Source organism: Arvicanthis niloticus, chromosome 8 (genome assembly GCF_011762505.2).
Source record: "Arvicanthis niloticus isolate mArvNil1 chromosome 8, mArvNil1.pat.X, whole genome shotgun sequence".
Taxonomy (NCBI): domain Eukaryota; kingdom Metazoa; phylum Chordata; class Mammalia; order Rodentia; family Muridae; genus Arvicanthis; species Arvicanthis niloticus.
This window is the reverse complement of record NC_047665.1, coordinates 47,923,153-48,067,331: the sequence shown is the minus strand read 5'-3', so window position 1 is coordinate 48,067,331 and position 144,179 is coordinate 47,923,153. Positions and strand designations below refer to the sequence as shown.

The 144,179-nt window shown below is 42.0% G+C and overlaps 1 protein-coding gene, 1 long non-coding RNA gene and 1 pseudogene across 3 annotated transcripts; all 3 read right to left on the bottom strand.

The window, feature by feature from the left end:
• Positions 1–25,044: 25,044 nt before the first annotated feature.
• LOC143443202 (uncharacterized) lies at positions 25,045–34,518 on the bottom strand. Its single transcript, XR_013111967.1, has 3 exons — positions 33,738–34,518; positions 33,596–33,655; positions 25,045–25,344 (listed from the first exon to the last, which is right to left on the bottom strand). It is a non-coding gene; the product is annotated as an uncharacterized LOC143443202 (long non-coding RNA).
• Positions 34,519–43,849: 9,331 nt separating this feature from the next.
• On the bottom strand, positions 43,850–44,914 carry LOC117713398 (small ribosomal subunit protein eS7 pseudogene; annotated as a pseudogene).
• Positions 44,915–63,831: 18,917 nt separating this feature from the next.
• Positions 63,832–140,867, bottom strand: Mtr (5-methyltetrahydrofolate-homocysteine methyltransferase). Of its 2 annotated transcripts, XM_076939362.1 has the most exons (34): positions 140,604–140,867; positions 139,074–139,316; positions 132,862–133,076; positions 131,268–131,357; positions 129,830–129,899; positions 127,542–127,634; positions 125,814–125,920; positions 123,161–123,223; positions 122,557–122,651; positions 120,193–120,293; positions 118,536–118,597; positions 117,014–117,081; positions 114,942–115,021; positions 111,929–112,041; positions 110,005–110,145; positions 106,847–107,032; positions 103,227–103,406; positions 99,375–99,491; positions 98,637–98,777; positions 95,146–95,235; positions 93,797–93,949; positions 91,204–91,311; positions 90,252–90,352; positions 83,672–83,739; positions 83,087–83,207; positions 78,493–78,574; positions 77,214–77,312; positions 76,043–76,118; positions 73,410–73,565; positions 71,751–71,947; positions 68,738–68,938; positions 67,913–68,105; positions 64,863–64,975; positions 63,832–64,355 (listed from the first exon to the last, which is right to left on the bottom strand). In XM_076939362.1, the coding sequence occupies exons 3-34, from the start codon at positions 133,069–133,071 to the stop codon at positions 64,269–64,271; spliced, it is 3,762 nt and encodes a 1,253-aa protein (XP_076795477.1). In that variant the 5' UTR covers positions 133,072–133,076; positions 139,074–139,316; positions 140,604–140,867; the 3' UTR covers positions 63,832–64,268. The 2 variants fall into 2 exon arrangements, with proteins under 2 accessions (XP_076795477.1, XP_034366689.1); XM_034510798.2 differs by lacking the exon at positions 139,074–139,316 and having other exon boundaries at positions 64,134–64,355; positions 140,604–140,848.
• Between the last annotated feature and the right edge of the window lie 3,312 nt (positions 140,868–144,179).

The window sequence follows — 144,179 nt, the reverse complement described above, 5'->3', positions numbered from 1 at the left end:
AGCAGGGCAGGCAGGGAGGGAGAGGTTCAGTCCATGGCAACAGTAGCGTGTAGTGGAGTTTCTTCATGAGACTAGGAAACAGAGAATGAGGCCAGAACTCTGGGATGAGTATTACCTTTAAAAGCCCACCCCTATTCTACTTCACCAGCTGGGCCCTAACTCCTAAAGGTTCCATACCCCACCTAGTAGTACCATCATCTGGGGGAATAATCATTTAAAGCACAAGCCTGTGGGGACATTTTAGATTCAAACCATGTTACTCCTCCCTGCCCCCTCCTGTGTCCTGCATACATACAGACCAACTTTCAGACACGGAGAACTCCCAAGTCCGGGACCTCCATGCAAAATAAAAGTTGGGATCATATCTATTTTTCTTTATTTCTTACCCATTAGGGAACTGGTTTGAGGGTTCACTTGGATAGGACTCTAGGAACTAGATATAAAGGGACAGACTTCCTCTTTTGAAAGCACTCACAGTCAATAAAGAGACACTAGCAACTCCATGGCAGTGAAGTTTGTTCTTTATCTAATGGCATCCAGAGAGGCCATGCCCTGGCAAATACCAGAGCCCTGCAGAACAAGACCCACAGGACCTTCCTGATAGGGAGAAGAGGCTCAGTCATTACAAATGGTGACGCACGTCATTATCTTCATGACCCCATGGTGCAAAAGCTCTACTGCACTGAAGGAAACTTACAGCTCACACTGTACTAGTACCATTTGTCACTGAGAAGCCCCTGATAGGCTACTTTGGGCTCCTGTATTTCCCTACTAGGCAATGAAGGTCATGCCATCTTCATCTCGGGAAGGACAACTGTGAGATTTAACTACTCAACCTTCTCTGTGTGTCTCTCTGAATTTGTCTCTGTCCTCCCGTCCCAGTTACTCTCAGATCTACCACCCAGGAGAAGAGGACTATGTCTGGTCCCTGGGCACTGGCTATGCTGGAGGGTCAGGAGGCAAAAGGAGTCTGCAAACATCTAGAAAGCATCAGAGAAACCACTACTGGGTTTTGCTTGTCTATAGGGGCACTAGTGGTCATGGAAAATGAAAAATTAATTAGGAGAACATGACTGCTGGGTTTCCTTTATTCTTGAACCAAATCAAATCAATACAGTTCTCAGCTCCTGCCAATAAAAGGCAAAACCTAATTGTGCCTGACTTGGGAACTGCCAAGAGACAGAATCACAGAATATCTAGGGTAGGACAGAGACAAGGCAATCCTAAGAGCCCAGTGACCTGCTGGGCCAGCTGAAACAGCAAACTCTGCGTTCAGTGTTCAGTGAGAGACCCTGACCCCTCCCAAAACAGAAACAAAAAAGGTGGATGGTTGTGGGGATGACTCAGTGGTTAAGCCTAAGTGTGAGGATTAAAGCTCGGATCCTTCCCTTGGGAAGATCCTACAGCATATCCTTGAGTTCTGGGTTTGATTGAAAGCCCTGACTCATTGAAAGGTAAAAGAATGCTTAAGGATGGCTTCTGAAATTAGCCTTGGACCTCTACCTGTATACATACAGACAAACATATCTGTACACACACACACACACACACACACATGTGCACACATATGCCACAGACACACCCAAAAGTTACTACGGGGATGCTTCTTATTTAATCCTTTGTTTCCTTCTTTCCCAGAGTTGTAAGGGGAAAAAATGTTTTGGGATTTTATTGTTGTTTGTTTGCTGCTAGGCATTCTGGTGCTGAAACATCACGTCTGGTGTTAGGCAAAGCACAGTGTGCAATGCTCATCTCTTGTATCGGAGTCACACACAGTGTGACTTGGAATATCATCAGTCACCCTTGGGTCATAGAGTAAACAAGGATACTGGTGTGTAAAAGACTGTCAGCCAGAAAGAAGATAAGAGGCCATCCTGGGTAGGCGCTGCCTACGAAGTGACAAGAAGCTGGTGTCTTCTCATCAGCTTTGTCAGACTTGTGAGCACAATCCTGTCAGCAGACAGGGCTGAGAGAGGACACAGAGCAGCTGGCCCTCCCTAAGCGAGGTGGAGTGCCGCCTCTGACAACTTCTGCCGCTCCATTTAAGGAAGTGTCAGGCAGTAGTCATCTACCTGGTATGACTGAACAAGCCATCCAGAAGGATATAAAAAAACACAGATGTTTTCATGGAGTCTGAGTTTGTACAGTAGCTACTGCCCCCAAGCTTGGCCTGCCAAAGGGCTTGTCCACAACCCAAGAAAACTCTTGAGTTCAGTAACTTAAATGTGGGTAAAATTTTCCAAGGTGATATGATAGGTAGTTTCACTGTCAGTTTAACTGAGTCCAGAATCAGCTAGATTAGTGAAGCACACTTCTGGGCATGTCTGGGAGAACATTTCCAAATAGGAATAGCCAAGAGAGGAAGATCCACCTTCATTGTAGCTGATGCCACATTCATGGGCTGGGGGCCTGGATGGAATAAAGGGGGAGAAAGAACCAAGGCAGCTGATCATAGCACCTCCTCTCTCTTTGTTCTGACTAGAGACCCTGACTATCCTGCATCCTCTCAGGTGCACACTGATAATAGCCTCCTCAGAGAGACCTTTCTTGGCTGCAGAAGTGTCTCAGTAGATGAATAACTTGTCAGATAAGCATGAAGGACCAGAGTTCATATTTCCAGAATCTATGTAAAAAAAAAAAAATAAGCAGGCATAGCAACCACTAATAACTTCAGTGCTCTGGACATAGAAACAGGAAATCCCTGGGGCAAGCTAGCTAGCTAGACTAGCTCTGACTGATGACCTTGAAGTTGAATCTTGCCTCAATAAAATAAAATGCAGAGCAATAAAGGAAGCCACTTGATGTTATGTTTGGAGACACATACACATACACAGTGTGTATAAACATACACACAAACGTGTGTGTGCATCACAAATAAAGAAACTTCTAAGTCACATGGAAGAACCGGATCCTGCCTCTCCCATCTCAAAACTCCCTACTCTACACCTCATTTTATTTCCATCCCAGCAACTTTTGGTATCTTGTTTGCATATGTGTAGTCTGCTTTGCTATTTGTTTTACTCCTGAGCATGAAACGCATCAGGCATGGAGCATGGCTGTTAAACACATTGCTCCAGAGCCTGGCCTTCAGCAGGTGCTTGTTGCATTTTACATATGAAGTTTCCCCCAACATTTTTGTATCTTTGTATAACTACTGTGTGCATGCACATGTGATGTTGAGTTTATGTGTCTGCATGTCTATGTGTGATGGTCTATGTTATAGGAGTATAGGTAGATGCATGTGTGGGTGTGTATTTTTATGTGTGTGTGGATGTGTACATGCAAGAATGTAGTGTGTGATATATGATTGTGTGTTTTTTTTAGTGTGAATGTGTGTTTATGTATATATGTCTAGGAGTATGTTAAAGACTATGTGTTTGACAGTGTTTATGTATGTCAGTGTGAGAGCATAAGGTATGCAGGTATGAGCGTAAGAGTATATGTGTGTGCATGTGTGTGCCCTTGTGTGAGTATATATGAGTTTTGTGTGTATGTGCATATGTGCATGTGTTTCTGCTTTAGTGTGTGGATCCATGTAGGCGTGTCAGAATGTAAACTAAACAGTGCTAAATTGCCTACATGAGATCCAATCCCTGACTCCCCTCATCCAGGGAGAGTAGGACTCATCTAAGGAGAATCATGGAGACCACAGGCCCAGCTGGGAATGAAGACATCACATTGAAAACAAATGATTCTTTCTATTTCTCACAGAAGCTAGGAGTTTCTTAGAATGCTGGTAGCCAGTTCGGCTCCCCTAACCCCCATACCCTCTGACCCAAAAACTTAAGAATTTCCTTCTCTGAGGAACCTAATCCATGCTCTTCATGAAGTTTCATACCCTGACACTCTCTTCCCCACACCATATGCCAGTCACACCCTCTGAAGTGAACTCACAAATCCACAAGGGCTACTATACAACAAAGATCCCCCAACAGCCCTCACAGAACCCTAGTCTGAATTAGAAGCAGATGGCCCAAATCACTAGACATCACTAGAAAAATCCCTAATATGGGTTCCAAAAGAAACTAAAGAAACAAAGGCTATATAGGGGAAAACCAACTCTAAACATTTTCTAACATCAACATAGGAAAAGCACATTGCTTCTTCCATGAAGCCACAGGATGGTTCCTCAAGGGTACATCTGAAGAACAAAAAAGAACTCTTCCATAGAAAAAAACAGGAGAAATTTGGCAGCATATCAAAAGACAAAATTGAAGCGGTTTCTGAGAAGGTAAAAAAAAAAGAGATTCCAGGAGAGAGATGTAAGAAAATTGAAATATTGATCTAGGAGTTCTGACACTCAAAGGCTAGTTCAGATAGAGAAAGAGGAAGACATGATCAACAGATAATTTCCTAGCAGTCAAGGACATGAGTTTCCCTTCAAGGGGGACAAGGAAGATTCTAGGATACTGTCATGAAAGTTTAGGATATGAGGGACAAGTAATGAAGCAGACAGAAATCGAAATGACATAGAAATTCAGAACAATGTCAAAATGTCTTCGTTTTGAAAGGGGTGTTATTTCCAGCACAGAACAGTATATCTCATCAAATGACTAAGCTGGTGGTGAGGTAAAATAAATGTTTCCATTTTAGGATGTGCAAAGTCTTACAAATTCACCTGTTATGACCCACTGAACATCAACCACTAAAGGTCCTGTCTCAGAGGTGTCCCATCAAGACAATGAAATAAATAAAACGTAGTCCCAGGAAAGAAGAAACTCAGAAGGTTGAGAACAAAGTGCTTTACTCTGGACATGGTCGTCCTCCACAGGCCCATGAGGTGGTGATGCCACTTGGGGAGGTTGTAGTAATATTAGGAGATGGGGTATATATCTTCCCTCTCCTTCTCCCTCTCCCCTTTTCCTCTCCCATTCCTGTCCATCATGAAGGAGCAGCCTCTGCCATATGTTCCTGCTTCGACAATGTTCTTTGCCCTTACTGTAGACTCAGAACCAACAGAGCCAAGGATCATGGACTGGAGCCTCTGAAGCCAAGACTCAAAATAAGTAACTTCCCCATTTAAGTTGTTTTTCTCTGGTATTTGACCCAGTGTTGAAAATATAACAAACAAGAGGAACAGGTGCCAACATAACAACTAGGCACCTGCCTCTGAAGAAGACGGTCCACCTAGACTGGAGTGCATTACAAAGGATGGATGAAATGGGTACATCTGCTGTATACAGATGGGGTAAAGAAAAATCGAGACAGTGGCAGAGAGTTCAGGGCTGAATTAATGAATAGGCCTGAATAGATAAAAATTAAGCAAACAAGTCAACAATTATAGTTGACTAGGAAAGGAAAATTTTTTTCCATGATATTTAAAGTAATTGTCATTTTCTATGTGGCTCATCTTTGAATAGCATTTAAATATTCATAGTCAAGTCTAAATTGCGTTCTCCACAAAATTATGGAATACATTGGTATTTGAAGAATTAGGGCAAAGAACAAATGGATTGATGTTTGTGGTAGAGGAAAGAGGTTAAAGATAGATAGACCACCGTGCTCCACAACAGAGTATGATCTGACGGTGTGAAAATAGAAATCAAGAAATGCCCATTAATTATGGTCTTTGAAGATGTGGAAGTGAATACTCAATCATTTAAAAGAGTCAAATGATTACTATTATGTGGTCTTCAGCAAATTTGAAGGAAGAGTTTATAAGAATGGGTCAAATCGAGGTTCATTCCTAAGACAAAAGGTGAGAAAGTGCAGCACGCATACACATCTCCTCACTGCCTTAGACCTCACATAGGAACAAAGCCAGCCTTTTAGTGATTATGGGCTCATAACCATGACAACAAACCAGTCATATCCTGTAGTACTTCAGTATACAAGCCAGGGCCATGCTGAAAAGGGCTCTGGGTGTTTCTCTAAGGCACAGAATGTCCTTGATAGGTCTAGGATACACATGGTCCAGCTTTCTGGGATTTTTAGATTGGAAATATTTACATTTCCCATGTCTGGCTGGATCAAATTCCTCAGGATTCTCAGCCTTGGGTAGCTGTCTAAGTCAGAGTTTCTATTGCCATGATAAAACACCATGAACAAAAGTAACTTGGGGAGGAAAAGGCTTATTTCTCCTTAACTTATAAGCCCACCAAGATGGGAGTTTGCTGCATGGAAGGTTGCTGTTTCCTTGTTTGCTCCTCCTGGCTTATTCAGCCGTATTTTTATAACTTCTAGGGCCAACAGCCCAGAGGAGATCCTGTCCATAGTAAACTAAGCATTCTCTTATCGATTATTAGTCAAGAAAATGCACCACAGGGTTTCTCACAGACTAATGCAATGGGGGCATATTTTAAATTGAAGTTCCCTCTTCCTAAATGACCCTGGCCTGTGTTGATATAAAATTATTCAACACAGTAAAAGACACAATTGTTCAAGTCAAGAATCTCTCAAACCACGCCAAGGAGTACTTCTGATGTCTTGTGCCTGCCAAGAAAACACTATTTACCTCTGTGACAAAGCCCATGATGCTCTCTAAAAAGCAACCAAGGGAAGCAGTAGACACATGAAATCTGGAAAAATCTACTTCTTATACAAACACAGTGGTGTACTTCCAATCCTATCACAACATTTTACTGGAACAAACCTCATCATTATGAGGGCTAATATTTTTTAATTTAATTTTTTTTACTTATTCACTTTACATCCCACTCACTTTCCTTCTCGGTCACCCCCCCCCAAACACACAATCCTCCACTTTGCCTCTGAGTGGGTGCCCCACATCGGTATCCCCCCAACCTGGCACTTCAAGACTCTTGAAGAGAAATATGAAGCTAGGCACAGCCTCTCCCACTGAGGCCAAATAAGGAAGCCCAGTTAATAGAACATATCCCATAGACAAACAACAGCTTTGGGGATAACCCCCATTCCAGTTGTTCAGAACCCACATGAAGACCAAATTTGTATACCTGCTACATATGAACTGGGAGCCCTAGGTCCAGCCTATATATGTTCTTTGGTTGGTGGTTCAGACTCTGAGATCCCCCAAGAGTCCAGGTTAGTTGACTCTGTTGGTCTTCCTGTGAAGTTCATACCCCCTTCGGTACATGCAATCCTTCCTCCTTAAGAGTCCCCAATCTCCAGCCACTGTTTGGCTGTGGGTGTCTTTATCTGTCTGAGTCAGCTGCTGGGTGAAGCCTCTCAGAGGACAACATGCTCCTGTCTGCAAGCATAGCAGAGCATCATTAATAGTGTTAGGGATTGGTGCTTGCCCACGGGATGGGTCTCAAGTTCAGCTGGTTATTGGTTGGCCATTCCCTCAGTCTCTGCTCTATCCTGTGTGCCTGCATTACTTGTAGACAGGATAAAATTTTGGAGGAAAGCTTTGTGGGTGGGTTAGTGTCTCTATCGGTCCACTGGGGTTCCTATCTGTCTACAAAAGATGGCCTCCTCATTAGAAATATGGAACCTGAAGAGGGTTAATATTTTCAAACAACAGGTTCTAGAATCTCTGGGCCTGTCTGTGAGAGTTTCAAGACTGGACCAACCGAGATGGGAAATGCACCCTAACAATGAATAGCACCATCTCTTGGACTGGGGTCCTAAACTGAATAGAAAGAAGAAAGCGACCTGAGCACCAGTATCCATCTCTCTGCATCCTGACTGCAGATGCAATGGTACCAGCCACACCACACTCTTGCCATCGTGTTTTCCCCACCATGATGGATGCATCCTGAAACTATAAAGTTAGTGAGTCCATAGAGTGCTCTGCTTCCAGAGGGGCCTGAGTGATGGGACACAAGTGTCAGACACTCAGGAAGACGAGCAGGCTTCAGCTTTAGAGGTAGATTTACAGTTTGCAGAGTATGACTAAATCTTCCTACACCAGCCTCCCAGGCTGGTGCATGCTCTCAAGTCCACTGTGATTGTTGATGAAATGTGAAGATGCCCACTTAGAAAAAAAATTAGAGTTTAAGTCCAAAATAAATGACATCAAATTCATTTTAATCTTGTGGAATTGAAGCTTAGAGACTAGATTGAGGGGGAAGGGGATCAGATTAGAGAAAGGATTAAGGGATCAGAATAAACACAAAGGGACATCTAATCTTTGCCATCTCTCTCCTCTCTCCTTCCTCCCTTCCTCCACTCTTCCCACCCTCTGGCTTCTCTCCTTCCTGCTCTCAGAGAAAGCATGATCTTGCTATATTTTTTTCTTTAAACTTTTACCAAATTAGATAAAGTTGGTCTGCCATCTGTATCTTGGGTTCCTCATCCATGAATTCAGCCAATTATAGATCAAAAATACCCGGGGAAAGAATTACATCTCTACCAAGCGTGCACAGACTTTTTTCTTGTCCTTATTTCCTAGATTACATGCTATAATTACTTACACAGATTCTCATTTTAATAGGTATCATAAGCTATGTAGAGATGACTTAAAGTGTTCAGAAAGATGGGCATAGGCCATGCGTAAGTTCCTTAAACTCTGTTGTAGAAGTATCTTCAGTATAAACAGATTTTAGTCCTGGATGGATCCTGAAACTCACCTATACCTTTTGTAACTCCATTGCATGGTTCTCTAGAATGAACTTCACAGATAGCATCACTGTGTCAGGATGTCAAAAGGCTTGACACATTTGCTTAATCATGTCTTGAGAGTGAGACATGATTTAAGTGGTCTTAAGTTTGTGTACATTTTAGCATGTTTATGGAAAATACTTTTGACAAAGAAATTTTTCAGTGTAGACTACTGCATGAAACATGTAGGCTTATCAATAGGTAATTTTCCTTTTGATTGACAGGGAGTGGAGATCCAGGCCAGGGACCAGGCAGTAAGCAATGAGCAGAAGATCACGATGTGCAAATCCTGGAAGCTCTCATGGTCTTTAACCATCTGCTGCTTCTATGGAGTGATCGGATGTGCTTCTCTGAGGTTCTGTGTTCCCAGGTGCTTCCCCGAAGCTTTAGTTTCCCCCATTACTTGATCTTAAACATTAACAGCAAACTAACAGGGCTAGGAAGATGGTGCTATCAGTCAAATGCTTAAGTTACATACATAGGGACCCAAGTTTGATCCCCAGAACCCATGTGAAAAAGATTGGCATGGTGGTGCCATCATAATCCCAGCACTAAGGAATCAAAGACAGGTAAATGCTTGGGGCTCATGGCTCACAGCTACATGGTGGGGTCCAGGTCACTGAGGGATCTCATATCAAAAAGAAATGGTGAATGATGTCTGAGGTAAGATACCCAAGGTGCACCTCTGGCCCCCACATGTGTGCACGCACACACACATATACAGAGAAAGACAGAGATTGCTAATACTTGGATACAATCTTAGAGCTAGTTTTAACAGACAATTAGATGGCTGATGCCTCTTAGAACATTTGGATTCCCTGTGGGATGGTGCAACCTTCACACATCCGCAGCCTCCATCTGCACCTCAGTTGGGAGACATTATCCTCTGTCCAGGCATTGCTTAGTGTTTATAAGACCTGTCTGTGTTAAGATTTTGCCTCACTCACCACCCACTCCTTCTCTAGCAGCTGGCATTCAGCCCTGCAGCACCCAGTAATCCCCATCTGTGGAGAGCACTGGGTGTTGGCCTGAACAGAAAACATGACCCAAACCTGCAGCACAGTTCTATGTATGGGCTGCTGGGTACTGTGCACACACCCATAGGAGAAGAGCGAGAAGTCTATAGGAAGCTCAGTCAGAAGCCCTCAATCTACTCGAAGCTCTAGAGAATGAATCTGGAAAGTGAATCAGCAAGACAATGGGTGATTCACTTAGTGTCTACCAGAGACAGGAAGGCAAGGACAATTAGGGGACATGGAAATGGAGAGAAGTCTCTCACTCTGAAACCTGCGGAGAGTCAGAAATTTCAGTGCAATTGATAAAACCAAATCCACTGACAGATAATTCTTGTTTTCCTGAAGATATCTCAAAGAAGAGTTTTAAAAAAAAATAAGACAGAGGAGTGGCTCAGAAGTCAAGGGTCAAACATCCTAGTATCTGAGATCAAATCCCCAGCATCCACATAAAAAGTCAGTCTCCTGCACCTTAACCTAGGAATGTGGAATGAAGACAGGTGGGTCCCAACCTACTGGCCAGACTAAAAAGGCAAGTTTTCATTCAGTGAGAGACCTCGTCTCAAGGCAACAACATAGAGGGCCAAAAGAAGACATCTGATGCCTCCCTCTGACCTCATTCAAGGTAGGCAAGTGTGTGACCAACTGAGCTACAGTCTCAGCCCCAATCTTTAATTTTTAAGCTTTTCTTAATTTTTAAGTCTTATAAGTTATGTGTTGAACAAAGTAATTTAGAAAACCACAGTTTACAATGTAGCCATTGTAAAGCTATTTAAAGTTCTCTCTTTCCTTCTGTTTCTCTGTCTCTGTTACACATACACACACACACACACACACACACACACACACACGTACACACATGCGTGTATGAATGCACACGCATATGCACACACACTTATATCTGAAGCACATACTTTCTCTACTTAATAAACTCACTGACTTTGTTTTACTCCAACCCATCTGGAAATTCTTTTTCAGGACATAGTCTAGATCCAGCAGTACTGAGCAAGGTCATTGGAGACCTCTCCTCAGGCTTCTAGCAGCTATGCTAAGTTCCAGCACCTCAAACACTGCCACCTCAAGTCTTTCTGTGTCAAAGAACAATTGCTTTTGCCTCTGGCGTGGTTATGATGGCAACAGAATATGAATGCTGAAGACTGTAGTGTTGTGAGACAAGATATGAAGTCTTTTCTTTCCTTTTCGTGCCAGGAACCAAACCCAGTTCCTCTCACTTGTTTGCCATGCCCTCTGCCACTGAGCCAATGTACCAATCTCCAAAATGCTCTCTTCATCACTGGAAAGCCAACTGTGAAATATAGAGAAATCAATCAGGTGCCAGATAGCACTGTGTCCTCCCAACAGCCATTTCATTCCACACCCCTACCTTGTCAGCTGAACTCCGGCGTGCTTATACGGCAGGTGGTGCTATGTCCAGGGTACATGAATGATCCACATGAGCCCCATCGGTCTCTATGACTGAGAGACAGGCACCAAGCTCCAGTTCAGACTTGGGAACCTGAGAGATTGCTGTGCATATGGTAGCTCATCTATAGGACTGTCTCTCTGCTGATGGAAAAAGAACCTCCCCAGCTTCTTTCTGCTTAGCTGGTGCCCAGAGAAGACCCGACGCTCAAAGCCACAGCCACCCTCCGGCTCCAACAATGGAAGCCAGGAGCAGTGCAGAATGCTGACCCCGTGAAACTGTCATCTCCAAATATCTTCTTAAGTGTTACCATGTGTAATCTTGTGGATTATATCCAATATTCTCTCACCAAAAGACACCAAGAGAAGAAGCTGAGCTATTTATAAAATAAGATGAAACGGATGCTCTGTGCCCTTCCAAAGAAACAGCCAAAATGATTGTGCCGAATTTCATCCTCACCGGTAGCAAAGGAAGTTGTCGCCTTGCTGTCTCGTGGCCTTAGGAACTGTGGAAGATTTGTTTATTTTGGTCATTTACTATGTAGCTTATGGTGCTGTCTCACTGTGGTTCTAACTTGTAATTCCCCAGTGGAAACCACTGCTGAGAATCTTCTCATGTACTGACTGACCATCTGAATAGCTTCGTTTTGGAAGTGTTGGCCAGATATGTGCTCATTTCTTAAGTTGTTCCTTTGTTGTTGAGTTATAAGAGTTATTTATGAACTTTAGATACCAGGCACTTACCACATGTGTTTTGCAAATATTATTATTATCTTTTACTGAAAATATATTTACTTTCATATACTATACCATGATTATAGTTTCCACCCTGAGTTTCTCAACGTCTCCCCTCCCCTCCCTACCCCTTTTCTGTCTCTCATTAGAAAACAGCCTTCTAAGGGATAATAATATAACATGACATAACATGATAAAAAACAAAAGCAAATACAACCGAGTAGGGCAAAACAGACAGACAAAAGGAAAAGAGACCAAGGAAAGGCCCAAGAAACAAACCTAAAGACCACCCAGGAGCCGACTCCAGTGAAACAGCACAAGAGTCTTTTATTTACAAGCTTGGGCTCACCATCACTGACAAAGCTTGGAGCCCCAAGCTCTCAGTGGGACCAGCTTTATAAGAAATGGCGAGCAAGCGAGGGGGTTTCCGGCTGGCACGCATCTGATTGTACGACTATTGCAAAATGACAGGTGAGTGCTCTGAAGCAAGACCATGAACAATGACGAATGGTCTGAAAGGACATCAGCAACACTCAGAGTAATCTTTGTTTGACTGTTGCTCGGAAGTAACTCTGGAGTATGGGCCAAGGAGAAGCCATGGGGTCCGTCCTGAAGCTTGGGTGCAGCTTGGGTTCAACTACAGGTCAAGTTTTAAGAGGGAAATCAGTCTGAAGATGGAGTATGTCTGGTCTCAGGGCAAGGCACTGACTGATGTGTGTAACAGGAGGTCACTAGGAGCCATTGTATTGCTGTGGTGCTTGTTTGTTTGTTTGTTTGTTTATTTTTATTTAGAACACTATTGTTTGGTTTTTACCTGAGGTCCCTGGGCAAGCTAGTCTCAAATTCTTCGTCACCCAAGCAGTGTTAGGTGTGGGTTCCATCTGGTGGAATGAACCTTAAGTCAAATCGGATATTGGTTGGTTACTCCATGGCTCTGACAGACCTTGCCCTTCTCCCCCATTCCCTCTGCTTTGCAAATAAATAAATAAATAAATAAATAAATAAATAAATAAATAAATAGTTAGATTGCATTCCTAAAGCTAGCCATCTAGGTCTGTTCCCTTATTTGGCCACTTCCTTTTCCTGAGGCTGACTATCAAGGTTATCAAAGTATTCAAAACAATCCAGCAATCAAAAGCTCCCTTTGGCTCACCTAATTAATGAGCCCAATTAAAATTAGACACTTCATCCTAACACAGTGTTTCCCCTTTCCCCTTATAAACCACCACTTCCCTTTGTACCATGTCCGTCTCCACTCTATACAGAGGTAGTCCTTTGCACCCTCACCTCCCTACCCCCACTCTGGGACATCTTTCCCCTCCTCTCCCTTGTTCCCTTCCTTTCTCCCTCATCCTCTCTCTATCTCTTATCTTTGTCCCCCATTCCCTGACTTCTGCCCTCTGGAGCAAATACATTTCCTGGTCTTATGGGTCCTGAGCCAATACCAATCCTTTCTTTATTGATTCTATTTCCACTTCAGGTTTTAAGCTGACTTGTTCATTTCATTCCACTGCCTGTTTGTTTTCATAAATTTCTTAGAGGAATTTACTCATTTATCTCTATCCTTACTCATAACGGTTATTTTTGGTCTTTGTCTTGTGTTTCTCAGGGCCTATTGTAGGGTTTCTGGTAGTGGAGACATAGTGTCCTGGCTGTTTGGTTGTATGTTTATGCTGGCATCTAGGCAGGTGGTCTGGAGATGGTATTAATCCTAGGTGATGATATCTGGTGTTGTCTTTGTTGGATGGGTGTTTTGTTGCCCTCTCTAGTCCTTAGAAGAGTGAAGTGGCTGGATGTGGCCTGGTAGAGAATTCTGGAGTCCTGCCAGGTGTGGCCATTGGAGGTTCCAGATAGAACATGTTTCTAGACATTGGGAGCTGACACTTAGGAATGGCGATGGCGCTGTAGGGGTCCACAGGAGGGAGGAAAGCCGGTGTTCCACCAGGATCTGCTTAGTCTCCTGGGGAGAGGGATAGAAAGGAAGTAGAGATCACAGCTAGTGTTCTACAGAGCTGGTGATGCGACAGGAGAGGTTGGATTTGGAGGAAAGGTGGAAGAGTGAGATCTCAGGCTCACCGACTTGCTTCTCTGGTGAGCTTGGTTGATGGGTTCCCAGATAATGCCTGCTATGGTCGGGAGCTGGGATAAAGGGCTGAGCACAGGCAAGGAGTGTGGAGGCACCGATGGAAAAGATCTGCATGATCTGCTGGAGATGAGGGTAGGGAGGGAGTAGAGGCCCAGCTGGTGGTCTGCTAGAGGTGAGACTGGAGAGCTGGGTTTGGAGGAAAGAAGGAGGAGGTGGACATCTGTAGTTAGTCCACCTGCATCTCTGGCCACTGTGCTCTGTGGGTATCCAGAGAATCATTCCATTTTCTCAACAGCAACTTTTTAAGTCTTAAATGCTAACAACTTGTGTTTTTTTTTTTTTCTTTCAGGAATGTTCTTAGTGAATACAAACCTGATCAGAAAACCCAAAGACCTCAAGTTTCCTCCCGTTTCCCTCTTGAACTTTCCAGCTTGCTTTTTGTAGTTAGGTCTGTAACATAGAATTAATTTGTATGAAGGTCTATATTTTGTTTTGGTTTGGCTAGACTAGGTTAGGGTGTGTTGACATTAATTGTTCAACAGTTTATTGAAAAATAAACTTTCCTCCTGTTCGTTGACCCACTGTTGACTATTGGTATGTTGTATTTGTGCAGGTCTATCTGTAAGTTCTCAGCTCAGTCCCTATCATCTGTGTTTCCAGCCTTTCCCCAGTATCACTCTGTCTTAAACACTGATGGCTTATATAGTAAGTCTTGAAGCTAGGCAGTGCCAGTCCAGCCCTCCACCTTCATTCTTCTCTCATACAATGTGGCTATTCCAAATCATTTGCCTATCTCTATACACTGTGGAACCCATTTGCTGAAATGCACAAAACAATGTGCTGGCATTTTAGCTGAGATTGTATAGACCTATAGCTTGAACTGGAGGAAGTAACATCTTGGCAGTCTTGTGAGGAGGTGACTCACACAAGGTCATGGAAAAATTCCCCCTTTTAAATACACTTTAGGAACATATTCTCAGAATAGGGATGAGCCAGATCTTGCTATGTGTAATAAGTAACAAGGAATGAAGAACTCATTTGATATTTGGACAAAGCACTTACCAAACAAAAACTCTCTGTTCAAGGAAGTTAGTGCATATGCACAGCTGGAGTGTATAAAGAGCTGTGAGTATAAATCTGAAGTCTCTGTTCTTAAAAGAGACAAAAAGGAAAAAGCAAAGAAACAAACAAAAAAAAGCTCCCTTTACTTATCATTAGTTAGGCAGCGATTCATGACAGCATCCAGCTAAAATCTAATTTATCTTGGCAAACTAGGGCGTGGCTGTCACTGACAAAATGAGGAGGAAAACTGAAGCAGTTCTTGTTTTATTTGGGTCAAAATAGAGTTTGATTTCAATTTTCCAGGTCATTTAGTTAAAAGTTGTGCCTGGCCCTGAATGACTCAGTGCCTGCTTTATGTCTCTGTGTTCTTTAATAGGAGATAATTAACACAAAGGCAGCACCTGGAGTTACCTCAGTATTCTTTATGAATATAGATTTGATGTATATTCATTTATCTATTTAGTGCTGCTGAGTACTAGGTCCCAAGCACTGTTCTAGAAAGAAAAAACGGGAAATTTCCTGACGAGAAATATAACAGAGGAAAAAGACAAAGGAGAGCCGCAGAGATAACTCAGATGGAAAAGTGCTTGCTGAGTAAGCATAAGAGTCTGAGTTTTATGCCCAGCACCAATATTAAAAATTAATTAAATAAATGAATAAATTAAAAAACCCAGGCATGGTAGGGCATGCTTATACTCTTGGTACTAGGGAGGCAGAGGCAGGTACAGCCCCAGGGGTTCTGGCCAGCCAACCTAGCTTACTTGGCAAGTTCCAGGCCAGTGAGAGATTCTGTCTTAAAAGGGGGTGGCATGCTTCTAGAAACAGTCAATCAAGGGACAAAATTAATAATAATAACAACAACAACAATAATTTTAAAAAGGGAAATCTTTCATCCTTCTTACCTATCCTTCCCTTCTGCCTTATAATTACTCAGTTGCTTGAAAGTAGACAGCAAGTTATCAAGGTAGGCACCTGAGGCCCAATACCTGAGGTTGTCCTATAGAACACAGAGAGAGAAAGAGAGAGAGAGAGAGAGAGAGACAGAGACAGAGACAGAGACAGAGAGACAGAGACAGACAGAGACAGAGACAGACAGAGACAGAGAGAGATAGAAAAAGACAGAGAGAGAGAGAAAGAGAGAGAGAGAGAGAGAGCCTGTTTTATGGGAGGTGACAAAGGAAAGCCCTTGAGAATACCTAGAGAAGAATCTTTCTGTGCAGAGACAGGCAAGTGCAGACATAGGAACTTGGTGTTCTGAGAAATTAGCAAACTATAAATGGAAGGGCAGGAAGACATGAAGAAACGGAGTTGGGGTAAACCCAACAGCCATCCAGACCATGCCAGGGCCAAGAGATTGTGAGAATTGGGAGAATCACTACAGGGCTTAGAGTAAAAATTTAAATTGATCTGATACATGGGGGATGGAGTTAATATTCGTCCTTTTTTATTGTCAAATCAAAAGCAGATTCAGGAAATAGAAATACTAAAGAATCACACAGATTTAAGTTACCATAAGTAAAACAGCTTCAGCTACTAGCCAGGCCCAAAGGTCAACCCCTCTGGGTAACCTGTTCCAATCACAACTATCTTCCTCTATCAGTCACCTCTGTAGTGGAATTATTTGACCCTCAGCTGATGAATGAATGGCACCTCTGGTGTGTGGGTATTGAGATCAGAGGGCAAGAAGAGAATCAGATAGACTCAGGGGGAGGCTGTGCTGTCATCAAGGGAAGTAACAGCTCAGTCACTAGACGTGGGAGGAGGAGAAAGATCAGATGGGAAAATGTAGAAAACAACATCATTTGCACTTAGACTGGAAATTCGGCCTGAGAGTGGGGGATCGGTCAGACCAACAGATACTCAGGAAGTCAGTTCACCCCAAGCAGCTTAGCCATAAACCTAGAAACTAGGCCATCACCTGACAACTCCTGTTCTACAGCTCTTCTACTTAACAGCTTCTATGAGGGAGGGAACAGAAGCAGCCCAGAACTACCCACAATTAACTTGTATCGTTTTCTAGTTCATATTGTAAGTGTCCATTTTAAAGTACTTAGAATCAGCATGCTGTGAGGGTCCATTACCATCTACTTGGGGATTGGGGATCACCTAAGGGGACACACTTCTGGGCATGTCTGTGAGGGTATGTCCCGTGAGGCTTAACTAAGTATAGAAGACTTGCCCTGGATGCAGGAGGCACCATCCCATAGCCAAGGGTTTCAGACTAAAAAAAGAGACAGGAAAGTGAGCAGGGGACCAGCACTCATTTCTCTCTGCTTCCTTACTACAGACACAGTGTGACCTGCCAGCGGTAGGTCTTGCTTTCTTCGTCATGATGGGTCATACCCTCAGACTATGAGTCAAAATAAACTCTTTCTTCCACAAGTTGCTTTGGTAAGGCATTTTGTCACTGTAATGAGAAAAGTAACCAATATACATGTTTGTTTTAGAAAATTTAGAAACTGGAGAGACAATAAGAAAGAAAAATAAACTAGGTGATAGTAGCACACACCTTTAATTCCAGAACTCAGGAGGCAGAAACAGGTGGATCTCTGTCTCTGTTCTATAGATCAAGTTCCAGGACAGCCAAGGCTATATAATGAGAACCTATCTCAAAACAAAAAGGAAGGAAGAAGGAAGGGAGGGAGGGAAGGAGAGGGGAGAGAGAGAAAGAGAGAGAGGGAAAGAGGGAGGGAAGGAGTGGGAGAGAGGGGGAGAGAGGGACGGAAGGAGTGGGAGAGAGGGGGAGAGAGAGACAAGAGAGAGAGAGAGAGAGAGAGAGAGAGAGAGAGAGAGAGAGAGAGAGAGAGAGAGAGAACATTACTGGTATTCTGTGGTAAAACATTACTGGTATTCTATGTATTCTTTGACAAGTATCAGGGTTCCCATCCTAATCAATTCAAGTCGTCAGACATGGTAGCAAGCATGTTTATCCACTGAGCCATCTCACCAGCCCCACTCAATCCTTTTAAGTTTTGCCTTTCATCTGAGCATACACAGGAGTGGACTGACTCCTATACGGGTATTTCTGGACTCCCTGAAAGACTCCCTGAGCTGCCTTTGTCTAAGCAACGACTCTGGAAGTCACTGGTGTGCCCTTTTCCTTAGGTGGTAATAAATCTTTCCCTATTCTTTCATATTTGGGCTGTGTTTATTTGAGCTTTGTTTTCACCAAGATGTGAACCCATTGTATAAGGTAAGGACTCTTATTGCTCGGTAAATGCTTTCCTTTGCGGACTAGAAGAGGAAAAGAACCCTGTGTCTCTTCGCCTTATAAATTTAGGTCCCCATCATTATGACCTCGGTTGACCTTAGTTAGGTCTCTAAAGCTCTTTCTTCAAATACAGCCATACCAGACATTAGAACTTCAACATACACTGCGGGGGCTGGAGGGGGGGACATAATTCAGTCTATATACCTGGATGAAAAAATAAATAAAAAAGAAAGGAAAGGAACATGACTGGACCAGGGTTTCGGCACTAAATGAATGAAGAAAAAGAAAGAAAGAGAGAAGAGGAAAGGAAATGACTGTTCTTAGATATGGTGTAGGAGAAAGTTTATTATAGATATGTGGGAGAGGAGGAGAGTGCAGAGAGGACATGGCCACACTGAGTTGTGCCATGTAAGGAAAGGGGTAGGAGAGAGGGGAGAGAGGGGAGAGAGGGGAGGGAGGGGAACCAGGTACAGCAGCCAGGAGGCCCAAAGGTACAAAGAGGACAGGTAACCAAAATGGTTAAATTATATAAGGAAGAACAGTCCAGCCCCCTTGGACTGGGGAGTTCAGGGTATAGGGTGAGATATGCCAGCCAGGAGGGCCCTGTAACAGCTAGGGGTTATGAAATGCAGGGTGAACCTGGAAACCAGGTCCTCTTTGATTTGTCAAATAGACACCTCAGCCATTTGTCCTGGGTTTGAAACCTAACAGTACCCAATCAAAAATATTCCTAAATCCTTTAAGAATCCCTGGGCTAGGGATGTGGCTCAGTTGGTAGTGTGTACTTAGCATGCATGAAGCCCTGACTTCAGTCTCTGTCACCAACAAACTGAGTGTGGTAGCACATGTCTATAGTTCTTGTCCTCTCAGGAGGTAGAAGCAGAAGGATCAGAAATTCAAGGTTATTCTCTATTACACAGAGTTAGAGGCCAATATGCATGACACCTCAAAAAGACAAAAAAAAAAAAAGTTTAAGAATTTCAATACCACAAAAAAAATTATGAACTGGGAATTTATCCCATTTGCATTAATCATGTTAAGATATAAAACTAATATCACATATTAATTTGTATCCAATTTAGTCTTTGAGTCAGGTATGCAACACCTGCTAGGCAGGTTGAATCAGCACTCTTTGGTGCCTTTAGACTTTCGTATTCTTCTATGTAGTGACATTTCATATAGCTTATTATTACGCTGCTTTACTATTATTTTTAAGATGTGTGTTTCACGAGCCTTTTCAGATAACCATGAAACCATGGATACAAGTAGTCCCCCTGTCCCAACCTCCTGAGTATCTGGAACTTCAGGAAGACATCATTGCACCATCTCAAAGTTCTTATTTCAAAACACACTCAAACTTGGCCTCTTTGGTTTCTTCCTGAATCTCAGATTCACATAAAAATTAATCCTCTTTCAAATAAAGTTAATGGAGAATTTAGAAAGAAACAAAAAACAATTATGTTCTGAGAAGTTGTACCAGCCAGCTTCAAGCCCATAACACTTATATGTTTGCCCTCCTTATTCTGAAATAAAAACACGATTCAGCTCCACCACGTGACCTTTTACATGAGTAGATCCGAGGCAGAGATACAAACAAAACCACAGAGCTGCATCCAGGGCCCTTCTAGCATAGAGAGCTGATGTGCCATTTCCCAGCAAATGAATGTCCCTTTACTAATATTTTTCTATAACAGAAATCTTATATTTTTCTGCCTAATAAAGTGATGCTTTCTAAGCCAGATGTATTGTCAAACTCCATAGATGTAGTTTCTGCTTTTCATAGTAGTTTGGGGATCTGATCACTTACTCAAAAGATCTCAAGCCCTCAGGATACAGAGCACTAGAACTTGAGTGTGGCTGGGGTTATGAGGTGAGCAATACCCATGTTGTATCATCAAAAGGTTTCCTAAGTTCCCAGAATCAGTCAAGAAAATAATGAACCATATTAGAAATAGGGCAGCCACATATTCCAAACAAAACAACGGCTTTCGTGGGAAGGAGACTGTCTCTATTCTTAGCCCAAAAGTATAGTGTATGGAATTTCACAGATTTGAGTGACAACCTTGATTCTGCCACTAATTTGCTGGGTGGCCTCAACTGAACGTCTTAATCTCTCTGAATCTTGTTCTCCTCTTTTGTAACACAGGAAAGTTTGATGGTGAACTGAGACTACAAAAGAACTTAGTGTAGCACGCAGTCTTGTCTGTGCTGTTACTGTTACTGGCATGGGTATATGCATGTGGAGCTGGCTCATCTTAGTTTTTCAGACAGGGTCTCCCAGTGAAGCCCTGGGGAATCTGCCTGTCTCCACCTCGCAGTGATGGCATTAATTAAAGCACACATCACCATATCCAGCTTTTTTTACATGAATTCTGGGACTTGAGCTTGAGTCCTCATGCTGCTATCACTTTCTTGACAAGAAAGAATATGATCCCGCCACCATTTCCCTCCCCAGTTCAACGACATCCACAGACAGCTCTGGGAGGCGGTGCTAATGCAAATATCTGGGCAAAGTCATCCTAATTTACTAATTTATCCTAATTTATCCCCACCCAGTCACATCCTCCCCATCTGTCTTTTAGCACTGATGCATTCTACTAGATTTATTAATTAGGTTTTATGTTTCCCACCCCTCTTATTAACTACAGTCCAAAGACAACCAACCCCAACCCAGTCTTTTGTGATGCCTTCAATTTCCTCAGTGCTAGGAACCCCACTGAACTGAGACTCCCTACACCCTCCTCTGTGGGTGACCCTGTAGTGCTGGTGTTTCTCCTAGAATGCCATGCCAGTCCATACCTCTGCCGCAGCTCCATTACACTCTGCTAAAAATCCATTTCTCATTTAAATTCCTTTGAACCAAGTGGCTGCCCCCTCACTTCTCATCTCTAACTAGCTTGTCCCTGACAGGAAAATCATCATGAAATCCCAAGCCTTTCTCCCTCCCCCCGGAGCTCTTCAGTAGATCCCACCCTGAGGTCAGAAAACTTAATAATCTTCCCCTCAGAAACAGGGCTTAACTCCTTCCATACTAAGTCACATTAAAAAATAACTACCGTCGATGGCTGTGCTTTTCCGCCGGTAAACACAATGCTCTTACAATTTCTGTGGGGAAAATTTGTGGATGGGAGACTAGTTCATGCTGAAGACCAGTGTGTGAAGACCAGTGTGTGCCCTGCCTCTCTGTGCACACTGACCCAGAAGTAGCATGCAAAGGGCTCTGTGTATAAAAGCAACAGAGAGCAAAGGCGCAAACATCACTTACACAGGATAACTCTGCGGGGCAGATTTTGCTAGGGATTTGGAGCTGGTGCAGGTTGGCACTGCAACCCATTAGCAGACAACCGAGAGTAAGTGATGAGCCATGCCTTCTCCTCAGCACTCTCAAGCTCTTCCTGCATGGGCTCAGATGTCCCCATTGCCTCAGGGGGTAACACAAGCCAGTCAGATCAGCCAGTCCCCCTATCTTAGTCAGTGGGCCCTCAGAAATCCACATATTCTCTGGTGATAGCCCAGAGCATGAAGATCTGCTTGGCACTTTGGTGGTAACTCAGGCCACCAAACATCAACATAGACCCTAGCTGCAGCAGGACCACAAACCCAAACATGGCCCTTGGTGGCAGCCCAGGCCAGAACCTTAGCATGGCTTCCTAGTGTCTGTCTGTTCCTCAGTGATGCTGAGTCTTCAGTTCCACTGTATGTAAACTGTATGTTTACAGTATGTGAACCTCAGCTTTGCTTCTCTTTCATATCTCCACCGCATACCCTGTCTTTCCCATCTCTCCATCACACATTCACTCAATGTAGTGGCACCTGTGGCCAGTGCTTGGGTGTCTTCCTTCCAGATTCCCCAGGCCAGCAGGACCAGGGCAGGCGAGGAGATATTCTTTAGAAAAAAGTAACAGGATCGACCATTTAGCCTGCAGTTTATAGCTGCTTTAAAGTCTTTCCCCCACCCCAAGTCAGGGCCTCAATCACTTTGTAGGTCAGGCTGACCTGAAACTCACTATGTATCTGGGTTTCTTTTATGTTGTGAGCAAGAGCAGCTTCAGGGAGAATGGGTCTATTTGGCTCACAATTCCAATTCCATTCCACCATGGCAGGAAAGTCAGGATGCCAGGGCATGGAAGCAGCCAACCCTGTGGCATTCAGTCAGAAGCAGAGAGCACTGGATTAATGTGTGCATTCAAGTACTCTGTCAGTTCACATTTTTATACAGCCCAGACCTTCTCCCCTCATTTATGCAACCAAGATGATGCCCAAGGGCATGTCCCATCTCCTAGGTAATTCTAGATTTTGTCAAGATAATAATTAGCACTAATCACCACACTATATTCTGGGATAATCTCAGACTCACATCCATTCTTCTCAGCCTTCTGAGTGGTGCAATTGCAAGTGTGAACCATCGTGCTTAGCTAATATTTTTAAGTTGTGTTTTCCAAGTCATTCGTTCAAGATTATGCATAAATCACTTACAAGGCTCTAGAGACTCAGGAGTAATCAAACACGCTAGAGTACATTCTCCTGAAGCAAATGTGCAGGCTATACAAATAAAACAAAAGTACAACGTGGAGTAGAAACATCGGTGCTAAGAATTATGGAGATAAGAATAAGCCAGGGTGGTCATTTAAAAGGTGAAGAGTTATCTTACTAAAGGGGGCAGCCATATAGCCTGGGCTTTCTTGTGAGGAAGGTTTCCTCAGGGACAGATGTCATAATGAACCTCAGAGTTGGTTGAGCCTAAGGAATGTTGGAGCTGGCGGGGAGGAGTAAGAGTCTTGTTGGGAGCACCGGGTTTTCCTCCTCACTTCTGAAGATGGGAAAACAAAGGGCAGCAGAGACCAGACACCGTGAGAAATGAACCAGAGCCCACCTCACACTCAGGCAAGATGAAGGGAGAGCTCCAATACCTGCTTGATTATGTTGTGCTAGGAATTGGGGGGCAGCACATGCACAGATGTGGAGACCAGAGGTCAATCCACATCATTATTTTATTATTCTTTGGCAATTTCACATATGAATAAAATGTACTTAGACTGCATTTGCCTCTTTTTTCAACTGCTTCCAGACCTTGTCCATCGTCCTCCTAACTTCATATCCTCATACCTAGTTAGTGCTGTCCATGTGCACATGAGCATAGGGCTACAGACTGGAGCGTGGACCACTGACGAAAACTGACCTTCCCTCCCTCAGAGTCGTACGTACGTGTTCCACCTCTCCCAGTGGGGTGCTTGGATGGATGCTGCTGGTACACCACCTTGGGGAAGGCAGGGCAAAGTCTAGAACGGGTGGAGTCTGAGGTCTTCCCTTTCCCTCCCTCTGTGGTATCAGACATTGCTGTATGCTAGACAGAGGAAGGTGAAGCCAAGTCTGAGACAGATAGGTTCCACAGTGCTCTGGTCCAGCTGAGAATGGTGGAAGTGTTAAAGCTCTTAGAATAGGAATAAAGAAGTTTGGGTGACCAGCACTAGGCAGGTAGTCACAGTCCTGGGTCCCGAGGACGTGGCTGTGGCTGCTACGTCAGCAACCAGTGCTCTGCTGTGAGCCTCTTCCAGCCATGGGAGCCTGGCCAGGCAATCAGGCCCAAGGTCCAAGGATAAGTTCTTCAGGAGAGAGCCCTCCTCCAAGTGTTACAGCTCAGAAAAACACTAACCAGTTTCAGGCTATTCTTAGCACCTTTATTCCATGTGACAGGGACCATGTGAACCTTGGGGAGTGAGATGGAATGTGAGGAGTAAATACATCCTATTGGCCAAGGGTAAGATGTAGGTGATGCTCTATTTGCATGGCGAAGGATTCCAGGTGCGGTGCTACTTGACTTTTGATTGCTTTAGTTGAAGGTCCTGATTACGTGCTCCGGGGCAGGCGTGAAGGCAGGGAGAGAGCAGCCCCACTCCTGCCATCACAGATCTCCAAGATGCCCAGGTTTTAAGCACATTCCACCTCAGCAGTCTCATGCTCATCAGGTGGCATAGTCCACGTGCCCTATACCTCAGCAGCCACCACCCACCAAAACCTTCTCAGGTAGGGCTGAGGCTTTCTGCTTCCTTTATATTTTGTGACAAGGTCTCACACTGGACCTGGTGCTCACCGACTCAACCAGGTTAGCAGAATGAGTTCCATGGATCTGCCTATCTACCCCCACCCCCACAGCCCCAGGGTTCAGGGTACAGAGATGAATAGTTATGTGGGTGCTGGTTTGTATGAGGATCTGAACTCAGATCCTTCCTCACTTTTCTCAGCAGGCACTTTATTGACTGAGCTGGCTCACTAGTCCCTCAGTTGATAATTTTTTACTGTCCCTTAGATGCACATGCTGAAGCTCCAAACTCTAGTCTCTGGGATGTGACTGGAGTGAGAGACAGGGTCTTTATGAAGATAATCTAGTTAAAAATGAAGATCAGGTGTGATGTAATCCTAGGGCTCTCAAGGCTGAGGCAGGAAGATCACAGGTTTGAGGCCACCTGGGCTACATAGTGAGATCCTGTCTCAAAACCAAAGTTAACATAAATTCATAAGGGTGATCCCCATTCAGTGTAACTAGTGTGTGTCCTTAGAAAGGACTAGGACATAGTGGACTGTGGGGAGCCGACAGAAGGCAGCAATCATCTTTGCAGCCATCTTGAGCCATATACCCTGATAAAAGATTTGATTACAATAGCCTACAACAGCTGAGCACACTCTGATAACATCTTGCTTTAGATACCCAGGATATCTTTAGATACCCTTAGGTGTGTGAGATTAAAGGTGTGTGACTTAAGGGCGTGACTTAGAGATCAGATTTAGAGACAAGACCTAAGGGCATGACTTAAAGGTGTGACTTAGAGGCGTGGCTTAGAAGTGAGACATATAAAAGGTGAGAGGCAGACAGAAGAATTTATTATCAGTACAATTTACAGTACAACTTGGAGTAGGAACTAGGCACTCAGAAGAGTACAACTTGGAGTTAATTACTAGGCATTAGGCACTTAGCACTTGGAAGAAGAAACTTGGAACTTGGAGGCACTAGGAACTAGGAACTCAAGACGGGACTTGGAGAGAAGACGAGAGACTGAGGAATAAACGGGATTGAATCACACTCTGTCTGGTCTCCATTTTTCGCATCTGTCCTCACTCTCTCTCTTGCTGAACCCCAACCCGCAGACTGAAGCAGCTTGGGGCAGTGCAGGCTCTAATGGTTTAGCCCCCAAGGCTTTTGGCAGTCCAGGTTCCAACATTGACAGAGCGGCTCTCAACATTTTTGGACCCCAACATGGGGCAGAGAGGTCTTCAACAGTGAACCCAGAGGAAGGCTGAGGAAAGACACAAAAGAAGACAACTAACTACATGCCAAAGAGATGGACCTCGAAGGGAAACAATCTGCCCAATCCTTTGGTCTTGGGCTTCCAGCATCCAGATCTATGAGAAAGGTAACTTCCGTTGTTTAAGCTCTCAGGTTGTTAGGGACAAACTGATGTGTGTCCCTAACAAACCAGTGAGCAAACTAGTGTGTCCAAAAGCTCCATTCTTTACAGCCAGTTCAGGTTTGGAATAGAAATCTGAAAATGTGTCTCAAGAAGTAAAGATGGATTTTGGAAGAATAAAAGCTGAGCACATGGATATACTGGTGAATCTGGGGGCTGATCAGATGAAGCAGGGAAAAGAAGGGAAGTCTTGTCTCTAGCCTCTGCCATGTGTACAGACATAGGTGGGTTCTGGGGTTCTGTAATCAGCCGTAGCATCTTCTCTTATTTAAAGAGATAATGTCTCCAGCTAATGGAGAAGAAGCCAGAGATTCAGGGGGAAAATAGGTGAGTGTCTCACAGTCAGCCCCAAAGTAGAGACCCATGCCCAAAGCCATGACTTCCACTGATGGCAGACTTTAGTGGCTTCCCGGATTTGCTGTGCTTCCCTATGCGTCTTAGTCAGCTACTGACCCTCAGGGCCTGGACCTTCCTAGAAACAAATGACCAGGTCATTCCTCAATCTGTTGGTTTTATGTCACAACTTTCTACCATAACTAAAACCCACTTGGAGGCAGGACTATGTCTTCCTTCCCACTCTGTAGCCACCACAACCCTTGAGCACTGTTGAATGTTTGCCAAGTGAACTGGTATGATCCTTTTCTTTAGTTTCTGGAAACGTGAAGCAGATTAATTCAAAGTATGATGTGATTTCTTTCAGAAAGCTTCCAATGATGGCCTGAAGACTATTAGTTATCTATCAGATTCCCAAGGCCCACTGCTGCCCATCTAGCCATTCCTGTCTTGTGTTAGTGCAGAACAAAGGCAGTCCCTGTAGTGGAAGTATACCTATAACTCCAGATAAACCCATCTGGGGGAGGCTTTCATGGTACCAAGGCCTGAGAGGCCCTCAGTGCCTGTCCCCAGAGTGACAATAGGATCATTCACTAAGGGTATGTCTGCATAATAAAAAGAGCTGTAGCCTTCCAGTCTGGGCCAGAGCACTGAGCAGATCTTGGGTGTCAGCTCTGCCCCCAACCTCCAAGAACCCAGAGGAAGCGGGGATCCCAGGCGCTCTAACTTGGGCAGTATCTTAGGTAAGCAGACAGCAGGGCCCGCCCTAAACAGGGAGTAACTGGGACCCACAAAGACCCAGGAAGTCACTCCCAGCCCGGAACACTGGTTCCTTCCGGTCTGGGCCAGAGCACTGAGCAGATCTTGGGTGGCAGCTCTGTCCCCAACCTCCAAGAACCCAGAGGAAGCAGGGATCCCAGGCACTCTAACTTGGACAGTGTCTTAGAAACTAGTTCTTGGATCTGAGGCCTGGACCAGACCTCTGCCAGGTCTGCTGTTGTGTGGACCCCAGATTCCACCTGAGACTTACTGGAAGGTCCACTCAACCCAGAGCCACAGAGCAACAACTGAACTCAGAGCGTCAGACAACATATCCTGAGATATTCTAGAGGAGACACTGCACCCAGAACAGCAGACACCTAGCTGGACTGCTACCTTGGAGGCACCATATCCTGAGGCATCCTAGAGGTACCACTGTAATCAGTGCAGCTGGAAAAGATCACAGAGACATCTGGACCCCTAGGAGATCAGACACAAGCTAGATAACTGGAAAGGCAGGCTTCAGTCAGAGACAGCAAGTACAGGCAGCACTAGAGTTAACCAGATGGCAAAAGGCAAGCGCAAGAACGTAAGCAACAGAAACCAAAGTTACATGGCATCATCAGAACCCAGCTCCCCCATCAGAGCAAGCCCTGAACACCAGAAAAGCAGGAATCAGAATTAAAATCACTTCTCATGATGATGATAGAGGGCTTTAAGAAAGACATAAATAACACTCTCAAAGAACTTAAGGAGAGCACTGGTAGACAGATAGAAACCCTTAAAGAGGAAACACAAAAATCCCTTAAGGAATTTCAAGAAAATGCAACCAAACGGGAAAAGGAATTAAACAGAACCATGCAGGATCTAAAAATGGAAGTAGAAACAATAAAGAAATCACAAAGGGACAATACCCTGGAGATAGAAAACCTAAAAAAACGATCAGGAGTCATAGACACAAGTATCACCAACAGAATACAAGAGATGGAAGAGAGAATCTCATGTGCAGAAGATACCATGGAAAACACTGACACAACTGTCAAAGAAAATGCAAAATACAAAAAGCTATTAACCCAAAATATACAAGAAATCCAAGACACAATGAGAAGGCCAAACCTAAGGATAATAGGTATAGATGAGAGGGAAGACTCCCAACTTAAAGGACCAGTAAATATCCTCAACAAAATTATAGAGGAAAACTTCCCTAACCTAAAGAAAGAGATGTCCATAAATATACAAGAAGCTTACAGAACTCCAAATAGTTTAGACCAGAAAAGAAATACTTCCCACCATATAATAGTCAAAACATCAAATGTACAAAACAAAGAAAAAATACTAAAAGCAGTAAGGGAAAAAGGCAAAGTAACATATAAAGGCAGACCTATAAGAATTATACCAGACTTCTCACCAGAGACCATAAAAGCCAGAAGATCCTGGACCGATATCATACAGACCCTAAGAGAACACAAATGCCAGCCCAGACTACTATACCCAGCAAAACTGTCAATCATTATTGATGGAGAAACCAAAATATTCCATGACAAATCCAAATTTACACAGTATCTCAACACAAATCCAGCACTTCAAAGAATAATTGGTGGAAAACTACAACACAAGGAGGGAAACTACAACCTAGAAAAAGCAAGAAAGTAATCTTCCAAAAACCCCAAAAGAAGATAGTTACACAAACATATCTCCACGGATGTTAGCCCAAAAGCTTGGATTATCAAAGACTCAACCCGCAGACCACATGAAGCTCATGAAGAAGGAAGACCAAGAGGGGATGCCTCAGTTCTACTTAGAATGAGAAACAAAAATGCTCAAGGGAACAAATAGAGAAACAAAACATGGAACAGAAACTGAAGGAGGGGCCATCAGGAGACCATTCCACCTGGGTATTCATCCCATGTACACCCACCTGAGCTAAACACTGTTGTGGATGGCTGGAAGTGCATAATGTGAGGAACATGATATAGCTGTCTCCTTAGAGGTCAGCCAAAGACTAACACACTCAGAGGACGATGCTCACAGTTAACCACTGATATGATCAGGGGTTTCCCAATGGAGAATTTAGTGAGAGGACTGAAGGAGCAGAAAGGGTTATTGACCCCAGGTGGAAAGCAACAATACCAAACAACCAGAGCCCCCCAGGGTCTAAACCACCAGCCTGGGAACACATAGGGAAGGACCCAAGACTCCAGAGGTATATGTAGGGGAGGATGGCCTTGTCAGACATAGGTGGGAGAGGAGTTTCTTGGTCCCATAAAAAAATGAACACAGAGTGGGGGGGAATGTGAGGGCGGGGAGGGGATAGTGAGGGGGGGTAGGTGCGGTCACTGCCTCATAGAAGCATGAGGAGGGGGATGGGATAGGAGGTTTCTGGGTAGTGGGAGGAAGTAGGGTAAGGGGATAAAATCTGAAACGTAAATACAACCAATTTTAACAAGTGAAAAAAAAAAGTTGTCAGAACCAACATCTTTAAAAAAAAATGTCAGCCCCCTGGGAGGGGGGAATTTTTTTTTCTTGATACTAAAACTTGTTCTGAGAATTGTATATTGCAGAATACACAGCCTTGGTGTATCTACTCATCAAGCATACTGAGCAGACCTGCCCAAACCTCCGATGTCCTGGAATTCCATCGGGATTCAGTGAAGACACAGCGTCAGAGGCTTATCAACTTACTCTTCCCCCCCACCCCTCTTCTAAAATCTCAACGCCCTTAATCAGCTTGAAGAAGTTAAAGAAGAGTCAGCGTCCCTATTCACTGAGCTTGGAGACTAATGTGGTTAATAATGGTCTGTCTTTCTAGGGAAAAGTAGTGGTTTTGTTGGAACAGGGAGGATTAGCTAGGACTTATTACATAGCCATAACCTATTGATAGAAATCTTTATAATTATTATCAAGATGAAGTTATAATTTCTTAAATGGTACAAAATTTACTTTGATTTCAAATTTAAGGTTTTCATTGGTACGAGCCTCTTATTAATATAAAAATGAGATGAATATTGATACTCCCATGGGCATTGTGCCTGTATAACACATTTAGGAATACAAGGCCTAGACCCAGCCCTTTTTTAACTGATTTGGGACGGTTAACCTATGAGTTAAGGGACTATAGCAAATGCATGGTTTTGAGTTTATTGTTAGGGTGTTTTCCATATTTTATTTAGAAATAGCTGAGAGGAGTGAACAGACAACAGTCCAGGTTACCTTACATGGATAGTTGGTTTTCAAAACATCAGAAGTCCATAGAACTGACGCTACAAGTATTTATATATTAATGTTCATTTTGATTAGAGACCTGTCTGCTCCTGACAGCTTCCTGTCATGGATTCTAAGAAGAAATTGAGCATCCTTGGAGTTACTCCAGATGTGTGGTGACAGTCACTAGGCAAGAATTGCCTCTCTCCATCTACAGACAAATTACTGTCCAGAAAAGGACACACATGCAGAATATTCGACTGATTATATCTGCCTAGACAGAGTAATCAGCCCTTAATAATCCTGCATCACTAAGGTCTGTCAGATGATTCTGGGCCAGAAGGCTGAAGATTTGATGCTCCAACGTTCGGTAGTATAGGGGCTTTTCAGGTGTTCAGTGGTCTCTATAAATTGGCTAAGTTTTAGAAGCTATGCTTAGTGCTTCCCATAATTTCAGTTAACTCAGTCATTCTGGATTTCTGATGGGGTTGAAGACCTATAGTCTCATAGCCAATCCTGGCTATTTACTTTGAGAGAAAAGATCTGAGTAGATGGTTTTCAGCTGACATTCATTCTAAAGCCAAAAAAGCCAGGCTCAAAAGTAAGTGTTTTAGTTAGAAGAGATGACAGAGGATCTGGTTAGTCAACAGAATGATGGACTGGGTATTAGGACTATCTTGTACCTCACTGGTACAATTAGGAATAAGTATGCTCTAATTGTATTTTGAGAGAAAAGTTTTACTTTAACAGGAAGAGTGATATGTAGGAGGAGCTAAGTGGGAAGGAGTACTGAGAGGAAAAGATGGAGCAAGGAGAGAAGATGAAGAAGAGGAGAAGCTAGGTGATGAGAGAGAGAAAGAGAGAGGGGACATGGAGGCAGATGTTTACATGTCTCCACCAGTCAAAGATAGTTTTTATATCTAGGTTGGGTATTGGGTTACGCTTCTGATTGAGCATTACCAAACTTATAAATCCTTTGATTAACATTTTTAAAAAATCATATAAAGGCAAAAAGGAAAGGGGGGCATGGGACAGGGGTGTTCTAGGGAGGGGAAATGTGGAAAGGGGATGGCATCTTAAATGTAAATAAAATATAAAATAAAATTTAAAAAAAATAAAAAGAGCTGTAAAATTACTCTGGGTGTATAGTAACATATACAGTATGCACCTAGGAAGAAATATCCCCACACCCGGGGCCAGAGAGATGACTCTGTGGTTAAGAACAGGCACTCTTGCAGAGGACCCTGTTCTTTTCAAAGCACCCACACCGAGTGGCTTAGGGCTGCCTGTAACTCCCTCCCCAGAACATCTGATGCCCTCTTCTGTCCACCAAGGACACTGTGTTCATGTGTACCAACCCAAACCATACAGACACATTCACATAACAAACAATATAAATAAAAATTATTTTTAAAAAAATCACTACAATGGAGTCTCAACATAGCCCTCTGGCCTCTGCCCAGACCTATGCACCCAGCTTAAGGCTGCACTTAGAGCTTTTTGTTCTCTTTTGTTCAGTGAAGGCCAGGCCAACAAAAGCAGGGCAGCTTCAGGGACATCCAGCTGTCCAGTGACTCTGAGCTCACTTTAATGCTGCACTCTTTCCGTCTTGGAGTCCTTGATACCTCTTGAACCAGGGGCTCTCTCTATCACATCACTGGTCATGGGATAGCCTATCACTCACCGCACCCGATACTGATAACACACTCTCCTACTGCAGCTGCTGTGATTTACCAAAAAAAGACAGAGCTGTCTCAATATGGGTTGAGAACGCCGATTGTCAAGCGGGGTCAGCAGGTGCTATCACTCACTGAAGTCACAAGAGAGGTTACCAGCAGCAGCAGGATGTGAAGTGGACTCTGGAAGAAGACTAATAGACAATAGCAGGGACTCCTACTACCACAGCAGAACTGGACCAAAGCCAGAAATCTCTGCCTAATCCTGCTATGTGACAACTGAGAGCAGGGTTCAGACTCTGGGGAGCACATATAGAGCTAGGGTTAGACAAAGCAGGATCCCCATCTCAGCAGGTGACTCAGGCTGCAGTGAACTCCAGCAAACAAGGAAGAAAAACGTTATTGATCTATGTGTGCCCAGGGCTCCCAGTGGGGTGCTAAGCAAGGGCCCAGCACTCCAGACATAACTATCACTGCCCATGTGACAGTGACAAACTATTAGCAGGGAAAAACAGTGCCTAAAGCCTGGACAGACAGGCAAAAGGCATTTTACTGGAGCTTAAATATTCAGAATTAGCAGCTCACAGCCCTGGTATCTGATTTTCTTTGCTGCTGTATATAGCTTTTTTTTTTTTTTCCAAAATCCCATAATATAAGAGGTGGCTCATCTTCAGTGTTTGTGCTAAAATCAGAACACACATCCCCAATATACCTCTATCTCCTCCCTCTGCTTCCTCCTACACTTCCCTACCCCCATTTCTCTTTCTCTCTCCCCCTCCTGCTCCCTTTGAACAGTGTCAGACTAGGACAGAGACTCATGTATGTGCCTATGTGCATTTATGCTTGTGTATGTATACGTGCACAAACTTCCATGTGTGCCTGTGTGTCCTGCCTCCACTGTCACCAGACTATAAACTGGAGTCTTCCTGCACCTCTTTGCCTCTCCTTACTCACTCTCTCACAAGCCTCTCTCAGTCCTGTGAACACTGTCCTTGATCACAATGCCTTCTGACCCAGCTAGCTCTGTCAGACTCTGGCCTCTCTGACACATCATTCACACTACACTCACGCCTCTCAGTGGACAACGTTTCAAGGATTCTCAAAACCCCACAGGAGTGAGACCTTCAGTATACATTCACTACAATCGAATTTTAAGGCCTGAAAACTCTGTGACAGAGCACCTTATCCACCACCCACCTTACCATCTATCCACCAGCATGTCAAATCAATATCATGGAGCCTCTGCCAGAGCCAGGGACTTGGCCACCTGCCAAGGAACATTTGTATACAGGACAGGAGTCCACTATCAGCTCTGCCAATGTTTGTCAAGACAGCATACCACAAGGCCGCACCAGGACTCTGCCCAGGCTGTTACTGCTCCTTTTCTTGCCTGTTAAAATCACCCTTAGGGCTAGAGAGATGGCTCAGAGGCTAAGAGCATTTGCTGTTCTTATAAAGTCTAACTCCCAGAATCTGAGCTAGGTAGTTTACAACTGCCTGTAAATCTAGCTCCAGGAAATTCAATGCCTCTGATCTCCATGGAAACTGCATTGAAGTGCACATAACCATCACAGATATATACACATATATACATAATTTTAAAATACATACATACATACATGCACACATGCATACAATCACGCTCTCCTTTCTGTGATCTTTCTGGACTTGTGAAAACAGATGCAGCCTCAGCATACAGAATGACACCAGCAAGTTTGTGTTACAGAAAATGCTCCAAAAATGAATGAATGAATAAATAAATAAATAGCTCCATTTCAGTCACTGACACCAAAGACCATGCACCCATCCAGATAAAGGTAGCCAAAGGTGACAAGGTCACAGACAGGATTTAACGGTCAGTTTGAAACTTAAGCTGTCTGCGGGGCCATTCACAGCATGGGTGAGTCAAATGATTCTGTTCTCTGACTGTCGAAGGGCCAAAGGCATCGTCTCAAAGAATTTCTGACCAGCGGAAGTTGTGGAATATTTGTCATAAATAAACAAATAAACAAAAAAACATTCTCAGCTCTCAAGTCACCCACCGTGACCCTGATCCCTTACAAATCTCCTTCTGGAACATCAGTTCCTCCATTTCTGTAATCAATACTTACCAGGTATGTGACTCTGGGCAAACTTCTTAACTTCATTCATAGAGTCTTAGTTTCCTCATCCTGAAAAGCAAGGATTATAGTATTAAAATTGCATATGTGGTTGTTAAGGAATCTAAATAAGATTTTGTTATTAAATATTTACAGCAGGGTGAGACATTATCTTCAGTCTCTTGGCTTCCACCTGTGGTTTACCATGTCCTTTTTGCTCTGGTTGTCCGGTCTCCTTGTTCGGACTGTGTCCTCTGGTCGATTTTTCATTTCTGGGGATCAGGAATAGTCATTTGTCTTTGCACTACAGTGACAGAGAGCTCTGCTCACAGTGGGTGTGTAATAAATATTGTCTTAGCTGCATTTTCCTGCTACACAGTGATAGGTGTCTCAGGATAAGGACTGGAGAGACGCCTCTCTCCATACCACCATCTGTTCTAGCTTGTTCAGGGTTCTGGAGAGCTAACCTCTGAGAGCACATACTCCCAGTCACACACCTAATGCTCTTTCTATTAGAGGAGCAAGAGGGAATTAGTCAGAGTTCTCCAGAGGAACAGAACCTATAGAATAAATATTATGAGAAAGGAGGTTTATTAGCTTATCTTGCATAACACAATCAGGGTAGCACAACAATGGCTGCCTGTGTGCTGGAGAGGCAAAGAATGACGTAGCAGTTTGGTTCCCAGGTCTCCAAGACTGAATGTCTCAGCAATCCAAGCATGACACTTAAAGACTGGAGTGTTCTTAGAGAGCCAATGGTCTTCAGTTTACATTAGAAGGACAAAGAAACTGAGTACAGATGACAGCAAAGGACTGCAGCAGCCATAGCAACAGAGGAGATGCACTCACATGTTGAGATGACAGAAGTAGTAGCTTTTATCTCAAACCTCCTTATACCTAGGCTGCTGCCTAGAAGGTCCTGCCCACTGCTCTGGGAGAAGATCTTCCCTACCCTTGCCAGGTTAATCCTTCCTGGAAATAATCATCCACAGGTGTGTGTCTTTTACTGGATCTCAGATCCAGTCAGATTGACAAACACGGTTGACCACCCAGGAGTGATGCTGGAGCACAGATCTGAGCTCCTGCCCCTTGGAGAGCAGAATAGAGTTAGGCACTTCCTAGAGGTAGAGTATGGTCAGTTTATCCCAGAGGATGCAATTGTACCCAATCTGCCCAGGAAGGAACTAACTCCAGCAAATACTGTGGGCCACTGAGGTGGGTGCCCGGTGGCAAAGGACTTGCCTAAGAAGAGAGAGAGAGCCAAGGAGGCAGAGCTATGGAGGCAGCAATGGTGGGCGTTTGTGCTGCTCTTACTGTTTTCTGACTTGTTGGCATGTACCAGTTTCCCCTCTGTTTTAGTTTAGATTTTAGTTGCAGTAGCACAGCCTAGCCTCAAGCTCACAGCAGTCCCCCTGCAGCACCCTACCAAGCACTGGGCATACACACACACTCTAGCTCTCTATTTGGCATAGCTAGGTCATATGCTATTTCTACCTTTAGCTTTTTTAGAATGGACCAAAAGGATTTCCATATTGACTGTACCAGTATGCAGCCCCACCAACAATGAACGGGGGTTTCCACTTCCCTACTTCCTTGCCAACATTTGCTTTCAGGTTTTTTTTTTTTTCTTAACTTTGCCATTTAGAGTGGGGTAAGATGAAATTTCAAAAATAGTTTTAATTGCCATTTCACAAGTTGGTAAGGATATTGAAGACTTTTTGAGGTATTTTTTAGCCATTTTTATATCTTCTTTTGAGAACTCTGTTTAGAGTTCTTTAGCCCATTCCCTAAATTAGGCTTTTGTTTTATTGACCCTGTGTTTTGAATTCTTTGTATATTCTGGCTACTAATCCTCCAACAGATGTATAGATGGCAAAGATTCTGCCACACACTTGGGGCTTCCTCTTTGTTTCCTTTGTTGAACAGTAGCTTTTAGCTTTTGCTTGTTTGTTTGTTGTTTGTTTTTGAGGTCCGTTTATCAATCATTGCCTTTAATTCCTGAGTGACTGGAGTCCTACTTCAGAACATTCTTTCCTGTAGCTATATTTTGTAGAGTACTGCCCTCTGTGTTTTCTTCTAGCAATTTCAATGTTTCAGGTTTCATTTTGTGGTCTTTGGTCCATTTGGAGTTAATTTCTGTGCAGCGTTATAGATAATGAGTGGAATTTCTTTCTTCTCCATGTAGAGACCCAGCTTCCCCAGCACCATTTGTTGAAGATTCTATATTTTCTCCAGCATGTATTTTTTACATCCTTGCCAAATACTGGATGCGTGAAGTTACACACCCTCACGTCTGGGCCTTCTATTTTGTTCCATTGAGTTGCATTTTCTGGACCAGTACCATGCTGTTTTTATTATGACAGCTTTATAATATAGCTTGAAATCTGGTATGGTAATCCCTCTATCATTGTTTTTCCTAAAGACTGCTTTTTTCCTAAAGACTACTCAGGGTCTTCTGTGGTTCCTTCTGTGAAGATTGTTGAAAAGACTCCAGCACCCTTCTCAGGCTGCTCAGCTATGTCCACGGTTGCTCAATGTAGAATAGCCAGAAGGTGCAAACAACTTAAATGTCCGTCATCTGACAAATGGATAATGAAAATGTAGTACATACACACTGTGGAATATTATTCAACATAAAGAAAACTAAAATCAGGAAATTTGTGGGTAAACAGATGGAACTAGAAAAGATTATAGCAAGGAAATCCAGATCCAGGAAGACAAACACCACATGTTCCCTCTTGCTGGTGGTCTTTAGACCCCAGTGTAAGTATGTAATCTGAGTAACAAAAAACAAAAAAAAAGAAGAAAAAAAAAAAAAAGAAAAGAAAGAAAGAAAGTGCTGCTGAGGGAGGAGCTTTTCAAATTAATCCTGCACTAATTGTACTAAATCTGTGTTCTCAAGTGCAAGTTCACTATACCCGTGTTTCTTTCATGGGGACTTTTCCTCGGGTGCCCAGTGATTCCTGTGTATCTTCTCACTTTATTGGTGGACAGCCGCACTAGTTACATTTCTACTTCTGTGTTAAAATGAGAGCGTTCTTGGAGAATGAGCTCGTCTGGGCTCACTGCTCCAGTGGGGATACAGTCCATTGTAGCAGCAGAAAGAAGCATGAGACCAGTCTGCCAGGCAGGAAGCACACTGGTCAGATTTCACCCACTGACAAGAACTAGAGAACAGGAAGTAAGGTCAGGTGATGGAGCTTCAAATCCTCCCCCAGCAATAAACTTCCAGCTACTAAAAAGCCCACAACCTTCCCAAACAGTGCCACCATCTGAGCAAGTGTTCACATAATGAGCCTATAAGATATGCCCTGCACCCCCTGACCCCCTCCCCCACAACCTCTCCCTTTCTCTTTCCCTCCATCTCTATTGTTTTTGTTTGTTTGTTTGTTTGTTTTTGTTTTTGGACAGGATTTCTCTGTGTAGCCCTGGAACTTGCTTTAAATACCAGGCTGGCTTCAAACTTACAGAGATCTGACTGAGTATGCATCCCAAGTGCTGGAATTAAAGGCATGCACCTCTGTGCCTGGCTGACATCTCGTCCAAACTGCAGACATAACCCACATCCATGCCACTCCAGAGAGGGGACTGTGTTTGCTTCTCCTCTAACTTGTTATAACTTAGTGGATATAAAAGGACCATCTGAACCACCAGACTTAGTAACCAGGTCTCTCTTCATTCACTGAATATGGCTATTCACCTCAGGCCCTGCTTTCTGTCCAGGCAAGTTCTCAGTCATCACTCTCATTTAGAGACAAGGGCACCTGACTGGCACAGTTTGGACAGAAGAAAAAAAAACCTGCTGTTTTAATGGGGGGGAGGAAGGCAGGGCAGGGGTGCCTTTGAGGCCCCTCTCATATAACCCAGGCTGCCCTTAAACTCCTGACCCTCCTGCTTACCAATTCCGAGTGCTAGGATTACATGTATATACCACTAAGGTGATACTGTGGATAGAACCTGCCATCTTTAATAGGCTAGATAGGCACTATACTACTGAGATACCTCCCTATCCGTTTTAATTTTTTATTAGTGTATATTTAGTGTACAAAAAAATAGGTTCAATAGCGACATTCATGTTCAAGAATATCATGTTCTTTGATCATACTTACTCCTTTCCCCCTTCCCGTTTATTCCCTTCCTTTTCCTAAATAGTCTGTCTTCAACTTTCACAGTGTGTGTGTGTGTGTGTGTGTGTGTGTACATACATATCACCCAGGTTCTACAGGAGAAAAAATTATTTGCCTTTCTGAATCTAGCTTATTACTGACTTTTTTTTTTTTTTTTGGTTTTTCGAGACAGGGTTTCTCTGTTTAGTCCTGGCTGTCCTGGAACTCACTCTGTAGACCAGGCTGGCCTCGAACTCAGAAATCCGCCTGCCTCTGCCTCCCAAGTGCTGGGATTAAAGGCGTGCGCCACCACCGCCCCGCTATTACTGACTTAATATGATCTCCAGTTGTATCCATTTTCCAGCAAATAGCATTTGATTACTCTTGACTGAATAAAACTCCATTCTGTGTGTACACACACACACTACATTTTCTTTCACTTGCTGATGGGCCCCTAGCTTGACTATTGTGAACAAAGCCAAAATAAACATGAATTTGCGAGAATCCCTGTGATATGCTGACTTAAGTCTTTTGAGTATATCCCCAGGAGTGGCATAGCTGGATCAAATGGTCATTCTATTTTTAGTTTTCTAAGGAAACTCCATTCTGAGTTTCTTAACAGCTGCAGTCATTTACACTCCCCCTACAGTGTGTAAGGGCTCCTTCTCCCCTCGCATCTTCTTTAGTATTTATTGTGGCTTGGTTGGTTAAATAAGCCTTTGGTTTTGAAGACAGTGGGCAAAGCTGCAAAAAAATGTTCTCTAGATCCTATACTGGATTATATAAGAGTAGATGCTCACATTCTGGATATCCCTGTGCCTGAGCTGAGCTTGACTACACTGCTGTCGTGTGTGTGTGTGTGTGTGTGTGTGTGTGTGTGTGTGTGTGTGTGTGTGTGTGTATGCATGCACGCGCATGCGCATGTGTCTCCTCTGAAAGGGAATACTCTGATTCTTTAAAGAAAGAAAAAGAAAATAGCTTTAGGGGGAAAAGATGACGCTCAGTTGTTGGCAGAACAACCTAATATACAAGAAGCTCCAGTCTTGATCTCCAGAATAAACTGGGTAGGGTGGCACACACACCTATAATCTCAGCACCCAGGAAGGAGGACTATGATCTCAAGATCATCCTTGGGTACATACTGATTTCAAGGCCAGCCTGGTCCATGTAAAACGCATCATCTAAAAAAAAAATTTTTTTTAAAGTTAGGGAAGAGGGTTTTTTTATTTTTGTTTGTTTTGTTTTGTTTTCCAGTTGGGGATGGGTCTGGGAGAAGGAGGGAAGAAAAAGAGGAATGAGGGAGGAATCAGATAGCCATTGGTTCCTTTCTCCCTTCAATCTTTTTCTGGACCCATTTGCTGGCAGCCCAGATGGCTTTTAAAAGTATCTGAGAGTTAGCAGCTAACTCCAGTGAGTAAACCCAATCTCTGCTCCTCCAGAGAACTCCATTAGCAATATGTTTAACCAGTGGCTTCACCTGAGAGAGGACAGACAGCAGCTCACAAGAGACCTCCCAACTCCTTAGAGAACTCTCAGAAGCAGCTGTGTCCTGTTTCTCAGCCCTGACAACGCTTCCTACTCCTTCCGCCCACAGGAGTGTTCTAGAGAAAGACATTAGTGCAGACACTGCTTCCCTCCCATGCTCAACCCAAGCAACAGAATGCAGCTAGATGCCTTTGTTAATGCTCTCTGCAGGTTGAGAATGTCCAGGGAACAGAAGAGAGCAGAAATCCTGCACTCTGGGTATAATAGCATAGCTCTTCAAAGCTGAGAACACAGATTCTTGAGAACACTGAGAAATGTAGTATGACGGCACTCAGAAATACAAATTTACACAACACCAACATAAACACCAAATAATCACTGGCAAAATTTTAAAGCAGCCAACATGAGATGACTTTATCTGTGTAGAAGTCTGTTTGAAAGACTCAGAATTTATTTTCCCATGAAACAAGTGTTATAAATACATATAAAAAAGCCATTGGTGCATATCTAACATTGAGCCTGGAATCCACTTCAGGGAATGTGTCCCCAGAGATTAGTATAGTGGGAAAAAAGAAACCAAAGATAGTCAGTGGCTTGCTGTTGTTAAATTCAAGAACTAAATACTGATCATGCCACAAAGTAAAATATTTCAAAATTATTTAGAAAAATGAATCGCTATGCAGATATCAAAAGCGGTTGTAGCTAGAGAGATGACTCAATGGTTACAAACACTGTCTGCTCTTCCAAAGAACCCTGCTTTAAGACCCAGGACCCACAAGTCAGCTCGTGACTATCTGTAACTCCAATTTTGAGAGACCCGTTACCTTCTTCCCGCTTCTGAGTGCAGCAGGCACACACATTGTGTACATACATTCAGACAGGAATAAAAATAAAATTAGAGCTGGAGAGACGGCTCAGCTGTTAAAAGCATTTGCTGCTCTTGCAGAGGACCCGGGTTCCGTTCCCAGCACTCACGTAGTGATTCATGGCCGTCCATCGCTCTAGTTCCAGGGAATCCAATGCCTTTTCTGACTCCCTAAGGCACCACCTACGCATGTAGTGCACTTGCATACATGTAGGCATAGGTCATAAAACTAGAAAGGAAAGGGGCTCAAAAAGTGAGGAGCACACAGACATGAAAACAGAAAAGAAGTTAGTGTGCAGGCTCAGAGGTAAAGAGAGGGGGGCTTAGATATAAAAGAAAACGGTGGGAGGGGATCAACAAAACCAAATTATGTCATAATGAAACCTAGAATTCTGTATGCTAACATTAAAAATTAAAAATAAAATGAACCATTATCTCAAAAAAATCACAGACAAATGTATAAAGGCATTTTCACAATTCTGCTTTTTAAATGTATTTTTTAAAATTGTGCTTGTATGTGCATGTACACAAGCCACAGCACATGGTGGAGGTCAGAGGACAACCTGCAGGAGGAAGCAGGCACAGAGAGAGCTAGCTCCATGTCCTTCATATAGGCTGCCAGCAGAAGGTGTGCACCAGATTAAAGGTGGATCTTCCCACCCCAAAGACCTGGATTAGAGTGCCAGGCAGTAATGGCGCTCACGTTTAATCTCAGCACATGGAGAGCGGCACCAGTATCAGTTTGTAATCAGCCTGGTCTACAGAGTGAGTTCCAGGATAGCCATGACTACACAGGGAAAGCCTGGTCAAAAATTCCACAGAGAGAGAGAGAGAGAGAGAGAGAGAGAGAGAGAGAGAGAGAGAGAGAGAGAGAGAGGCGAGCTGGATTATAATTGGGATTTCCAACTTCAAATGAATTAAGTGGAAATCTTTCACAGTTGTGCCCAGCCATTTGGGTTTTAGTTCATTCCAGATGTACTCAGGTTGGTAACCAAGAATAGCCATCATTACCCTCCTCTCATCAGATCTTTTGCTATAAGGACTGTCAAAGGGCAAATTACAATTCTCTTTCAAGGTCTTAACCGGCCTTATTCTTTCACCTCCAGAAGTGGACAGCACAGTATTCCACATAATGGTGTAAGGGTTGCAAGGAGGCAGAGATTGGAGGAATAAGAAATAAAGAACATAGCGTCTCAGTCATTTCAAAGTTACTACTCTTGTAAATCGGAACAAACAGAAACCAAACAGTGATGGGGTGGTTGCAATTGGGTCATTTCTTTTTGTATAAGGATTAGAAAGAATGGGGTTTCATCATCATAACAACTGAAACCAGTCCACGGGGAATTTGACTGTTCTCTCTCATTTCTCCTGACTTTTGGAAGATTAGATAAACAGCTTAGTTTGCCTATGTAGAACATTAGCATGAGTGACACCATTTTTCTTTTCAGTCTCATCTGTTGAGGCCCAAACTATGGTCTTCTATAATGTTTATTTAATGGAACCATTGGAATTGTTTATCAACCATTCGTTCCTATTTCATTTCATCAGTGGAACCAATATCCATGACCATTATCCAAACAGAGATGATTGCTGGATTCTGCAGGTACATGCACGGGGTGAACTTACTGATATAGGAGGATTGTGAGAGCTATTGTGCTTCAAAGCATCGCCTAAGCTCCATTCTCTACAAACCCCTCATCTTTTATCACTCACTCTCTGCTCCTTCAGGTTCTCTCACTCCCTTGCACATGGCTCCCTCTCTAGCACTGAAGCAGACACAGGTGTAGGCACAAGTACACAGACATATACATGTGTCTCCACGCCAGCCCACTTGTATCCTCTACAGTCCCTGAAGAAAAGTTTTCCTCTCATATGAAACAAAAATCTTAGAATTTGGAAGATACTTTGGGATGTCACTGCTGTTTACACACACACACACACACACACACACACACACACACACACGCACGCACAAATGCATGCACACACATGCACACACCCCTTCCAAGAGTGTTCCAAAGGTATTACTAAGTGTCATCTCAGACTCCAATGGGCTTTAAGAAAGTCTTAACCCTACTGTCAGTGGGCAGAAAGGAGGTTGACTAGGTGAAGCGCCCTTGCAATAGTTCCTATGATCTACGACTCAAATCTTCTAATCTACATTTCCTATTCCTCCCTTTTGCTTCATTCTCCTGACTCCATGTTCATGCTAGAAAGGAACAAGAGCAAACTGCAGTCTCCTTCTCTTTTTAAAGCAACCCTCTGACTTAGAAATGAAGACTGTTATGGTTTGCACCTGGAGCATGTTCTAGTTTTGTCAACCTAACATAACCAAGAGTCACCTGGGAAGAGGGAACATCAATTGAAAAATTGGCTAGAACAGACTGTCCAGTAACATGTCTGTGGTGGCATTATCTTGATTGCTAATTTTTGTTTTTTTCAGACAAGGTTGCTCTGTGTAGCCCTGGCTGTCCTGGAACTCACTCTGTAGACCAGGCTGCCCTCAATTTGCAGAGATCCACCTGCCTCTGCCTCCCAAGTGCTGGGATTACAAGTGTGTGCCACCACCACCCAATTGAGTGCTAACTGAGTAGGAGCTGGGGCTAGCACCATTCACTTGGCAAGCAGCATGAGAAAGCTAGCTTGGCATGAGCCTAAGAGCAAGCCAGAGTGTGAACCAGCAAGCAGTATTCTTCCAAGGATCCTGTCTGACTTCCCTCCATGATGAATTGTGACCTGGAAGTGTAAGCCAAATAAATCCTCTCACCACCAAGGTGCTTTTGTCAGAATATTTCATCAGAGCAATAGAAAATCAAACTAGAACAGAGTGTCTCCCCGCCAGGCTAATATAAATGGCTAGTCCCCAGCTGGTAGCCCTGTTTGAGAGATGACTGGATCCTGAGGATGCTAGTTTCATTGATAAGTTCAGAGCTAATGAGCTATTAGGAGGTGGGAACTAGTTGGAGGAATTGGGCCATTGGAGGTAGACCCATAAAAGTTTGTATCTTAACCCTAATCATCTATACCCCACCCCCACTACACACACACACACACACACACACCCCTCTGATCATCATGAGGTTAATAGTTTTCCACTCATAGTTTTGCCTTGTCACAGGCCCAAGAAAGCAGTAGAGTGAGGTAAATAGAGACTGAGACATCTGAAACCATGATCCCAAATCAAGCTTTCCTCCATTAAGTTATTTTCAAGTATTTTTTCACAATGATAAACTAGAAAAAAATATTCTACTATACACATAGATCTGTGCCTTGTCCAGTAGTCACCAAAGAGGCTTCTTCCAGCAGCTCATGGGAATGGGTACAGACACCCACAATCAGACATTACGTAGAAAGAGAATCTAAACTGGAGGTCTCCACATGGCCCCTCCCCTCAGAGCTTGAGGAACTTTGCAGATGAAGAGGAGAGATTGTAGGAATCGAGAGGAGATGGAGGACACTAGGAGAACATGGCCCACTGACTCAGCTAAGCAGGGCTCATATGGGCTCACAGAGACTAGAGCAGCAAGAACGGAGTCTGCAGGGGTCTGTCTCTACCACGTCTTCTGCGTGTATGTTGTGGCTGTTAGCTTGGTAATTTTGTAGGACTCCTAACAATGTAAGCCTGTGTCTCTCTGACACTTTGGCCTGCTCCTGGGAATTCCTTTTTTTTTTTTTTTTTTCCTCCTGTTGGGTTGCCTTGTTCAACTTTGATGTTGGGGTTTCTGCCTTGCCTTACTGTACTTTGTTTTGCTATATTAGGTTATCATCTCTTGGAGGCCTGCTCTTTTCTGAAGGGAGACAGGGCTGTCTTTATTCAGTCAGTTTCTTTACAAGAAACCCTGGAAATTCAAAATCAGCATCCTTGCCTATGAGATTCTACACCCAGCAGAAAAAGTTTCCACCCTGTACTCCACGATGCTCTGCTGTTGTGTAAACGAACTTTTACGAGCCAGCCGACATCCAATTTCACACAGATCCTCTTACCCACAATTTCTCTTGTAAAGACCAAGTACTCAAGGGTGGCTTCCTGCTCTGCTGTCGGTGTGCAGCTTCTGGGCACTTTTGCTTGCTTTTCTTAGTTTTTCCAAGTTGGCTTGGGCAGAATCCTCCTCTAAGCACTGAAGACTACATGCTTCTCACTGAACTTTTTCTCCAATTCATGAACTAGCTGGACTTGGAGTTTTCTGAAAAGACTTCAGCTGAGGAACTGGTACAAAAATTATGACAGCTTTCTGACCACCACCAACTTTCTTTGGCCATGATGATGTTGAGTTCCTGCAGCTGTGCCTTGAGATCTGAATTCAGCTCCAGCAGCGAACAGAGCCTGAGCGATGCCAGACTCAAACTTGTCTACCAGCTTCTTGCCATTGGGCTTCACAATCCTAGTGCTTGAGCTGAACATGGGCTCATCATTACGGAGTGCCAGTTTAGAAAGAGGAAAATCTATTTTCAATTAAAAAAAAAAAGAAAAAGAAAGATGCTTTGATGTTGAAAAAAATTCTCCCTGATCAACAGTATAAAATAGCTAGACAGTTTCATTACATCACACCTTCTGGACACTTTGAGGACCAATATGTGTGAAACCAGAAGTTCTATTCTCTCCTCAATAACTTGAGTAAGTATATAATACCCAACCAAATTGCATCCTCTAGCAAGTAGAGAGGTTGCAAATTGTGTTCTCCTTCATTGTTTACCTAAATCTGTTTCTTTACAATTTCTCTGACAGAAAAGATAGATTTCCAGGTATCTGGCTAAAGCTGTAAGTTTGTTACATAATTTTTGATTATGTGGCTCTTTTCCTTTTCATGGTGAAGAACAGATTCCGAGTAATGAAGCTGGAAATTGATTTATGTACTTGAGCACACAAGCCAGCAATGTTCTCATTACTTCTTTTGGTGATGCTGCATCCTCAGATGATCCAGACAGTCACCTTTGTTACTCTGAAAGATGGATTAAAGAAGAACAAGCTCCCTCTGCAGAACATCGGAGTTCATGTAGTCCTCTCAATGAAAGGATGCTAGCCTAGCAATACAGATGCATCCAGAGACAGGTAACTCAAAACTGGTAAGTATCGTTTTCTGTGTCTGCTGAGTCTTTGTCAAAGGTAGTTACCCACATAATTCTTTTCCTTTGGAGCTCCTGGTGAGACCTCAACCTGAGGGGCAACTAGAAAGATGCTTATCCACAAGTCTGCTCTCCCCCCATATCAGATATTTCCCAAAGAAGCTAGCTCATGAGCAATAAGAGTGCCACCCTTATTTCAATACTTTTGGCAGGTCAGTGTTTTGTGCCGGTCTTATGCTCTGGGATGCAACTTAAATTAAGATCTATTTTTTAGTTCACAGCAGCCTACACTTTCACTTATTTGATTGCAATGGCTCTGAGTTAGCTAAACTAGTATGTTACATATAGTTATCACTAATTTTAATTAATTTGTACCATAAATCTTATTTTTAAAAAGTTACAGTGTAGCAGAGTGAGAGACCTAAGTAAATAATTGACAGGATGCTACAAGGGCTGGAATAAAGCTCAGCTCATTTGTTTGACTTTCTTAAGACAATGTGCCAAGGAAATCCCTCCAAGGTATTAGGGCCTTAGACATCAAGTGGGTGAGTGAAAAGGATGCCATCAAGCACAGCTTCTGTTGAAGGCTAGCCCAGTCATTTGCCAGGGTCCTTAACCAAAGCTTATCATCATTCTTAACCACTCAGGCGGCATAGCTAATGAGAGGTCTTCTGGACTGGCTTAATGAATCGAAATGACCCAACTCTAATTAGCACATTTATTACTTTAATATGAATCAATACTTCTCAGGCCTCTAAAAAGTCTTTAATCCCAAAGATAAATTACGACTTTCCCACACTTCCTTCACACTATTATCTACTCTTACTTCTTGGTATAAGTCACTAACACTACCCTCAAAATATTTCCAATCACAGTGAATCTCAAACCGACCAGAATAAATGTAATTGTTTCACTGTAAGTTGTTTTCTGGGGCTTCCTGAAGACCCCAAAGAAAAATTAGGAGCCTTTTCCCAGCCAGGATCAGATTCTGAAAGACAGTGGCAGGAAGGGGCTGAATTTTCAGAAAAGCCCACAGTACTGCTTTCCAGCCACATCCTGCCTGGTGCAGCAGAAAAGGGCAGGTGGCCAGGTCCCCACTCTCTGCCTTCACTTGTTGCCTTTGTGCCTTCATCCATCAGACCAAACACAGAATCAATACTTTGTTGCCTAGTAGGGTTTTTTGAGGTTATCGTTCCAGATCTTTCATTTGATGGGTGCATAATATTGATCAAATTGACTGAGAGTTGAAAAGGTGCTTTCTGTCGCAGTCTGATGAGTTACCATTTTATGTCAGATAAAGAAGTTTCCACAAAGAGAGAAAAATTACTTTTCTGGAGTCTGCCTTTGCTCTATAGAAACAGACCCATAGCTGAGAGGCTTAAAGTGTAAACAGCAAGACAATTCAGGATTCAATGGGGGACTTTACAGAGAATTTTTCCATTCTATGAGTGTTTTCAAAACCACAATTTCTTTTTGTAGGAAAGAATGTTTAAAAGCATTCTTTGGAAACTTCAAATAAAGTAAAATCTATTAAATACCTAAGATGTGGTCTTTGAATAACATTAAATGATAACAGTTTTCCAAAGATACAGCTACCAAAATTCTGATTTATTTTATGATAAATGTCCCTTTATCCAAAATGTTCTTGAATTCTGGGAGTTTTCTTAATACTTAGATTACAGCAGGGATACCAAAAGATACAGGCTCTAGCTATACTCTTTCTTCATATTCACATTTATAGTTCTCCAATAAAAAGAAGCATATATAACAAGTTGCTAGCCCAAACTACTGCAAAAATAAGCTTACTAACTAGGCTTCAATATCTGTCAAGACTACACACTTCCCCTCACATACTGCACAATGCAGAGAACTAATAGAGTCCACTGCAGTCTGATAAATACACCTGTCACAGAACCATCACCTCAGGCCAAGTTTACAGAGGATTTCTCCAATCCCAGAAATTACCTTCCTGCCCTGAGACTCCTGTTCTGGTTAGCTGTTTGTCAACTTGATACTAGCTAGATAACTAGAGTTATCTGGAAAGAGACAATATCTTCATTGGGTTGCCTGTAGACAAGTTTGTAGTGCATTTTCTTCATTACCAACTAATGAGAGGTCTCAGCTCAATGTGGGAGGTATCACACCTGGTGAGGTGGTCCTAGGTGTTTTAATAAAGCAGGATGAGAAAGCCAGGAGTAGTGAGCAGGGTTCTTTATGGTCTCTGTTTCATTTCCTGCCTTGAGTTCCTGCCCTGACTTTCCTGTATGAGAGACTAAATTGTAAGCTGAAATAAATCCTTCCCCCCCCTCCCAGTTGTTTTTGTTCATGGTGTTAGAAACTTAACTATAATACTCACTGTTCTGAATGCCATGGATTATTTCAGCCTGTTCTTGAACTTAGTATGAATGAAATCATACTACATACTACACGTCTGTCTGGGTTATCTGGCTCAACAAGTGTATCATTTGTGTGGCCAAGTCTATGAGTTATTCATTCTTATTACTGAATAACATCCCATGGTATGAATATTCCACAATTTGCTTACCCATGTTCTTGTTGATGTGCACTGGTTTTACTTTTTTGTTTTGTTTTCAATGAGCTAAGACCATTTAATGCAAGATCTAGTATCACTACAAAATTTAAATATTTGTGTTTGAACCATCACCTTTTGTGTGTGTGTGTGGTATATGTGTTTGTGTGTGCTATGAGTACACATGCATGTGAAAGTGCATATACACTTATGGACACATGCACAGAGAAGCAGGGATTAACATCAAGTGTCTTCAATTGCTTCCACCTTACTTTTTTTTGTTGTTGTTTCTTTTTACTTGAGACAGGGTCTCACTGTGTAGTCCTGGCTAGTTCAGAACTCACCATATAGTTCAGACTGGCCTTGACTTAAGAGTATCTTCCTGCCTCTGCTTCCTCAGTACAGGGATTAAAGGAGTACACTACCACACCCAGTTCAGTATGTCAAAGGGCTTCAGTTTGAGACTTGTGGTTTTGTGGGGCGTTATTGCTCAACAAAACAGGTGCTAACAACCATGTGCACATTCGGGCCTTTTAGCTGTGAGGACTCCCCTCAATGCTGACAGTTGATGTTTGATAAGAGACATGACTGCTGAAGGTTGAGATTATGGCAATTTAAAATAAGACAACAAATCAGCAATGAAGTTTTCTGCATTGCTTGCTGGCCCTTTTATAACAGATTTCTCCATACCATGTGACACAGTTTGACAGCATTTTACCATCGGGGAACCTGTCAAAATGAGAGGTCATCAGGTGGAGAACACGTGCATAGTCTCACACTCAAAGGCTGAAGCAGAAAGATCATTTGAGCCAGCGTTTGGAGCTATGCTGTGCTACACATGTTGTTCACTCTAAGTATCTACAGTGTGACCATAACTGTGAACTTCACGTCAGCCTGAGCAACATGGCTAAGAGCCAGTCTGTTTAAATACAAGTCAAAGTGCTGAGCATGCTTAATCCACTAAGTGTGTGCACTGGTACAAAGCCTCTGGGTTTGCTGCTGTTGTGGTAGTGGTTGTTTTTGTTTGTTTACCAGTGTTCAAAGTCTTTACCACTACGTTCTATCCCAGGGAATCACTCTTTGTGTCATTCATTCTTAAGAGGCAGCTCTTCACCCACTAAGTGAAAGAAACTTCACTTCATCAGAAAGCCACGACATTTGGCCACATCTTCAGGCTCACTTTTGATCAGTTCTCATGCCGCTTGCTCCCCTTGGTAATTACTTCCTCCGTTGGACACTTGTGCCTTCAAAGCTCCCTATCATTTCTTCCAAGCTCCCGAGAACACTGATATCTGATCTCTTCCTATGACTCAGGTTTTAATGGCTCTAGAATGACAAGTGTTTTCCAGGTTTTCACTTAGTCCACATGCTTGAGAGAAATCACTATCTGTGGCAACTTCAGACTTACAAAATGAATTTATTTAATATTAAAGCTTTAAGGTTTTGTTAAATTATTCCTTGGTCCATGGACTACAAAATAGATATTGTATTATTTATACATTGCAGCTAATCACACACCTATCTCCTAGGAAGACAAAATACACATCTGATCCAGGACTCTCCCTGAACCTAGGACACACAATCTTTAGAAGCTGTTATTTAATAAGCATCACAAAAAATGTCAGGAACCCACTCCTGAGACAACTAGCCACATCCTTTGATCACAGCATTAATCCATTTGTGAGGGCAGAGTTGCGTAGCTAATCCACTTTTCCCCTTGAGACAGTGACTTACTCTGTTGCCCAGGCTAACCTCAAACTCAGAACATTTTTCTAGCTTAGTCTCCCAAGTACTGGGATTTCAATTTTCCATGGCTATCTCTACCCCTTAATACTACTATTACAATAACAACTACATGTCAACATAGAATTTAGGAGAAATACTCACATTGTAACAGATAGTAAGGGGTACTAATGATATTCTTTCTATAGTCTACTCATAAATAACATGAATGATAAGTAATTCTGAAGTAAGTTGAGAGGCTTTAAAGGTTTTCAAGATTTTATTATTTTTATTTGTATGCATGGTATGCTATGTGTTGCGCTTACTGGAGCCTGATGTTGGACGCCAAACTGTTGCAGCCTGTATTGCCCGTTCCGGTCCGAGGGTCAGGGTCTAGCGAGAGAGAGAGTGGGGATAAAGGGGAAGAGACGCGAAGAATGGAGACAAGACAGAGATTCTGATCAAGTCTCGTTTATTGAAGAGAATTCGGAGCTATTTATAGGCTTTTGCCACGTGCCTTGTAGGCGCGTGGATACCACGTGCCTTGTAGGTGTTGATATGACGTAAGCCTTACAGGTGTCTATAGCGTGGACAGCACGTGCACTGCAATGCCTTGCAGGCGTGGATAGCACATGCGCCTTATGAGCATGTATGGTGTAGATAGCATGTGGACAGCACGTGAACTGCATGCCTTGCAGGCGTGACTACCACGTGTACCTTGCAGCTGGGGCCAGTAAACAGCAACACAAAATATGTGGGATATCAGAGTGTGCTTCAGCTGTTGTAGGCTATTGAAAACCAAATCTTTTGTCAGGGTATATGGTTCCAGATGGCTGCAAAGTTGATCTAGCCGCTTTCTGCTAAAGTCGGCTCCCAACAGGTCCCCCTTTTTAAATTTTTTTTCAAAAGGGAAGGCTGGGAAAACTTACAGAAACCGTGCCTGTCCTAGGTTGGAACAAAGGACCCCAGCCTCCCTTTCCCGTCCTTGGATACTCAACAGCCATTGGTTGAGCTCCTGTCTTAGGATGGTGAGGCCTCCCTTCTTTTAGGGGCAAGGGTCTCGGTATGCTCTCTTACCCGTCACTGACTATCCGGCTTAGCGCGTAAGTTAGGGGTTAATCCTCATCAGTCTTGATGACAGAGGTTTCAGAGTCCCCTACTTCCAGCCTGTAATAGTGGACCTGTATGGGTTTCATTTGTATAGTATCTCGTACAAAAGCCATCAGTTTGTTGAACCTTATTAACCCAAGAAACAAGAGACTTAGCAATGCCTGAACAGTCAGTATAAAAGCAACACTCTTTTTTTAAGGGTAACACATAACTCCCTCTATCAGAGGAGTAAAAAGTGTAAGCCTCTTCTATTCTGTTTATAAATGTCTTATATCAGAATCTAAATCTATATAAATACAAAACTGATCATAGCTTTGATCTAAAGAAAACTAAGGAAATCCCTGTTCCTGCTCTAGTCAATCTCAAACCCAAAAAACAACTATAGTAACTGTGGTAGTGGGTTTTCTCCTAATCTAAATTCCCACTAAATCTAAAACAATCTAGTTCCCCACTAAATCATAAGTCAGGGAATCAAGAGTCCAATAGAGCCACCCTGGAGATATGGGTGGTGATGTCTTCTTCAGCACTGATAACTTCCCAAGTCAGGTTTACTCGTTGATCTGTTCCAATTTGAAGGCAATTGTGAAGCATCTTCATGTTTCCTGTGAAGAAAAAATACGCTTCTCAGGGGGTTTCTCCTCCCTGGATTTGTTATTGTTGTCTATTTGTTTAATCAGTCTCTCTGGCAGCCAACGTGCAGCATCTGCAGTTTGGGAATATATGCAAACAGAACCTCTTCCCCAGATAAGCACTGGGTCTGGCCCATTCCAGGTTCCAGTTAATGGATCTTTCCAGAGGACTGTTGCAAAAAAATTTTTTTTTTTTTTTTTTTTGTATCAGGATACCAGAATCTATCTGCAGCAGATTTTCCTTCAGAATCCAAATTTAAAAAATTTAAAATGAAGAGTGCATGATGAAGGATATTTCTGGGGGATCCCTTGGTAGGGTACCATTCCCCCTTTTTAATTTTTTCAAATTGACATTTAATGGTTTGATGTGCCCTTTCTACTATACCTTGGCCCTGTGGATTATATGGAATACCCGTTTTATGTAGTATTCCCAATCTTTCACAAAATTGGTGGAAACTGGAGCTTGTATAACCTGGGCCATTGTCAGTTTTTATCTGTTTAGGCACACCCATTACAGCGATTGTAGCAAGCATATGAGCAATCACATGCTTGCTTGCTTCTCCAGTTTGTAATGTTGCATAGATGAAACCACTGTATGTGTCTACACATACATGTATATATTTTTGCTTGCCAAATTCATTATAATGAGTAACATCCATTTGCCAGATACTGTTTGGTATCAGTCCCTTTGGATTTACACCCAAATGAGGAACTGGTAAAAGTTTAACACATGATTGACATTGTTTGACAATTTGTCTAGCTTGTTCTCTGGTAATTTTAAACATAACTCTTAAGGTTTTAGAATTAAGGTGATGTAACTCATGAGCCTTTATGGCCTGATCCAAATTAGATTTTTGATCTGATAAAGTCACTGCAGCTATTCGAGTAGCTAGGTCTGCCTTGGTATTTCCTTCAGAGAGAGGACCTGGTAGCCCAGTGTGGGCTCTCAGGTGTCCTATAAAGAATTTACACTTTCTCTTCAAAATTAATTGTTGGCACTGTAAAAACAAATCAGCTGCTTCTGAGGAATGCTTTATTTGTGCAGCAGTTTCTAGCAGAGGGATAGACTGAGCTATGTATGAGCTATCTGTATAAATGTTAACGGGTTGATTTGGAAATGCTTGAAACACAGCAATAACAGCATGTAATTCAACCAATTGAGCTGACACAGATGATGTAGCAAAGGAGATTACTTGATCTTTAAAGGCATAAGCAGCTGTTCCTGATGAGGAACCATCAGTGAAAACTAGCAATGCTTCCTTGATAGGTTCATGTGCAGTACGAGATGGAAAAACAAATTCATGATGATTACAAAACTGAACCAATTTATCTGGTGGATAATGATTATCTATCTGACCAGCAAATGAGGCACATGCAATAGGCCAGACTTCAGAATTCTGCATAAGCCAATCAACCTGATGCCTTGTATAAGGTTGTACTATGACATCAGGATCTTTTCCAAAATATTTTTGACTGTTATCTCTGCCTAACATAATCATATCTGCTACAGCTGCATAGTATGGATTAAGAACCTTCTTGGGGGATGAGGGAAGATGAACCCATAATATGGGTGCAGTTTGCCAAAAAACTGCAGTAGGAGTCAGTTTAGTGTTAAAAATAAGAAAATATAAAGGCTTAGAATAATTAATATGAGTTACAAATTGGGATGAAATAGCATTCTCTACCTTCTGTAAGGCTTTTCTACCCTCCTCTGTTAGAGCCCTGCCAGATTTAGGGTCAGGATCTCCCTTGAGAATATCAAACAGAGGCTTCAATTCTCCTGTTGTAAGTTTCAAATATGGTCTTAGCCAATTAATGTCTCCCAGTAGTTTTTGAAAATCATTAAGTGTCTTAAGGGAATCAGTCCTCAGTGTGGCTTTACTATTAACAATACTTGGACCATTAATCTGAAATCCTAAATAGGTATATGGGTCTTGTAATTGCACCTTTTCTGGTGCTATTTGTAACCCTGCAGTCTGTAAAGCTGTTCTAAGATCATCAAAGCACTGGAGTACCTGTTTTCCATCTTTTCCAGCTATCAAAATATCATCCATGAAATGAATCATGTAAATTTGCTTCCACATAGTTCTAACACCCTCTATGGCAGAAGCCACAAACTTTTGGCACAAGGTAGGACTGTTAGCCATACCCTGAGGCAATACCTTCCATTGATATCTTTTCATAGGTTCTCTAAAGTTTATAGAGGGAATACTGAAAGCAAAACGTTTTCTATCATTAGGATGTAAGGGGATAGTAAAAAAACAGTCTTTTAAATCTATAACTATTTTATAATAACCTAAAGGTATGGCCACCGGTGTGGGCAGCCCAGGTTGTAAGGCTCCCATTTTAATCATGGTTGCATTAACAGCCCTCAAGTCTTGCAACAATCTCCACTTTCCTGATTTTTTCTTAATGACAAATATTGGGGTGTTCCAGGAAGAGTTACTCTCTTCCAAATGCCCTGCCTGTAATTGCTCCTGCACTAGCAACTGGGCAGCTTGTAATTTTTCGGTGGTTAGGGACCACTGATCCACCCAGACGGGCGAGTCCCCTTTCCAGGTGATGGGATCCGCACAACGTCCTAGGGGTGCAGCTGAATCAGTAGCCCCCATCAAAAATACCCCAAGCCTCTTCTTTCATTGTTACCATAAACTTCAGTAGGATGAATAATTTCATCTTCACCTTTTCCTAATCCTTTGTCTGGGGAAAGCTCAGAGTTTACCATTTGAGCCATGATTACTTCATTAGGGCTGCACATAATCAATCCCAACTGGGTAACAGATCTCTGCCCCAGAGATTAATGGGAAGGCCTGAGATGACATAGGGTTGTATATTTCCTGTATTTCCTTCTTTATCTTTCCACGTTAGCACCTTAGAGCTTTGTAGTGGATTTTGACTTTGGCCAATACCCCTTAAATTGGTTAAGGTTGGGGTCAGAGGCCAGGTAGCAGGCCAATCACTTTGTTTTAGGATAGTCACATCAGCTCCTGTGTCAACCAAGCCTTGGAATGCCTTTCCATCTAGCCAGATTGTCATCATAGGTTTTTGTTTAACTATAGGCTGTACCCAGTATGCATCAGAGGAACCAAAACCTTGATCCCCTCTTTTAGGATTTTTATATTTGTGATTAGTAGGGTACAATGGAAGTAACAATAGTTGAGCTATCCTCTTTCCTGTAGGAATGGTGACTATGTTCTGAATTGCCTGCGCCATTACCTTAATCTCACCCTGATAATCATTATCTATAACTCCAGGAAAAATTTGTAATCCCTGCATAGTAGTACTGCTTCTTCCCACTATCAGGCCAAACACATTTGGATAGAGTGGTCCAAACACTCCAGTGGGTAAAGCCTAAGGTCCCATTTCTGGGGTTAATACTGTGTGGGTGGCAGAACTGAGGTCCAGTCCTGCGCTTCCTGGTGTTGCTCGACTAAGTTCAGAAAGGGATTGGTATTTGCTGGTAGGACACTGACTGCTCCATAAGCCTGTTTTGGCTTGCGTTGGTTCGGGGCCTGGAGCTGGCCCCTGTTCCCGTTTCCCTGATCATAGAAAAGGGTGTTACCTTGTGCGTCTCTTTTAGACATACAATGACTAGCCCAATGCCTTCCACGTTTGCAACGTGGGCAGAGCCCAGGCTGTTTTCTGGGCTGTCTCTGGCTTAACTCATTTTCTACTTTGCAATCTCTTGCAAAGTGTCCAGGCTTACCACATTTAAAACATGCCTTTCTGTCTTTATTTGCCAAAAAATCTCTTACAGATTTTCCTTGCATAGCAGCTGCCATAGCTAAGCCCTGTTGATAAGAGGGACCTATGTCAGAACAGAGTCTGATATATCCCGTAAGGTCTGTCTTTTTCCTATAAGGTCTAATGGCCGCTTGGCAGGCAGGATTAGCATTTTCATATGCAAGTTGTTTCACATAATCTACACCTGCCTCTGCATTGCCAAAAATCCTCCCTGCTGTTGTCATTAATCGATGAACAAAGTCAGAAAATTGTTCATCAGGCCCTTGCCTGACTGCTGTTAAAGATGCACCAGGGTCTCCCTTTACTGGGAGTTTACGACAAGCCTTCATGGCTGCATTTTGAATTTGAGCATATAAACCTGGGTCATATTGCATCTGGTTATCACTAGAAGCAAATTGCCCTTCTCCTACTAAGGCATCAAAGGACCAACCATTGCCTGCCTGAATGTTTCTCCTAGCTGTTTCTTTACAATTCTCATGATACTCTGATTTCCAAATAAGATAGTCTCCACCACTAAGAACTGCCCTCACTAACATATTCCAATCACTAGGAGTTAGCCACTCCTCTGCAACAGATTCTAAAATTGCAAGAGTAAAGGGAGCAGTGGCACCATATTGAGATACTGCATTTTTTAATTCTTTAATAATTTGAAAATTAAACCCTGTGTGATGTCTCCAAGCAACCCCTGGAGTGTCTCTGGTCTCTGATACAGGGAAAGCCTTAGCGTCTCCCTCCTCTGGCTGATCTGTAGCTGAACTAAAGCTAGAGGATAGGGATTGCCTTTGGACACCAGGTTGAGGAACATGAAAATCCCGGGGATTTTCGCAGTTAGTCTCTTGAGACCTCTTCCCTGTCCTTAATTTCTGTAACTGGTTACTTAAGCCCTGATACTCTTTTTCTAACTCTATCAATTGTTTAAGGGTAGTAATTTTGTCCTGTAACTCCTTTTTAGGATCTACAACCATTGTCTCCATTGGGGGAGCACTTGGAGGTGGAGGCACATAGAAAGAGGGCATTTCAGCGTCATAAAATTTAACTTCCTCTTCCTCTTGGTCAGCACAATCTGGCTCTGACAAATTGTCATCAACCTTTGGCTGTATTTTGGATTCTAACTTACGCTTCTTTTTATTTTGAACAAAAAAGACAGCATTCAAGAACAAAAGCAGAAAATTAACACATGTGAGCAGCAAACAAAACCGAAACAGAGAGTTGAATTCAAGCTGACTAATTTTGGATTCAGGTTGACTAATTTCTTGTCCCATTTTCCTTACCTTTCTCAACTCGGCAGATTCGTGATCACCTTCTTCCAGTAACGTCCCTCACTGGGTCCCTCGTTCCCGCTGCCTCTCGTTGAGCGCCAAACTGTTACGCTTACTGGAGCCCGATGTTGGACGCCAAACTGTTGCAGCCTGTACTGCCCGTTCCGGTCCGAGGGTCAGGGTCTAGCGAGAGAGAGAGTGGGGATAAAGGGGAAGAGACGCGAAGAATGGAGACAAGACAGAGATTCTGATCAAGTCTCGTTTATTGAAGAGAATTCGGAGCTATTTATAGGCTTTTGCCACGTGCCTTGTAGGCGCGTGGATACCACGTGCCTTGTAGGTGTTGATATGACGTAAGCCTTACAGGTGTCTATAGCGTGGACAGCACGTGCACTGCAATGCCTTGCAGGCGTGGATAGCACATGCGCCTTATGAGCATGTATGGTGTAGATAGCATGTGGACAGCACGTGAACTGCATGCCTTGCAGGCGTGACTACCACGTGCACCTTGCAGCTGGGGCCAGTAAACAGCAACACAAAATATGTGGGATATCAGAGTGTGCTTCAGCTGTTGTAGGCTATTGAAAACCAAATCTTTTGTCAGGGTATATGGTTCCAGATGGCTGCAAAGTTGATCTAGCCGCTTTCTGCTAAAGTCGGCTCCCAACACCTATGTACACTCATACCATGTGTGTGCAAGCGCCTGCAAAGGCCAGAAGAGACACCAGACCCTTTGGAGCTGGACTTACATGGAACAGCAAGCTGCCTGACATGCATGCTTGGAACCAACCTCTAATCCTAGATATTAAAAAAAAAACTTATGTTAATGTGAAATTATTGACTTCGTAGAAATTGTACTAGTGCTCAAAAAGTATGCTGTTCAAGGTAAGGATGGAGGAAGACACAGATAGAGGAAGGGCTGCTGTATCTGGAGGTCTCTAGACAGCAGTGTGTTGATTAAGTTGATTCTCTTCAGAAGGCAGATGTTCATCCAGAAGTACTCCTCAAAAACACAGGTTGACAATCTACAGGGGAGACACCTGAGCACCTCGGTTCTCAAGGGTCACGGTGAGATAAAAGAGGGAGACCTGGCAGCTACTCCTGCATCTGCATTCATGATATAGTTCTGCACTGTATTTATGCCCATGGCTGACTACAGGCCTTTTTTGCTGAGATATCAGTCTCCCCAAATACTGGCATTTCACAGCACTCATAAATGTGTGTACATGTTACATGCATACACATGCAGACACTTAACCTGATTTGAGAATAATGATAAAAAAATTTTTTTTACAAGAGTACACTGCATGCTGGCCTCAAGCCAGGTTAAACACCAAAACAGGAAAGCTAACTAGGTTGATGTTTAAATTCTTAGTACAGACTTTTAGAGAACAGTGCCTTTCAGGAGACCTGGGAAATTTACTCTGGAGAGGCTTCTGTGTCAGCTTTAATATAGGAATATGGACCAATAAATATTTGATAAATGAACATAGAAAGGAATGAATATGAGTAGACTGGCATATTCTATATTATAGAGAACATTTCACCTTTTCAGGACCTCATCCAGAGCAACATTAGAAGGATTTTGCCTCACCAGCATGTCCTGTGTCTGATAACACCTCTGCTATGTTAGCCTTATGCAAGAAAAGATGGAAGGGCAGATTCATAAAAATGGTTTTCCTCATATTGCCTCTGCTCTGCAACTTGATCTTACCCAAATCTACAATTCTTTTTCCTTTGAACTGACAAGGCAATAGAAATGAATCCATGAGATCAAAAGAGAATGCAACAGCATGCAATCCATGAAATGAGCACCCTCTTCCTACTCCTCGAAGAGGAAGGCCTCATCCCGCTAGGTAAGTTCTTTCCCTTCTCCCTATTTTTTGGGCTGTCATGTCTCCACTTCTTTGCCCTACTTTTCCCTAACAGGACCATACATGTTTGCTGGTCAAATTACTAAATACTTCCACAAAATTTATTCTTGTTCCCACTAAAATCTTCACGCCTTTAATCGTAGATCCTGAGTAAAAAATTGAGGGTGACGTTCAACACCAAATCCCTCTTCTCACATGATAAAACCCAGTAATTATTCTTTCTCAAGTCAGACAGTCCTGTTAATCTGATGTGAACCACGAAAAATTAGCACTTTCCTTCCCCCTCAATGCGGATGGAGTTGAATGAGTCAACCCTGCCCTGCCCACGGTCACAACTCCCTCCCTCATCTTGTAACCACTTCACTCTAGCAACTTTCATCTGCTCTGACAAACTATCTTCTGTGCTCTGGTGCCCTCCTTGCCAGCTTAAACAATGGCAGTGTCCACTTTTTTCCTCCATGATGACAGCAGCAGAAGATACTCAACTATGTGACATAAAGGGGAAGAACTTTACTTACTCTGTATTTTAGTTAAAGAGAGACAGATCACATTTATCATACTTGGGTGGCTAACCTTTGAGTACAATAATTCATTTGAGTATAATAATTCATATGGCAAAATATATTTGACACTGCCAGTTATATAGAGTTTTAATGAAGTTTTACTGCAAGAATAATGGAGTGCTCATAAGTCATCCCTATGACTAGTTTTGGATAAACTGTATAAACTCCCTGATGAACAGAGCAGATTTGCCTGTGTGCACTGGGTAATGCAGCAAGTCTTGCAAATTACTGCAAAAGCTAGAGAACTCTATGCGGCTTCCTGGTGTTCAATCCTGTACAATCTTATTCATCAAACAGATACTTATGTTCCTACTACGTACCTGGCAAGATTGCTAAATCTCTGGTTCTGGCATTAGCTATTGCATACTGTGCTCTTCTGTGAGTACCGTAACAAGTAAGCCAAGTTCCATGCCTCTCTGTCTAATGTTTAAGTACCGGTTTGTTCTGATTCTCCCAGTGTTAGTTTTAATTAAATGAAGATGTTTCACAGGGTCTTTCTCTTGGGCTCATCTGACCTGTTAGGAATAATACAGTATTAAATGTGATTTGGCTTTCAACTCATTTGCAGCTTTTAATTTTCTAATTACAAGAGAATTTAATCCAGGCTTCTATGCAACTTAGTAATACAAGTATATCCTTCCTTCCTTTCTCCCTCCCTTCCTTCCTTCCTTCCTTCCTTCCTTCCTTCCTTCCTTCCTTCCTTCCCTCTACTGTGTATTTGCCCAACTTGGGGGAGGGATGGTAAATTAATTGATTCATGATTTATTCCAACCTTTACTTGTGATTTTTTAAGTAAGTGCACATGTTTTGTCTGTATGCACCTGTCTATGTAATACATGAACGCTTAGTGCCCAGTGGCCAGAAGAGGGAACTGGATCCTCTGGAATTGGAGTTCCAGATGGCTGTGAGCTGCCATGTGGGTACTGAGAATTGAACCCAGATCCTCTGGAAAAGCAGTCAGTGCTCTTAACCACCAAGCCAATTTTTGCAGCCCTTTTATCCAACATTTAATTCATTCGATGCCTGCTGGAGAGAAATGATTCAGCAGATAAGATACTGAACCTGTCTGTCTCTGCTATCGTGGACTGCTGTACATGTTTCAGCTTTCTTAATGGTTTTTAAATGGATGTTAGTGCTCACCCAGAAACATGGGAGAAATCTAATGGTGACTAGAAAAAGACTTTAGATAAACTACTGTCTAAAGAGAAATGCCTCCCAGATCCCCACCAAGGCACTACTTCCTATATAGCCCAGGCTATCCCGGAACTCTCAATGTAGACCAGGCTGACCTTGAACCAGAGATCAGCCGGTCTCTGCCTCCTGAGTGCTGGGACTAAATGTGAGCACCGCCACGCCCATGTTAAAGAGTAATCTTTACCACAACAGGTTAGAAAATGTCTTGTTACTGCTGGAGATTTAACCAGGATCTTGCATATATTAGACCACGTATTTTAAATTAATCATATCTAACATTATCTACCAAGACAGCTATATTTCACTTTCTCTTTAAATATGGACACAGAAAATAAAACAGCATCGTGTGATTAAGACTAGTGGGCACTGAGGTCACACCTTATAAAATAAAACACCACTTCCCTGAGTTGCTCCACGGGTGAAGGTACAGAGTAGTCCACCTAAGTTCCAAATAAACCTTCTCTGTCACTTCAAGCTTAGTAGGCTACTGTGTGGATCTCCATTATGAGTCCACCACCAACACTTATTTCTTTGTTTTATAGAATATGTGAGCTCAAGGCTAGGACCCATTATTGGCAAAATACAGTTCGCCTGTTTTATGAGTCTCCTCACTGCATAGTAGTCCTTCCTCGTGTCCAAGATTTCACTTCCCATGGTTTTAGTTATCCACAAGAATCTACAATAAACAAGTCCTAAGTTTTAAACTGGATATCACTCTTAGTAAAATGATGACCACTCATGTTGTTCAACCTGATCTTGTTGGGGACATGAATGACCTTGTCTAGGGTATCTGCATTTTATATGGTGCTACATACCCTTAGTCATTTGGTAGCTGTCTGAACTAACAATCAAGTCCCATGACATTGCACAAAAAAAAGCAAGAGTATGAGCAATTCAGGTGCATCAAATAAAAGCTGTACAAACTTTTTTTCCACAGAAAAAAACCCCAAAATCGTTAACCTAAGAACAAAATATTATATGCTGAGGTCTAAGATAAGAACAAACCTGTCTCTAAAGCTGTCAAGAAAGCAATGGAGATTCATACTAGTTTTGCTATTGTGCCTCAAACAGCAGAAGTGACAGCCACAGTAAATAATTAAGATGGAAAGACATTAAAAGTGGGAATGTGTACTAAAGAACACAAGCACACAAAACAGTACATGTATCCATGGGTCACAGAACATATCCTTCAATGACAAAGGGGGACGACTACTACTGTCATACTTAAAAGCAAGGGCTGAAGAAAAAGATACCTTTGAATCACAGATGGAATGAGAGGATCTGCAGACCTTTCCTGAGCATCAAGCACTGTTAGACAATATACACACAATAGGTGGATTAGGTTCCAAAGCTGCAGCTCAGTCTAGTCACATCCCATCTTTCCAAAACTCACCTTTCCTCCCCTCATCTCTTAGCATATGGTACCACCCACTCATCCACCAACAGCTAGGCTCTGAGAGATGTTAGGTGCATAAATGCATCCCTCTTGCCCAGCTGCCTTCATCCCTGTTCTTCTGGCTAGAATGTTCTTCCTTTATTCCAAAAGTATGTTTGATATATACATCATTGCATATGAAGTCATCATACCAGATCTGAGGATACCATTTCACTTTATCTTTATTGGTTAAAATACATTAACTATGGCACATTTAAAATGTCCAGAAATGCTGTCTGCAGTAAACAGCATAGCCCTCCCACCCCAGAACTAAAGCAGCTGCTCATAACTCACTTGTGTGCTCTTCTCTGCCCTTTAACCCCCCCCCCCCCGGCCCCTAAGGCCACCTATCACTAAACTTAATGTTGGGATTTCTGTGACCTTTTAAGATTTTACCACACAAGTAGCTATCATATACATTCTTTAAGCTTATTCACTTTTGGAACTCAATGAAAACAGTATCATGCCATTAAGTAGACTCAAGAGACTTACTTTGTCCCTATTTTCTGTGATTCACCTTTATTGCCAAGTGTGGCTGTAGTCCACTCAATTTCACTGCACCATGGTATCTTATAAAACTATTCTCCCATGGACAGAACTTCAGTTATTCCTGTTACTAACCCAATTATATTGCCATGACCAAAACGCTGAAATGCTAGGAGTTCTAGCCTTGTTCACTCTGCAGATGCTCACATCTGCAAAGTGTTAACTGTTCGCCAGCAGTGATTGTAACATGCACATGACTACTTACATATCTGGAACTATGGGCCCCATTCTTGCAAATGTTATAGATGTGAACCCTAATCTCACAATTCTTATCACCACAGAGCATCTTTTACCAGCCTCATGAGAAAGACTTTCTTCTATGTTTTTCCAAATAAAAATTTCTATACATTCTAGTTACTAATTCTAGTTACTAATCCCTTATTTGTTACAAAAAAAAAAAAAAAAAAAAAAAAAAAAAAGTTGGACTGGATAGCCTCTTCCAAGCACAGAGCAGCCTGGAGAATCTGGTCAGTGAAATGGCTCTCTCGGAGCAGGAGTTCTCCAGCCAGGTGACCCAACTCGAGCAGGCCCTGGAACAGCTCAGCACCCTTCTGAAAACCCGGGCCCAGCAGCTCACCCTCCTGGAAGGCAAGAACACTGACGAGGAGATAGTGGAATGCTGGCACAAAGGACGAGAGATCCTGGATGCTCTACAAAAGTCAGAGCCTATGACAGAGGATCTCAAGTCTCAGTTGAATGAACTTTGCCGGTTTTCCAGGGACCTGAGCCCATACAGTGGGAAAGTCTCAGGCTTAATTAAAGAATATAACTGTCTCTGTTTGCAAGCTTCCATGGGATGTCAGAATAAAGAACAGATTTTGCAAGAAAGATTTCGGAAGGCCTCCAGGAGCTTCCAGCAATAGTTGGTTAACGCAAAAATCACCACTGCCAAATGTTTCGATCTACCTCAGAATCTTACTGAAGTTTCTTCCAGTCTTCAGAAGATCCAGGAAGTTTCTGTCAGAAAGTGAAACTGGGCAACACAAGCTAAATATGATGCTGTCCAAGCCAAAGTCCTAACCGCAAAACAAGACTGGAAAATTTTTCATGCAAATCTTCACCAAAAGGAATCAGTCTTGGAGAATCTAAAGATCCGATGAAAGACTCTGAAGTGAGTGCAGAGCCCATGTAGAGCTGGCTGAGTAAACAGAGACTGGTGCAGGAGAGCGACAATCACCTCTATGACCTGCCCACCAAGAGGAGACAACAGCAGAAGCTGCAGTCTGTCCTTGAGGAGATACAGTGCTACGAGCCTCAGCTCCACAGGCTGAAGGAGAAAGCTCGGCAGCTATGGAAGGGACAAGCTGCAAGCAAGAGCCTTGTGCACAGAGTGTCGCAGCTGTCTTCTCAGTATCTAGCGCTAAGCAATGTAACCAAGGAGAAAGTATCGAGGCTGGACAGGATTGTTGCTGAGCACAGCCAGTTCTCCCTGGGCATTAAAGAGCTGCGGGAATGGATGTCAGATACTGCCTCCCCACGTCGGATAAAAGTGTGCTGGATGGCAGAATGCTCAAGTTGGAGGTCTGTTGTCAGTGAGACAGGAAAAAGAAATCCAGATGAAAATGATCATGAGCCGGGGGGAGTATGTTCTGCAGAGTACCTCTCCGGAAGGCAGCCCTGCTGTTCAGCAGCAGCTGCAGGCCATGAAGGACATGTGGGAGTCCCTCTTGTCTGCGGCAATTCGATGTGAAAGTCGGCTGGAAGGTGCACTCTCAAAGTGGACAAGTTATCAAGATGACGCCCGACAGCTCTCCAGCTGGCTGGATGCTGTGGAAGTCAGCCTGACTGAATCAGAAAGACAGCACACAGAGCTGCGGGAGAAAGTAACAGCCCTGGGAAAAGCCAAGCTATTAAATGAGGAAGTGACTGTGCCTACCTACACCGGGGCAAATAGTACCAGTATTTCTGTCCAGCAAGCAGTGAGCATGCCTCTGCCACAGAAATGTTCAACATCCACTTAGTTACGCCTCAGAAATGAGATGTTACAAAAGAAAAGGAATACTTTTCTCCCTGTCCAAGTCTAACTGCTGAAACCACTTACATTAAAAGGCTACACTTCTCATGGTGACACTCTGCACCAGGGTTACATATATTCTATATATTCTCCTATTCAACTTATTTTCAGAATCTTTTTTAATATATGAGGCAGCCAACAAACAAATAAAAAACCAAAGGAAAACAAACAGACAAACCCAGGAACAAGTGTCTTCCTGGTCAAAGGCAAAAATGGGAAAAAGCTGGGTGCCCTGCTTTGAAACGCAAAAGATGTCCTCTGCTTGTCCCAACACTGAGGGCCTAGGGACACCATGAGCCTTGGTACCTTGTTGCTCCTCAATTAAGGTCCCTGAAAAAGTGCTTCTTTTCCCGGGCCCTAGAGGACTTAATCTACGTCACCTGCCACCAATCAGCCTTCTCACAGCAGGGCAGGGCAGGGCAGGCACAAAGGCGCTTCTTCTTGTTATTTGTAAGGCACACTGGATTATACCCGCCCTCCCTGAGGTCAGCAAACAGAAAAGTTTAAAAGAAAAAAGGGAAGAGTAAAGGAGTGTGAGAGAGAAGTCAGTCTGTATCATATCCCAGAATGGGGCCAAGCCATTTCTCCACCTCGACCACTGGCATGTTCTTCCTCAAAGCATAATCCTCAATCTGCAAAAGACAGAAAGAAGCTTCTTGTTAAACCAAAGTGCTAAGATTTTCTGAGTTTCTACAGTTTTTGCCAATAAACATTGAGTATCTGAGTCTCAATAGCCATCTACTGAGCTAAACAGAGACAGACATTTTCTGTCTGCTTGCTTGCCTAGTCTCAAGGCAGAAAACATGTGGCGAATATTGCTGCTTAGAAGCTGGCAGGTTTTGTGTGTGTGTGTGTGTGTGTGTGGGTGGGCGCGCACACACACACACACACACACACACACACACACACGCACGAGGGCCCATGGACTATGGATAGGGAGGATTGAATCATGGGAAGAATCGGGGTAATGGGCTGAAATTAAATTAAAACATAAACTGGGATGAGTTTATTCATGAAATCAAATTAAGACACAAGATGAGATGAACTTACACACACACCATACCATATCACTTTATTTTCATTTAAAATGGCTTACAGGTCTATCTAAAGACAGTTATGTACAGAAGCTGCATACTTACCTGATCTTTGGAAATTTTCCCCACAGCAAAATATTTGGACTTTACATTGGAGAAATATAGACCTGATACTGCTGAAGCAGGTGCCATTGCCAAAGACTCTGTCAACCTGATGCCTGAAGAGAAGAACAGGAAGCCATTAGTGCCTGGACAGGTGGCTAATGGACTCTGACTAAGCAGCAAGTAAACTTATGCCTTCTTACAAATGACATAGTAAGAAGCTCAGATCACAAGATCTAGCAAAGTCTTGCCAGGTGGAAAACCAAATTCAGGACATGCATATTATACCCAGAGGGAGCAAACCTGGAAAAGACTTTCATCCTTTCCCCAGCTACCTGTGATCAGTATTAGAGGCTCTGATTTATCCCTAAGCCTGAGCCTTGTCAGGCAGGACTGCTAACCCTGAAAGTACAGAATCGCCCACAGCACCCCAGACTGTGAAGTCGGTGACTGCAGGAATGAAGAATGAGTCCACAAAAGCACTGAGGAGGAAGTGTCCTCAGGACTGTTCATCTACACCCGTTCATTGTATGGACAAAACCACAGAATCACAAAGGCTGAGTACTTTCTAAAGATCTCCAGCTAGCTCAGGAAATAAGACCCACACCCAGACGCTGTGACTCCCAGAGTGGTTCCTGCAGACCCAGATCCAATGCCACTAACACTTCCTTCCTCTGATATGGATTCAACTTCACCAGCTTGGACAGCTAACTTTGATTAATTCCACTGGGTCTGTGATTCAACCTGGGTCCTCTCAACTACACAAGCTATGCAGTAAGGATGGGACAATACACAGCTTCAAAACAATGATGACTCTACTCTTAACAAGGACAAAGAGGCTATTGTCTCAAGAGAGCACAGGTCAACTTTAAGATTTCAATTCTGAGACTCAACCCACAGAGAACACATCTGAGGGAATGATGACTATAGAGGAGCATGAATTTAGTAACAAGTGCAGGAAGTCGAAAAGGAGTTATGGGAGGCTGGCAGCTTGCCAGTCTAGAGCCCAGGACAAGCCATCAGCAAGCAGTGTAGGCCTATGCAGGCAGAAGACATCACTGACAGGACAGAGGCTATTGTACCAAGAACAGAAAACTAGGACAGAAAAGGCAGGAAGAAAAGAGAACACAGTGAATCCCCAATAAAGGATGGGGCAAGAGTAAATAGTTTAAACTGCTAAGTCTGAAATATTTAAATAAGAATTCAATGTTTTTCTGACAAGAATGCCTTTCTTACTCATCATGGAATATGCATCATCAAAAACAAAGCGCTTCTGTCTTAGGTTGGTAAGGCTCTGTGCAGAATCTTACCTGTCCTTGGCTTGCCAGCCTGTTAATTTGATAACTCTACCTGGGGGTCCATTTTCAGGTTCAAGCCATGTACTTTGGCTGCCAACATGTTGATGTTGTTAAAGACAAGCTTTAACACGATGGACAGGAATAAAAGTATTCCGAGGACAAAAAGGGCTAGCATGATCAAGCTATATATGCCATTCTTGAAGCTTGACCAAAATGGAAATACTGACCTCAGGCCACAGGGAATTATATCAGCAGCATCTGCCACAACAACACTCAGCAGAGCAGCATTCTTGAAATTCATAAGCTCACTATGTAACGTTAAAACATCCAGAGAGTTGTTAGAATTATGCCAAATACCCTGCAAGTGTCTTTAAACTTCTTCCTAATTATAATGACTACCATTGTAAATTTTAGAACTAACTAACATGAATTCAATGGTATTTGGCATGATACTCGAGATGGCTCCTTACCCTTAAATTCTGAACCTTCCAATAATTTGAATAGGATAAAGAGCATCAATCCATTCTTCCAAATGCCTATATAAATCCTCTTGTATATTCAACACATTAGTAACATTTTTTGCTAAATGAACAAAAGTAGCTGTCTTAACTCCTTGGGTCAATGATACTGCAGAAGCAGTGGTGCTAGCAATTAATGTAATTGAAGCTGTTATACCAGCAATAATCAAGCCCACTACCCTCTTGCTTCTGCTTAAAGCCTGACTCATTTCTTCCAGTACTTGCAAGCTAGTTTTGGAATACTAAGTTTCTATGATACTCAGGGCACTAAACAAAAGCTGGCTGATAGACCTCCATAACTGACATGCCGGATTTCAAAACACAACACAATTAGAAGGTGTACAATCAGTGCAACTTACATTAAATACTGTAGAAGAAACAAAGGTATTTTTAACTTGACAGTTAAAAGAGCCTTAACACAAGTGCTAACACCTGTTTGAAATCCAGATCCTGCCCCAACTTTATTTCTTGCTAACATAATATCACAGAGAACTGCAGCTAATTTCTATATATGTCTCTGAAAATGTCCAGAACCAGACTTCCAAATGAAGAAGACTGTTATTTCCAATATTGGATTGGCAGGCTCAGTCTTGTTAATGAAATAAAAAAGAGGGAGAGGCAGAGAGCCTTTGGGGCTGCTTGGCAAGAATCTGACATTAGGCAAGAACAAAGAAGTAATTTCAGGCAGGAATCTAAATATTAGGCTAGAACAAAGAAGTAATTTCAGTCAGGAATCTAAATTTTAGGCTCGAACAGGAAGTAGGCTTCACACATGAAAATGACTTTGGGCTAGGACAGGGAAGTAGGTTCAGATATTTTGGTCATACTGATAAGCCCTTAGAAACAGTGATCACAGGAGTGTTGACGGAATTGGGTTTACTGTCTTGCTTGTTCCTTGACTATTTGCATCTATTGTATTGACAGACCCTCAACCTAGAACTGACCTTAATACATGCATGTAATTAAAATGGTATAAAAACAAAAAGGAGGAGGGGGGATGGGATGGGGGTTCTAGGGAGGGGAAATGGGGAAAGGAGATGCCATCTGAAATTTTAAAAAAAGAATACAATGTTGCAATCTGAAAGTAAAATGCCAGGTCAGATCTACATGAGAAAGAATGGGATGAGAGATGACTTCATTCTAAGGTCTTCCACTTTACAAAAACTTTAACTGCATATGTGTTTGGTAAGTGCATGCTCTCAATGACAAGGACAGGAGCTCACTGTCTCCCACACACCTGTGGCCTGCTCAATGTTGGCCAGTCTCCACATGGTGAGCTTCTCAGTATGGTCAGGCTGGCTGGGGTAACCAGGAGCTGGCCGGATGCCCTCATACCGGAGTTTGCGCAAGTCTGTGACACCCAACTGCTCACTCCCACAGTAAGCCCACAGTTCTCGGCGTACTCTCTCATGGAGCTCCTCTGCAAAGGCCTGTGAACACAGAAGAGAGGTGTACAACCAATAAGAAGAAACCTGTAGCCTCTAGTCCTGCATCACAGTGGCATAGAACTATTTTCAACATCTGGCCATAGTCAGGAAAAACTCTGCACTTTCATTAGGGACTCAGTCTAAGTTCTGAGCTATTGTATTTAGTAATCTGAGAATTCTAGGATTTTTTTTTAAGTCAACAGGACTACTCTTCACCAGAAGTGTACTAAGACCATAGAGCTATATTCTCCATGGCCCACTGAGAAGAAAGGGGACAGGAGCTCCCACAGCCTGGGCTGCCCCACCCCACATGCAGCAAGATAACCCTACAAAAGTTGCTAACATTAGAGAGAAGGACTCTGAAGAAGAAATCTGACTTTAATTCTAAGATTTATCAATAAATGATGTATCACAATAATCAAAGGAACACTAATTCAGAGATAAAGCAACAACCAACTAGTGCAGCAATGAAGGTTTCTCTTTGCTCAAAAGATGACACAGGATTTTAAAATGTAAGTCATGTTAAAGCCAGCAGCATCTGGCTCAAGTAAGAGGCAAACATTCTAATGTTTTTTGACATTGGAGGTTCAACATCTAGACTCTGCCTCAGCACCCCATATCTGCCAATGCCTTACCTCTGCCAGCCTGTCCCCCAGCGCCTTCACCATGATGCTGCTGTAGTCATCGCCATCGTCCTCATAGGCCTTACTCAGTTCTTCAACCCCAAAGCAGGCAACAGCAAAGAGACCCAAGTAGTCAGAAACACCAGAATGCAGAGGAGCAATGAAGTCTGAGAGGCAGTGGTAGGGGTCTGTACTGGAAGAGTCCTTCTCAGCCTTAAAATCCAAGCACCAGAGAGAGAAGCCATTAGCATGGCCATGGCACCAGCATACAGTAAAGAACTATGAATATAAGTCTCAGAACATAGGGATGTGTGCCTGCTTCATTCAGCTCTACCTCAGCACTCAGAACAATGTCTGGTAGGAAGTGAGTATTCGATAAATACTTGCTGAATAAACAAGATGCTATGGTTTGGGTGTGTTCATACACTAAAGTCTAATTATTCAACACAGCCAAGTGGGGCCCAGGGATGTTCAGTGTATGTGGTGGAGCTTTCATGATGTGATTAACATCTTTCTCTCAGGATGAGTCAGCTCTCACTAGACTTCACCTGTCTTTCTTCACTGGTATATGTGCTTCAACCCTGACTCCCCTTCTAACTTTTGCCATGTTACAAAGCAGCACATGATTCTCAGCAGATGTGGCTGCTTGATCTTAGACTTCTTAACATCCAGAACAATGAACCAAAATAAATAGTTTCCACTCTACAACAGAAAACAGACCAAGACATAAATGAAATGAGATTTTTAAAAATACATGACATGATGTAGCATATGTAATCAGGAAACTTGAGCATTTATAAACTGAACAAACACTTCTGAATACCTGCAGGCACTGTTTTCAACTCAGAGCAGGTTTGAAATGAGCCTCATAAGGTATAGCCTTCAGTGTGCATCAACAGATGAAGTCTAACAAACGGCTGTGGTAACGTTTGATCTCTAGTACCACATAAGCCAGGTTCAGTCTTGCAGGCCTGTAATTTCAGCACTCATGAGAATCAAAAATTCAAGGTCCCTTGGTGACACCTCCAGTTTGAGGCCAGTCTGGGACACATGAGAACCTGTCTCAAAACCAAACACACACACACACACACACACACACACACACACACACGAGAATATGTTTGTTTGTTTTTTTTCTGGGCTCTTTCAACAGCACAGTGTCTTATCTTCTACTGTTTTATTCTCAGCTGGTAACTGACCCTTCTCTGCTATGACGCTAACAAATAAGGTCTTATACATATTACAGTCAATTAAAAGTTAATAGCTAATAACTAGTATTTCCTAAATACTTACTTAACATTGTTGTTCTTTATACGGTACTAATTTAGCTCTCAGCAATCTCATGAAAAGTGATCCACAAACTCCATTTCACAGGCAAGAAATCTGAGACATAAAGTTTAACTGATCCCAGAGGCTCAGCCAGTGGTAGGATCCAGGAACTGACACACCAGTGCTCTATCAGTTCCTAGAGACAAATGCTCCCAGATATATACTGCTCTAGACTGGTCAATTGATCATATAGCCCACCCAGAATCTTCTATACCATTTGACAGACATGAGAGCAAATGCAGCCTGACCCTGGGCAGAGGATGAGCAAATGGCCGCAGGTCAGAATATAACTGATAAAAACACACAGAAGTGCCCCAGAGCTCCGGGACAGAGGTGAATGGAGAGTCCATTTTCCAGTGGCACTCTGTTCTGTGATTTAAAAAAATAAAACAAAAAGCAAAAGAGGGACACAAAGCTACTCTGCAGCACAAGACAGGCCACTGGTCCCACTGTGCCTTAGAAGAGATGGCAATCAGAGCTACTCTGAACAAAAGGCTCCCACCCAGAGTAATGAGGTACTCAGCTACAATTTTTCAGTGCCTATCCAGGCAGGCAACATGTGTCCATGGTCCAATTCCCCTATCTAGGGACTAATAAAGGGTGAAGTGAGACCCCACTGTAGCAAATGCCCTTATACAGCATGTCCAGACTTCCCCGACACAACAGGATTTAGTTCACTCTGCAAGTGAAAAGACAGCAGAGGAAAACCAAGGACTGAATGATGAAAGAATGGGCCCAGCGAAGGTTTCTGGCCTTAGCTAGTCAAAGAAAAGCTCCCAGTTCCCTTGCAAGCTCAGAGCGCAGCACTGGAACTGCCTGCTCTATCCTATAGTGTCTGCGCCGGAGCACACAGAGTAAAGCTTTCACTGTTCTCACAGAACTCCTTATGGTATTACGGCCCAAATTTAATAATTCCCTCTGATGTCACTACTAAAACTCTGTCATTATGATAAAAGGCAATATTACCAATTTTAAATTACTAAAAATGTTAGCAAAACTAAAATAAGTAATTTACTGCAAATTATTACATTCTAGCTCCACTTCTTGACTGAGACAATTGTGTCTACAGTAGCTATAGTCCTTGCATTGTGCCTGCATTTTTAAAGGTGAGGCAAAAACAAAAACCAGAAGCTGTGCACTGCAGAGACTGGTTCCAAAGAGAAGTAGTGCCTGTAAGGGTGCTGCCTCTGCATACAAAGCTCACTGGGTAGAGCTCCCTCTGCCCATGTTCTTTCCTCTGTGAAACAGAGACATAAGCTGCCTGACAACAGCACTATGAGACAGTTACACTATGGCTGTCTCCCTCTTTAGTGGACATTTGAGACAGTAAGCCATGTATCAGTCTTTAATAGCATACTCAGATGAAAAGCAATTGTTGGGTAAAGTAACTGCCCCCTAGTTTCAAGAGCTAAGGAGACTAAAAAATTGAGAACATGAGTATCTAACAGCTGGGTTAGCAGTACTATTTATTCTCTGTCTATCTGCAGACACTACAGTGAGCCCCTACACCTATGTTGGTGTCTTCTGTCCATCCTCACAAATGCCTAAGACTCAGGCCTATGGAAGGCTGTTTGGATGGAATGGTACAGAAAAAAGAAAAAAGGCTCCGATTTCTTATTTAATTCGCACTGACACTTAGTGTAGTTTCCAAATGAAAGTCAAAGCAGGGTACTCACTGTCCACACACACTGCATACCTGCTGCCTCAGTCCATAGAAGGTGGCTATGGGCTCAGCGGCCTGGGGCACCACCCCCTCTGCATACAGGTGGATGTCATCCTGGACACTCTGTGCTGGCCAGAATCCAACCACACCCCTGGCCTGGAGTTTCTTTTGATTAATCAGTATGTTCAGCATAATCTGAGCATCATCGTATACCTTTTTGGCTTCTTCGCCTATTAAAAATATATAATAGGAATTCATTTAAAGATACCAATAGTAACCTACAAATAACAATTCTTTTTAAAACATTGCCGCTTCTCCTTCCCCACAAAGACTGTCAAGTTTGCCATGGGCACAGCCTGAAGCAGAGCACAGACTAGATAGTGGGTCCATGAGATGAACCCCTACAGTGTGAGCCTCCTCAAACTCAGTGTGCTTATATTTCCCCACTTAGTAGAATCCAGAAGCTAAATCCATGGCACCTCTCCTCAGAAAGAGGGCAAGAGCTGATGGTCCACATACAAACCCCATTAACTTCCCAGTGATATTTGGGAATGAGACAGAGTGAACAGTCAAGTGTGGCCCAAATCCTCTTACTTAATACTTAATGTTGGTGCTGTACCTGGAAGGTTTCTGCACCTGCAGTGGTAGGCACCCTCCTACCTGGCATCCTACCAGCTCTGGGACACCCTCCTTCATTTCCCATTAGCTCTCAGTGGGCAACACTGTGCTGCCCTACCTGTGTGAAGTGCAGCCCTACAGTCCCTTTACAGCTTGCCCGTGGTGGCCAAAGGACAGTACAGTAAGAAGCCCCTTGCCCAATCCTCTGACTGCCAGTAAGTACTCAGGTCTCAGCATCCAAACATGCCCAGCACCCTCTAGGAGCTGACAAGTGTCTGGTTTCCAGGGCTCTCTCCATCAAATCTCATGGTTCATCAGGGCTCCTCCTCCCATGCTTTTCTGCTCTGACCTCTTCATGCTGTGTGTGATTTCATGACTCTGGGTCTTGGGTGGAGGTTTTCATGACAACTGAGGGTTGAGCAGTTTACTGATTTATTCACTTCTCTACTTTATCACATCAAGTCTCCCTGCTTCCTTGAGTGTTGTGAATACAACGAAAGCTACAATTCCCCCATGAGCGCTCATGTTCAAAGCTTCTCACTTTCCTTCTGTTTGAAATAATTCTTTTTTTCTGGTTCTTATCCCTAGACCCAGCCTTAACAATCCCCATGGAGTCTTCAATAACATTTCCAGTACCACCACCTCCAGGAAGCCCACTCTAATCTCCTGTGAAAATTCTAGTCCTTCTTCTTATATGAGTGGGATCCCAGGCTGAGCCCATAGCAAGAGTCCAGCGTCAGCCCAGCACAAACCTAGTACTGTCAGCAGCTAGTACTGTAGCAAGTCAGGTACTGAATTACAGGATATCGCCCTTTTGTTTGCCTTTCTGCCAAGCAGAGAGCAGTGTGGAACTGATGTCAGTAAGTACATTTATTTAAAGAATATGTTAATGAAAGGGCAAATTTACCTGACATAATAAGGGCAAGCAAACAATGAGATGTTCATGTGAAAGCTGAGTGGGTGAGTAATGTGGAAGCAGCTATATCCTGTACAAACCAAGCACTTAGTCCATCCTCTCAAACCACTCTCAGAGTCACAACACCACATCCTGAATACCAGGCAGGAAGGACTAACCTACTGTTTTGTCATTAAATATCTTGGGAAATCCTCGATTCGGGTACTTGCCCCGGAGCTGCCAGACGTCAAAGAAAGGCTTCCAGTCAATGTAATCCACCAGCTTTTGCAGGTTGTAGTCTTCAAAGACCTGGGTCCCAATAAACGTGGGCCTCACTAGAGGAAAGAAGCACAGCTGTTAAGGGTGCAGCAGCTGGGAGAGCACTCGCTCACCCTGACATACACTGAGGTGTCCTTCCCCGCTCCTCACTCTGCAGCTTACTCCCACACCTGCTTCCCTCCTATATATCCCGTAGGAGTTGTCTTACCAAGAGCAGAACTTTAAGTTACTGTGGAGAAGAAATTTTCCCATGCAGCTGACTGACTGCTGGAAACTTCCCTCAACCCTTCTAGCCCTACCATGTCCAAGAAAAAAGGAAGCCTTGAGTTCATCCTTGACTATAGAGTCAGAGTGTTAAAGTCCACTGCAGAAGGGCTTGTGTAGTACACTACTTACAGAACCAACAGCCTCACCTGCATTCTCTTTCTCTGTCTCCATCTCTCTCTCAAACACACACACACACACACACACACACACACACACACACACACACAGTGTATTATAGGGACATATACTGAAATGAAGTCCCAAACTCCAAACTGTGGCTATTCTGCAGGGAGGGACAGATACAGGACTACCACTATGAATAAATACCTGATTTTTAAAAAAAGGAAGTCATAAGTTATTTCTTAGATTAGGTAACAGAAATAGAGCGATGTTCAGAAATTGTCCTTTACATCCAAGTCTAAAACATAGCATAACATACATGATTCTGGGCCTCTATAGGCAGACTGTGCTCCAGCCATTTCAGGAAGCCAAGGACATAATGCCACATGGATACTGGGCCAGGGGCCAAGGTACCAGTGCTACTGCCAACTCTGAGTGCTCATGTCTCCCTGTGACTAGGCATCTGAGGACTAGCTGTTCCACTGTTAGCAGCTGCTCTGAAGAACACCGGCCTCTCAGGAAACAAGGGGAGAGCGGAGGAGCTCTTAACTGAAATCTCTGCCTTCCTGCACCGCAGTGACTCTTCCCCATCTGTTCTAGCATCTCCCCATGACGCAGGACTGCCCCTTTCTGTAACCACCATCATACAGCTTTGTTTGTTAACAAAGTCTGTATAGTCCTCTTAGGAGAGAAACTAAAGAGAGACCACTGGCATCCCAGACTAAAGAGGCCTCTTGTTAGAGGCAGGCAGTGGCCTGCAGCTGTGGAGCTGTTGAGGGCAGGGCTACTCTTGATTAAGCCTCATGCTCAGAATCCTCGGGTTGCTTCAGGCTCTGTTTCCTAAAGGCGAAAGAGAAAGCTCACTTTTCTTATGGGTTTCACTCCCTACAGCTCCCTGAAGACAACTGGGATATCCTCAAAACATGAGAAGGTTCATATCTTGGGACCCCGTATCCTTCAGGCAGTAGGGTAGATAGAGCCTAGTGATGCATCATTTTGGGGTGAAAAAGGCAACCCAAGGAGCCTCTTCCCCATGCCAGGCATCACAGCCCTCCTCAGGACCACTTCCAGAAAAATACTTTTTGGATCCACAACTTGCCCTGACGCCTCTAAACCAATTTTTAGAGTAAAAGACAAACAGTGAATAAAGAACCACAGCATGGGCTCTGCTGTAGTGATTTCTAGTTCTTCAAAGGTTTTTACATTAGTTTCTAATTTTATCCTTTCAACATTTCCATAAAGTAATCTCCCTTTACACATCAGAGCTTGTCAAATGTAGAAGAGACACTCAAGGTCACACAGTGAATCAGAGCCAGGAGCCAAGTAGGGACAAGCACTCGGGCCTCCAGCTCCGATCTGGCGCTCTTTCCACTAAACCACACTGAACGCAGCAGGAATGAAATTAGAAGTGAGCACACCTACATTTCAACTTCATCCCTCAACTCTGCTGAGCCCGTGTAGAACACAGACGTCATGTGCACTGAAAGCCGATTTCAGACATTACCCTGAAAATACGGATTCTGTAACAGAACCCCTTCCACCCTGTCTTGGTTTTGCATTCGTATCTCATGTCTCTCTGAGCCTGTCAAAACATAGCCTTGTGAACACCTATGTGAGGTAAGAGAAGTAGAAATAAAATGGAAAGAAACCACATAACAGAAATTAAAAGGGAAGCATCCAGAGACAGAACAAGAAAGTGAAAAGGGATCCAGCTTTGCTGCAGAGTTTTTCAGGACATGTAAGTGCAAAGCTATTTTATATTTCAGACATTTCAAGTCAATCTTTTGCCTGCATGCAACTCAGGTCAGTTGAGGAGGTCCACTCAAGCAACACACAGGCAACAGAATATAAACCCAATACTAGAATCCTGACAATCATTCCAGTTTCTTCAGTTAAAATGGTCACAATAACCATGCTTGTTACAGAGTCATCCAAAGGACTCAGTAAGCTATAGTGAATCCATCTCCCAACAGTCTGTGGCACTCAGTAGGTCTTCCTATCTTCTTTCTTTTCCATCAGTAGGGTGGCTCATATTATACACAACAGAATTTCTCGCTGCAGGTTCCTTTGTAGTCAAGTACTGCTGTAACACGTCCTAGACACTGTCAGTTATCACACTTAGCTGTGTCCAGCAGCAGCCACAGACCTGGGTGAGGTTCAGACAGCCAATCAATGTGGAAACCATGTTTTCTAGCTTGACTTAGGGATAAGTATTTTCTCTCCTGTTTAAAAAAAAAATATTTAGTCATAATCTCTTAGCTTTTCTATCTCTGCAATGAAAACATAACCAAGAAAGCTGATAAAGAAGCTTCTGCAAACAAGACAAATAACCAAATGAACAAAACCAAACCTGTTCAAAGAAAAATCCCTATCCTTTCCCATCCACTATGGTTTCACACTGCCATTAGAATAGGAGACAGTAAATAGTGACAGGTGTTTACTAGCTTCACATTGTGGTTCTAAGTCTGACCCTGCAGCCCAGCCCTGACCAGTTCTTTCAGGACACAGTGGTCTTGGAGGTAGCTGCCCCACCATAACTACCCTGAGGACCAGACCAGGGTAAACCCAACGAACTGTCTTCTGTAGGCAAATGAAAGGAGAGTGGGAAGAAGGCATCAGCAGCACTGGGGCTGCTGTTTATTCTCTCATTTACATTCCTAGAGACTCTCCTAATGCTCCACACAAGGAGGTAAGGCAGACCACTGACTTCACGAGGGTAATTACCCAGTTCCTGGAGCCTAGAAAGGACCATTCCTGGTACATTATTCTGAATGGCAGAAAAGTCTGGACCAGTTAGGAGAGGAGAGGTTTGTGAGTGCCTGGTTAATGCTCTATTTTCTTCCATTTTCCCATCAAGAATGAGTCTGAGAGTACCATTTTGGAATGACCTAGCTCATATTTTGGGGATGTCAATAAACTCACGCTTTACTATTTCTCATAGGCCTGGTATCTGGCATAGAGTCGTCTAACACCTACTGAGGACCCAGAATGTTTGGCTCAATACAGAAAAAAAAAAATTCTCAAGTGTTTTGAGACATAGTCTTGGTATGTAGCCCAGGCTGCCTTCAAACTCATGATCCTCTTCCCCTATCTAAGTGCTGGGATTATAAGTAAGTGGTCCATACCATTCATTAGAACAACCAAAAACAAAACAACAACAACAACAAACCCAATCAGGAATTTAGATTCCAAAGAACTCAGATCTGAACTAGGAAATAGACCTCTCTCAAAGGACTTTTCAAAACAGTCAATAAAGTCCATGAAAAACCATGGAGCACTGTGATCTGAAATGAGCAAGACCTGCTTTTATCACTTACTCTGAGAGACTCATAGTGATCCTGTCTAATATCTTCATACTCTTCCAGTATTTCTTCAAAGTAGTCATCTTTCAGATTTTCATCTAACAGCTGAGAACACTGAAATGCAAGATAAAGTTTAACAACCATGAGGCAGCAAAGGAAGATAAATATCACTGAGGTCAGGGAGGAGGGTCAGCAGACAAAGATGCTTGCTTCCAGGCTTGACCTCTCTTTAATCCCTAGGACCCATGGTAGAAGAGAACTAGTTCCTACAAGTTGTCTCTGACCTCCATACACACTGTGACACTGCACTACCACAACCACTCCCATCCCCCCATACCATCCCCCAGAGAAACCTCAGGATACACTCAACTCAGTATAATAGTGACTACTGTACAAACTCCATATAAATATAATATATACTCCATATAATAAATGCACAGATCTGAAATTTTCCGTTTCAGAAGATAGCTTAGAAACTGTGGTCACTGTTATCCAGTCTTCATGATGTTCCTAGAGTCTCCCAAATTACCAGGTCCTTCAGTAGATTTCTTCTCCTTCAAAAATCTCTGTTGTTATTGAAATAACAATATAAAAGCAAATAACAAATGTTATTGCTTTCATTGAAAACTACAAATGTGATTAAGGACAGAAGGGGCTGCTTAGCTCTTTTCTATCTTACACTGAGTTTCTAGGTGACTAACTTGGAAACCGAAGGACCATGTGGTCTCTCAGATGTCTCCCAGCTGTTGTAGCCTATTCAGCAAACACATGAGAATGACAATCAGGATTTACTAGAAGACAAGGGAAAGACACCTGGGCAAGGTTTTTATTAAGTTCATTAAGAAACTACCTATTACTCTGGGTTTTGAATATCTGGTGACTGTTCTGATTTCTGGTTAAGTCAGCTGGCCTTATCAATTTCTTATAACCAAAACAAGGTCATTTTAAAAATCCTACATTCCAGTTAATTCTAGCAGTAGTCAGAGAAATCTTCTGATATTTGTAGATTAAAGGCATCTGTGAACCTGGTCAGATGTCCAAGTGCAAGGCATGTTGGTGCCATCTTTCAGCTGCTGCTCACTTGTCAGCATGCCTGAAAGTGCAAGATGTGCTAGCAGGGCTTACTTCCAGCAGGGCCACTGCAGTGGGACATCAACTTGAGCCTGCTCCTTCTCATTTCTTTAGTAAAACTGGCCAAAACAAAATGGATCTTGGGTGATACCTTGGCTCTTAATGCTTTCCTTGTTCTCTCTTTACAACACATTTAAAATAAAAGGAAGGCTCCCACACTCACCACCACCACACTCTTGGATGCATCTAGGACGTGGATTACAGGCGCACTGTATCGTGGTGCTATTTTAACTGCTGTGTGGGTTCTGAAAATAAGGGTCAAGAAGAAAAGCATATCCATCAGTGCTGACAGTTCCTTGCTCAGACTACTTGTGCTCAGCACCATTAGAGATAATATGTTTCTACAGTATTTTCAAGAGAGATTTCAAGGTACTTACTTACAAGCAACTTCAATTTCCCTTATAAACTAAGAATAACTTTTCTCATCCTGAGATGGGAAAATGGGGTGAAATGGTATGAATTGATAGGCCTAGGTTCCTAGGGAGTCTGACAAAATGAGAAAGGTTTGTTCATAGTTATCTGCCAGGCCTGCTTGAGCAAAGGGAGGAAACAGTCCCTGGCAGTCACACCCTACTGTCATCAAGGTCAAGGTTCTTCCTCCAAATGAGCTGGGACACCAGCCAGCACCCTGGGGAAGCAGGAACCAGGCAGAAGACACAGGACACAGATCTGACTGCTGCCTCCTCTTTGAAAGAGACAGCTATACCACTGGCCTCAACCCTACCTTCTAATTGTAAAAAGAAACCCTAGACCTGAAATTCAACAAAAAAATAAAACAAAGAGGCTAGGGATATAGCTGAGCAGTAAACTCTTGCTACAACGTAGAAAGCCCTAGGTTCAATCAATCCCTAGTATCACAAAAGTGAATCAATTAATTAAAGCACAGAAGTAACACGATATTTCATACTAACATTTGCTTAGCCCTAAGTTTCTACTGCCAAATTTTAGCATATAGATATTTATGTTAAATATATATCTATATCTATATCTATCTATATATATATCAACTTTTAATTTTTAAATATCATATTAAACATGTTAAAACATACGTTCCTGATTGTGAGGTGCTTAGAGCAATAGTGTAAGCTATGTATAGGCAATTTCATTTAAAAAACTATACAAAAGTAAGTCAGAACTGGAAACACACAGAGCCTCCTCCAGTGAAGATGACAAAGATGGATGGCTCACCATGTGTTTCCTGCTGTTTCCTTCTCCCAATCAGGTATTTTCATATTCTTTCCTTCAGTCAAAGTATATTATAATCTTTTACTTCATATCATGGCCTACATATTATAGTATTTACTTCATATCATGGTCTATATATACATATATACATATTTACTTCATATCATGGTCTACAATTATAGTATTTTATGTAAATGATACCTGGCTAGTGCTTTAACAAGTCTGGTGAGGTGGCTCAGCTAGTAAATGTGCTAGTAAACTGTGCAACTTTGACAACCTAAATTTAATCCCTGGAACTTTAAGGCACCTGCTACTAAGCATGGAACATAAAATCAATCCTTTGGACCACAAAGAGAAACCCTTGTTGTTCCCCAAGTTGTCTGACTGTTGAGGCCCGAACTGCCCCACTTTGGGCAGCCAAAATGTTGCAGCCCTCTCCGCTCCACGCTTGGGGGCCAAAACATGTTGAGGGCCACTCTGCTGTCTACACTGCCCACGCTTTGGGGCTAAGTGCTCTGGTCAAGAGAGAGAGCTGGGATGGAGGGGCAAGAGACACGAAGAATGGAGACAAGACAGGGTGTGTGGTCAAGTCTCCTTTACTGTCTCCCATAGACTACTATATTCACCTCCTATTGACTACTATTACAAGGAAATCCTGGGTATTTATAAGCACAAGCAGGAGAACACAGGTGAAGACATTTTACCACGTGCACCATGCAGCTGGGGGCACTAAACAGCAAAACAAGCTATGTGGGATAAACAAGATGTTGGTCAGAGTGTGCTCAGCTGTTGTAGGCTGTTGAAAGACAAGTCTCTATCAGGGTATATGGCTCGAGATGGCTGCTAAGTTGATAGCTGCTTTCTAGCCGCTTTCTGCTACAAGTCGGCTCCCAACATCTGACCTCTACATACATACCACGGCATAGGCACACTCAAGAAAACCAACTCCATAAGGCTGTCCTCTGACTCCCCTCTCTCTCCCTCACCCTACCCCATAATTTTTTTTTTTAAAAGCAAGGAGAAGAAAATAAGATGGAGAAATGAAATCAGAAGTAAGAACAGCACCTAAAATTCTAAGCTTCCCTATGGAAAGCTTATGGTCAGTGTAAACAGGAAGATAAAATGACTTACCTTACTTCTGAGCAATTGATCTCTCTCTCTCTCTCTCTCTTTCTCTCTCTTTCTCCCTCCCTCCCTCCTTCCTCAGAAAATTATCTTTATGGTAGAGCAATGTGACTTTGTTAAATTTTCAAAAAAAAAAAAAAGAAGTAACTGCAGAAGCTCCTTTGTAGTAGTTGGCTATACATTAGTTACATTTAACCACTGACTTTCGGAATATACACCCCTGTGAAGTTCTGCCCATTAACAAGGCCAGATTTCCTTTGTAATACCACATGACCCATACTGCAGATAGAATAACAATTGGTTTTCTCTTCTATAAATATAGGTTTAAAAGGGGACACTCCAAGTATATCTCCACCCATCTCTGACCTTTAACCTTCACTGGATGGTCATACCTTGTACTCAAATGTCTCAGAAGCACAGGTCTGGTTCCCACTACGACTAGAAAAGTCTTATCTCATCACCCTCAGAAATCTGTCTCCTGAAAGAATACAAATCCTGAGCTGTCATCTGGCAAAAGGAAGAATTAGGCCCTGCTGAACCCTCAATTACCTAAAGAGAAGCAACCAGGGTCTCAGGGGAGTTTTATTTTTCTTTTGTTTGGTGGCTCTTATAATAAAAAGGACCTCATAGCAAATATCTGATCTTAATGAAGCAAACTATGATATAAAAATATTTTAATCACGAATCCAAGGTCCCAGGTACAGAACTCCTAATGTAGAGATTTGCTATAGTCCATAGCACAACTTTTTAAAGTCTTTACTTTGACAACAATCCATAGATCTCTTGCCACTTTCCACACTAAGCAAAAGACCAAGTGAATTTCATAAAGCCCAAGTTATTGACCAGGCCTGGTGGTCCAAACCAATCATCCAGCTACTTGGAAGTTGAGACAGAAGACTGCAAATTCAAGGCCAGCCTAGGCTAGAGTGAGTTCAAGACTACGCAATTTGTGAGACCCTGTCTCAAAGTAAAGAAGAAAAGACTTTATGTAAAGAGTGGGCTGGGGACATAGTGAAGCCAGTGAGAGAGGTCTTGCCTAGCAAGCACAAGGCCCTAGTATAGATTCCAGCACGAAAAGAAAACAAACTCTAATCCTCTTTATCAGTGTTCGATCAGATCCTGTAAGAATAATTCTGCCACTATGCTAGTAAGTAAGCTCCTGGTGGGAATGAAACTAACATCAGCAACAATGGCTGAACTGTCAAGTCACTGCAGTATGAAAACTATCAATGGGTAAAAATATAAACATTCTGCTACTTGTGGAAACTCCATTCACACTACAAATAATATGATGGCTAATTCTGTGTGTGAGCTGGGATATACCACACTAGGTGGTTTGATACTGCATGCAGTCCAAATGTTACTCTGAGGGTATTTTTTTAGATGTAATAAACACTTAAATCTGTAGACGCAGTAGATTATCCTCTATAATGTGATTAACCTCAGCAATCAGCTAAAAAACTTGAGAAAAATATTAAGCAGTCTCATTAACTCCTGCCTCTTGTACAAAGAACTTCTGCCTGAAGAGTGTCCTCAGACTTGGGACAGCAACAGCAGCCCTTGCCTGATATTCCAGCCCACAGATTCCAGACCTTCCAGCCCCACAATCACACAAGCCAATTTCTAAAAATAAATCTCTGACTCTCTGAGGAGTTCTAGAATCTTATGACCAAACTGGAATTTCATTTTTACACACACACACACACACACACACACACACACACACACCAAACAAACAAACAAACAAACTTCACACTGTGGGGCCACCCAGTTCAACTGGGACCACCCTGCCAACCATCAGGTATCTGTGATGTAAGAAATGCTACAAAAACCTAGCATCTCTCACCATGACCATGATCCCAGGAAGAGCTTCAATTAAACACTGCCTATGTGAGTCAATGTGAGCACTCTCCTCTTTATGCCTTTTATCCTAAAGTTTTCCCCAAGTCCTCCTTTCAGGAACAACCCCTCCACCTAACTTCTTCATTTTCACTAGTCTAGCTCCAAAGGTTTGAGCATCTTCAATGGAACTTATAATTACTTAGCCAGACTCCTGCTTAGAGTAAGCAGAAGTGCAAGCACCAGCTTTCTGAAAAACAACAAAACAAAAGAACACCACCTTTTGCTATTGAGTCTGAGTTCAGGAGGGTTCAGAGTACACTGTAATTCTTAGGAGCTGCCTGTTAAGATGAGAGGATTAAAGAAAAGACAAGAATGACAGAAGACAGAATCCAAAACAGGGCAAGAGGAAGGAATCACAGAGGAGTTTCCCAGTTTGCAGAAGGCTCCAGAAGCTTTCTGACACTTCCCCAAAGAAAACATGGGAAGTTTGTGCAACAAGGAGACAGTATGCTAAGCAATGAGACAACAACACATTTCACCACTGTCTTAACACACTGCATGTAAGAGAATTTAAAGTGAGCATGAAGCTGTTCGTGCTGACTTACCTTGAAGTGGTTGCTCCTCCTATCAACAATGGAATCTTTATAGCCAACCTCTCCATTTCCTTGGCAACAAAAATCATTTCATCCAAGGATGGAGTGATGAGTCCTGACAAGCCAATTATATCTATTGTCAAAAGAGAAAGAAACATTGGCAAGTGAGAATGAAAAAGAGAAAATGAAGTAAGATGCTTTTTAAAATGTTGTGCTGAAGATCAAAAAATCTACCATGTCAATTTCTAATTCTAGGAATTTACCATTTGCTTTGGTTAGTAAAGTGTAAGGTAAATTTGTAGTAACATTATTTGTAATGCATTTAGGAAGTCACACAATAAAAATCGTCTCTAGTTCATAATTATCTCAGGCTTGACCATAAAAACAACTATACAACTGTTTTCCTCTAAGAGGCCAGCCCACTCTACAACTAGAACTAAGAGGAAGCTCACACACCTCCTTCAAGCCCCAACAGCCTGCACTGGAGCCTGCTCCTCAATGTTCCCTCAGACTCCACAAGGGCCAGGCTTTCCCATTCCCCAGTACAGACTCTCAGAATGATGCTGAATGCTATACCCAGAGGACTGTGGACAGTACCTGCTTTGTGGTCCAGAGCAGCTTGTAGGATCTTATCACAGGGAGTCATGACTCCTAAATCAATAACTCTGAGACAAGAAATGAGATGTGAGAAAATTAACATGAGACAAAGCTGAACCAAACATTTTAATCTCAGCCACCAAATGCTGCTCTCCTATAAACTGAAACCACGTTATCAAAGGTCATCCATAGTAGTTTTTTTTAAGGGAGAATAATATTCTATTGTATAAATACACTACATGCTACAGTTTACATTTGAACTCTCCTTCCAAAGGCCAGTGTTCTGAAAGCTTGTTTTCCAGGATGGCATTTTTATTTACTGTTATATTTACATTTTGAAGCAGGACCCCCCTCTTTTTCACATGAACTATGAGGCTTTTACCTGACATTTCTCATTATGTTGTGGTGTTGCCACAGGACCAAAAACAACAGAGCCAACAAGGGGCTGAAATTTCTAAAATTATAAGCTGCAATAAACCTTTCTTACAGTGATAGAGAGTTGATGGACTCACTGCATTTGTTTCCCTGCATTTGTTCATCTATGGACACCTGGGCGGTTTCCACTATGTTATGATTGCTGAGTGCACTCTAAACCTTCACCTCAATTCTGTGTCACAAGTACGGCTCACAAATATTCCTCCAGACCCATTTTAATGAACAAGGGGACTGGATAAGGCAAGGTCCCTTCACTCAATTAATTGGCAACAGAGTTGAGAAATATATCAGAAACTAACACAAAATCCATTACCATATCTATTCAGGTCAAAAAATGTGTTTGTGGGAGCCAGTAGGAAGGACGAATGGGAAGAATTTCGCCCCTGCACATGCAGAGCAGCTGCTGGGCAGAACTTGTACTTAAGGCAAAGGAAGAAAGAGAAAGTGACTCGGAAACATCATCAAAAGAGCAAAGTTCAAATAGAAAGACAACTCTGAGTGGGCACACAAGAGCAAGCACTGAGACAAAACAGGGAACAGAGTCTAGAAAAATGGTTCAGCAGTTAAAAAGCCCTTGCTACTTTTGGAGAGGAGCATAGTTCAAATCCCAGCACCATAATGTGACTCAAAACCCCTATAACTTCAGCTCCAAGGCGGGAAGCGGCTTGCTTATCATTCTTATTGCATGCCCTCTTATACAAATGGATTTGTATCTTGTTCCCATATTCCTTTTTACAAGAAATCTGTTTTGTTCTTTAATTAACCAACACTATGAAACCCTTGACAAAAAGTGAAACAATTTTAAGTTGACAAAAAGTACACTGGGCTCTGTTAGTATTGACCCTAGCACATAGATGCTAGAAGTGGTGACAGACATCCTCTTGTGTTACTTTTATTCTTTAACATACTGAAGAAAATCTAGAAAACTAAAGATCTTTTGTTTAAGATGACTAAGTATACACTGCTGAATATAAAAGTAGGCAAAAGAGCAAATAGCTTTTAAGAAGCTTCAAAGAAGGTATGCACCTCAAAGCTGATCCTTTACAACACGATATTACGTTTTTGACATTTTTGTTGTGAGCCTAGCTTTTAATGGCTGAAACATCTCTCTAGTCCTGTATATATTATTAAATGTGATTAAAAAATCATCAGAACAATGACAATTATCTTGCTCTCACTATTCTCTTCTGCTTTATCTTATTGTTTTCAGGTACAACTTAGATGCATGAGAAAAATCAAGGTGATAGCTACAGTTAAACAGAAATAGAAAAGAAGGTTGTGGCAAAAGGACAGAGACCACACACTACACAGCAAAGCAGCAGAGGGGCTTCTCCAAACTCAAAGTCAAGGGCCACCATCACACAATGGAACTCACAATTTTCAACTGAGCCCAATTGAAAATTGGCCTGTATTTCTCAGAGATTGTGATTTCACTGACAGAATAGTATCCTGGCAGCTCTCAGACAACACCACTAAAAAAAGTCTTTGTAAACCAGGGCAAGGACTATGAGCTACCCTGATAAAAAGAAGTCGCTGCAGGGGCTAAATGGAAGGGTAAGATTCACTCCAGTCCAACACATTTCACTATGAACCAGAAAAGTTCAAGGAAAACGCAGAGACTGGTTAGGCTGCTACACAAACCCAGACATCAAACAGCAGTGGTCTGGCCTGTAGAGAAGTGGTACAGGTGATGAGCTGGTCATACCCTGTAAACACTGTAAGAGGAACAACACTCAGGGGTTTGTAAGAGTGTTTTGAAACAGGGGTGAGTTGGGGAGATGGTCTTAAGATGATGGCAACTAATTCTATTTTCAAACTTTTAGTTTGCAATTTCAAAATAAATGGGGTCCTTTAAGCACTTTAATGAGCATATATGTCTGAAGCCTAGGAATAGAGATCCACATGAAGACACTGGGTTCTTACCAATGGCAGATCATACAGAGTCAAGACACTGGATAGATGATGTGGTTGGTGGGCCTAACTACTGGGGGATTCCTGTACCTGTAGCACTAATGCTACCAGACAACTCCCTAGAAATGCAGGACTTGAGACCAAACCTTCTCTCCTCCAGATGTAAGTCTCAAGATGTCCAATGAGAAGGGACAGGAAAGGTTAAAAAAGCACCACTCTAAATAGAAGAGAAGCCCAAGGGCCGAGCGTGGAGGGATTCCTGTGTTTGAGGATGCTCAGAAAAGAAAGAACCAAAAGAAGGGTGACAAGTAGTGGTCAGTGAGAGAGAGAGTGGAGACAGTGAGCAAGGGGACTGGGAAGCAACATCAACCTGCAACTTCTTAATCTGCTACCAATATGCCTTGTTGCGAAATGACTGACATATTTATAATTTCCTACACATAGTGAGTTAGGGCCTCAAAAAGGCAGACACTTCCAGTTTTGAGTACCAATCTAGCACCAATGCTGCCCCACAGCATCTTCAGGGGCACACAGATGAATTTTGTGGCATACCGAAGAAACGAAGCTCTGAGTTAGAGTCCTGCATGACAAGTGGTACAGTTGAGGCATTTCCAGTGTGTCATAGAGACCATTAAAACCAAACAACAACTAGAAGCATCTCAGAGGACACTGGAGTTACATTTTGGGGGAAAAAATAGGATTATCAGCTAGATGTAGAGAAAAAAAAAACCAAGGCAGATTCTAAATCATAATGATTCAGGGCCACGACCATCTAAAACTCCTCAAGTTTCCATCCTCCTCCCTCTCCCGCCATTCTCTCTCACTTCTCCTTGTTCCCGCCCACTCACCCTCGTCCTTCACTACCCCTTGCTCACTGTAAGTGTTAAATACCCCTTGTCTCAAGTTCAAGGCCAACCTGGACTACTCAGTAAAACCCTATGTGGAAAAAAGAAAGTGAAGAGGTAGGAAGAAAGTCATGAACGTGTACTCTTGCAATGTTCTTCCTAAAAGTTTAGAACAGAGCTTTAAGAGCCATAAGGCAGCTCCCTGGGGACAGGTACTTGCCACCAAGCCTGACATTCTGAGCTGAATTCCTGGAACTTGAATGTTGGTCATAACCAGCTCCTGAGCAAGTTGTCACCTGACTTCCACAAGCACTTGTGTATGTATACACATATACATATTGTTTTAAAAGTGTAAAAAGAGAGAGAGAGCTTTAGGTATGCACTGTACTTAGGACTCAAATTCAGGAAAACATGTTATAAAGCATGAGCTAGTGACGGTGTCCAGTACTATTTTAAATTACAAAGGATTTAGAAAATAAAGAGGCAAAACTAGTTCTCCTCTTCAGAAGAAATCACAGTGGAAAGTGAAACTGTGCACATACCCAAGATGACCTAAGCCTCCATCAGTGAATAAATAGTAAAGAAATGCAATATTCACATAGAATGAAATACTACTCAGCCATAAAAAAAAAATGAACTCTATCATTTTCGGGAAAATAAATGGAGCTGGTGGTCATTATGTTAAGTAAAACAATCCAGACACAAAAATATGATCTCTCTCAAGTGAAGAAAGGTAGAGTTGACTCTGAAGTATGAGAAAGTTGGAGAGTAAGTAATAGGTGAACAGAGAGAGAAGGGGGAATAAAGAGCTGGATGCAGAAGGAATGAGCTCTCATGCTCCACAGCAGTGCAGTCCTCTATACACAGCCTACTGTGTGTATACACAGCCTACTGTGTGTATACACAGCCTACTGTGTGTATACACAGCCTACTGTGTGTATACACAGCCTACTGTGTGTACTACTCCTCCTCTTAAGTAAGGATACACACAGCGACAAATGCAAGATCAGTTAGTATATATTGTATACATATGTCTTAATGTCATACTGAGCTTTATAAATATGTAACTTAGGAATATATACTCCTTGTTAACTAAAAATAGGAGAAAGAAGTGGAGGCAGGAAAGGGGAAAGGAATGGGGCACAAATGCTGTCACTTCCAGACTGCTGCCCCTGCAATTCACACATCCTACCACTAGATGGAAGCATCCTACCAGTCCAGTACCAAGCTGTGAGTCTTTTCTTCCTCCTCCTCTTCCTCCTCCTGCTCCTCCTCTCCCTCTTCTCCTTCTTCCTCTCCTGCTCTCCTTCCTCCTGAGGTTAAGTACAGCAGTACTCACAGGGCTTATTACTGTTGCTCCCCCCTTTTCTCCTCCACCTCATCCTAAATCTGCGTATTTGAAGTCAGAAGATCCATCCTAAATCTGGGCCATACCTTCTGGTGGCAGCCTACACAAAAGGCATGGAAGAAGGAAGCTTTTGCTCTTTGCTTGCCCAGGCTGGCCTGGAATTCACTATGTTGATCCGCCCACCACTGCATTAAGTGGGATTTAAACCTATGGGGTTAAATACATGCACCATCATATCTAGCTCATTTTTACTTTAATTCTTGAAAGTCCTTTCTTCAAACTATGACAAGTGAAAGGCCTCTATATTCCTCATAACACTATGAGGTACTGGAGAGAAACTAGACTAGCATTAGCTGTCCCTGATGTACAGTATTTTTCTCTGCTGATAGGCAGATTTTCTTATATAACTAGTGTTAAATGGGAAAGATACATACATAACTGTCTTTTCCATAGATGAGAGAGTATATCTAAAATCAACCACCATAAAATCAATTATCTGATCAAAAATACTTCTGAATATTCTAACATTTCTCTATGGAAATTTTGAATATTAACGAGTCAGTACATTTAAAGTTGATGCAGGTCAAAATAATACTGGCAAGTAAGTGACCCCAAAGAAAAGAGGCTGGCATTTCATTTTAATGAATAGTAAGTAGGTGGAGGAAACTGCAGTCCACATTTTCAAGGATTCTTGAAGAGTGCTGTCTTCAAGACAAAGGCTAGAAAGAAAGGTAGAAAGACTGGTCATGGGGAAAGCTGCCCTCCTGACACAACCAGCCTCCTCCTTCCTGAGTGGAATCTAACCAGTGCTCCAGACAGAGACAGGTCAAGTGTTGAGGAGAGAGGCTGGGAAGGCTCACTGCTAGCTGACAGCAGCAAACAGAACACAAAAGCCATAGCACCACCAGGCTCCTCCACCAGAGAAAACACACAGTGGAAAGCAGCCATGACTCCAAAGGACTGCAGACAGGACACTGGGACAGGTCAGGCATTAGTGACTTTCTCATTGAAACATATTGTGAATCAGGGAACATGTAAACTTAATAAAAACCATTAGCCTACCTGAAAATAATTTGTTACAAATATCTATTCATTGTTATCAAAGGGGGGTTTTACCTGCATATATCATTCCAAATACTACTACTTCATCACTGTGGTGGCTAACCTTGGTTGTCAACTTGACTACACTTGGAAGTATCTAAAACCCAAGCAGCTATAGTTGGAAGAGATTTTTCTTGACTAGATCATTTGAGGTCAGAAGATTCACCCTAAATCTGGCCGTCCTTTCTCAGTGACAGCACACATAGAAGGTCATAGGAGAAGGAAGAGTTTGCTTTCTGTCAATGTCCCTCACCCTGCTTCTATAGGATTCCAAAGTGGACTGAAAACTAGCAGCTCTTTAGGACCTCCCTAGAACTCTGGCACCAGATTGTGACTTCTGAGACATCTAGTCTCACTGACTGAATAACTACTGGTTCCTGGACTTTCTGTCAGGAAACCATCACTGTTGCACTTCTTGGATCACAGCCTGTTAGCCTCTTAATAAACCCATTACTAATATACACACATATATTAGCTTATTCTGCCAGTTCTGTCCCTTAGAGACCCCTGATATAATCACCAAGACACATAGAGGGCAGCGAGCCTAGTAAAGACAGAGCCTTCCTAGAGAGCCCATGTTGCCAACTCTCCTAAGAACCCTGGTCTAAACCCTAGCAGTTTGCTGAGTGGAAAAGGGTACATGCCATCCAGGAAAAGTCTGATGAGCATTAAAGACTATGTCCAATAGATTCTCAAGAAGGCTCCTGGCTGCCTGACCCCTAGAGATTACTTCCCGTTCTCTGTCTTTTAACAAATACATAAGAGGTACATAATTATGAACCTATAAAAAAAAGGCTGTGTTCATAGTTGTAGAACCAAAAAAAACAAAAACACCTCCCCACACCCATGGCCATACCTTACCTTAGCCCTTTCACACAGTAAAACGTTTACACTCCTCTTTTAAACATGAAGGAATTGAAGAAGTGAGATCTCGACTTACCTGAAATTATTACAGCCCAGCACCACACCAACTATGTTCTTGCCAATGTCATGCACATCACCTTTAACAGTGGCCAGCACGATGGTGCCTTGGTAAGGGTCCTGCAAAGTGAGGCAAGCCGCTGAGCATGCGTGAGGGAAGACCATCTGGTTCTCAAGAGCCACACAAGTGTTGGCAGAAGAATAAATACCAGAACCACCTCAAAGGTAACAAGTGACACTCTTTACTTGAAGCTCTGTGCCTCCAAGTTCAAAGGAGGCCTCCCTAGCATTTAGCACAGGGATTTCAACTGAATTCATAGGTTCTAGCATCTGAAAGAGTCAGCAGCAACATACAGAAACACTCCTACAGCTAAAGACCACATCTTTAACCCTGAAACTGCCAAGGTATATTGCTGAGAGTTTTAAGAGACAGGAGTTAACCAGCTGCAGATTACCTCCGATTTTGAAAGAGCCCAGTGCAGGGAATGTATAAGCATCTTTTATTTCCCTAGAACAGTTCTTTTGTACACTGACAACAACAACAACAAAAAAAATGGGAAGAAAAGGTATGGCATACATCGTCTCTCTAATTCAGCCAACTGCAAATTTAGATTAAGAATTTAGAATTCTAGTGCCCGATGTTGTCTGAATTTCACAGGACTCTAAATAAAGTAAAAAGGCTAATGGCTGCTTCTGGTGATGTAGCAAACATGAACAGAATCTACAGGTGGTACAAGAATTCCACCAAAGAGTATTGGGGAAGGGCTTTCTAAAAGCAAACCTGCTACCTCCAAAACTGACTCAGCAGAGAAAAGTACCTGCTGTGAAAGACCTGAGTTCAATCCCTGAGCACACAAACAGAGGGAAGGAGAGCACCCCTGCAGAAAAGCTTTACTGATGAGGTTCCCAGCCTCAGAGAAACAAGCCTTCCAGGCAGGGGAAAGGTTCCAGGCCTGGACTAAATGACTTGCCTCTTCTTCAACTGAACCATTAAGCACTCTGGCTTCTTCCCTTTCTTTTTCCATGAAAGGGATAAGGTGGCCAACAGCCTTCTTCATGACACGGGCTGACTTTATAACCTGGAAAAAAGCAGAGTTGGGCATCCTTAGCAAACCATCACCTAACTGCCAATGTTGACCTGTGAAGCTTTGAGGACCACTTAAGGCCTGATCTGACTTCCCAGATTTCTACAGTAAGCAAGATAAGGATCAGGGTAAGGATAAGGATCCGACAGGGAAGGACAGTAAATAAGGAACAACAAGAGGAAAACCAAACGAAACCAAAGTTATAATTTCCATTTCTGATCTTTGCTTTGTAGGTTGTCATTTCTCTACCTAATGTCCTTTTACTGTATCTTTGAATTCTATGCAACTTTTAAGTTTCATGTTACAATATGACTCATGCCAGCATTCTATAAATCCTGAGGATTTTAACTCACTTAATACTGAGGTTTATGAAGAGGCCCTTTGAGTGTTTACATGCTTCAGAGCCCCTAACCTAGATATTCATCAAGGATTTGCTAAATGACAGTTTTAATTACTTGCTGTAATAAAAAATTCCGCCTTTACTTAAAACATACTATTTAAAGTCCCACTATTTAAAAGAGTAACATATATTCAAAATATGTATTCTTAAAGAAGATCACTGGCTTGTCAAGTCAAATATTAGTATTAACATTACATAAATCTTAGGTGGGCACTAAGGTAAGAGCTAGTATGGTGTCAATGGCCAGCTTTGACATCCAGGGGGTAAACTGAGGCAGGCAGGCCATGAGAGTTCAGTGCTGAGAGCAGCTGATGAACAGTCCAGATACTGATGGGGGTTGCTGAAAATGGCAGCCAGTGATTAGATAAATTACTCAGCAGATTTTTCTCTGAGAGAACAAAGCTTAATTTACTAAGGCTGGCACTCCCTGTGGCCACTGAAAAACTTTGAATTCTGTTAATTCCTTGGGGCCAGTGAGAAAGAAAAGGAATGAGAGAACACTCATACAGACTGAGTAAATGCAGCGAAAGGCAGACTCCAATAACTTTATACATACAAATACATACATACATACATACATACATACATACAGACAGACAGACAGACAGACATATACATACAGGCTCCAGGCATTTCACACACACACATATGTAATATACACAGGCACCTGGTGGGTGGAGCAAGCAGCAACATACACAGCCACACAAGCTTTACAAATATACTTACATACAGATTTGGCAGATGGAACAAAGATCCAACGTATTTTCACATAAACGTTACGCATATACGTATACGTGTATACATACATACTTGGAGGGTGAAGGAACAAAGTTCCAAAAAGTTTATTCTTTCTCTCATGGCTTATATATCCCAGCAAAATCTTTCAAACAGTATAAAATCATAATGTGATTATAAAATAGTTTTTTCTAGTAAATGACTAAAAAAGCCAGTGTGTTCCCCAATACCTTTACAAGAAGTCACATTAGATACTACAGGTAAAGAAAACAAATGATTCCCAAGAATTCACATACATTTGTCACTAAGTAACTTGTTATAGATTAACAAAGTGTGAGCAAGCAAGGTGGTTTTCTCAGCCAGTTTCTCTTACTGGCAGGCAGCAATTTGCAGTTACAAAGAAATGATTAATTATTTTATTACCAATTGTTAAAAGTAATCTTATAAGAATCTTAAAAGAAACACAAATTTTAACTTTTATATAAAAATCAGTCGTATCTACTTTAAATCCTAGAATGCACATCTACTCATCAGCTACTCTCAATAAATCCTATCAGGAAGCTGACAACAAAAATGGGTACAAGAAATCAATCATCACCAGTCCAGCCTCAGTGAGACTTACATCAGCCAGAGCTGCCATTGTTCTTGTTCCCTGACCATAAAAGGTCCCTGGCTTAACTAATAAGAGTGTGCCTTTCTGAACTTTAAATTGCTCCCTAAGATATTCTACATCAGAGCCAGTGCCAAAAACATCTTAACCTAGCTTCACTCACTACTTTTCCAAATACTTTCCAAGAGTGGTGGTCACAACCCTTAAGTTCTTCCCTAGGGTAGTGACTGAATCAGTACTTTGTTCCAGCAGCAATGCCTGAACAAGATCAAGCACTACTGTTGACAGTGCCAGAGAGAGTACCCAGGAAAGGACTGGAAGCCCCCTGAGAGTTTTCATACAATTCTTAGATTAAGAGGGATGTGAGGGCAGTAAGCAGAGCAGAACTCTGTAACTGCAAGAAGTCTTAAAGGTTGAGCCCTGAGGTATACCCATTGTGGCTGTGCAAACTGGTGGGCAGCATTCCATGAGTTCTAAAGCCATTTGTCACCTCCTTGGCAGTAGGGAAACACTGAACATCCAGATTGTTGTGCTCAAGAATGTCTGCAAGCTTTCTAACCTGTATACACTGTGAAGATGGATTGGACAGGGATGGTTCCTAAATATACCCAGAAGGAGTGACCAGATAATACTTTCAAGCTCTGTCTATACTGCAACCTCAGAAAAAACTCAAACACACTATTTACTGAAAAACAGACAAAGGCAATGTTAAATTTTCTCTCTATTTTGCCAACCTGAGGTAGAAACATTTTTCCAGCTCCAAAAAGATCACCAACCACTTTCATGCCATTCATTAGGGGCCCTTCAATTATATTCAGAGGCCGAGGGTATTTTTCCCAGTTTAACCTGGCTTCTTCAGTATCTTCAACAATGTGCTTTTCAATGCCCTTAAAAGAAAAAAAGAAAGAAGAAGAAGTAGGAGGAAGAAAACAAACAGTAAGTTGTAGTAAGGCCAAAAACAAAGACTGAATCCCAGGGATGCTTAAGAACGTGAATCCCAGAATCAGCCAGACGGAGTCTGAGTTCTTGTTCTCGTCACCAACACAGGCAATGTATTTATTAGGGTTTGGTTTCCTCACTTACAGAATCACAAAAGTACTAACCTCATGTTTTTTGACAATCACTGTGATATAATTTATCTAAGATGCCTAGCTAATAATAAGAAGTAAGTACACAGAAAAAAAAAAAAAGTCTGAGAGAAGACTAGGAACATAGTTCAGTGGTAGAGTATGTGCTTAACATGTGAGGGTCTGGGTTGAAGCCTGGGCAACTGGTTATATGCTAACAAGGGCACATGTCTATAACACCGCACTAAGGTGTCTACTCCATGAGGTATGGTAGTCATGCCTTTAGTTCTAGCATTCGAGAGGCATTGGCAAGAGGATCCATAAGTTCAAGGCCAGTCAGGGATAAACAGTAAGGTCTTGTCTCAAATAAATAAATAAATCTGTATCTTCTTTCACTATAACATTACTTGGCTAGAAAAGGATTCAACACTCTAAAGGTTGTTAAAAGGTGAAGTTAAAAACAACATCAACAAAAATAAAACAAACAAAAACAAAAAACAAGACAAAACAAAATACCATGGAACTTCCCTTCCCTGACTTGACTGGCCATTGCTTCCAAGCCTTCCTCCAAAGCCCAGGATCCTCAAGAATTGTAGGATACAAACGAATAGTCAACAAACTGAAATATGTGACTCTCAGAAGAATTAAAAGTTGAATTCTAGAGCCAAAACAGTCTGGAATGTCTCGGACTCACTACAGGAACTAGGGAGGGTTCCTGACCTCAGAACTACTAATTGGGCTGGGCAAGTCCTTGCTGTGTATGTAGTCCTATCTTGTACACTTCGGCCACTGAGTTCCAGACCCATCTATGAAACTGAGTTGCCACACCCATCTATGAAAACACAACACATCTTCAGACACTGTCCAAGGAGCTGAGAGCACTGGCAAAGAGACATCTTCAGGTTAAAAATCTACAGTCAGAAGTCTAGGGCATCTCCCCATTCAACTACTATCAGCAACGGCACCAGGGAGCCACAGTGCGCCACCAGGCTTCTAGTACAGGCTCTGGTCCTCACCTTCACGAGAGCATACTCCAGGCGCTCTTCAATGGAGCCATTCCTCCACTCATCTGTCTGCATGACTTTCTTCCCTCCTTTGCCATGAGTCTGAATTAAAATTAAGACCAAGAAGTAGATACAAATAGTATATAGTTAAGTCTCTGCAGCAAATAAAAATATCACTGTCTTATTCTTCAAGTTCCCAGACCCCAGAGTGTTCATCATGAATCAAGACTAAAGTAAATGGTGAGAGAGAAAAATATTTTAAAATTTGAACTTTCAGTAGAGAAAATAAATGGTTGTATTTTTTTCTTTACTTCTTTCCTAAAACTTAACAACTGACATCAAAGTATTTCTAGGACATAGGGCTATTCTTTAACACTCCAGCTCTCAGGAAGGATCCTGTCACCTACACACAACTGTTGATAAGCTGGGAGCCATGAGCAGTAGTGGCACACTCCTATTCCCAGCACTTGGGAACCTGAGGCAGAAGGATTTTGAGTGCCAGGCCAACATATACTACATAATGAAACATTGTCTCAAAAAAATTCAAAAGGAAGAAGACTCCAGTGAAGACAAATGTTCCTGGAAGTGGACACACTGGGTGGCATAAGATCACCCACATCAAGATTTCACCATATCCTAAGGAAGGGAGGAAGAAAACATAAAGGGAAAGCTCTAAGAGTACATGTCTGGGGCTGAAGGAGTGCGGGATGTGTAAGAGCAACATATGGAAATTGGAAGGAATAAAGCCAGTTTAGACACTGATGAAGGGCTTCAGAGAACCTGAGCCTCCAGGGAAGAAACTCAGAAAAGGGATGAAGGCACAATACAGGTATCCTGACACATGAAGTAGATTACAGTACTTTATATGTTTCCCCCTCCACTGGTGGCACCAGGTGCCCAAATAGGAAATCGCAGTGTTGAGCAGCCAGATGGCTCAAAGGACAAGCACTTGCTGTGAAGCCTGATGTTCTGAGTTCAATCCCTTGAAAGTGTATACATGGAGAGGGCAAGAAGTGCTCCAAAGTTTTCAGATTACTACACGTGTGTCTGCAGGCTCTGGAAGGCAGGGTACAGCTCCTACTACTCAGACCCTCAGAGTCAGGCAGGCAGAGCAGCTTGGCAAACATTAGCTGAATGATTGAATGACTGACCAGAATTGATACTGCTAGAGCAACATTTATGCAATGTAAGAAAGGCCAAATCACAAAAATTCATTCTGGACTTTAGCCTTCAGACAAGTGTAGAAAGGGAGAAGATGGTATTCAAAGTTCTGTAGCCAGTTACTCGAAGAAACTCAGAAGGGGAATGTGCAGATACCTGTGATGAAGGCCTGATAACAGGAAGAGAGAAAGACAAACATAAAGCCATTACATAGCAATGACTATGAAGGACAGACAGAATTAGGAAGAATGCCAAGGAGGTAAGGAGAATGATTAATAGGACACTTCAGAAAATCTAAACAAGTGATAACTAAGAAAATGCCCTTCTAATGTTCACATTCCCATCACTGATACATATAAGCAACAAAGTCCTAACAGCCACAAAATCAAAACAATTTCTGACTTGGGGAAGTTCCTTATTAAAACATTTACAGAATGTTTGTAATAGTCTTCCAACATTCCAGAAAAAAATAATGTGCCACATTCAAAAGGCAGTGAAGGATATGGATACAGACCATGGTAAATACAAAGACCAATAAAGATTTCACTTAAGGGAAAAAAAACTACCTTACATCTAATAGCTGTATCTATAAACTGATTAATTTGATCCAAAAAAAAAAAATCAACACTCAGAACGAAGCCACCATTTCATAAGTAAGAAGGAACACAAGACCATCTTACTTCTAATCAGTTATTTTCATAATCAGGATGTTCATAATACAAAGATAAAACACAAGGGCTGGGGACATAGCTCAGTGCTAGGGCACTTATCTGGCTGGCATGTTCAAATGCTGGGATTCGATCCCCAAACACACCCTCCCCAAAGATAACGATGATAACAACACACTGCACATTTCTACAGTGCCTGATTAGAGTCTTCATCTCTACTACTGCTCATAATACTGGATGGTACTCTGCACGCTATTAGAAAAGAGCGGTAATCAGCAACCCAGCTACAAGTCTCGAGATCTACGTGTATGATACACTTGTACAGCAGTAGCACAGACACTGTGGGTAGGATAGACTTGAGGCCCACTCCTTTAGACAGAACCCATGTCTGATACAGCCCAGGTGGTCAAGAGCCTAAGACAACAAACCTGGAGAAAACCAAGTACTGTTTTTCTGCTTTACAGATCAGCATCCCACTCAGCCATCATCAGAGAGGCTTTCTTTTATAATCAGTGGGAACTAACACAGAGACCCACAACTGAACAATGTACAAAGAACTAGAAACTTTGGAATACTCAGTCCCTAAATAGCTTGTTTTCATTAAACCCCTCCCCGCAAGGCTTAGGGAGCTATGAGGAAGACTGTAAGAGCCAGAGGAGATGGCTGACACCAAAGAAACAGTGTCTTACAGACACAACAGGACCGATACACATATGAACTCATACAGACTGTGGCAGCATGCACAGGGCCTGCATAGGGTCAAGTCAGATAGGGTCCCAGCATTGAGAGGGTAAGTGGACACAGCTCCTATCCTGAACCAAAGGGTTATCTCCAATTGACAATTGTTTGCAAAAGAAAAATTGGTTTTCTCCAATGAAGTCAGTGGGCATATAAACCACATTTAAGGGCAAGTCCCATGCCCAGCAGCAGATGGCCAACACGAAGTAAATTAAATGCTAACTTTGTAGATTTTCTTTTATGTTCGTCTCATATTGCTTTGTTTTTATCTTTTTTTTGTATATTATGGTTTCAAATTTTGTGTTTCTATGAATTTTGTGTATGTGAGTATGTATTTCTTGTCCGTTTTCTTTTTTTTATTCTTTAGTAGTAGTAAAAGTAGCAGCAGCAGCAGCAGTAGTTGTATGTTTTCTGAAGAGAGAAAGAAGGCATAGAGTTGGACAGGAGAGAAAACAGAAAAGATCTAAGAAAAGCTGAAGAAGGGGAAACCATGATCAGAATAATATATTGTAGGAAAAAAATTATTTTCAATAAAAATATATGTGCACATATGAATGTATATATTAAAAATGACTAGAAGTTGTAATAAAACCCCATCTTACAATGGTTAACTTCAGAGGGTAAGATTGTGAGTGATTTTGATTTTCTTTTGACTACTATATTCTGTGACTTTTTACAACTTAATGTGAAATATTTCAAATTCAAAAATCAACGTAGAAAAATCTAGGTTCAGAACACTCAGCCTAGATAAGGTCTATCTCTCCCTCCTAGTCTGCAACAGTTTCTCTAGAGCTATAAAAACCATGGTGGTGACGATTAATGATCCAGAGATACAACTCTACATTTGTCCCTATTCTACAGTAAAGGTCCAGTAACTGCCAGTGAATGATGTGTTCTAAGGCAGGAAAAGACACCCCTGGACACTTTTTCCTTTACCTGGGCATATCGTAGGAGTTTTTCAGTAGCCTCAGAGTCTTTGTTCCAGATGAGGTCTTCACAGAGCTGAAGAAGGTCCTTATGGATATCATCATACACAGGGAGGTTGCCGGCATTGACTATCCCCATGTCCATACCAAACTAAGGGCAATAAAAAGGAAAATGAAGATTCCCACTGATACCCTAAATTAGGGATCAGAGAACAACTTTGTAACATGGTCACTATTCAACTCTACTGTAGTCTAAAAGTAGCCCTAGACCAGGACAGAGGTGAAGGTGCGAGTGCACTCTGTTCCACTGAAGCTTCATTTAAAGGAGACAGAAGCAGATCAACTATCCTGCAGGACTCACTTTGTAAGCCCTACTCTAAGTCAAAGTCAGAGTGCCATTATTTTTGTTTCAATTATTTGAAAAATCTTGCGTGTGCATTTATGATGCATATACATACCATGGCACATGTACAAAAGTCTGAGGACAACTTTGGGTGTTGGTTCTTGCCTTTCATATTGTTTCAGACAGGGTCTCTATTTTGTTTACCACTGGACATGCCAAGCTAGCCGGTGCAACAATCTTCCAAGGATTCTGTCTCCATCTCTCTTTCTATAGTAGGAACTACTACTACACTTAAGTTTCACACAAGCTCTCAAATTTCAACACAAGTCCTCAGGCTTGGGCAGTGAACACTTTACCCACAGAGCTATCTTCCCAGCACCTAAGTCAAAATTGGTTCTACCATACCTTGATTGCATGATAAAGGAAAACACCATGCATTGCTTCTCGAATGGCTTCCATCCCTCGGAAGGAGAAGGATAAGTTGGAAAGACCACCACTTATTCTGACTCCTGGTAATGTTTCCTGAATGAATTCGAGAAATTCTTAGGTAAATGGTTAGAACTAGAAAATATCATCCTGAGTGAGGTAACCCAATCACAAAAGAACACATATGGTATGCACTCACTGATAATTGGATATTAGCCCAAAAGCTCGCAATATCCAACATACAACTCACAGACCACATGAAGCTCATGAACAAGGAAGACCAAAGTGTGGGTGCTTTGGCCCTTCATAGAAGGGGTAATAAAATACTCATGGGAGCAAATATGGAGACAAAGCATGAGACAAAAACTGAAGGAGGGACTGTCCAGAGACTGCTCCACCTGGGTATTCATCCCTTGTGCATTCACCAAAGGTAGACGCTGATGTGGATACAGGAAGTGCATGCTGACAGCAGCCTGATATAGCTGTCTCCTTAGAGGTCTGCCAGAACCTGAAATATACAGAGGCAGATGCTCACAGCTAACCATTGAGCTGATCATGGGTTGCCCAATGGAGGAGTGAGAGAGAAGACTGACGGAGTTGAAAAGGTTTGCAGCCCCACGGGGAGAGCAACAATACCAACCAACCAGAGCTCCCAGGGTCTAAACCACCAGCCTAGGAGCACAGAGGGAGGGACCCATGGCCTCAGCTTTGTCTGTAGGGAAGGATGACATTGTCAGGCATAGGTGGGTGAGGAAGTCCATGGTCCAGTGAAGAATGGACGCCCCAGTGTGGGGGAAATCGTGGGTGGGGAGGTGGGTATGGGAGGGTGGGTAGCATATCCTCATAGAAGCAGAAGGAAGGGGGAGGGAATAGGGGGTTCCTTAGGGGAATGGGGAAAGGGGATTACATCTGAAATGTAGATAAAATATCCAATAAAAAAATTGATATATCCAACTACAAAAAAAAAAAAAAAAAATGTAAAAGCATGAAAAAAGTCTCCTAGTTTCCAAAAGCCACCATCAGCCATACCTTGTAAGCGCTGTACAAAGGGAAAGTAAAAAGCAAGAAAGTCAAAGTAACTAACTCTGAGCTTGTTACTGGACAAAGCCCCGTCTGCCACATCACTGTACCATGTGCTCCGGCCCCTCTTTTATCACGTAAGCCTTTACAATGTCATAGAGGCACTGCAGCACAAATAGCTTTTCCTGCTAGACTTTAAACGCTGCAGGAAAAATACAAAATCCTATCATTACCTCTAACTACCTCTATAGTGACCATGGTAATGCATAAGGGGAAATGAGACAGAAAGCAGATCAGGTGCATACATCAATAATTGTGCAGTGCACACATACATTCCTGACCCTTTCAAAGCTGGAAGGATTCAATAACTTAAATGAACAAGCTCTCTATTTCATCACAAACTTGACAAACTATAGAACAAAGGCAGCTGAAGTGCCTGTGACAATACCAAGCATTAGGCATGACAACAGCAGTAACTCTCACTACGGATCCAAGCCGAAGTGTCCAGGGAGACAGCTTGCCACTATCTAGCCATTCTCCTCCTAGACACACACTACAGAGAAACTCAGGCATATGTGCCTAACTCAGGCATACGTGGTTAACTTGTTAGGTTGATGCAAAAGTAATGATAAGTTTGCAATGCTGAAATTTGTTCCTTAATGTTGAAATACATTCTTGATGAATTTGGCTACATTATATACTATTTCAATGTGCAGTCCTGCTTTATGGGTTTCTGCTAATGATTTACTGATTGCTGTGAAGTTTTACCTTATCCTCCATATTCACCTCATCACTCAACAACATACTGCCATTTTTCAAGAATCTTGATAATGTTTTGCATGGATAAAATATCCACAATCATCATGACAGAAAATTCTTTCCAAGAGCTACTGAATTCTAAAGCACTGACTATAAAACATGTTTATTACATATATTCATTTGGAGGAATACATAGACAAGCCAGAATGTGTTAAGAGGTCAGAACACAACTTGCAGAAGTCAGTTCTCAGCTCCCCTATTAGTGGAGCTAGGAATCAAATTCACATCATCACGCTTAACTGACACCAAGCACATTTACCTGCTGAACCATCTGGCCAGCCTGCAAAACACTTATTCTTTTTTTATGTTAAGAATAAAAAATTATTTCTCATTGGCAAAACCAAGTTGATTATAATGGTTCTTATTCTGATTAATGAAGATATATTTGGTCCTAGACAGAGCTCTGTTACACAGAAACCCTGTCTCAAAAAACAACCAAACAAAAAATTTCACTATCAGTAACTGCAATTAATTTTGCACCAACCTAATACAAGAACACTCGCAATACCACTGTTCAACACACCAGTTATCTATCAGCAGTAGAATGGCTAGCTGTGATTCAGGGAAACAGTAGGATATTAAATACTAATTAAAATGAACAAATGTAGCTATAGCAACAACACAGATGAAACTTAAAATGAGGCTGATGTGGGCCTGGTAGCACTGGAGAGGGGGTTGGGCAAGAGGTTCGTAAGTTTAAACCATCCTAGACTACACAGTGAGACCCTCTGTCAAAAAGGGGGAAAAAAAGGTTAAATAGCATTTTATGATTTGAATAATATTAAGCTCAAAGAGGCCAATTCATGCTATGAGGAAACACAGCTGATTCTTGAGATTCCTTAGTAGACTAGATTAGAACCCTGAAGGCCTGCTCCTAATAGCAGCTAGCAGTTCTGGTCATATTTTCATAGCCTCATCAACATACAACCTTGTTTTGTGTGTCTGTTAAAGGCATCCTATGAGGTGGAAATGGAAGAGTGGTTAAGAGCACACACTGCTCTTGTAAAGAGACAAGAGCACCCACATCAGATAGCTCACAATAACCTCTAACTCCAGTTCCAGGGAATCCAACACTCTTTGGCTTCTTTTGGCATTTGAACACACATGTAATACACATAAACTCAACCAGGCACACATACATATGCATAAATACAAATAAATACATCTTTAAAGACTCCTTATTTGATGTGCACATCTTAAATATTAATACTGAATTCATGGCCAGCAGCCCTGTGACTTAGTTCTGAATAAGGCTTATCCAAAATGCTTGCATTTTGGATAGACACTAGGCACACTACAATTGTCCTGTACTTGTGAACATAGAAAGCACTACCATCAGGACTGAAGGACATTTTCAAAAAGGGAAATCACAAACAAAAAGCAGAACAATATAAAAGGGCACCAAACGGAACTAACAAGACACCTGCTTATAGAATAAGAGCTGACTGTCTCCAAGGTCATCCTCATCTGACACGTGAGGCAAGCCTGCAGGAGGGCATGCCCACAGCTAACTACAAAAGTAGCGTGGGTACTGACTGAGGTAAAAACTAAAATTTAGAACATACACTGGCCAGCACAAAAAACAATGGATAATAATATAAGTAATAAAATTATTACCAAAAACAATAACAAAGTCTCAGAAACAGATATCAGAATGAGTTACTTCATGAAATTGAGAATAAGGCACACCCAGAAAAGGAGAGATATATGAGACAGAAGCCTCATGGCACTTCAGAAAAGTGAAGCTACTACACAGTTCATAACTACTTATCTCCTATATAGACTATATGTTTTATATACGAAACACAATTAAAATAGCATTATATAAAAGATACAGTCCCTACATTTTAGAAAACAATTTGCTAAGGACAGGAACGTTACTATTCTCAGCAAATCAGTATGTGTTAGTTGTAACCAGGAATGAAAAATGAATACCAAAGATGATAAATTTGAGCTGTGTCTTTGGTAAAGACAACAAATATCCACACTTACCTTAATAACTCTTGTTGCATGAATAAAATTGATAGCATACAAGTTATGTTCTTCCATTCCAGTACCAATGGTAAGGATGTTGGGGTCAAAGATGATGTCATTTGGATTGAAGCCCACTTTTTCCACAAGTAGATGGTAGGCTCTGGTGCACACACTGACTTTAACATCTGTTTCTGTTGCCTGAGAAACAAGCAGAAATGTAATTTACAAAAGCAAAGTGTTAGCTATGAAAATGGCATATGTCACTCATCAAAACCACTCAAATCTCAATGACTGAGTTTATCAAGTATTTAGCAAGTATCAAACCTCTAAGTGTTCATGAACTTATCAAAGAACAGAATCAGTTAAGGACTTTACATTTTCAATATAATAATTTTATTCTTTATGTAAAAATTTCATTCATGTGATATAGTAACAAAGTGGCTTTCTAAGGACAGATGTCATTTAAAAACCAAATAAGCAGCTGAGTATCAGACATGTAATTCTAGCACATGAGACAGTGAGGTAGAACTATGGCAGGTAGGTAACCTGAGTTACATACACTGAGTGTCAGACCGCTGTGGGCTACCCTGAGGGCTACACTGCGGCTACACTGGGAAAAAGTCTTCTAAGTGCCCCACCTCTCCTGACATGCCCAAAATGTGCCAATCATTCACATAAACATCGCTGTTGCTTTCTTGGGTCTTCCTGAAAGGCAGACTCAAGGATATGCATTTATTCCCCATACCCTCATGCTTGTTACCATGTGTCTCAAGTTGCAACTACAAATTAGTCCCGGGCTCAGCACCCTGGAAAGCAGAGACAAGTGAATTTCTTGAGTTCAAGGTCAGCCTGGACTACTTAATGAGACCCTGTCTCAAAATCAAACAAAAGCTAGAAAGATGGCTCAACAGTCAAGAGTACCGACTGCTCTTCCAAGGCCCAAGTTTGGTTCCCATCACCCACAAGGAAGCGCAGCACTTAAATTCCAGAAGACTAGACTCTTTCTTCTGGTCTATAGGCTGCTTGCCAATCATGTACATACATACATGCAGGCAACATTCAGACATATAAAATAAATAAAATCTTAAAAACAAACAAAACCCTATAAACTATCATCCTCCTCCCTCAAAGAACCCTAAAAAAAGCAAACCACAGATTCCGGCAAGGCTCACCCTCCCTGCTCCTCGGCCCACCATACTCAGCCAGGGCCTCTACCTCCACCACTGTTCCACCGTTTGCCCTCCTCACTCCTCTGTGGTGTTCCTAAAACCTGCCATGTTATTGCAATCTTTCCATCTTTTGCTGCCCTACCCAGAACATACAAGGCCTAACTGTATTTCAGAGCTAACAAGTATGGAGTCAACTGTTCCTTCAGAATCTGCTTAATCACTTCCTCCAAATCAGCACACCTCCACCCTTCCCACCTTCTCCTTTATTTGAGGCATCTCTTTCCAGATACATTTGTTGGCAACTTACTATTCTTGGTTATTTTATTATCTATTATTATCTCCACTAGCTAGAATGTCAGTCTTAATGTATACCCAGAGCCCAGAACAGGGCCTGTTAGATTATGTGCTTAATACCATGTTGAAGGGGTGAGTGAGTGAGTGAGTGCTACTTTTACTCAGTATTTCTCAACTTTGTCAAGGAAGCTGTCTTCAGAGCAAACCCCCACACTGCATACCCATCAAGCTGCATTCTGGATTTCTGAGTGCTGTTAACCTAGTGTGCTCTGGGGATGGGCAGAAGAAAAAACAGTAGTCCTTTCTTACTCACATTTTCATATTTCATGGTACTAGTTACCCACTGTCACCTGCAGTCCAAAAATGGTAAGTGGGAGACCCTGAAAGTAATAGTTGTTAAGTTTTCAATTTCATGCCACTCTGAGAACTGTGAAGAAACATCTTGAATTGTCCTGCTCCATCCCACCTGGGACAGGAGTCATTTTTATGTAACATTCACAAATACATGCTCACACAATCCTTTTTTCATTTATTTATTTTGAGACAGGGTCTCATTTTGTAGTCCTGGATGACCTGAAACATTCTGTGCTATCCTAGAACTCTCAGTGATCTACCTGCTGTGCCCCTAGAGTGCTGGAAAAAAGGTGACTGCCACACATGGTGCATGGCCCTTATCTTACTCAGTGGCTCCTGAGCATAGAATTGGTGATGCTGACAAGCAGAATACTCCAGCAAAAGCTGTAAAGCACCCTCTGCAAGTGAAAAGGTCAGAAGTACAGTATGGAATTCTGTGAAAAACTAACATTACAGAATAGTGTTAATTTCTTCCTGCTCCTAAGTTACAAGCTTTGTGTGCATGTGTAGAGAAAAGTACAGTATGGACAGGACAGGACAGGTAAGGGTACACTCACTGTGCTTACTATCACTCCTTAAGAATGAATAATAATTATGAGGGTCCATTCTCAATGTGGAAAAAGATGTTCTTGAAAATATGTACTTCAGTCTTTAGGAGCTTGCATGGTGGGAGGGTCCCACCATTAGGATGGGAACACTAAGTCTACTGAAGAACTGTTTCCAACCAGACACTTCTTCAAGTTAAGAGAGCTAGCTTCAGTAACCTCACTCAAATGGCAAATAAAAAGGCACAAATAGTTCATTTTTACCTGAGCGAACTGGGCACAGAGTATGCAATGTGTAAAGTGGGATATTGTTCTATATTAAAGACATTGTGGACATGCTCCTAGGATAAGAATTTACTTCCAGGGCTAGAACAGCTACACTACGGCCCCTCTATAACCTAGGTAGGCACTTGTCATATTATTCTCTAGATTCTGGCCACCATGTAAAAAAACTGGACCTCAGAGTGAGGCCATTTTTAGAGACCTCTGTAGGGAGCAGGTCCTGCTATGCGTCATTTTGGGGGCTGTAAAACACACATGCTGGTAAGCCTCAGTTACCCTGAGGGATTCCACAGACTCATATGAAGCTCAGCAGAATGACATAAAGGATTCCTCAATCAGGCAGGGTTCTCAGCTATGAGGGACTTTTGCTTGTTTGTTTCATAGTAATAGTACCTGAGACTAGCTGAATTACAATCTTAAAATTGGCTCCAGCAATTCAGGAGCCCTTGATGATGGTAATGTTAATGTCCAGCCAACAGTGAGAAGAACTTTTTGGGAATGATTAAGAGTTGTGTCCTTGTTGAAGAAGCTGTGTCCCTGGGTGAGGGTTTTCCCAGTTTGTGTGCTCTCTCACCCAGCCCTTCCCTCGCTTGTAGTTATGAATCAGAAGCAAGCTCTTAGCTACTGTTCAGAACCATGCCTGCCTGCCTGCCTGCCTGCCTGCCTGCCTGCCTGCCTGCCTGCCTGCCTGGTTCCATACTCTAGGCACTCTTTAGTTGGTTTTTCTTCCAAATGTATAACCAGCTGTCTGTCCCAGTAACTTAGTGAATAATTCAACCATTCCCTATTGGAAAAAAAAAAAAAAGGTTCCATATTGATGTAAAGAATCAAATTTTCAGAAATACATTATGTATGTGTGTATATAAATTTATTACAAAAATAAGCACATGTACATTTTGTGCATATACTCATATAGCTATTTCAGACCTGTTTCTTTTCTCAGTACTTTCTCAACTGGTGACACAACAGTGCCAGCCCAACAGAAACCACTTACCTGTCCTTCCTCATCAAAAGCCATAACTACCACAGCAGCTCCAAACTTCTTAATCTTCCTGGCCTTCTCCAGGAAGTCCTCCTCCCCCTCCTTCAGACTGATACTGTTGACTATGCACTTCCCTTGGCAGCACTTCAACCCAGCTTCAATCACAGCAAAATTGGAAGAGTCAATGCACAGGGGCACCTGAGGCAGAAGGACAGAAGATCATGGGTCACAAGCCACCATGAGTCCCCTTTGAGGGGTTCCAAAACGCTCTATTTCTTCTTTAGGAAACAATAAACAAATTTAAGTTGTTAGAAGTAGGATTTTAAGTTCAAATAATTACAGTAAGATCAGCTCACAGGAGACTATGTACATGGACAGACAGGAAATCCAAGAGGCCTAGTTCACACTTCTAAGAACTTCACACTAAAGCAAACACCTTCTCTAGTTTCTTTCTTTCTTTCTTTCTTTTTTTTTTTTTTTTTGAGAAAGGGTTTCTCTGTGTAGCCCTGGCTGTCCTGGAACTCACTCTGTAGACCAGGCTGGCCTTGAACTCAGAAATCCACCTGCCTCTGCCTCCCAAGTGCTGGGATTAAAGGCATGTGCCACCACTGCCCGGCACCTTCTCTAGTTTCAAGTATTCTACCCTGACTCATTTTAAGGTTCAATCTCTTGCCTTTTGGGAACAATTCTCTGGCCAAGTTACTCAAATTAAATCTTCTCTTTATAAAAACAAATTCCTAAACAGAAAAAAAAAATTATTAGAAAGGAAAACCAGATCTAATCCTCTTCTCTCCAAAACAGTAATTGCTAAAAACTAGAACAAACAACTAAGAACTGTGAGAGACCACAGTCTATTCCAGCCTCTGCTCCAAGACAGGTGAAAGGAGTGACTCCCTTGCTCCAAAAAAATAAGCCAGCAAGATAGCTGACTGAGGACTGTTATGCAGGGCAGTCAGTCAGTTCCTGACTCCCTCTCCCTGAGGCACACAGGTCCTTGACTTCACCATGCTCACCAAGATAATGATTAAACAAGTAATAAGAGGGCAGGAAAGGCTAGAATACAGCACAGCAAAAAGAACAATGAGGCAAGGGGTGGGTCTGCCTCAGCAACAGAGTGCCCAACACCTGTGAGGCCCTGGTCTTGTTTCCCAATACCATAAACACACGTAAGTATTAAATTGTTTTAAAAGGGGAGTGGGGTGTGGTTAGAGAAGTAGCACGACTGGTAGAGTTCTTGCAGAGGTCCTCAGTTCCTAAACTGGTGGCACAAACCTATAATCCTAGCAATAGAAGATGGAGGTGGGAGAATATGGGGTTCAAGGCTATCCTCACCTACATACTGATTTCCAGGCCAGTGTAGCATATAAGACACAGTTTTAAAAAAAAAAAAAAACTCTACTAATTTTGCTTTTCCTTAGGACACTAGCAATAAAGAATTTTACTGGAAAACAGTCAAATGCAATGGCAGTAATTACCAGGCCAGTGGCTGGGAGAGCTTGCCAATAGTCTGGAGTTTTAACTCTACTGCTGAAGACGTACTACTCACACTCTGGGTTTTAGAGGCAGGATCTGGGGTCTCACTATGTAGCCCACGCTGATCTCCACTGTGATCTTCCTTAGCAGCCCATTTTTATATTCTATCTTAATGGCTAAAATGTGGCCCCCAGCAAATTTAATAGTAGATAAAAACCAGGAAAGAAGGGTCAGTGGTTGCAGCAATCAGAGCACTAACAAGCTCTTACAGGGCATAAGGTCCTCCATGGTTAACAAGAGACCCACCATCACAATCCATGAATTGAGTACTGTGGGTCTGATCGTCTCACTTTAGAGATGAGGAAGGGAGCCAGCACCAAAAGCTCATCAGTGTACTTGGCTCTAAAGAGAAGCAGGCTTCTTCCCAAGGCAGTTCATCAACAGTCCCACCCATCCACTCACCCAAGTTCTGATTCAGACGGACTGAACAGAGCACTGAGCGTCTCTGAACCTGACAGTCTCAAAGGGCTACTCCCAGAAAAGTGGAAAGGCTTTTAGTAAGTTTTAGTACACAAATGGAAGTTGGGTAAATATAATTTAGTGCTTACTACAAGCTTCTCTTAAGCTCTTGCTAGGCCTAATTTTTTTTTTTAAATGACACCTAAACCTAAAGATATGAAACTCTGGGAATAGTTTCTTTAAAACAAAAAGCAAACAAAAACCCTTCAAAGTCCATCAGGGTGACTGTAGTAGAAATTCAAAGTCAACCTTGGCTATATAATGAGTTTGAAGCCAGCCATGGGTACTACAGTAGACACCCATCTTAAAAACCAAAACCAGAACCCTCTAAAAACATTCTAAAAGACAGATGCTTTCACCTTTTTTTAACTTTTCTTTTTTTTTCTTTTTTCTTTTTCTTTTTTTTTTTTTTTTATGGCAGAGGCAGACAGGCAGCAAGGCAGAGAGGCAGAGGCAGAGGCAGATATTTGTGAGTTCAAGTTCAGTCAGGGCTACACAGTAAGACCCTGTCTCAAAAACAAACAAGCAAACTTTTGTGCATATGTATGCATGTCTGTGTGCACAAATGAAGGTGCCTGAAGGGGGCAGAGAGGTTGGATTCCCCTGGAGCTGGTGTTAATAGGCAATTGTGAGCTTGCAGAAGTAAGTACAGGGAACTAAACTCAGGTCCTCCAAAGGAACCGCACATGCTGTTAATCACTGAGTTGTCTCTCCAACCCCTAACTTTCAGCTTTTAAAGAACAAGTATAAACAAAGACATTATACCTGGATTGCATCACTGTCTTAGTCTGATATGCTTAACAAGGTCTCTTCTTGCAGTAGGGAAGCCCTAACTGAGCTCCATTTTCCATGGTGGGAATAGAATCAGTGTGGCAGCAATAGCTAAGTACATCCCTCTGAGATACGATAGTCAGCTCTCAAAGACTGCAGACAACAGACAAAACTCAGTCTCTTAAAGCTGACTTCTCCCAGATGCCTGTCAACAGCCAGGCTGAAGCCCTAACACTCTCCAAAATCTGCTCCAGGTGGACAGACTGCTTAGCTAAGAAAGCTCAGAATGAGAAATAACAACACTGTATAGGAAAAGAGAACCAGTTCCTGAGTGGATGGACAGACAAGGCTAAATGAACAACAGCAAGTCAGGTAAACATTCTTAGTGACCGTAATCCTTGTACAACCTTGGCAATGTCAGGCTCAGAAGCAATGAAGTTGCAAAATTTGGTCATTGCACTGGGACCATCCAGCATGCCATCATCCATGTTGATATCCAGCACCTGAGCTCCCATTTCCACCTGTACTTTGGCAATGCTCAGGGCTTCCTGGAGGAGGAATGGGAGAAGCATGGTTAGGAGATGTCTAGGCAGAGTAATTCCTCCCATCCCCAGAGGTCCTTTGTCACTGAAACAGACACATTGGCTCCGAGTGGGCCTGTCCTCTTCTGCCCAACACCCAACATTGACTAGTAACCCTTTCCACACATCATCTCACTGCTTGGAGTCCACCAAGGCAGCTTCCATCCATGAGGCAACCAACACCAGCACTAAAAAAGACAACTCTAGGGGATGCCAAGAAACAGTAATTAGCAATTCCAAAAATGAGGCTAATCCTAACACTTGGGAGGCAGAGGCAGGCAGATTATTGTGAGTTCAAGGCCAGCCTGGTCTACATAGTGAGTTCCTCCAGGACAGCCAGCAGTACATAAGACCCTGTCTAGAGCAGAGGTGAGAAGGAGGGCTAAATCCATAGATGGTCCAAAGACTAAGGGCATTTTATGCACAACCATGAGGATCTGAGGTTGTATCTCAGGACACATGTAACAAGACAGGCTTCCCACAGAATGTCTCTAACTCCAGCTCTAAAAATTCAATGCCCCTTTTTTTCTGCATGCACACACTTGTGCATAAACTCACAATAAACACACAAAATAAGTATATTTTTAGAAAAACAAAACTAAATCTAGTCAAATCCTGAAATTTAAAAAACATCATTAAAACTCAAAAGACAATGAGATGATTCTGGTAAAGGAGTTTGACGTCAAACCTGACAACCTGAGTTTGCTCCCCAAAGCATAAATGTGGAAGAAGAGAATCAACTCTTGCAAGTTGTCCTTTGGCCTCTACATGCACGCAGTGACTTCCATATGAATGTTCAAGTACAAATACATACACACACAGTAAGTTAATTAAAAGAAAAATTTTAAGACAGAGTCTCACTATGTAGACCAGGCTAGCCTGAACTCAGAGAAATCTACCTGCCTATGCTTTTCAAGTGTTGGGATTAAAGGCATGTATCACTATGCCCCAGATTTTAAAAAAAGAAAAAATAAGTCACGGTAAAACAAAACCAAAAACAACCTAAAACCTCAACCATTTTCCTCCATTTTAAATTTGTAGAAAAGTAAAGTCTATCCAGATGTCTTGGGCACGCACTGTAAGGATTAAATTTGACTCATCTTCAGTATTACAAAGCTTAAAAATTCAGAATTCTCATGGCAAGGGCCTGTTCATTTTGATGTGATCTACAGCTAATAGATCAGCAATACCTTCATCAGTAAGCATCTGGTCAGATGAGAAAAAATTCTCTTTGGGAGGAACAGGGACAACTCAGCAGTTGAAAATACTTCTTGTAGAAGACCCAGGTTCAGTCCCCTGGAACAACATGGCACTTCAAAACCATCTGTAACTCCATCTCCTGGGGATCCAATGTCCTCGTCTGGTCTCCGTGGACACCAGGCACATTCATGGTGCACATACATTCACATAAGCGAGATGCTCATATACATAATATATAATCTTTAAAAAAGCCAAGGGCCTTACAGCTTCAGAGAGACCAAAATGGGAAGTATTCCCAAATATCCAAACTTCCTGAACAATGAAAAACTAAAAGCTGGATCCCTCCGAGTCATCCCCCTCCAGGACCCAAACGTAATGCTTTTTGGGCAGTACCAACAGCAGCAGCCTCACCTCCTGCCAGATGCATCAGCATCCTCACATACTTCTAGCAGCCCTGCAGTAGCACCAGCCAGAACACAACACTTTGCTGACATACATACAGTCTACCTAGAGGTATGGCAATGCCCCGGGGTCTCATGAGGATGCTCACTTCATAGTTTCCTGCCATGATGAGTTTAGCAAATTTCCTGGATCCTGCCACATTACATCGTTCTCCAATGTTAACAAAGTTGGTGTATGGTCCAATCCTGAAGGGTTCTAGACCTTAAAAGGAAAAACATTTTGAAAAATTCTTGAAAATGCACATGGACGACATGAAACAAAATATTTTCAGCAAAAAAAATGTCCATCTGAACAGATGGGACAGGAAATCTACTAGAGAAACAGAATCACAATATTTCCTTTTCTGGTCACTAAAAGGGCTACTTGTTGCAACTGTGCTTACAACCAGATCTCCAAGGGAAAAAAAAAAAAAACTTCAGAGTTCTGTGCTAAAGTACCCATAGTGGGCTGAACCATATGACCTCTGAAAATGAAGGAAAAGTCATCATCACCCTTATATAACTAAGGGCCTGGCGTAAGAGCCATGAAGAAACTGCCCTCAAAAGAGGTCAAGCTTAAGCAGGTATAGTCATGCTGTCCTAATTGCTGTAAGTTCATATGTGCAACTACTCTGCGGTGTCTGGAAACAATGCCTGATGCTACCCACAGCCTCTGAAAGCTATGGGGTTTCTACCCCACTCTCCTCTGAAAATCCCTAAGCCTTGGGAAGGAGGGGGTTGTCATGTCTCATTTGTGGCTAGATGGGGTTGGGGGGAGGGGACACAAAAAATCCTACCATGAGCTGAGAAGCTATTGGCATCTGACAGCTGCTGGGAAACAGGGAAACAGAGAGGTACAGAGGAGAGGGAAATACAGTGTGTTGCTTTTCTTTTCAAAACTAGTTGGGTGACACAAACTGAACTTGGGAGCTTATAGAAATTTGAGGCTAGCAGGGCGTTGGTGGTGCACGCCTTTAATCCCAGCACTTGGGAGGCAGAGACAGGTGGATTTCTGAGTTCAAGGCCAGCCTGGTCTACAGAGTGAGTTCCAGGACAGCCAGGGCTGCACAGAGAAACCCTGTCTCGGGGGAAAAAAGAAAGAAAGAAAGAAAGAAAGAAAGAAAGAAAGAAAGAAAGAAAGAAAGAAAGAAAGAAAGAAAGGAAGGAAGGAAGGAAGGAAGAAAGGAAGAAAGGAAGAAAGGAAGAAAGGAAGAAAGGAAGAAAGGAAGAAAGGAAAGGAAGAAAGGAAGAAAGGAAGAAAGGAAGAAAGGAAGAAAGGAAGAAAGGAAGAAAGGAAGAAAGGAAGAAAGGAAGAAAGGAAGAAAGGAAGAAAGGAAGAAAGGAAGAAAGGAAGAAAGGAAGAAAGGAAGAAAGGAAGAAAGGAAGAAAGGAAGAAAGGAAGAAAGGAAGAAAGGAAGAAAGGAAGAAAGGAAGAAAGGAAGAAAGGAAGAAAGGAAGAAAGGGGGGCTGGTGAGATGGCTCAGTGGTTAAGAGCACTGACTGCTCTTCCAGAGGTCATGAGTTCAAATCCCAGCAACCACATGGTGGCTCACAACCATCCATAATGAGATCTGATGCCCTCATATGGGTGTCTGAAGACAGCTACAGTGTACTTACGCAAAATAAATAAATAAATTCTTAAAAAAAAAAAAAAAAGAAAAAAGAAAGGAAGAAAGAAAGAGAAAGAAAGAAAGAAATTAAGTTGAGGGCAGCATATATTACTCTGCAAAATTATACCTCAAAAAAAAAAAAAAAACTCTTTTTTCCTTTTTTGCTCCAGTGATGCTCTGTCAAAAATCAGCTAACAGTTGAATAGATCAAATCTCTTCACCCCATCAACAGTGTATGTGAAAGTTTACTTAATCTCTTTCACTGAGAGACCATGAACCTGAAACTAGCATTGAAACTGGATGAGGGAGGACACAGATGGAGATCCAGGAGTCACTCTGGCAGTCACTGTGAGGAATCCAAGGCAGCCACTGGGCTTCTGGCATATTATTACTTTATTTGCTAAGGAGTAATAGCATCTCCCTGGCACAGGCTAATTCAGAGGCAAGTACCAGATAATACATGCAGATGCATTACACTCAGATAAAAAAGCAACATAAAGACCATGAGGTGACACAGAAAAGGTTCTCATACTGCCTTTATTTTCAAAGTTTTATAAGAAGCAGTCTCCCTGAATAGCCACGGGCAAGCTCTAGGGACACATGGCCTTATACATGTTCTACGAACCTGAGACAACTGCTCACACAACCTTTCAGCTTACAAACCAGCCAAGTATCTCTGCCTTAATTATCATAAAAATGAAGCACAAAATTAGCATCATCTATCAGAGCTAAAAAAAGAAAATGGCCCTTGAGTCCTTTGCCAAAGCATTATATAAAGAAACCAGTATGAGCAAGAGGAAGATTATGAGCATGGACGGGGTAATTACACAGATACTGCAGGCCACTTGTTCACAGATTCAGGAAGCAATCACTTTCTACAATTTCAGCTGCTGCTGCCTTTTCTCAGTGCTAATGAGCCTTGTGCCCCTGACCTTTCATAGAATCTGCAGGTTTGTCTACCAGGCAAATCGGGATGACCACCACAGGGTGCCTGTGTGATCTGAGGGCATTCTACAAGTGCTTCTGATCCAGCAGGAACGGCATGTCAGATAAAGAAGCAGAACTCTTGTTTACCATTTCTACTAAGGTTAATAAAAGTATCCTTCAGATTGGACATAGTGACACATACTTGTAATCTTAGCATTCAAAAAGTGGAGACAGGAGGGTTGCTACTTTGAGGTGACCCCTGGCTATACAGTGAGGCTGTCTTAATACATCACCATTTCAGGAAAAATAAATAAATAAAAGCAGCCAGGTCATGGTAATACACACCTTTAATCTCAACACTAAAGAGGCAGAGGCAGGTGGACCTCTGGGAGTTTGAGGCCATTTTTACCCGGAAAATAATTTTTCCACCCCATCCCTAGAAAAAAAAAGGTCTTTAGTAAAATTTACCTAAGTGCCAAGAAAACTAAGCACTCTTTGACCTAATAAGCTTCCTAGCATAAACACCACTATCCACTTAGAATAAGCACATTAAATACATTCGAGCAACTATATCCTCACGACTTACCAGATAGTAACATATGTCCTTCAAAAACACTAGCAGGGGGAACTCTTGGCTTACAATTTTTCACAGCTTCTGCAATTTCCCTAAATTAAAAGAGAAAGCACTATATTCATTAATTCAGAGTAGCATAAATTTAATTAAGCTAATTTCCAGCTATGAAATTAATTCTGCATCACTATATCCATGCACACAATGATATGCCTACTTAAATGTACAGCAGCAGTTACATCCGTCAGCTTTCTCAGCAATGGAAAGCTCATCATCGCTGACTGTTGTCTGTGCCATCAGAGGCATGCGCCTGGAGCTCCAAGAGGTCTGCACAAATGCCAACTGCAAACCTCTTCTCCCTTCCTCTAGCCCATAGATAGTCTTTACAAATCCACACACAGAACATGTTGTTGCTACCTAATCGACAGTTCAACAACTTCAAAAAGAAGTCTGTAGCTCTGAGAAATAATAAAAGGGGGTGGGAAGAAAACACGGTCCTGTGCACTTGTTTTAGCTACAGCAGGCACACAGAAGGAAAGGTACAGATAAATACAATTGCTCCTCTCTTCAAAATCTGTTTCAGTTATTATCCACAGTCTCTGTAACATTGTCAACTTTAATGAATCCTGTGTTTGATAAGCCATAAAAAAACTAGCTACTGTTTATCAGGAACTGTAAGCTACTGCTCACTCTACTGTCCAAATTAGTATGTGGATGAGTAAGTAAAAGCAGGAGTTCAATAGACAGGTGCAGATATCAACATACACATACACAAGCCAGAACATCTCATTTTAAAGAGGAAGTGATCAAAAAATAAAGTTAATCTGTGATCCAAAGATAAGATCAACTATAACATAAAAGATGTAACCTAGAGATGCTGTAGGTGTGGCTTCATCTCCCCACTGCCCACGCACGCCCTTTTCCTCCCTCGCCCACTGTAGTAAGCAGACCTGGCCCTTGGGATCATGAGAGCAGAACAGCTGTCCCTGTCCCTCACCTGCTGCACCACCTCACCTGGGCAGCACCACAGAGCTGGCCCTGGATATGAGGGTTGCAGAGGAGCCAGTCCTGAGGGCATGAGCACAGGAGAGCTGGCCCTGTCTCTTGTTTGCTAGGAGATGGCATGGACTAGGGAGAGATGCCCTCCTTCCCTCCCTCATCCCTTGCCATTTACAGCAGGCCGGAGAGCTGGCCCTGGACCTCACCTGGGCAGAGGATAGAGCTGACCCAGGCTGCAGGGTGGAGGGTGGGATTGCTTGTAGGGGTCCTGAGGGCATAAGGCCTCGAGAGCAGGCTGACCAACTCTGATACCTCTCAGGCCCAGATCCAGGGCTTTGAATTAGCCCACCCCAATATCTACCCCATTGATGAACTGCTTGAGTGCATGAAGGAACTAGTCCGGCAGTTCCAAAACTACAGGATCTCCATGACACAGGACAACAGGATATCTGGTTCCAGTGAGGTTCCAGTATTAATAGTGTAGGTCTCATACCAGACCAATGAGTCACTGCAATGAACATTTATAAGCAGAGAGTGCAGACAAAGAGTGTATTATGGGACATACTGTGACACACTACAGTTCCACATGGAGGTTGCAAGGGTGGAGGACAGGTAGAAGGGGAGGGGAGGGGAGGGGAGGGGAAGGGAAGATGAGTGGGATTAGGATTCGTGATGCGAAATTCACAAAGAACCAATAAAAAGTTTTTTAAAAAGATATATAGAGATGTGGTCATAGTGTGTTAAGATAGATGATGAGTAGATACAAAACCCCTTGGTTCAATTACCAGCACCAAAAAGACAAACATGTAGTAACTTATAGTTACTAAGAATCTCATAGAAGCCAGGTATGTGGAGCACTCACCTTTAATACCAACACTCAGAAGGCAGAGGCTGAGTCAGGAGGACTTAGGAGGCCAGCCTGGGCTATACATAGCAAACCCTGCCTCAGTGGCACACAGGGGAGGAGTACAAAGTAAATATCATCAAAATTATATACATGTGAAACTCTCCAAAAATTAATAAAAATATCATTTAAAATAATCAATAAAACCAAACAAATTTTATAGAAAAAAAAAGATAAGCATTACCTGATGTGATCAGGTGTTGAACCACAGCATCCACCAACTATGTTCACCAAGCCATCCACCGCAAACTCCTGTACATAGGAAAAGCAAGTTGTTTGGATTCTAAACTTAACAAAACAAACTCAACATAAGAGCATGTACTTTCTATATTTACTGAATAACTAAGGTTATAGTAAAGGCAGGTAAACATATTTACTTTAGATACAAAAAAATGTCATAAGCCCTACGTGAAAGATACACAAGAGAAATCGTTCAGATACTAGGAAACCTTTTATGGGTCTGAAACACAGTAGAAATTTATCTTCCTGTATAAAGAAATGAAACAGTTTTTTACACATATGCTGGTCAGAATGAATGTGAAATGGACAATGCATTTTCAAATAACATGAGTATCAGTTTTTTTAATTTAATTTTAAATTTTTAAGATAAAAAGTAGCCAGGTGGTGGTTGCATACACCTTTCATCCCAGCACACAGGTAGTTCAAAGCCAACCTGGTCATACAGCAAGTTCTAGGAAAGCCAGGGCTACACAGAGAAACCATATCTCAAAACCCAAAAACATTTTTAAAAAAAGAAAGGGAAAAAAAGGAAAAGAAAAAGAAAAAAGAAAGAAAGAAAAAGAAAGTCTTTTGTCACATTAGCAATGTTCTAAGTGTCCCATCAAACACATAGAGTAAGGCACCACACTGATCAGCAGGGTCTGGAGTAACCAGAGGCTAATGAAAGAACTAAGAAAGCAGAGTGCCAAGATTACCCACTTAAGATAACTGAGATTACTACCTCAGTACTCAGGAGCCTGAGGCAAAAGAATCATGAGCTCAAACACAGTCTGCAGAAAAAACCCTCTCAATAGAAACACACAAACAAATTAATCCTGAAGTCCTAAGAACTGACTCAGAAACAGTCTAGGAGAAAACATCAGAGCCAGGAACTAAAAATTCAAAAGATAAAGGAAAACAGAACCAGCATAAAGACATGAATGCACTAAGCAACAGCAGCATGTAACATGGTCTCATGAGTCAAAAATGGCAAGTGCATCCAAGAGGAGGATTTGCAGGTAACAACAGGGACACACATGGACATTTAGTCCATGCAGCAGCAGTTAGAAGAGAATGGGAGAGGAAGTCATTATTTGGTAGGGTTACAGAAGTGACAGAGGGGAGTCTCGTCTCATTTAGTTTGGAGAAGTCTGGGAATTTCTCAACAACTACCACTGCCAATCAATAAGTAAGCAGACAGCTAAGCCCTCCTTTATGCTTCCACTACCTTAAGAGAGAGTACCTAAACTTTACTTGTATTTATATACTAGATTTCGAGGGCAAATTTAGATTTCATCTTCCATCAGGCATGGTGGCACATGCCTGCATAGTCCCAACTATTCCAGAGGCTAAGGCATAAGAATAGTAAATTTAAGAGCAGCTTTGGCAAGACAAGCCGGATTGCAAAGTTAATTAATGAGTTTATTAATTCAAATAACACAGTAACTATCTTGTCTCTTCCAAACTGGAATGAAAGGACCCCTGACCTTCAGGTGCATGGCCATTATGGATGGTGTTTCATCATAGTCACCAAAAGTATTTGGAAGACCTGAAAAAGAATATCAATCATTATTCAAAACTCCCTTAACAAGTGCTTTAAATTTTATAGTAAAATGACAATTGCTTGCAAAAGTAAATAACACAGTATTTATATATCAGAAATAGTATAGCAAAATAAAATCTGGAGAACATTGACTTTGTTTTTGCATATTAAACAGAAATTTTGTCCCATGTGGCACAGAAGCCCCAGTCTCCACCTCCAAGCTCCTTACAAGGCAATTCATTCTTTTTATAAAACTGTGTGTGTGGAAAACACCCAGTACACACTCCCATAGCCTTTGAACTAATGAACATCTAACATTCAATGCAACTAAAAACAAGTCTTCTTTCAAATTAGCCAAGTATTCCAAAGGTGTTTAAGACATAAAAGGTTTCATAGTATCTGAACTCTATCTCCCATGTGTAACTTTTACCTATTGCTTGTGACATTTTTGTATCTAAAATAAATGTTTGTCTCTTTAGTATAAACCTATACATTATCCTCTGACTATGTAGTTTCCTGTTGGATTCATGTTCTGCCCCTAATTACTAAAGGAAAATAAAATATATTTTACATTTTTAAGGTTTATTTATTTATTTATTGTATATGACCCACAGGGGTCAGAAAAGGGTGATGAGCTCCCTAGAACTTGAGTTTAGATGGTTGTGAGCCAACATGTGGGTGCTGGGTATTGAGCCCAGGTCCTCTTCAAGAACAAGTGCTTTTAACCACGGAACCATCTCTCAGACCCTTATTATGCATTTTTAAAGGTATTCATTTGAGGCTAGTGAGATGTCTGAGCAAGTAAAAGCATTTGTTGCACTGCTTGATGACCTGAGTTCAAGTCTCAAAACCCACAATGAAAGGGGAACCAATTCCCAAAAGTTATTCTCTGATCTTCATATGTACTCCATGACACACATGCAATTGCATGCACACATACTGATCATATACACAGATAGTAATAAAAATCCTTTAAATTTTTTAATGTATACATATGGATAAAAAATACAGAAAATTATTTTTAGTTCTAAATAGCTGAATGGTGCTCAAAACATTCCCTGGAAAATCCAGTAAGCCCAGACCAAATTATCAACATTTACTGGACAGTTTGAGATCTACAAAGATCTGTGAAATTTTTATGTGCCATTAACTAAAAATCTTAGCCTTTAGAACATAACAACACATAATATTACCCATAGCTTTTCTGCTAATAGAATAGAACAGAAAAAGGGGATCCTTCTTATTTTGGCTTCTCTGGCTACATTCACATGGCAAAACTCTTATCAGTGATATAACCAGACTAATTCCCTGAAGTCATGCCCTGTTTTGAAACTTAAAGTTGTGCAAAACTGTTCTTTCAGGTTTAAGTAGACTGATATACACCAAATACTTTTTTCCTCCCAAAACTCATGCTGAGTCTCAAACACACACACTTGAGCACCCCTGCCTCTCTCTTTCCCTTCTTCTCCCTCCCCTATACAAATGTACACATACATGCACACATACCCCTACAACACAAATTCTTCAAATCAAATCTGTTACCCCACTTACCATGCCTTGACTACAGAGTTCTACATGTGCAACCCCAACCTCAAACACACCTGCATTTGGGTAACAGAGGACATAGGCTGTTGTACATTTTCCAATTGTTTCAATGAAAGGCCTCATTTCAGCTGCACCTAGAGCACAATTTAATCCAATGCTGGAAAAACAAGCAGATATTAGAGTCATCATCATTTCATTCAAAATATTTATGCATAAAGGTCATAATGGCATATTATGTGTCAGCACATTTTGGAGAAATCCATAGAATGTACAAAAGTAAGCTCTAATGTAGATTAGTATTAAGTTAATAAAGTATTAATATTGAACCACACCAAGGCAAGATGTTAACAGGGAAAACTGATAAAAGTAGAGGCAAGGAGTACAGCATATAGAAATACAGAAAACTGCTTTACATTTTTTTTTTCTTTTAAATAAACTTGTACCTGATGTAAAGCAAACATGATTCTCTGATCACCAACTTTTTTTTTTTTAAGATTTATTTATTTTATGTATATGAGTTGCTCTCTTCAGACACACCAGAAGAGGTCATCAGATCCCATTACAGATGGTTGTGAGCCACCATGTGGTAGCTGGGAATTGAACTCAGAACCTCTAGAAGAGCAGTCGGTGCTCTTAACCACTGAGCCATCTCTCCAGCCCCGATCACCAACTTTCAAGCAATCCTAACATTTCCCTTAAGACTGCTAAGTCCAAGTCCGGGCTTGACGGTAAATGTCTGTGATACCAGCACTTAGGAGGTAGAGTCAGGAAGCATACTTAGTGCCACAGCAAGTTTGAAACCAATCTGAGGATCCAAGGATCCATGAGATGCTGACACACAAAAAAAAAAAAAAACGGAGATCCAATGCCTGGCCAGCCTATACCTGAATAACCCACCCTCTCCATCTACCTATTTTACTAGTGCATTTGTAACTTTCAAGCTTAGGCTGCTGTGGTGGTGTGAGTGGGAATGGCCCCGAAAGGCTCACAGGTTTCAGGTGGTGAAAACTGTTTGGGAAGGAATAGGTGTGGCTTTGTTGGAGGAGGTGTGTCACTAGGGGACAGGTGTTAAGGTTTCTTAAGACTTGCATCATTCTTAGTGGTTATGTCTCAAAATGTGAGCTCTAAGCCACTTCTTCAGGGCCATGCTGCCTGCTGCCATGTTCCCTACCATGACAGCCATGGACTCTAATCCTCTGAAACTGTCAGCCCTAAATTAAAGACTTTCTTTTGTAATTTGCCTTGGTCATGATGGTTTAACCCAGCAACAAAAAAGTAATTAAGACTGCTGTCACCTAGATTCAGTACCATATAAAAAACTTTAAAATAATATTGTAAATCATTGTGTTATCACTAGTAAGGATATTTGAATGTTTTCCAAACTTAGTTCCAATGCTACTTTATCTTCTCCATATTTGACATTACCCAGCCAAGCAGTCTTCAAAACAGCAAGTAACACTGTTCTTAAGGGTTCTGCATATGGGCATTCTTCAACTATACAGTTTTCATACTGGCCTTAGGTCACTCTGGCACATGTCTCCCTGCTTAGCAAACTAGGCTTGAGTATTCCAACATAGTTCAGATGTTACCATCTCTAAAGAGTCATCTCTGAGTCACACAAGGACTCACTACTGCATATAGCCAGTGTTTTGAACAGCACCATGTAATTTACCATTTGTATTTAGAAAGTGGGAATATGAGGGAGGCATCCATATCTGGGAGTCAGAGGATAACCTGCAGGAGTGGGTTCTTTCCCTCTACCATGTAGGTCCTTGAGATCAAATCAGGTCACCAAGCCTAGCAGCAAGCACCTTTACCTAATGAACCATGTTTTACATTCTTATTTAGTGAAGTGTTTCTCCTTAATGTGGACTATTTCACTTACCCAGTATTCGAGGACACATCGTAGGATTTCAATAAATGACAAATTAATAATAACCTAGGATTCTACTTTGTTAACAAAGAGTTTGTGATAACAGTCAATCGTTAAACAACAGTCTCTCGTGTTAGCCCTTATCATATATGACTGTTAACTTCTATATAACCTTCTACTCTTAAAAACCTGACTTTTAACATTCCTTGTTTTACTCTAGGATGCTTCTGGTTTTCCACAAATAGAGATGGACACTGCATTAACACTTGCAGTCACTGTTCTGAAAATATAAACTGTTAACAACCTAAAGTACTGCCCAATCAAACATCGTCTTGAACTATGAGCACCTACAGGCTCACAGGCAAACAACAGGTACAAGAGCTGCCCTCCTGAGTCAGCATTCCAGTGGCTTGAAGCCCTCAGAGTCAAGTCTGAAAGACTGGAGGAAATCCAGTCACCATGGAAATAGCACAGAAGCAAGGCCCCTCTGGGGACACATTATGTATGTAACCTGTGGTAAAGGTGCCCAAAGGAAAGAGTCACTCACCACAGGGGGTCTGAATGAGACACGCTGGTGACGAAAGCCTCTCCTGTCTGGCCAGAAAGAGTCCGTCCACTTTTATCAACAATGGTCCCAGAAATCTGAATTAACAATAAAAACAAATCAACACTATAGACTCTGGTAACGAATATGGTCACAAAGACAAAGTGTGACAAATAAGTGCAAGTTCTTTGGTCTTTCATGAGGATGAGAACTGTGGAACTCAAACTCAACAGCACAGTGTGCTGCCTAAGTGTGAGAATGGATCTATGTCCAGTGACTGGGGAAGGACACAGAAAGGCAGAGCCAGAGGCAAGAAAACCACAAGCAGCCTCAGAAGTCCCTCCTTAAGCCCTAACAACATGAATTCCTAAGCCTCTTCTCGCCTCTTTCTAGCAGCCTGCTCTTCATCAACCACTTCTAGGCCCATTTCCCTTCTCTCCAGAAAGAAGCTGGTAACTGACAGGAGGGAGGTGAACAGAAGGGTCGTTTCTAAAAGATAACATTCCAGGGAAAGGGAAAAAAAAACCTTACAATAAAAACCTTAATTGTAAAGGATTTTCTTTTTAAAGAGAGCAAGGGGTTATCATGCACACATTTAAAAACTTACAAAGATAGGCCGGGGAGGAGCATAATTCTCTTCAAAGAGTTTCTGGAGCGCAAACAAGGCTGCCTATTAAGAAAAAAAAAAAAAGAATATCTTTATTTCTGAGAGAGATCCAATCTAGCTGCCTGATCATAATAATCCTTTCCCAAGACCACTTTAGGTAGGATACACTCAAAGCTGAGGAAAGGAAATCTTCCCTAAATGCATAACCATAATGGCCCTTCTTGGGTGTAGCACTGCACACAATAACAAATGCTCAGTTGAGGAAAGAGCTCAGTATTGGAGTGCTTGCCTAGCATGACTGGACAAGGGCCTAGGTTCAATTCCCAGCACCATTTAAAAAAAAAATCTGAGTTCACCTAACAAGCTAATTATTTACTTTGAAGAACTAAAGAGTTAACTTTTCTTTCTTTCCTCCTTCAACCAAAATAAACATATATAAATAAAAATCCTCTGCCTAAAAATAAAAATAAATAATAAAAAATAATAAAAACATTAAAAAAAAAAAAAAAAAAAAAAAAGCTGGGCAGTGGTGGCGCATGCCTTTAATCCCTGAACTTGGGAGGCAGAGACTGGTGGATTTCTTGAGTTCGAGGCCAGCCTGGTCTACAGAGTGAGTTCCAGGACAGCCAGGGCTACACAGAGAAACCCGGTCTCGAAAAACAAACAAACAAACAAACAAACAAACAAACAAACAAATCCTCTGCCTATTCTGTCAGCCTTTCATATACATTAAAGGTAGGTATAGGAACCAAAAATGTCCATTACTAGAAAAATCATAGCGGTGAACTTGGGTTTGTAAAATTACTTCACTCTTAAAAGTGCATGCTTTAAGTTCCAAGCAATGATTTTCTATTTCTTCTTTCTTTTATCATTACAGTCACTGATTTGAAGATGAACACCTCTGAAATTGAAATGCAACTTGTCATTAATGTGAACTCTCTGGGTGACGGAGGGTTTTTCTTTGTCATGGGAAAGACTTAAGTGGACCATACTGAATGCTGGATGTGGTGATGCACACCTGTAACTCCAATACTGAGAGGCTGAAGTACAAGGGCGTCAAGTTTGAGGCCAGCCTATGAGACCAGTTCTAGGTCCTATGTCACAAAATAATAAAACTGAAATTCCTATTTTATAACTAAAAAAAGTGATCCTTAAATCTTTTTTGTTGTTGTTGCTGTTGCTGGTTAACTGGTTGGTTGTTGGTTTTGGTTTTCTTTGTTTTTCAAGATAGAGTTTCACGGTGTAGCCTCAGACCAGGATAGTCTCAAACTTCAAAATTCACCTTCCTCTGCCTCCCAAGTGAGCTGGGCCCTCCCACATCAACCAAGTCTTCCTTACAGGCCAATCAAATAGAAGCATTTTCTCAACTAGAACTCAAGTTTCCTACTGCCAAACAATCCTAGCTTGTATCAAGTTGACGAAAATTAACCAGGACAGGTCTTCTTATGCACGCTCATTTCACTGAGAAATAATAAACTATTGAGGGCTGGAGAGATGGCTCAGTGGTTAAGTGCACAGGCTGCTCTTTCAGATAATCCAGGTTCAATGACCAACACCTGTCTGATACTTCACAACCCTCAGAAACCCAGTTCCAGGTATCCCACATCCTCTCTGACCTGTGTGGGTATCAGGCATGCATGCAAGCAAAAATACCTAAACACATAAAATGAAAAAATTAAAGAAATGTTCTCTGTACTTTATACTCCAAAATAAATTCCAAATATACTATTTGGGAAACTTCTAGTATAAAAAGCCTACAAGATGATTCATTGGGTAAAGGTGCCTGCTGCCAAGCTTGATAACCTAAGTTTGGTCAAGGGACCATATGGTAGAAACAGAGGCCTGATTCCCCAAGTTGTCCACCGACACTGTCCACTGATGCAGATGTACTGTGGCACTTACATACCCACACACATACACAAATGTATACAAAATAAAATGGTAAAAAGTATTCTGGAGAGATCCAGAACAATGAGGAATCTTAAAGGAAGTGGGTAGCATCCTTCAAAGACTTAAGGATTCCTGAGGATGACACCAAGCTTATCTTCCATCTTCCACATGCCCCCTTACACATGCATACATACATGCATATGTACATATATAAACTTGCACACGCAATTGCATAAAAAAAGTAAGCCACACATTTTAAAACTTTAAAATTCAGTATTTTTTTTTACCAAATTAAAAAAAAACAACAACAAACTATCCTAGTCTTTATATTCTTGCTTAGCCACCCACGTTTCAGTAAAAACAATTCTGTGAGTCTTTTCAGTTGTGTCTCTGCTAGCTCAGTGGTTAAGAACACAGACTGTTCTTCCAGAGGACCTATATCAGGCAGCTCAAAACCACCCATAACTCCAGCTATAGGTGGAATCAGATGCTTCTGGACTCTGGGCACATGTACTTACAGACATACACGCAGACACACATACTCATAATTTTTAAAAATGCAATAGGAAAAAAGAGCAGAGGACATAAATCATAGAATAGGAAATATGGTTTCTAGACTCAGGTGTGGTGGTATCAATCAGAGACAGACAAAACTGGAGCAAACACAAGAAATTCATTTAATTTCAGTAACAGCTATTATTATCTTCTACCTGTAGAAGATTCTTTACCCCATCATCCCTCTCCATTTTTCCCCTTAACTTACTTTGGCATTGGCTGTATCAAAAATTGTTTCAATGAGTAAGATGTCAACCCCGCCATCCAGCAGTCCCCTGGCCTGTTCCTGGTATGCTTCAACAAGCTCATCAAATGCTGCAGAGAACAAGCCACAGCCAGAGCGTCAGCAACCTGTGTACCTTCTGAACAACACCAACGGAGCTCAAATCTGGCACTTGTGAACTAACGATGGTTTAAAATGCAGCTGTTTGAGGATAGCCCTCTATAAACCAAACGCAGTAGGAGGAGGTAAGAAGCAAGGCTGCTCCTAAACTGCTGCTGCCTGTCCTTGCTCTCACAGGTGAGCTGGCAGTGGAGGCAGTGACTTGTTGAACTACGTTCTTTATTCTCCACATCTGTAAAATAAACACATCACTCTTCCCATACACCATCTTATCCATTAAGAGAGAAATCTAAGAAACAGGCTTTAAGGGCTGGAGAGGTGGCTCTGTGGCTAAGAGTACTTGCTGTTCTTCGAGACGACCAGAGTTCTAGTCCCAGCACCCACATCAGACAGCTTACAACTGTCTATAATCAAGTCCCAGGTTATTCAATGTTGCATCTGAATTTGTACACAGACACACACAAAATAAAAATAAAATACAATAAAGTAAGTGACATTTGCAACATCACAGGTAAATCTCTAACAAAAGTTATGAGCCCATGGATTTCACCCTCCCTCATCTCAGAGAAGAGGCCTCTCCGGAAGACAATTTTTTACTCAACCAACAATGTTCAGTAACAACTAAGTAAACTTTGTTTTAAATGCCCTGTGGTATCTGTTTCTGCTGAGAAATCATCTGTCTTCTCACTTTATCTCCCAACCAAAAAGAAAGAATGCCCAGCTACGTAATAGAGACACCTATATAACCAACTCCTTTATGTTTGCTATGTAGTTACACCTGACTCACACAGTTTGGGAACAGGCTCCCCACTGTCACATCCAGTCCAGAGAACATGGGCCACACATCAAGCTGGGAAGAGCCACTCTTAGTAAAGAGGCATGGCAGCACAGTATGCACAATTCTGTAAACAAAATCCCAAAAGCTGTACCTGCTGGATTTGTCACCTACACAAAATCCATTACCACAAGTGGTATAATTAGTTCTAGGACTTTACATCCTTTTTATGCAGTGTTAATGCTCACAGATTGACTTACACTCCTAATTTTTGGTCAAATTTTAACAAAGCAAGTTTATATATGGTAATTTATCTCAGTAAGGCTAGTTTATTTAGATAAAGGAAAAGGTGATATGAACTGGGCATGGTGGCTCACACCTATAATGCCCTCACTCAGAAGGCTGAGATGAAAACACTGCCCCAAAGCAGAGAACAGCATGGACTACTCAGAGTTCTAGGCCACCTAGCCTGAACCACTGTGTCAGATCCTGTCTCAAAAAAAGACTTTAAGAAACAAATCTAGAAAGTTAAAAGGATAGGAAGAGAGAAACAACACAGCAGTTATTTTATAGCAGGCTGGGAGCTGATACCCAATCTGCTTCCTTTTCAGTACTATCTCAGTTAGTTAGTTTTATAGGAAGCACTGACGCATCACCAAGAACTGAAAGCAAGCTCAAGTAAGAACAGCAGCTAACTAGTGAGTACTGCAGGCACTACTATGAGCACCTGACAGTGTACAGTCACACATTTGTGGGGCCTCACTTTGTACACTACTGAAGCACCCCCCTAAGGTCTGTGGTTGTATGTGAATACTCACTGATGTTCCTATAATCGGGCCTTTCCACAGATGGGGAGACAGAAAGTGTCTTATTAGTCGGACCCAGAGCTCCAGCCACAAACCTCTTGACTCCTTTGGGAAAAAAGGGGGAAAAAAAAAAGTGTGACATCACAACTCACTCAGCCTTTTGCTATGAATCTAGACTTTAGGATCCAAGCACAGTAAGATTAACCTATATTCTCAGTACTCAGAAGTTGAAAGCTGTGAGTTTGAGGCTCACCTAGACTTCCTAGTGAGACTCAATCTCAAGTAAAATAAAAAGGGCTACAATTGTGACTTCGTGGTAGGGAGCTTGCCTAGCACACATGAGGCACTCACACATGAGGCATACACACACGAGGTACTCACACATGAGGCATGCACACTCACACATGAAGCACGCACACATGAGGCATGCACACTCACACATGAAGCACGCACACAATGAGGCATGCACACAATGAGGCATGCACACATGAGGCACACACACTCACACATGAGGCACTCATCCTGGCTCAACCCCCCCAGTAAAGAAAAGAGAAGGGGGTGAGGGAAACTTTTCCTTGAATGCAAGGCTATAAACCCCTACAAGTTAGAAACATAAAACATCCTAAAAGCCTAATTTAAGAATTCATTTGAAACAAAACTTGTATTGAACGAATAAAAGGCTACTTAATTTTATGTCGCTGAGATAACTGACAAATTATCTTAACATATTTGTCATAACTAGGAAAATCACACAATAAAAAGGACATATTAATATTACTGCCATAATGATTCAAAAGAACTCTCAAACTTTAAGTCTATATACTTCTGCATGCAATTCAATTAAAGCTCTGTGTGCATACTTTCCTCCCTATTCTTAAGAAAAACTCGAGGTCTTGAATATAACAAGGTGCCTCACACCAAAACATAATGTGAACTGCATTATAGCATTATACTACAGGCCTTTCACTGAAGTAAATACTAAACCCAAATTAACAATTATAAAGCCTGAAATTCTAGTATGAAGCAGAATGAATATCGCTCTAATCTACACTTTAAAAAAATCTTGCCTATAGGCCAGAAGTGAGCTTGTTTCTATAGCAGTCTGGGAAGTTGTGCTCTTATGCATATCAGAACAAAAGCCAGGAGTCCCATAACTCATTGCCTGATGACTTTAGTAACATAGTAACACAGGCTGTGCTTTACAACTACACAGGAAAAGACTGCCATCTAGCTAATAATCTACTCTGTGGCTGGGCATGCCTGCACACATTTGTGATTCTAGCACTTGGGAGGTAGAGGCAGGAGGATCACTAGTTCAAGGTTCCCCTCTGCAACACTTGCTAAGACCCTTAGACTCTAAGACAATTTTAAAAAAGAAGAAGAAGAAGAAAAGAAAAAGAAATTATTATTATTTTGTAGCCTGTGAAAAGGTTACAGGCCCAAATGTTCTTACCCTTCCCCAGGGCTGAATAATACGTGTAAGGAAAATGTACTTATCTTCGGTGTTTGGACTGGTTCAATAGCCTGTGACCACCTCTCTGTTGGGGTCAGAGGCTCTGCAAGCCCATGAACTTAAACATTATCTCTCCGAAACAGATTCCCTTGTAAATTGCTTTGGTCTTCATTAGTATGCTGCCAGCAACTTCCTAACAATTTCTTCACATCTCTGCTACTGACAATAACTTTATATCTATTTCTTCTACAGCTTTTCCTGTCTCCGACCCTCCCACCAGCCCAAGTGTTCCGATGGCAGCTAGCCAGGAGGTTAATTATTACAGGAATCACTTTCCAAGTCCCAGCAAGACTGAATCGAATGTTATGTCCTCTGTCAGCCAGGAAGAGCAATCAGATCATCTGGAGACTACACAGGAAAATGCTTAAAGGCGATCACTGTTTCAGTAAGCAGAGCATGGGGAAGAAGGCAGCTTTAGAGGGATAAGATCAAATACTCTAATAATAACCAAATTCAAATCAGCCAGTTACTATTTAATGACCCAATGATGTGCTTCCAAGGCGGGAAAATTATTCAAGTTTTAAGTACACAGAACATCATGAGCCTATCTACCAAGTCAGGCTATGAGCATCACCAGGGTAGAAAAGCCAGAACTGAAGGCCCATGGAGACAGTGTCACATCACAGAGACACTGAATGCTTCACTATGATACTACAGAGTAGTACCCTACAAATAAGTAAAGTATCTGCTCCCAGGCCAAACACTATGTCAGAGAAACCTGCACAGTAGAGTTGAGAACACAAAAGGACTTGTGTGTGTGCAACAAAGAAAGGAGAACATCCCTTACCTGTCTGCAGAGTTATCTCCTCAGCGGCTTTTCTGGCCACATCTGCAGAGCACTTGTTCATCCGGTAGGCCTAACATATCAACCACTGGTTAGTCTGTCCTGCTTTTCCTCCATCCAGTAAGGGATCTGTAACTAGCTAATTCTTATTTGAACTCATCAAGGCATTATAGTAAGAACTAAGGAAGTCTGAGTGAAACCATACTCTGTAGGGCTGATATCTGGACACTCAGCAGGTCAAAGAAGCTGATACAGCCAAATATTCTACAGATTAATTAAATATGCTAGCCCAGGTGTAGTAGCCTATATTTTTAGCACTGGGGAAGCTGAGAGTGAATTCAAATCCTGCCAAGGCTATATAAGGAGAGACTGTCTTGAAAAAGAGAGAAAAAGAAAGGGAGAGAGAAAGTATTCTAATGGGGAAAACACCAACATCTAAGGTAAGAAACCTAAGATCTAAGACTGTCTCAGGCACTGCAGAACCAGCTGGCAGCTCCCACAGCAATTCTCCCTGTCCCTGATTTTCTTACTGGACAATGGTGGGAAGAAGCAGTTCTGAACTTTCTGAAGATTAACATCTTGAAAATCTTGCTGGACAGTGGTGGTACACGCCTTTAATCCCAGCACTTGAGAGATAGAGAGGCAGGTGGATCTCTGAATTTGAGGCCAGCCTAGAGTACAGAGGGAGTTCCAGAATAGCCAGGGCTACACAGAGAAATCTGGCCTTGGGGAGAAAAAAAAAAAATTGGTAAAGGGAGCTAAAGAGATGGACCAGTTAAAAGCACTGGATGCTCTTCCAGAGGACCTGAGTTCAATTCCCAGCACCCACATGGTGCCTTTTAATCACCTGTTAATTGAGTTCCAGGAGAACAGATACTCTCTTCTGGCTTCCAAGCACACTCAGGAGTGCACAGACATATATGCAAGCAAAACACTCAAACAGATAAAAATAAATAATTTTTTCATCTGAGTAAGGATCACGGACTTCTCTCTGGGAAAAAGCAAGCAAGTAGATACACACAGGTAAAGCAGTCTACTCTTCAGAAGCTGTCCACAACCCAGGCAAGTGTCCTAGATCTGTGCTCTGTATCAACTCCTTTAACTGCCTTGGGTCCCCAGATTATGCTATTAGCAAACCAGGATATCCTAAACAGGGCTCAGTGCACTGTGGCTCATGGTCCATCTAACTCTCCACTTCTACACTGGAACAGCCACAGCCATTTACTTACATGTACAGGTCATTCACAGTCAGTAATGTGGCCTTTACGAAAGAACACACTGTTATAGGACTCTAACTTTGCAAAATGAATGGACTACTACCTGCATAAGCACCATGATTCCTGATACTTGGGATTAGATTGGCTGCCGCTTGGGTGGGTTTTGCCACTACCAATCTCCAATGCAGCAAATACTAATACACATATTAGACATGAAGTCTCACCAGGTGTTCAAGGCCATAGTCAGCCTGGGCGATACTAGTGCTGCTGAAAGTGTTTGTTTCGATAATATCCGCTCCAGCCAGCAAGTATTCCTGCAATAACAAACAGAAGGTCAACTGTCGTGAGACTTAAAGAGTCCCTGGCCCCCAATAACACACATGCCCTTTCGTGTTTGTCACCAACAACCAACCACATTTTAACCAACATTTAAAACAATACACTCAAGATTAGAGATACAAGCAGGTACAAGGATTTTACAGAAAGGCATTTTTAATACATAAGTACAAAATATAAATTCAGACAACAACTAACACAGTAAGTTATATAAATTTAGTTATATTCCTTAAACTCTGTTTTTTGTTTTGGGGAAAGGTTGTTGTTGCCATGTTTGTTTGTTTGTTTCAAGACAGGGTGTCTCTGTGTAACAGCCCTGGCTGTCCTAGACTCCCTTTGTACACCAGGATGGTCTTGAACTCAGAGATGCTCCAGAGATTAAAGGCCTACACCACCATGCCCAGCTTGTTGTTGCCATTTGTAAGGGGAAAAAAAATATAGATATTTCAAGGGGCAGTAAAAAGAATCGTGCCTATCAAGTTCCTTAAATTTTCTAAGTACCAGCCTCCTCATCTAAAATATTAATTAATACATTTTCTGCCTACAGCAAGTCTACATATCAGTCAGCACTTCAAGTATCTGGCACACCAAAGGCACTCAGAAGACACCACCTCTGTTGTCTCCCTCCTTTAACATAAATGATCTGCACCAAGAACTGCACCATGACTAAGATACCAAAATCTGAGTACATTGTCCACACACACACACACACACACACACACACTGGATCATTGAGACTTGGTACCCTACCACTCTGCTGTTTAAAACCTGCCTTCCTAGTTTCTCTGTCTGGATAACATCTCCATCTCAATCTGACTCACAGCCTGGACTCCTTTGATTTTCTAAGTCAACAAACTTAGTCTTCCCTAAGCTGATAGTGTTTGCAGAACTAAAAAGGAAAACAAACATGAGCACATTTATAATAGCAGTCATCAAGAAGGAGATAATTAATGCAACTTTATTATATGTCATATGACACCAACAAAGCCATTGGTTGTTTCTCTGACATGGAGAGGACATCCAAAGCACCATTAAACAAGCAAACACAATGTGTAAAGCATATTGCTACAGATGAAATGTAAAATTTCCCAACTAGTAGCACTTTCAGGAGGTTGTAGAAGCCTTGGGAAGTGGGCCAAGTTGGAGGAAGGAATCTCCCTCTCCTCTCCTAATGAGCACAATGTAACATGATGAATGCCATATAACAGGTAACTGCTACCATGCCTTTCTGACACAATAAACCATACCTTGTCTATGAGCCAAATGCCTTTCTTTTTATTTCTGAAAGCTATTTTAGCAGAGATGACAAAAGTAACTTATACATACAACCATTAAATTTAAAACTTGGTTTTTAAATAAATCATCAGCTTTTCAAATATATCGTGTCCTTTTTCCATATTCTCTAGTGCAAAGGCCATGACAGTCTGAGATTGAGACATGAAATAATTTGAAAGAATGTTTAAGAGCCTGGAAATAACTCACCTTATGAATTTGGTAAATAACATCAGGCTGAGTTATACTTAAGATGTCATTGTTGCCTTTCAGTGGCCTGGTGTGATCTTTAAACTCTTGCCCTTGGAAATTTTCTTCACTTAGTTTGTACCGCTGGATCATGGTCCCCATCCCACCATCTAGCACCATAATCCTCTTCCGAAGAATGGCTTCAATCTCATCCTGCAAAGTTTTCTTCATCTCTCCTTTAAAGAAAGTAAAAGCTGACTTCAAAGGATGAAAGAAACTATGTGGGGGATTTAAGCAAGGGGTAGACAGTGCATAGCGTGTAAGACCCCTGAGTCTGATCTCCAGCACCACAAGAGGAAAAGGAAAGAGGTAGAACCTGTAACTCACAACACAAAGTAGAGCTCATAAAAAATATAACTACAGCATTAAAACACTGCTGTCAAAAATGCTGAGGAAAGGGAAGAACAAAAACGTTAATCTATAGTATGCCCAACTAATAAAGCTGTAATCCACCCTGGTATGAAACTATAAAAGCACAGGGTGTGACACTGGGAGAAAGGTCACCCATGTGGAATTTCTCTTATTAAGAATGATACTCAGGGGCTGGAGAGATGGCTCAGTGGTTAAAAGCACTGACTGCTCTTCCAGAGGTCCTGAGTTCAATTCCCAGCAACCACATGGTGGCTTACAACCATCTGTAATAGGATCCGATGCCCTCTTCTGGTGTGTCTGAAGACAGCTACGGTGTATTCATATACATTAAATAAATAAAAAAATAAATAAATAAATCTAAAAAAAAAAAAAAAAAAAAAAAAAAAAAAAATGATACTCAGGTCGGGTAGTGGTGGCACACGCCTTTAATACCAGTACTTGGGAGGCAGAGGCAGGCAGATTTCTGAGTTCGAGGCCAGCCTGGTCTACAGAGTGAATTCCAGGACAGCCACAGCCAGGGCTATACAGAGAAACCCTGTCTCAAAAAATAAAACAAAACAACAACAACAACAAAAAGAATGATACTCAGGGCTGGAGAGATGGCTCCAAAGGAGCCAGGTTCAAATCCCAGCACTCATATGGCAGTTCACAACTATCTATAATTCCGTTTCCAGGGGATCCGACACCCTCACACAGACATACAAAGAGGCAGAATACCAATGTAGGTAACATTTTTTAAAAAATGATACTCAAACATTCTAAGGGGGAAAAGGCAATCATTTCCACAGATAATGAGGCATGGCCTTTGGTGTCATGTAAACAGCCAACTGTTATTCTATACTATGTTATACTATGTCTTTCTCCTTCCACTGAACAAGTGCACACATTTACTGAATCTAAGTGTGAAGAGTACCTCCTCCCGTTTCATAAAAATACTTGGAGTCAAGCATAGTCTCAGCAGATGAGAGGCAGAAGTGGGTAAATCTCTGAATTCAAGGCCACACTGGCCTACAGATTGAGTACCAGGAGGGCCAGGACTATACAGAGAAACCCTGTCTTGAGAGTGGGTTGGGGAGGTAGGGTTGTGGAGAAAAAGTGGTACTTTTCAATGGGGTCCCTACCATACTCACGCTTCAGCCTAGAAACAGAAACTTTGTTTTCAGTTTTAAAACACTTCACTACCATAAAATAATTCAGTCCTCACACATATGAATTCTGGGATCTTGTTTGCCAAGTCACCAGATATGCATGAGACATGTTCACATATTTTTAGAAACTAAACATGGTTTTTTTAAAAACTTGCTAAATCTGTAATTTACATGAAAACTTCTATGACTGAACATGACCTTGAAACTTATGTTTCAAGAACCCAACTCGGAAGGATGGGAGAAAGGGAAGAGTCCGGGATTAAGACAGAGACAGACAGGGAGACAGGGGAGGGGGGAGAATGTGAGCTTGTGGGGTGTGTCTGTGTGTGTGTGTGTGTGTGTGTGTGTGTGTGTGTGTGTATCTGTGTGTGTGTGTGTGTGTGTGTGTGTGTGTGTGTGTGTGTGTGTGTTGGGTTTACATACTACCAGGCCAGCACCTATAAATTTTTTGTTTTTTGTTTTGTTTTGTGAGACAGGACTTAAAATGTATCTCTTGCTCTCCTGGAATTTACTATGTAGACCAGGCTGGCCTCAAACTCACAGAAATTTACCTGTCTCTACTTCCCAAGTGCTAGGATTAAAGGCATATGCCACCATGCCCTGCCCTATAATTTATAAGTTTAATTCTTAAAAAGCTAAAACAAAAGTATAGATAAAAAATTAGGAAAAAATTCTGCTATATCTAAAACTAAAAGGGTTTAACATCTAGAACTTTCATACAAAAAAACAAAAACAAACAAACAAACAAAAAAACAGGAAAAAGACAAATAGAGCCAAAGGAAAGAAATGGTAGGCCTTGACAGGACAAACCTATTACCCTACCCCTTAAAAAGCAGAGTCAGGTTGTGCTCAGCTACACAGCAAGCTTGAGGTCAGCTGTATTATGACACTTGTCTTTAAAAAAAAAAAAAAAAGTAGAAAACTAGGCAAAAACAAAGAAATTCTTAAATTAAGTAGCTATCAAAGAACTAAAACAAGATGATAAATAGCTATTATTCCCAATAGATATATACTCAATTAGCAAATAATACCAAGGAAAACCTGAACCTTTGTGTTTGCTTACTGGAATGTAGACTAGAGCTAGAGCCAGTCTAGAGAGCAGCCTTATAGGACTCAGTTAACCACACAGAAAACTCAGCAACCTCACTCCTGGATACAGATTTTCCAAAAAGACAGTATCACATTGGTCCATATGAGAAGCCAAGAAGGGGCTGGAGAGATGGCTCAGTGGTTAAGAGCACTGACTGTTCTTCCAGAGGTCCTGAGTTCAATTCCCAGCAACCACATGGTGGCTCACAACCATCTATAATGGGATCCAATGCCCTCTTCTAGTGTGTCTGAACAGCTACAGTGTTCTCATACATTAAATGAATAAATAAATCTTTAAAGAGAGAGAGAGAACAAGAGGATACTTGTAAAGTGGCAAACATAGGCAACTCAGAAAATGTCTTCCTATATGAAATGCGGTAGATACTCCCCAGGGGATACTACATGTCAAAAAATAGAGACTGTGATGGTTTATATATGCTAGACCTAGGGAGTGGCACTATTAGGAGGTGTGGCCCTGTTGGAGTAGGTGTGTCACTGTGAGTGTGGGCTTTAAGACCCTCATCCTAGCTGTATGGAAGTCAGTATTATGCTAGCAGCCTTCAAATGAAGATGTAGAACTCTCAGCTCTTCCTGAACCATGCTTGCCTGAACTATGCTATGTTCCTGCCTTGATGACAATGGACTAAACCTCTGGACCTATAGGCCAACCTTTTAAAAGTTGCCTTGGTCATGGTGTCTGTTCACAGCAGTAAAACTCTAAGACAGAGATGCTATGGAAATATAGCTGGTTCTTCTTTTTTTTATTCATTTATTTTCATTTAATATATATATATATATATTTATGTGTATATATATATATATATATATATATATATATATATATATAGTGTTCTGTCTGTGTGCATTCCTGCAGGCCAGTAAGAGTGTAACAAATCTCATTATAGATGGTTATGAGCTACCATGTGGTTGCTGGGGATTGAACTCAGGACCTCTGGAAGAGCAGCCAGTACTCTTAACCTCTGACCTATCTCTCCAACCCAATATTGCTGGTTCTTAATGGGATAGTGAATGAACATAAAAAGCAGAAACAATTAACTACCACATTTATATATATTTCCATCTTTGCAACAGTTCACTATGTACCATAAACAACCAAACCACCCACATATACAAATTCTGAAATCTACAAGGAAATATATAAATATATGGGTATATATGAGAGAGTCTACAGAAGCAAGAGAAACATGAGTAGCAAATACAAATAGATAAAAAGAGTACACATAATAAATGAATGGGAATTGAAGACAAAACTCTGTAACTTACGTCCTTAAAAATCTATTGCTAGCTAGGCATGGTGGTACATTCTGGTAATCCCAACACTGTCAGAAGCAGGAGGATCAAGACTTCAAGGCTATTCTTGTCTATACAGTGAGTTCAGAGGCCAGCCTTGGCTACATGAGACTCTCTCAAAACAACAATAAAATACAATTCTTCATCATCCATATGCCTATTATCATTAAAGAGTAATGTATAATTTATCATAAGAGGCCACTGATTCTTCTAGTAGGAGGTTATCTTTTACTAGGTCTAATTATCATTAGAGACCAGCATTCCTAGTTACCATCAGAACCTTCTCTTAAATGTGAATGCCCTTGGGCCAAGGAGAGAAGGCTCAGTAGGAAATGTACTTACTATACAAACCTGATGGCCTGAGGTCAGTCTCCACATCCCCATGGTAGGAGGAAAGAACAGGTCTCCTGAGACTTTAACAAACACATGCAAACCAGCATACCTGAACCACCCCTCAAACAATAAGTAAAATTTAAAAACTAAATCCCCTTGATGATCATCCTTTGCCTTAGCATAGTGTGGGCATTCATTTCACGGGAACTTTATTCTTCTGTAAAGAACCACCCCCCAAAAAGTTTCTGTGTTCAGTTTATTAGGTCTAGATGTTTTACAACTTAATAGAACAGATTCTATGTCTGATCTTAGCCAAAAAGTAGGGAAGTGATGACTATCCCGACTCTAAGTAGAAGGGATTTTTTTGACACATCTTTAAGGGTGAATAAAAGAATGCATGGTTTCATAGTAACTCCCAGTAGATGGATCAAAAATAGCTTTATGTTTAATATCTGTATACATGTAAATAAGTGCTATACAGAAAAGAGTTCGAAGAACTGTCCTGGTAAACAAGCCCAAGGAGAGAGATCACACTGTATTTTCCCCAGTTTGAATACATCCTCCAGCTTTGTAGAACTGGGTGTTTCATTGGTTTAGGTTATTTTCTTTTTTCTTTTTTTCTTCCTTTTCTTGACTTGGTGCCATTTGTATTCACAGCAAATATTCCAAAGGATAAATAGCTGTAAGACTAACTGGTTACAGCATCCATAGATGCTGAGAGGAATATATAGTCAGGTGGCACCTGAGAATTACCTAAGAGTGGACACAGCTCAGGGTAAATCACCTGTCTAGCATGTACGAAGGCTTACAGCAGATCCCCAGTACCCCCAGTACTGCAAACAAACAAATGAAAACCAAGCAACTTAAAGAATAAGAAGTTATAAGACAATTAGTTCCTAATATGTGCATGTAAGTGACTCGCTGTAGTGTCAGAAACACAGCTCCTCTGGAGACAATGGCCTTAACATGGGTCTGCAAAAAGACCTCCCTTTCATTCTGTTCATGGAGATCATGGACTCAGATTTGGAGTTAAGCAACTTAGAAAAAGCTCCTGGAAACATCTGAGAAACCACTGAACATTTTTAAAATTTCACTTAAGGTGATCTAGTACCTGTGTAGAAGCAGAAATGTCAAGGACCCAGGTTCTTCTTTTCCTCTCTAGGATCTTTATGGTCTCTGTTCTCATGATAGTTCTCAAATGACTTCAGTAAGGTTTGTTGTGCCAGATATTTCAATCACAATCACAACCAGAAGCAGGGGGCACCTGGTTTTCTTTCTTTTCTTTTTTTTTTTTTTTTTAGATTTATTTATTTAATGTTTGTGAGAACATTGTTGCTGTCCTCAGACACACACCAGAAGAGGGCATTGGATCCCATTACAGATGGTTGTGAGCCACCGTGTGGTTGCTGGGAATTGAACTCAGAACCTCTCTGGAAGAGCAGTCACTGCTCTTAACTGCTGAGCCATCTCTCCAGCCCCCTGGCTTGCTTTCTTACAAGTCTTAACTTAGAAATAAAATCTTTTTGAAATGAAAAAAAAAAAAAAGACTTCCCTTTCACAGTACAAAATGGAGTAGAATTTAAAAAATACTTCTCTTTTCTGCACTATAAGCAAACTACTTCAATGCTTTCTCAGCAGTTTCCCACTTTGGTTATTTTAATATCTGCCCCACAAGTTCCTTGCAAGATACTTCTTTCATTTGGGGGGCCTCTAATCTCTAGTTCGCACTGATTTGCTACATTTTATAGGCATCTGTTTACATATTATCTCATTTTTTAAATATATTTTTCCTCCCACTAATTTTTAAAGGCCAGAAGAGATCTGAACTGCTGCCAATCCACTGGTCCTTCTATTCATTCTTCCATTAGTCATTCTTAGCTAAGTTCATAAAAACACGCAAGGAAGAAGTCAAGAACTCACTAGAAGCTGCAGTTGAAACTTTCTCACACAAGGGCCTGAGGTTATACTCTCTTCCTGACCACCTGCTGGAAGGATGAACTCCTGGATCTGACTCTTGCTAGGCGAACATTCCACCACTGAACTAAATCCACAGCTCAGGACACATGCAGCTTTCCGTTCAACCCTGAGTAGCCTTCGGTTCAACCCTGAAGTTCAATAATCTTAGTTCTTCCTTAAGACTTGACAGTATGACGGGAAATAAGGCTGAGAGAAAAAAAAAAATAAAGCTGGGCGTCAGTGACTACGGGTTTTTAGGATGTTAAAACCTGCTGGAATGGCAACCAACAGGTGAGAGAAGCAGAAGTATTTCTAAGTCACAGGTAAAGAGGTAAGGAGCCTAGAACTTGAAGTCCAACCATGGAGAAAAGTGAGGAAGAGAGCAGGGCCAGGTGCAAATATTCAACCATTTTCTTTCACTTTCTGCGAAGGGATCACTCACTATTCAATCTATTCTAAATTTTCAGAGGCTTTCTACTAACTATATTCAAAAGAAGAAATTCTCTTCCTTTTCTAAAAAGAAAGGAAGAAGCCTGAAGCCCTGAAAGACTAAATAACTAAAGCCACACCCCTATGAAGAAGAGTGATCTTATTTTATAGCAACAGCTATGTGCTGTCCGGCACTGTCCTACTAGTTTCAAGAACAAACCTACCGGCCCTATTTGTCAGATATCCACCTTCCTCCTAGGGCTACACACTACAACATAACATACTCACTCTGTCTTAAAAATAAACAAACAGGTTCTCGTTTTTTTGCCCAGGCTGGTCTTGAACTCATTATGTAGCAGAGAACAGCTTTTTAAGCTTAAGACCCTTCGAGGCTAGTTTTATGCAGAGCTAGGGAGGGATGAATTAAACCAGAGCTTCCTGCCTGCTGGGCAAGCACAACCTGATGTCCTTATTACTAATTCTTTCTACGTCTTACCTCACATGTCTTACAGGAATCTCTGACCAATTTTTTTTTTTTTTAAGACACTCAAAACTGAAATTATACTCCCTTTGTGTCTTTTCGCGTGGTGGAAGCCGGTGCCACCAATATCAGACTCATTTGCGATTACTATTCCACCTCCCATGCCCACCCCTGGGTACTGGGAGTCCAAAAGTAAAGAGTAGAAAAGGAAACTAAAAACCCACGAGGTTCAACTGTCTAGACTGCCTTACCGGCCTTCTAGCATCTGAACTGGTCTCTGGCAGACCGCGTTCCGTAAATATTTACTGAATACAGTTACATCATGCACAACTTCCCAGGAGCCCAGCTGGAAGTTGTTGCTTGAAACTGCAGCGCTAAAGCCAACGCTCCGGTACCGGACAGAGGGTGTGCGGTTGAGTGAGGAAAGAGACCCAGCAAGGACCGCGTCCACCACCTCCCACCCCCGCCCCACCACCACCACACACACACCCATCCCCACTCCGGAGCGGGCTGCGTCTCCGAAGGAGAAGCGCCAGAAGAGCTGAGGCACCCACAGAACCGCTAGACCTGGGTGGAGGAGTTACCAGGTTGCACCAGCACAGGCGACGCGCCGCCTAGCGCCCTCCTCAAGCAGGGAAGGCTTGATCTCCAAAGAATTCCACCGCGGACGGCTCCAGCCAGCGTTTTCTGGCCTGACGAACTGACTGACAAGATCCCTGAAGCTCCAGAGCCGACACACCGGGCCTCCGGGTACTGTGCCTCGGGCACACGCTTCTCACCGAACTCCCAAGCGCAAAGCTCCCCGTTACAGCGCAAGGCCGCAGCTAAAGACTAAAGGAGTAAGCGACGTAGAAACGTTAGCTCTCGGCTCAATCTAGCCTCCTGCAGGAGGGCCCGCCCCCTCCCCAGCACTCGATTGGTCCTCACCAGCTCCTCGCCCCTGTGTATAGGCCAGGTCGTAACCAATCGCCGGAGGCTTTCCTCCCTGGCCCTATGGGAAATGTAGTCCAGAGTTCTGGGTCCCTATGGAGACCGCAGCGTCTCTTCTCTGAGTTCCGGAAATGCCTCCCAAAGGCCGCTACAAGTTCTAGCTGAAGAACCCATACTACAGTATTGGTTTGCACCAGTGGTGCAGTATGAAGGGCCAGGAATCGGAAGTCAGAGAATTAATTGTAGGTTAGTTTTGCGGACACTAAATGTCTTGTCTCCCTCATCCACAGAAAAGAAAGACTAGAATGAAAGTGACTATTGCAGGCTTGCAATAGGGGTTAAAATAAAAACCCATGAGTGCACTATAGAAATTCTGAGGTACGATAGTTGCTAATGGCCACACTGATAGTAAACATTTATTGAGTACCTATATATAAAACGTTGAGATCCACAGTTGGATAGCATAAGTGGGCCAGTAAGAACTCTTTGCATAAATAATTAAACATGAAAAAAGAAAATAGGAAATATCCCTAAGGGTTTGTGGTATTCTAAAGCAAATATGTACCTGGGTGTTTTCTATGAGGGGTAAAAACAGAAAGATTCCTGGGTTTTGTTAGCTGCCAGCCTGTATGAAAAACCAGTGAGCTAGAAGTTCAGAAAACAATCTTGGCTCAAGAAATAAAGTGGATGGCCAGGCGGTGGTGGCACACGCCTTTAATCCCAGCACTTGGGAGGCAGAGGCAAGCGGATTTCTGAGTTCGAGGCCAGCCTGGTCTACAGAGTGAGTTCCAGGACAGCCAGGGCTACACAGAGAAACCCTGTCTCGAAAAACAAACAAACAAACAAACAAAAAAAAAAAAAAAGAAAAAAAAAAAAGAAAGAAAGAAAGAAAATGGATGATGAGAAAGGAGAATACCAGATGCTCTTTGGGTTCTGCAAGCCAGGAGCTCATTCATCTTAGCACACAAACCTGCATACACCACACACACACACACACACACACACACACACACACACACACAAAGTAGCTGGGTCTTAAAGGAAGGGTATGTCCTTTTTGGTCAGAGGAAATACACTTAAATAAAACACAACACTGTTTAATATAGAATGTTAGTATATAGTACAGTTAGTCTTTGAATTAGCCTCCTGTGTGTCACCAAGACCTGCAAAACACAGCATTTTTTTTTTCAGATTTTAAAAACAAAGGATAAGGCTAGAGAGACGGCTCAGTGGTTAAGAGCGCTGACTGTTCTTCCAGAGGTCCTGAGTTCAATTCCCAGCAACCCCATGGTGGCTCACGGCCATCTGTAATGGGATCTGATGCCCTTTTTTGGTGTGTAATGAAGACAGTGTATTCATATATGTGAAATAAATAAATTCTTAAACAAAAGGAGACAGCCAGACAGCTGTAGACTACTGCACCCTGGTCACAGTTGAAAGCTGTCAACAATCAGGGTAATTATTTTAAAAATAAATAAATAAAAGCAAAGGAAAAGTAAAAAGATACATAGAGCCAGTCGTAGTGGTACAGGGGTAGTGGTACAGACCCATAATCCCAGCATTTAAGAGAATGAGGCAGTAGGCTTATGAGTTCTAGCCTAGCCTGGGCTACAGAGCAAGACTGTGTTCATGGAAGGAAAAGAAAAGCATAACATTCCCATGTTACTGTATGTAATTGCACCACAGTTTTTATTTATTTGATTGGCTTTTTCCATTTGTTTCTCAAGAGGAGGTCTCACATTGTAATCTAAACTATTCTAGAACTGCTTAGTAGCCCAGGCTAACATCAGACAATCTTCCTGCCCAGCCTTCTAAGTGTTGGCATTATAGGTATAAGCCACTTACGCCTGACTCAATTAGTAAACTTTAAAATTATAGTATAGGTTGAAGAGGTAGCTCGTCCGTTAAAAGCACCTGTTGCTCTTGCAGAGGATCAGATATGGCTCCTATTACCCACGTGATGGCTCACAAACCTCTGTAATTCAGGTTGCAAGGGATACAGTGCCATCTGCTGGCCACCTACATGATGTACACACATGCACTTAGGCACATACTCATACGCATAAAATAAAAATAAATCTTTAAAATGTATAAGAATATATGTAGCACCCTTGTGTAGGAGATGTAAACAAAATGTACTGTCTTTTCTTTTTTATTTATTTTACTGGGGGCCAAAGAAAGGAGTTAGGTCTGCTGGAACTGGAGGTACAGGTGGCCATGAGCTGCCGGAAGTGGGTGGTAGAACCAAACCAAATCAGCAAGTGTCCTTAACCACTGAGCCACCATTCTAGTCCCTGTACCATCTTTTCTATCAAAGGGGTTTAAGAAAGACAAACTCCATTCATTTGTTTGCTTACTTGTTCTTTGAGATAGTCTCATTATATGACCCTGCCTAGAATGGATCTTGCTGTATAGACCACCGTGTAACTCACGGAGATCCATCCACCTCTATCTCCTGAGCACTAGAATCAAAAGCATGTGCCACCACACCCTATTTTTAAAACTAACTCTATTTTTTAAAATTGCACCTAAGCTATTTGGCAAAAAAAAATAAATAAAATAAAAAACTTAGATGTTTCCAGGGTCTGAGTCAAATCAAGTGCTCAAAGTTACACTTTGTGCTCAAAATTGCATTCTTCTTACTGAGTAGCATTAAATTAACCAGACTCATAAGAATGTAAAGCCACCTTGTGGTAGAAATACAAACCCAGTGAGGCAACCACTCACTGGGTGTGCTTGCTTGCTCAAGTGCAGCTACACACACCTCTACAGAAATAATGTTTTTCAATTTGCTGGAATACTTTGGATTGTGAGATAATTTTCTTGAGAACTTTAGCCTGTTTTATACACCTTACCAAAGATGGCTATACATGGGAGGGAAGATATGGAGTGGGTAGGAAACAATAGGAGAGAGAGGGAGAAGAAGAGGGAGAGGGAAAGGGAGAGAGAGTGAGTGAACCTGAGATAACAGAAGATTTTGCTAAGAGTATTAAAAACTACTTTTCCAATTATCACCTATCATTCAAAGTTTGTTGATAAATTCACAGTTAATAAAACAAAGAAAAATTCATAAATCAAGAATTTTTATGGGTTAAAAAATGAGAACATGACCAATCCAAGGTATGGTAAATAGAAGAGAGGCATCTGGAAGAGTCTGAACTAGGTCAAGAGAGAAAAAGAGGGGGGGGAGAGAGGAAGTGTAGAGAAGGGGCAAGGGAAGACATGGCTGA

Coding starts and splice junctions, on each gene's coding strand:
- Mtr (XM_076939362.1), bottom strand. CDS start 133,071: ATGAAGAAAACTTTGCAGGATGAGATTGAAGCCATTCTTCGGAAGAGG. Junction 115,022..117,013: donor TCAACACCTGATCACATCAG/GTAATGCTTATC, acceptor CTTTTAATTTAG/GGAAATTGCAGAAGCTGTGA. Junction 83,740..90,251: donor CTGGGCTGTAATAATTTCAG/GTAAGTCGAGAT, acceptor TTCTTGTCTCAG/AGTTATTGATTTAGGAGTCA.